The sequence below is a fragment of the Pipra filicauda genome, unplaced genomic scaffold (genome assembly GCF_003945595.2).
Source record: "Pipra filicauda isolate LSUMZ 115617 unplaced genomic scaffold, ASM394559v2 scaffold2_size9829703_pilon, whole genome shotgun sequence".
Taxonomy (NCBI): Eukaryota; Metazoa; Chordata; class Aves; order Passeriformes; family Pipridae; genus Pipra; species Pipra filicauda.
Window position 1 is genome coordinate 6,275,486 of NW_024104421.1, and position 144,179 is coordinate 6,419,664.

A 144,179-nucleotide genomic window follows, 5' to 3' on the forward strand; every position below is an offset into this window, starting at 1 on the left:
AGAACTGAGTTCAAAGGAAGATTTCCTGATGAAAATAGGATTTTCACTAGGATTTAAACAGAGGACACAACCTGACAGAATGATTGCTATTCAGTCAGAACTAGGCAGTGAGAAAGAAATGATCTGGAAAATTTAGAGGTGATTGAACCGGTAGAGAGAGGACTGCTTTGATAAGTTTAAGCTTTAGTGTCTGCTTTAAATCCAATTTTAAAATTAGTTTTGATATAGTCAAGCCACTTGCAAACAAAATAATTTATTATAGAGAAGAGGGTAATAGTTATTAAATGAACAAGTAGGTAAAGAAATTGATGCCAGCAGATACAGCCAAATGAATTTCCTAGCAACGTAGGGCATAATGTCTAATAAAGTTTCAAGGCAAATCTCACTCGTGATGAATATCAGGGACAAACAGTTCTAACAGTCCTTGTCTAACTCCAGAGGTACAAACAGTCTGTTTGCACCTCACCTTTTAACACTGCCATGTCCTGGCTGCTCCAAGTTTGCTTGAATACAATTGTGCAGGTCTTGAGGTCACCAAATACCCAAGCATTGAAATGTAAAATGTCAGGAATTGTAGCTCTATTGTGTGTTCTTCATTTCTACTGCTGCTTCAGGAGTTAAAATGAGCCTGCATAGGTAGTCACCACTTAAACATCTTAAGCCAGCTCCCCTGTCTTGATCCATGACCCCAAGAATGAGTCTCCAGCAATAAGGGCTTTACTGGCACTCTTCAGAGTGTTCTGTTGTGGTGGGCTGTGTCCTTTCCTTTCTGGGTCCCCACCAATTGCTGACCTGGTGTTCCTGAAGCAGAGCTGCCCTGACACAAGCACACAGTGAACACAAAATGTTTGGATTTGAGCTTAAAAATTTTAACTGTAGATAGAAGAAAACGTGGTGGAAAAAAATTGACAAAAATAACTTCTTGACAATTTCTTGCTGGAAATGGGTCTCATTTTCTAAAGGTGCATACAATGCAGTGCTTCCTTATTGTAAACTTAAATTACTTTTCTAGGATGTTTCTTTCTGTTGCTATTATTGGCAAAGTTTCCCAAGAGGATAATATCATATTGTGTTACTTGTCTGACTTCCACTTGGCAGATAGCTAAATTAAACTGTCTGATACAGGACATTAAAATTATGAGAAATTTCAGGTCTTGAGAAGGGGGGTGTATCCTACTCACATTTAGGTACATAAAGCCACAGATATTTTCAGTTTAGAGAATTTTAAAGAACTCTTATTAAATTTCAGAAGAGTAGTCATAATCACAAATCCCTCTGACAAGGAAGCCCAGCTCTAGAGTAAGTAAAAAACCTCTGAATTATATTGGGTTCCTTCCCATCATCAGCAACAGCAATACTAAAAGATCTTCTGGGAACATCTGAATTACCTGAACAAAATATTTTCTTTCATCCTCCAACACTGACAAATCTTCCAATTCACATTTATGGAGTGCCCATTAGCAAATGATAAGTGGGGATTCAAGGGCTTCAAAAGTGATTTTTTTCATTATCAGGGAAGCACAGTAACAGTAGGAAGAGTGATATGAGTTGCTACTCGTTTATCACAGTACTCAGATTTGCACAACAGCAATAATTCCACCAAACCTGTTAAACCAGAGACTGAGAATACAGATCCTTAACTACCTCATCAAAAACAGGGGGCAAAGAAGGAGGGAAAACAAGTATGATAAATCAGAAAGAGTAAATTGGTGTCACAACTTAAAAGAGGTAGGGGAAAAAAAAAAAAAAAAAAAAAAAAAAAAAAAAAAAAAAAAAAAAAAAAAAAAAAAAAAAAAAAAAAAAAAAAACCAGAAGTGACTTAAATCCAGGTAACAAAAAGGATTTTGTGATAAAGTTAAGGTGAAGCATGAGATCACTATGTGAAATATTCCTGTAATTTGATAAAAACACCTAGATTTGGACTGGGGAAGGAAATGCCTGTTTAACCTTTAGTCAGTGCCCCATTCTCTCTCAATGCCTCCAGAAACTCATCTGTTAGATTTACACTTTCATAGAGTATTAGGAGTGAAAAAAATTTTGGTGAATCCCTATTGAAGGTAGAGATGATGTAGGGGTGAGGAGGCAGTAAATAAATGCAAGAAAAAGAAATTATTTAAGCATTTATTCTAAAAGGATTGATTTTTTTTTTTTTAATGGAGACTGTAGTTGACTATTATTTAGCGCTAAACATATATTCTTGGAATATTAATTTTGTGATAATATAAAGATATACATTGATTTGTACTGCAGATATCAAACTGTTTGACAGTTCAGGGTGGATCCAAAGAGGAAAAATGTGTAGAAGTCCTTAAAAAATCATGAGAAAGTCTGTGAAAATAGTAATGACAATAACCAGACATAAAAGAAGTATTTATATTTTAATTGCAGAAACACTGGAACTAATACCTTCATAAGCTTTTAAAACTATTTTCTCCTTGTTGGTACATTGGCTCTTGGAGGCTGCCTAAATTTTGAAAAGCAGCATTGCAGATACACTTTCAGGGAAATGTGGTTTTTCCAAGCAATATGAGCATTATGAAAGTTCCTATAATCTACTTCAATGACTCAGCCTGAAAATACAAGTGAGATTAAAATTACATGGTAACCAAATAACTTCAGCTTTTAAGGATGCTATTTTTTAAGAGCCATACAATTCTGTGAATCTTAGAATGTTTTAATCTTTTCTCAGAAACTAACATTGCTTTCTAAATAACAATTTTCATGCTGTTAACCACAATTCTTTGCAATAAGTTCTTGCTTGCAGTAACTTTGAAAAACTTTTGATTCTGATTATATCTGAGGCAATGCTCAAGCCTGTCATTCCCATATATCTTGGAAAATACTCAGCAAGAAAAATAAATGATCAAGTGTCCGTCTTAGCTTTGAGCAATAGTTTCTACAATTGCTAACTATAATTTAGAATTTGCCAAAATTAGAATGAGTAATGTTGGATCAATTTTCTTCTCATCTTTCTAACTGACAGAATCCCCACAGAAAAGATCTGTATAAAGATTATAGAAATATGTCAGGTTTTTTCCCCCATCTTTGCTGACTTTTGAGGCAAGTCTATTGAAAAGGAAGATTACTTATTTCTCTGGAAATATGGCTTTAAAAATAAGTTTGAAGAAGTAACTGTGCCATTATGAAATCAGACATCTGAGCAAATACAAAGTAGAAAAAACATTGTGCCAAACATTTTGTTTAGATTTATTTCCTCTTTTGAATTTACAGTCTGTTTAAATAAATATGCTAATTCAAAACTATTCAATGGTTCCATGCAGGTAAATTTCTCCCTGTCAGCATCTCATAAGATGTGTTCACTAGAGTGTCACAGATCACATATATCTGAGGACAGAGTGAATCTGCATTGGGTGCTGCAAAACTTGTGGTTTAGGTAGAGGAGTTTGGTACCAGGAGTGAGATAAAACAGGTCTCTTGCTATTATATTTAACACTGGAATCAGATTTGTTCTCCCTGGAGTTAAGAGACCCAAGAGACACCTGAATTCAGAGATGCAACATAGGAATAGTGTGAGGTTGTGTGAGGGACTGTTCATTTCCATTTTTAAAAAGGAGGAATCCACTTTACAAACAAGAATAATGGGGTAGCTGGTACCTTTAGTCCTACACTCCCTGTTCAGAATACAGCCTTGAAATATAATCGGTACAAGAGTTAATAAAGTTTATTGATATAGCAGCAAATTGCTAAGAAAGTAAAAAATCAAAAAGCCAATAGCCTACTTAAATAATGGACACACTGCCGTTAACAATTTACAGTTGTATCATTTTGCACATTATGCATAATTATGAAGCTTTTATTTATCTCTCCTAAATCTTTTTAATAGCCCATAGCTGCTATTAAAATACAATTCTACCACCTGTTCTTCTCCAGTCCACTTCTCCAGTATTAGAATGCAGTTTTGTCCATCTTTGCTCCCCACTCCCACACCAAGCCTTCCAGGCACAGAGGTGATGGAGAGTTGAGAGGCTTGTGCATTGGGGTTCCATCTGTCATCCTTTTGGGCTTGGGTCTGCAGCTCCACAGCATTGCTCGCTGTAAGTGTTTGCATCTTTAGCATCAGAAGGACCACCCTCCTTTGTTGTCTGTTTGATTTCACACCTTATTCTCCACTTTCTGCCACACACACTTTTTTTTTTCATTCATTGCCCTTCTTCCTTTTTTCTGCCTGGTCTCCTCAGAAACACGCAATATGCTTCTAATCTGTCTTTTCCCACTGATTTAATTTTGTTTTATGTGTAACTGAATTTGGCATATTCACTACTCCTAATTGGACAATCTAGTCCTTATATGGTTAACTGATTCCCCAACTCTCCTTTAACTACCCATTTTGTACTGATTACATATGGTAAACCTTAAGTATTTGACTGTAGCCTTAATTCCTCTACCTAATTCCTACTAAGTTTGAAAACTTTCTCATCTTGTATGGACACAGTACATACATCAGAGCAACATGTTTGTCTCACTCTGTGTTTCTACAGTTTTATGCTCTTGTGTAGCTGTTTAATTACAAACCATTAGCCTTGATATATTTACCAGATAATCTTCTAACTTTTTCAGAAAACTGTGTAGTTTATGCAGTTCAATACTTCAGTAGGATTTCTTGATCACAGCAATAGAATAAACAAAAAAAATAACATGCTCTCATCTTAGAGATTCATGTCTCTCATACATGTTTTGTTTAATTTCAAAATACATTAAAGACCTACTACATTTCTATAGAGCTCCTCTCCTTTTCTTTAGCTGTACTTTTTATTTATTTATTTATTTTATTTTTTAAATACAGAATTCAGGATCTTCTTCCACCTCAGTCAGTGGCATGAATCAGACCTGTATCATAGCTGATACAACTTCCTGATATCTCTGACATTCCCACCGAGACTTCTCCACTGTTGACAGCTGCCTAGGAATGAAGCACATGAGAGTGTATGAGCTTCTTTCATCGATGCAAATGTAACTTTAGCACCCATCATTAAATTTGAATGAAAACAATTCTTAGAAGTGGCAGCAATCCAAAGGAGGAATCTTGGCAGAGTACAGCCATTTTGAGACAAAGGTGACGGTTCTCTAAAGAGTGAGGATCAGTCCTTCTCAGAAGATCTGAAATGTTTTGGTACAATGAAGATGAAAGTATGGGACAATCTGGGCAACATGAATAGATGGAGTTGAAGGTTTGGATCTTGTAGACTCCAGAGGTGCAGTCCCTGATCTACTAATCTGAATTCTTCCAGCTTTATCTGCTCTTAAATAAGGTCTACTGCAGGCGTGCTGCTATCAACGCCAATGAGAGCCATGAAGTAGTGTGGAACCCCTACTGGCTGTAGCCAGCTCTGTACAGTGTTGGGAGAAAGCAGCACAGGAGAAACAGAGCCATGTTTTCCCTCTAACTTCTGAAGCCATGTTTCAGTATGTTGTGCCTCTGTTATCAGGCAAAGCACTGAACTGAAAAATAGCTTTATTATTTTCTAATGTCCCTTGTTACTGACTCTACATCTCTGAGAGGGTGTAAACATTTCATTTACAGAAAAGGGAAACACCTCATTAAAAGAAAGCTCACTGCAGTTTATTGAGCACACAATTCCTCTGGTGTGGTTCATAGTGTTATGTATTGCAATATCTGATTGTATTAATGCAGTGGACAATAATGAAGAGCAGAAGCAATGAAACAGTCTTTCTGTATAATTTAGCATTTAGGATTAATTTTCTTTAACATTTTCCAGATCATCAGCAATACCATGTAGCTAACCCAATGTGAAAACTATCTTTCTTGGATCGGTATTTTTTTTGCTTTTTCATTATTCATCAATGTGTTTCAGTCTGGAGTATTACTGTGTTCTTTTTTAATCAAGTACTGTGTTACTGTAAGGAGATGATTCCTTCCCCTTTGTACTGATAAACACAGACATGCTTCATGTAAAATCTGAATCCAAGCAGAGCTTCTGAATGTTACTGAAGATAAATAGTCTTCACAGGAAACATCGAGGAGGTTCAAACAAGGGAAAGATTGTACAATGCTTCCTCAATCTTTGTTTCTCTTTCTCTTTTTCTCTCTTTCTCTTTTCTCTTTCTTTCTTTTTCTTTTTCTTTCTTTCTTTCATTCTTTCTTCCTTTTTTCCTTCCTTTCTTCCTTCCTTTATTCCCTTCTTCCTTTTCCTTCTCCTTCTCCGTCTCCTTTTTGTGAGTCTTCCAGAAAAGGTAAACTAAGGCACAGTTTGAGAGTTTTGCTACCACTATGTGACATCAGAAACCTGAACTTCATTCTCTTGCCTCTTGCTAATATCTGACTTTCAAATATAGTTGAGCAACTTTTGTGATTCTCAAAGGCTAATCAGGGGAATGATTGTGAATCGAAAGATCTTAATATTATAAATAATACTTTCAAAAACCTATGAACATAATGGAGGGATGTTCCTGAGCCACCACATTACCTTTTCCTTGATATCACTCTTTCACACAGAGTCTCCAATATATTGTGTGGGGACAACAGCCAGTTCCTTATTTTGGGGGCACAGGGGTGGGTGAGTGGTTGGATATAAATTCCTGTCCTCTGTTTCTGACATCTTCTCAACACCCTGGTCAATATAACATTTTCAGGATGCTGCACGACTTTCTGGAGCTCAGATCAGGATCTTAAATACACAACTTCTTTGGCTGCTCCAGCCAGTGACAGATACAACCTATTGCAAAAAATACCAGCCATTTCTGAAGGCTTTGTGTTTGCTTTGAGAAATATGTCCCTTTTCCTTTTCCTGGTGAAACTCCAAAGAAAAATTAAATTTTAATGGAATTTAACTTCTAACTGAAACCTTCTATGCATTAGTCATACATTAGTTTTTGAAGGTTGTAATGATTCCTGAGAAACAAAACTGCAACTTGGTAATAATAGTAATAATAGTGCAGATGATTAAATCAAATGCAGATGTAATAATTATGGGATCTCAAATTAGTTTACAATGCTGAGCAGTGACTTCTTGTGCCACAGCATTTATGACAATGTAATGCATGTGTACATTTTGATTTAGGTATGTTTTGGCACTCAGTGCACCGTATCAATGTCGGGAAGCCAGCTGACATATTTTATCTTCCTTACTCAAAGGTTATTTAATGCATACCACACAAAACCTCAACTCACAAACACAGGCCTAAGGCTCAAAATTGATAAAGCATGCATGACAGAATCATTATGTAAGGCATGGAAAACTTGACTGATTAAAAATATTCCAGTAAAGCAACGTTGCCAGTATTCCACAGATGTGAACACTATTCAGGAGTCCTCAGTTCTGGTACATATTTTCTAACAAAAGGCCTATAACATATAAACAGATTATAAAACCATTATCAAGTAATACCATTACTTTAAAAGTGAGTAAGTTTTAATACATTAGAAAAGGCTTAATTATTTCTTCATGCATATGCAGAAGATGTAATAAAAGAAAAATGGGCCTGGGATACTGGGAGGAATAATTTTTTTTATTTGCTTGCACTTGCATTATTTTTTGTAAAGCCTTTCTTTTCTTGAAGCACAGCTTACTAGTCAGCTAGCTGGGTGACAATCAGAGCCAGTCACACTGCTCTATGGCTCTCATTTGCCCTATAAAAGTCTCCCTTCCATTTATCACCACTGAAGAATTTTGTGCTTTGTGCTCTTTCAATGTACAGTAGATTATTAAGTCACCACGACAGAGAAAGCACAAACATAACTAGGAAAGAGCTGGTAACATACCTAAACTGTAATCTAGATCAAACTAACAAACTAATCCATCTATGACAGAACTATATAAAAGATAACCCAGGTTTTTATTTCCCCCAGGAAGAATTAAATTTTGAATTAGGCAGTACAAAATAATAAAGAAAATCTGATCTGGAACCTGCAGCAAGTCTATTTATTTTCTAAGTCCAGAATCAACTTCTGCTTATATTAAGCTTTGCAAAAGGAAACCTTTCTTTCATGTACATGTGGTATAATCTCTTTTTTGCAAGGCCTAAGTTTGATTTCCCTTTAGTAGAAATAAAACAGAGAAATTATATGGTGGAATAAATTACTTTTCTGTACACGTCGTCTGATTTTGAACCAGTTTTGAAACAGAACAAAAACCTAGTGAAGGGCATTTTATGACACAAGTACATTTTGTGACAGGTTAAATTTAAGTAACAATTTATGGTAGTGACTTTAAAAAAATCAAAACCATGTGAGATGCTGGGTTTTTTTAATTCCTATTCTAATAAAAGCCAGTTGAGAATTATTAAAGAGTTTCATTATGCCTTTAGTAGACTTTGACTCAGTCTGTGAGGTAGCCCACCAACACTAAACCTCTCTCAGGACATAGAATGGAATGGAATAGAACAGGATAGAATATAATATTATATTTCAGTTATAAGGGACCTACAATGATCATCCAACTGCCCAACCACTTCAGGGCTGACCAAAAGTTAAAGGATATTATTAGGGGCATTGTCCAAATGCCTCTTAAACACTGACAAGCATGATGTGGTCTGACACCCCAGGATAAGCTTTGCCCTCTTGGCTGCCAGGCTTATTGCTAATTCATATTAAATTTACCGTCAACTGGCAACCCCCAGATCCTTTCCTGCAGGTCTGCTCTCCAAGCACTCCTTTCCCAGTTTATACTTCTTTCTGATGTTCCTCTATCCCAGGTGCAGAATCTGGCATTTGCTCTTGTTAAATTTCATATAGGCTGTTGGATTTCATCTGTGGAAGCTGGTGAGAGACGCAGAGCTGAGAAACATATGAATTTAAAACTGTTATCAAAAGAATGTTTATTTGATTTTTCACCCATGACAGGGAAGAGATAAGCACAGTAACAAAATATATGTTTTCAGCTACAAAACAGATTTACATCTCCCAGTGAGTGGGAAGTCCTCTTAAATATTAGGGATGGCTTCTCCTCTCTTTCTCCTGTTAATCAGATCAGAAGTGAAAATGAGAGCTAGTAGACCTGTTCAATATGCTTCAGTCTTGGCTCCATGGTTTGAGTTCATTATCATGCTGGGTCATTCCTAAGGCAAGCACAGGACAGCTCCAGATCTGCTGCCTTGGGCAGACAAGCCCAAAGAACTCAGCCTAATTGAATAGTTTATATGTTCACCTCATGCTGAGCTCTGAAATGGACACTTCAAAAAAGATCAAAGGAGTGCAAGTCTAGATAGCCTAGTTAAAAACTTTCAGTTACAAAATGGCTTATAGTTCAAATAATAGAAGTGAGTGTTCTGTTTTAATAGCTCATCTGTCTTTTTTGATGTTTAAAACATAAAATATAACAGCACAATTTAAATTAACATAACATTAATCAGAAAATAGCAACCAAATTATTAACAATAACAGTAATTACAATAAAGCTACCCTGGGAGAATTCTAATATCCTCCATTGGAGGATGTCTTTCAAGTTCATTGACTTCTAGATAAGATTCCAAAAGGAAATATGACCAAAGCATAAAAAGATACATTAAAGTGTTTGGGTTAACATTTCCCGTAGAAAATCACAATTGGTGGGAGAAAATAATAGTAATTGCTATTTATATGAGAAGAAGCAGCTAAACTGTAAGTCAAGTGCAAATGGATGTCCTTTTTCATCCATTGCAATAACAAAGAAATTTAGTCTAAATAGGGGAAGCTTTTAAAATATAATGTGCTGCAACCGCTATTACCAGTAAATATCAGATGGGAAGCCAGATCTTTTTGCAATTTAATCCCCCTCTCATAGCCAGCCTCTGGGCAGCAGGTTGAAGGAGTCAAAAGCTGTTCTGTCACTTTGCAAGGATGCCCATCCTAATTGTGAACCCAAGGTGCATGTCTGCACTCAGTCCAGAAACAGGCATTCTGAGATGCTTCTATTGCAGAAGTGATAAGAACTCCTGTTGCTGGTGTCCTGGAGGTTTTATGCATGGGAGTGCTGAGAGTGCTGAGAGTGCTGTGGTCAAGTAGGTATCAAAAGCAGAGCTGAGGAGAAATGAAGAAAGCTTTCTGCCCAGGGGAGTGACTTTCATTCTCCATCTGCCTCTGAGCAGGTAAGCATCACAGATATTTCTGATGTGAATTTGTGTGAGCAAATCTCAATTATTTGGGATGCTGTTGCAGGAAACCACAAAATCAACCATCCAAACAAACCAGACTACAACATAGTATGCGTATGATTAAAGCAAAACCACCTGAAAATAAGAATAATATATTTAAAAGATCATTTGCCCTTTTCTAGACATTCCCTCATGTCTACATGTACAATAAGTAGGTAACAGCCTACAGATTATTCAGCATTCCCTTCCTTATAGTTATTCCTAAACCGGTAGCTGAACAAGGTCAATGCCAACCTTGTAAAGCAGTATGTAAGTTATTCAGTTCCAAAGAAATCCTACAGCTGTTTCGAACAGAAAAGACCAGATGACAAAAGAGAATGGTGCACAGGCAATTCTTCCTAGTGGTAGTGGCTGCAAAGCAGAAAATAAAGTAGGCCAAACCAATATTCCAACTGCTTTCTAATAATTATGTTGCCTATTTCTTCTCAGTTATTTAACAAAAAACCTACACACTCAGGCATTTCTTTTGCCACACTTTTCAGTTCTAATTGTACTCTCTGGAACAAGTTATTAATTTGAAGAAAATTACAATTATCTGGCAAGGCAGGGATCCTGCTATTTCTTTGAAACTCAATTTTATTAGAAAACAATAAAATCAAATAGACAGTCCTGAGAGGGAAAAAAAACCAAAACAAAAACAAAACAAAAAAACCAAACCAAAACCAAACCAAGCAGAGAAAATTATTGCCAGCAGTGTTATGTCTTTACCATTTCAATAGTTTGGATTAGTTGAGAGAGAAGAGGTGAAGCTGTGCAAAAATAATGACAGGATAGACCTGGAGTCAGAGAATTTATCTGAACAGCAACAGCTACTGGTAAAGTGGCTGAACCGTCTCCTCCTGGTAACACAGTAATGAAGCAGCAACGTGGCCTTTCTGCCCAACAGATGGTAGATTTGTACCTGGCATGAGCAGATCACCTCAGCCATCATCTCAAACACATGAATTGCACCTTTGTGCAGTCTTAATGTGCTCATTGAGATACGTGACTGCTTGGAGCAATTTCTGTGTTGAACAACAGTCCTCTCCCCTCCAAGGTAGGTCATCTGCAGGATTTTCCTGGCTGTTTACAGAGGGTGCTATAAGCTATGTCATCTGTATGTTTGCTTTTAATCTACCAAAAGTCAGTGTTTAATTCTGACTCTCAGCTGCTGTGTTGTTGTGGAAACTGAGACCCTGCCTGCAGAACAGAACAAAACCAAAGCTTAGCAAAGGGCAGTTGAGGAGGTTGTTGGCACACCTGCTAGTGTAGGGTTCTTCATTCAGTCAGAGGGAAAGTCAGCAATTCTGAAACGCAATTTCTTCTTTGACTAGTAATTTTCCATTGGTGACTCATTCATACCAGCATCTTATCTATGTATCCTGGCGGTTTTAGGGGGTGGGATAATGGTGACAACAAGAATACTCAGCCTAGTGCTGGCCTTCTCCTTCAACAAACAGTTATCACTTGGAACATGTCCAAACTCAATCTTTAGGAAATTCGGACATGCAACTCTCTTCAAACTAATCAAAACTGCACATGTAAGTCAGAATTTATCCTTTGCTCCAGTATATTCCTTTGAAAATGTTCTCCTGATATAAATGTACATAAATTTTACATAAAATTTCATACACTTTCTGAAACCTCCTTTTTGATGTCCATCTCAAAGGCTTCTCCTCTGATATTTATCAGACTAGACTGAACATGTGGACACAAGCCTGATCCTCTCTCAGAGGTGCCTTCACAGGCATCAACAAAGATAGCATCCATAATTTCCTTTCATTCCTCAGGTTTATAATTAGCACTGTTCTGATAGGAGGAAAAGAAAACAATACTCCTCTGGGTTGCCATGATACTTCTGCTGAGAAAAAGTAAATTTGTTTACTCCCTCGGTCTCTCTGGCCACTGGGGTCAAAGAAGGGACAAAAACATGAACAGAAACCATCCCTTCAGACCACAGTGTCCAGATAACTCACACAAGGCTTGATGGCTTTTCTTTTTTTCTGTGGATAAATAGTCCAAGCCACCAGCTGTTTATTATTGGTTTTGACTTATATTACTATAAAAAAGTAATAAAAGAGTACCAGTGGTATGATTTTAAAATATATTTATTGACACAGCATAGAAATATATCAGGAGCTACATCTCTTCTCATGACCACAGCTATGGCTAAAGATAAATAAGAGCAACAGTCACTGTCTCTCTCTACCTCAAACACCCATGAGAATGAAAGAGATTTGCTACTTGCCCTGAAAGTTGACAATTCTGTCTTTTTTTCACATCACATTTGGCAAGAATTCAAAAAATAGGCCCTACAGAGAATAGGTTCTGCAAAATAAAGTTCAGCAAGGTGCAAGGTGAAATTTAACTTCAGCTTTTTAGTTGTCGTAATCAAATAATAGTTATGCTCTTGGGCTTTCTCCTTGTAACTGTATGCGCATATAGTACCAGCTAATTTCTTCAGCTCCTGAATTGTCAAATATCTACTAATTGTTTGATTTTTACAGAGTATATGTGTACAGTGTTCAGACTTTTGGGTATTCATCACCTTTGCAAATCTAGCCAGATGCTCAAAGGGGCAGACCATTCATGCCTAATGGAGAGCACTCTCAAATAAATACCTCCTGTCAAGTTGTTATACATCTTACATTACACACCCCAACCATTCAATTGAAACCCTCTGAAATCAAGAGAATATCTATGACTAAAAGTGAACATTATGTATTGTACAAGAGAGAATAAATATGGCTGACATGCTGAAATACTTAAACTGAGAGCATGTATTAATTTTTTGTAACTCTGGCTTGGGGGGTATGTCTAGGAAAATAGTGCCATTCAGTCTGAAGTGAAACAGATGTTGTATTTCTTTACCATTAATACAAAATTAAGTTTAAATAGTGTTCAAATATTGATTCAAGCAATTCTAGTGCCAAACTACCTGAAGGTAGGGATCATGGTTTTAATTTACACACAAGTCCATCTTCATCACTCCGACAGTGTCAGGTGGGTGTGAATTATGTAGTCTTTAAAGCTGACATGACATGCTAGAGCTCTGCACAGTGAATGCAGAAGAGGCCTCAGAGGGTCAAGGAAGCTAATCTTTTGTAGAGAAAGTCCCTTTGAATATTCAAGAGAAAGTTGTGTCAGATTTGGATGATTTACGAGAGCCTGATTCTAACAGCTTAGTTCATCTACTGTGTTGTGAGCCATTTTGACCTTTTCAGTGAAGAGATTAAGAGTCTGTTTACACATATTCCAAATGACACAGAAAGAGGCCTCCAACAAGGCCTCCAACTAGGGCAGAGAGGGGCAGCATGCTATGAAGGAAAAACCCTCACCTTGTTATGCAGCTCTTTGAAGTCATCAAGAGGTTTCAAATGCTAGAGGGTAAAGATGGGGCATGGGGCAAGGTTGAGAGAAGGGGATCAGAGAGGGAAATTAAAGTACTTCATCATGTAATTCTATAATTTATTATATTAATAATATCAGCACACTGCAGCTCCCAGCTGCAACTCAACTGAAGCTGGCAAAGAGTAACCATAGATATCATGTATCATCCCACAGTAGGGCGGAGAAGAAGAAATTTTGGCAAGGAAAATAGGTAAGTCTTATTGCAGAAATGTTCAGAGATATTCATCAGAGAGAGCAAATGGACCTCAATTACTGCAGGCCTGTCTGAGAATAGTTTATCTCATCTAGGAGAAAAAGTGCCTGAAACAAGCCCAGCATATTTCAAACTGTGGTGAAGGAACCTGGTTTGGCAAACCTGCACACATACTTCTAGACTGTGTGCTTTTGTTTATCAGCTTGAGTTTTAGTTTTACGAGAGATGTCCTAGTGCGAAGTATTACTTCATAACCTATGCCAAACTGCAGCTGAGCAACTTTGATACTTTTGTCTTCAGCTGATGGATTTTGGGAACGCTTGAGAATGGGCTTGCAAAGCAGGTTAGGCTGGTGGCCAAAAGCTGGGCTGATGCCTCATGCAACCAGTAGAAGTAGAGTGACTCTTGGAGTCTCAAATGCCTGGCAACTGTTTTCTGTTACATAAGCATCATTAACCTAGTGAGCCACTGGATCGTTTTTCACTGTGCTATTCCATTTTTACATATATTTTTCTTATTCTTCCATGTGAGATTGAACTTGCACATGCTATTATGCAACATCCAGATGCTTTCAGTTCTTGAAAAGAACATCACCTTACTTGCAATGTGTAGACCATACTAGCAATACCATCATTTGTGCTACTACGCTGGGGTTTTTCTTTTGTTTTTCATATTGTGTAGTTGTGGCAGTGTCTGAGATGGTAAGGCAATCCAGAAGATTTTCTTTCTTTTCCTCTTGGCAAGACATCATATGATCAGGACACCATTTTCTTTTTTAACTCATATTAAACATTGATAGACTCTAGTAGCACTAAAAGTGGTACTGAAACACTGTAGGTCAATTTACATGGAAATTTTATCTTCCACACTTAAGTGAGCCTCTGGTCAATAGTGTGATGGTTAAGGACTGGATCAGAGTCAATGATGAGAGTTTAAGATTTCCAGAGGGCTGGATTACTTGGGGCAGCAGAGAAGTAAGCGAAGAACCAGGTCACTTCCAATTCCAGTGCAGAATGTACAGAGAGAGAAGGAAAAAAATTCCTCAATCCAAGAAGGCTAAGAATTCATGCCAGTCAGAAAGGGAGCTCCTCCTAGTGAGAGAATCAGCATGAGAGGGCCAGCTAGGAAAATTTATTCATATAACAGTGTGAAGATTCAAAGATCATATCTAGTTGTCTTCTTATGACCCATGAGATCATGGGAACAGATAGTTTTGCTACACTAGAAATTCATACTTTTTAGTTATTTATTAATATCTACTAATATGGAAACGAACAGTGATTTTTCTAATTCTTTCAAAATGCAAACCAACAATATATTTTAATTATTAAAAATGCTCAATAGTTTTCAGTATTCAACATGAGTAACATTTAACTGAGGCTATAAATCCTCTTTTTTTAACTCTGTGGGGAGATAACTCTAGTAAAAGAAGACAATCCAGATTTAATTCAAAAACCAAGCATGTATTATTTGAAGATTAAAATCTTCAAATAGAAGATCCTTTTCTATTCTATTCTATTCTATTCTATTCTATTCTATTCTATTCTATTCTATTCTATAGAAGTTCTTAAGAATGTTTTGGAGTCTTAACTTGGTATATATTCACAGTGAAAAACGTGCAAAATTAATGCCATGAAAATAAGTAAACATTTCAGCCAATAGGACTAGAAAGCCTTAAAAATTGAAAACAGCAATTGCATTTATCTGTGCTCTGCGTGACACTCACCTTAGGGAAGTTATTAATACATTTAGTGTAGGTGGTGTGTTGAAAATTACCTGCAGAGTTACAGAGTAATATATTACATCCTTTGCCATAGCTTCTCTTAAAATAAAGGGAAAATGTTTTTAATACATTCATTTCCATGACACTTTGAAACACATACAAGCTTTCTCTTTTTTTTAAAGTATTATTTGCAAGAAGTCACATTAATCAATGTTTGTGTTATCATTTCCCAAGAAAGAAAAAAAATATATCAAAAGTTGATCTTGTACTGCACAAAGTGATCACATGAAGTAGATTATCTTTTTATCACATGTGTCTTCTAGATGTAAAAAGAAATGGAGACCATAAAGAAACCTTTTCAGTGGTGATTAGCTTTGGTGAGGTCTTTTCATGGTCACCTCTTGCTAAGATGTTTCTTTGTTGTTACTGTGTTGCATCAGACATCTGTGTTTTTCTCCTCCTTCTTCTCCATGGCTCCTGTAACTGTGCACTAAAATGGCAGAAGTCAGAGCCAATACAAAGTTCTGCATTCAAAGAACTTCTCATTGCTAACAACAGTAAAATATTCTCTATCTATGTCTCTGCACACTATGCTGGATAGATTTACTGGAAGAGTAAAGGCCAGAGGTAACGTCTGTTAAGAAAATGAAGTGGGTTTTGCTGATTGCAGTGGGCTTTATACAGAAGAAAATAAATTATGCAGGCTCTGAGTGCACTCCTTCCTTGATGATGTGGCTCCCAACCCTAGTGACATGGACACATCCATCTGCTTTTGATCTCTATGGTCTCCTTTTCAACAGGAAGAATTTTTATAGGAAACATAGAGACCAAAGTTACAGCAGAACAGCAGTGTTCTGCTCTTGGCTGAGAACATCCCCCATAACCCCTAGGTCTTCTATACCCTGCAGTCACGGACCTGCAGAGCACTTGCAGGTCCTGTGTAAGTCACCCAGATCTGAACTGCAGGAGCACTTCAAAGATTTGAAGGTTGGGGTTCTAAGGAGTGATGCCAGCTGATTTAGAATGAACAGTATGTGACTTTTTCTCAGCCTTCTTTTCTCAACCTCAGGCTTCTTTTCTAAAAAAAAAAAAAAAAAGCATAAAAATACATTTCTATTTTTCTTCCATAGGATAAATATATATATGGTCTACGAAAACTGAAATATTTTATTGAAACATATCAAAATCAACCATTTCATAACAACCTTTTAGCATCTGCTGAAAGTGGAGCTTACTCAGGGAGACAACTGGAATTCCCTAGATATATCTTATTAATTAACAGGAGAACATCATTGTCAGCATCTCTGAATAATTTATCCACTCTATTAACTATTTTAATCCTAAAATTTTTGTAGATATTCATCCCCTGTGAGTGATTGCAGGAGGAATATTTATGCTTTAATAGTGATATTGATCACTTTTATAGCATTTGGCAGTGATTTTTAGCACCAACTCATAAAGTCGGTGGAACTGAGCGATGAATAAGGATTTGCAAATTCAAAGAGCTGAACAGATATTAACTAATCACTGCAACATCATGGTGGATCACTGAGCTAATATGTTATTATGCTGATGGGAATATTAACGTAGAGTGACTTTCTGTATCTTGAAAATCAGAGCTCATGACTTCCCACTTTTTTCTCTTTATTGTCACTATTTAATGATAACAACCCAGAACCGCTGAGTACATGCAGTAATTTTAGGGATGTCCACCACCTCAGAATGACCCATGGACCTTGCAGAGTGTTTAAGCTCTCAGATGATAGTAGGCATGGCCAACTAAGGACAACTAAGCAATGGACAGCAGATTGTGCTGATGCCCCCAGCACACTCCCATACATGTACATCACTTTGCTGCTCCCTCCTATGCCCAACTCACCTCACTTTTGATACAGAGGAAGGAGATGAGCGTTGAAATGCAGCAGACAATGCTAGAAGCATGGGCATTGAGAGAAGAGGCAGCAGCATGTCTCCTCATGGAGGCATAGAAAAATCCCTCCTTGTGCCACTGCCCTCAGCATGAGTGAAGGAGTGGTAGGATACTGAGGGCTTCAATAAAGAACTGCTGAGGCCTCTGAGCACTGCAGAGCACAGATTCTCAGACCTGTCACAGACCGCTTCTCTTTAAATTAATGTTCTGACAATTTGTCCCTATAAAACCAATGCCCAGAAATCAGGATAAAAATACCTTTAAGATAAATATATTCAATCATGAAGGTTTCTTCTTCATTGCTGCTTTTATTTTTATCTTTTACCTCCATTTTGTGTGTTCTTCTCTTTCGTAATCCTCTAATTTTCAGTGATAAAAGAGATTCTCCTTTGCTGATTTTTCCAAGCTGGGACTGGATATAACAAAACTGAAGTTATCATGAATACCACTGCACTCTGAGACAAACAGAGTTGCCCTGGAAGGAACTGGCCTGTCTAGCAGGGTTGGTAGAAACCTTTATTTTCAAACAGAAACTAATTTTGTTTCTCTAGAACAGTAGTTAAAACAGTCCACAGGATTAGTGTTAGAGACGAAAAGTCCTAACATTTGCTGAAATATGCAAAGTGCTTTGATGTCCCATGTCTGGATTCCCTGCACAGCAATGCCCAGGACATTGCTTGCTTTCTCATTGAACCTCAAGAGGCATTGCAGGTTTCCTCAGACAGGGAGAAATCGAGGCAGCAACTGTGTGAAATTGTTTGTCTTTGAAATACACTTAGTCATGGAAAAGACTGATACACAAATTAAAGGCTGAACTGTTGCCTCCTCAGGCTATATGGATAAAATTGCATTGATCTGGGCTGTGACAGCTCTTGATTCCACAATCTTTCTTTGAAGGAGATTCAATAACTCAAGGTGTTGCAACCCTAATTTTAAAAGGCAATGTGAGTGGATGGTTTAATTGGGCATTAACAACATCATTGCTCATGTGAGACAACAAATGCGAAGCCGCAAAAGGAAGTGACATTTGTGAAGCTTCTATTTAAACCCATCTTCCAATGGAAAATACTTCTGTCCCATAAAAGTTTTCAACTTGAAGGGGGAAAAAGTTTTTGAAACCACAGATCATTAGTTATGACGTTGGTGCTTTGCTTTCCTAAAGCATATTCAGGGCTAGTTGAAGCCAGAGGAGCTCCCATTTTAACATAAGGAAACAATGCCCAAAACTGGAAGCGAAATTAAATACTGTGAGAGGTTTTCTCACTGTTCTACTGTGTTCTAGCTCATTCTTGTTAAGGAGCTCTTCTCAGCTGAAGCTGTTTTTTAAGAGCCCAGGTCTGATAAAGATGGGAGAAGGGCTATAGTTTGACAGGGTGCCATAGAAACCCTACAGGCAAAATATTTGCATATAAAACATATGGTTTGTGGTGAAAAATACAGATTTTGATTGTGTGAGGTTTTAAAATAATAGAAAATTTGTTAGGGAGGTCATCTAATTCATTGCCTCACATTCAAGCTAGCTTATTATTGATAAATGGAATCATTATGCATGAATATCTCAGATCACAGAATCTTTATGCCGCTCATGCATTTTCTTTGTGCTTGTCATATTTTTGCAGCCACAGTTGCACTTGGGGAACTGGAAAGCCAAAGTCAAGTGCGCTACATTCTTTTAAAAGATAAGAAGCGTTTATCTCCAGTGATTTAACATTTTATTTATTGTAGCTATAAAATAAGATAAAAGTTTAAATATGCCCATCCTGCACATTATATCATCCTCCACATAAAAATGCAGCATGTAAAAGCACATTAAAAGAGTTTCATTGAAGCGGTAAATTCACTATTCAAAACCTAATGCAGGTTGGATTAAACTGACTCATTTGTCCCCATGTTTTATGGCATAACCACTGCCTGATAACATCCAATTTCTTTCTACATTTCTTTCTCATTGTTACGGAGAAGAGCATTTTGTTTCACTTTAGCAGATAAGCTTCAGTTAAAGAAGGGTTATAATAGGAAGTGCAAAGCAACTTTTACAGTAGTGATCACTGTCAGCCCACCCTATAGGAAGGAGTGTCAGTTGGAACAAACTTGGAGGTTGGCACTGTGAAAGGAAGTGCTGGGAAGAAAAATCAGTAAGCAGACTGCAAGGGATGTAGGTTAAGCAATGTGGAAGGTGCACAGCTACAGGAGGCTTCCTAGTTCTCCTGTATCACTATCATCAGTCCACACAGCTATCATTCCCTTAGTTGCCAGGGCACTTGTACTTTATGTTGGATACATAAAAAAAGACCGATTAGAGCATAAAGGATACACTCATACCACTTTTCTCAACATTTTCTCATGTCTTTAAAAGTGCGTGGTTTTTTTGAAAGGTTTGATGCATCTATTTCCTTGTTTTATCAGCGAATAGAAATGAAGGCTTAGTACCCATCATACCTCCCAGTGTTCTTACACGTAATAAAATACCTCTTTGCTGTTATTCTTACTAATTTCCTTTTGTCTTTCAGTTTACTTTGTACTTTGCACTTTGCAGTAGATATAAAATGAACCTGATAGATGAACCACGGAAAGCTGGATGACATTTCTGAGCAACCCTCTACATCTCATAGTGATACTCATGACCAAGATACCCCCTTGTCAGCTGTCAGCTTGCTAACAGGGAGGATCAAGGAAACAAAACAAAACAAACAAACAAACAAAATCCCAAACCAAAACAAAACCCAAACAAACAAACAGAAAAGGAAGGAAAAAAGAAAAGAAGATGCATAGAAAAGAGAAAAAATTACTAATAAAACCAAGCATCAATAGATAGTGATGTCCTTTACTGTGAAATTGTATGCCAGTTCCTACTCTCTTGGTCCATCAAATACTACTATTCTAATCATCTGCCAGATCTATTCAGAAGGAGCCAGTCAGCCTACCAAAATGTTTTCTGCAGCTGAGAGCTTCCTGTCATGACCAATCAGGCTCTTCTATTTCTGTCACTTTATCATATATGTTTTAAATGAAACATAATAAACTCTCTGCCTAAGGGGTGTTTTAAACATTTATTTTTTATTATTTTTGTAATAATTTGGATGTCAAAGCCAAAAGTTCTACTTTGCTTTGATAACTTGAGCAGCTTTAGTGAGTTAGAAAGCAAATCAGAATGAAACGAATGGCAAAGCTGCTTCTTAAAGAGTTTTGATTTGTTTTGTTTTGTTTTGTTTTTTCCCCCAAGGTAAAAACTCATTTGCATGGCTAGGATGATACAACTGATTTCCAAAGATTTCTTTCTTTACACTGTTTAAAAAAACACTACACAGTAAGTATAAATCAAATGTATTTTTTTAAAAATGTATGGTCCAAAGTTTGCACTTCATATAAGGCTATGAAAAATACCCTGATTTATGCTGGAGATAAACTTGATATAGTGGCTTAAAATATATATATATATATATATATATACATATAAAAGAGTGAAATCCAAAGTTCTGGCCAGGATGATAATATTTTTCTCTCAGTGAATAAACATCTTAGGGCCAGGATGCACACAGACTTTTTAAGAGGGCGTATTGAAGGGCATTGGCTGATGCAATCACTGTACTACCCCACACAGCTTTGGAACCTCTTGGCTCTGAAAGAAGCTAACCAAAGTTCAAACTCAATTCATCCTTCTCTGAACGTCCTAGCTATCCAAAGGACTGGAAATGTTAATAACTACACTAACAAACTGTCAAAAAACAGAACTTAAAATAATGACTGGATAAAATAGGGCACAAAACAGAGGTAGGGAAAAGCATAAGCAGCAGAAAAATTAATTTCACTCTGCTTTTGTTTTCAGACTTATCTACCTCTCCCGAAGAACATTTTCCAAAGTACTGCAATCTTTATCATATCTTTTCTTTCTTATTCTTGTTTCCATTTTAGAAAGTTGCCTCCCGAAGTTTCTCTATCTCTTCATTCTAGTCTTGACTCATAGTAGGAACATTTGGCCTGAAAACTGCTAATGGAGAAGCAATCCACTGGGAGGAGGAGAAAGAATAATTTATAATAGTTAATTAAATTAGTTTTTTTCAACTTTATTTCCACCTATGGATCACAAAGTACTAAAAAACATAATTGGTTTTATTTTTCACATGAAAAATTTATTTTTCTAGTGAAAACTTCATTTAGGAAAAGCAGACTTTAAATATTTGAGGAGAAAAATAAAAACATACCCCCTCCAGATCAGTTATTTAGCCACAGAAATGTCATGGCATTATTCACCTTCCTGAGCTTCAACGTTTTCCTTTTTAAAAACACTCCAGCACAGTAGCTGTCCTCCTCTAAGTACTCCATGAAGATTTTAAGCATATTAAACTGATAACAGACTGATTAATATTTGTAGTCAGATGTTTTTTCTTTTCTTCAACAACTGTCTGTGAAAGGTTCAGAAGAAATTTCCAGGGTAAAATTCAGTCTGGAAAAAGCATATTAAATAGCACTGTCTCCTGTTGATGAAATATCACTTCTGTCTGAAACTTCTTCTTAAGTCGCTGGCAGATTTCAAGTGCAGATCTTTACTAATATTTAGGCTCCAGGCCTTCATCCATAGTCTGAACCCTGTACCACCATCCTTTCCCATCCTTTTACAGGGTATGATCTAGGCTGGAATGGTTTTTATCCTGTTTAGGCACATCAGTACTTATTTTCTGGAGGGCCAAAGGACTCCTGGACTAGACAGAGAATTTTCTTTCTGTAGAAGCTGTCTCAATGGACTGCTACTGGTTCTCAATGGAGAATGAGGCAGATAATCAGATGTTCCCCTAAAAAATACTTGTAGGATTTGAAGTGGGTGTGTCAGCTATTCTTTTGCCACTTTGCTGGACCAACCTTACAGAAACTCAGTGTCTTTTTCCTTGGAGTAACGCTAAGACATTCATTATCCCCTCACCCTCAACAGCCTGGAATGTATTTCTCCATGCCCTTGCTGTTGCTGTCAAATGACCCCCTGCTAATCTTGCTTTGGGTGTCAGTGAGCAGGTAGTGAACAGGCATTGGGATTATAGCCAAGAAGTGTGTTGAAGGAAGTCTTGTCTGCAAAATGTTCTGCACCTGCTGCATGAGTGACCTGAGATGTACACAGGTTCAGGAAAAGAGCTCATTTGGAACAGTGGTGTCACCAAGAGTTCCTCTGGTCTATCCCACTTCAGAGAACCTTTGTTCAGCTACATCATGAAAATGGAAGTATTTTATCCTCAATAAATACGGAAAATTTTTGTAGAAAACTGACCTTCTGATCTTGCATAAGATGAGCACACATCCTGCTTGAAAATTGTACCTTCTATTTGACTCTGAATGTACAAGAAACATCTCTTAGTATTTTATCTGAGGGACCTTTAACCGCTTTCTTTAAATATATATTACAGATGTTTCTGTTTATCAGCTTTCTGTCTTCATGCAGGGCAAAGATCCTTTGACTGCTTTCTCTGATCACTTGGGAGAGATCAGATTTTATCTCCCCAGTCTGACACAGAACCTTTTATTTTACATTTCTCATATACCTCTAGCATCTTTCTTAAAATCAACGCAAAAACCTTTGCCAACCTGAAGCCTACAGAGGCTACAATTCCCTGTCTCTCCCCAAGGGTCATCTGAATTCTGGGTTGTAGAATTCCCTCTGATGGGATAGCATACAGTGACAGTTAGCTGTCCTCAGAATCACAGACGCTCTGTTTCCATGACAGTTGAGTAAACAGAAAACATCAATCACAGAGGGGAAAAAAGTGAATTACCATTTAGGACTGCATAGATTTTCTATTCAGAAAATACTGTTATGCTTGCAAAACATCTGCTTAATGCTGTCTGATAAATTTTTAGAATTCATTTACAGCCTAAGAACTTAACCCTCAATGGCCTTATTTTCCTTGCAGCTTAGATGCCTTTGGAAATTTTTCAGATTTTTGAAAGAATATAGGAATTATCTCTCTTTTTTTGCCTATGAATAAACTCAGACAAAGAAAGGTCAAAATGTTTTTTTCCCTTAAATTCAGGTAGAAAATGTAGGATTTTAAAGTAAAAATTATTTTCAAAGATAACTCTGAGTCTCACATCATTTCAAAAGATATTGACCTTTTGGAGGTTTGTGATCTGTCTTGAAACAGTTGATATTAATATCATGAGGTGTGAGAAGTTTGACAGTGGAGAAAATACAGATTTTCTCTCCTTCCTGAGTATTTTCCTCACGAGCATGTATTAATTACATCAGAGAGGTTCAGAAAATGTTATTATGAAGACCTATTAAGGATAGTTGTTCATGACAGTGAACACTGAGCTCCCCATGGCTTGAACCCTGCTACAACATCTAGAGTGTCAGCACAGGGAAAATGTTTTAAAAACTTTCCTTTCCATATTGTCCCATGCAAGTGCTTGCAAATGAGTTATTCCAGGGCAGAATAATAGAGAGAGCCAGTGGGAGTGCTTCCATCCCATCCTGGTACTGAGTCCTCAGTATCTAGGCTTCCTTAATAGAGAGTAACATATGTTGTTGGAGGATTGCAGATTCTGGTGATCCTGCCTGTCAGGCTCATGTAGTTAACTTGTCATCTTTAATAGTCCCAACGTGGGGATTCCTGAAATAATTACACCAAGCTAATTATCTGAAGTCTGAATCACTGTAGATGATGCTTGACTGGTTGGAGTGCAGCACAGACTCTTCTCTCCAGCAGCCCATTTATCTGAGATGAGTCAGGAAAACAGTGATCTCATTATTCTTGCAAACACTATTCTGGGCTATGGTTTAGTCAGAGATTCTTTTTTTTTTTTTTTTTTCAGAAAGATTAATATGAACAACAAAGTCATCATAGCAATAAATGTGGTTTAAATCAGGTCCATGACGTCTGAAGAAAACTGTTGGAATGACCTCCAAGTTTTACAAATAGCATTCATGTCCTTAAAGCATCACTACCATGCAAGGAAGCCTCACGGCTGATACTGTCAGATTTCCTAAAGCTCAAAGAAGTAGTGGAGAGATTACTTTCTCCTTTCTGTATACTTATCCATATTCTGCAGTACTCCAATATTTATGCACACTTTTGGAGTGATCCAGATCTGCCTCCCTTTGGATCCCACTTTATATTAACAAACATAGGAAAAAAAGCAATAAAGCAATAAAAATGTGAGAGAAGGAATCAGATAAGAAATTGTACTTGATGACTGGGTGATTTCCTGCCTACTGAATGAATGAGCTTCTTATTAATACTCAGTTGCATCAGTAGGTGCTATGAAACTGGAAGGTGTGTGGTATTTTAAAAACACTCTGTATCAAACACTGTCAGGAACAGCACTCTGGGTAGACTTGGAATAATATAATGCACAAAATGGGTGATTTAGGTCATGATAGGCTCTTTAATACAGAGGTACATAATTTTCATTCCCTAACTGCCTTCTCTCCCTTTTTAAATTTTTGGTTCAGTACAGTTCACTTTTGAAAGGCCTCAATCTAATTTAGGAGTAATTCCTACAACTACCTGGTCTTCAGTAATAGTAAGAATTCCCCCTATGTGATTTCTCCAAGAGAAGACAGAGTGGATATCTGCCATTCCTGGTCTTATGCAGCACAGCTGTGCAAAAAAATTAAGGGGCTGTTTGCATAAAGCCATTAGCTCCAGATTCAAATTTAGAGAAAAGAAAACCACCACTTTAAATATTTGGGGTGTTTTGCTTTCAGCTACTTCTGATATATACTTAGTGTCATGGCAGGCTCAAAACAAGTGACAAAGATGTATGTTTTGAAAGATCTAGTGGGTAATATCTGGAAGAGATTAAGCTCTGATAGCCAGTTTAGTTAGCTCTCCTGATAACATACCCAGGGCAGCTGTATACATAATTATTACAAAACATCATCTCCTACAAATGGATAGCTATGTAATCCTGGCACTTAATTTAGAGGTGGCAGAATAAAGCAAGGTGTTGAATTCTCAAATTTAAGTTTCAAGCCAGCTGCTGTTTCTGGCTTTAATTTTCTGGTGTTCATTCTTGCAGATACTGAAATTATCTTCTTGTATCTCTATCTTTTTCTTTCGTTTTCTTGTAAGGTACTTCTGCATTTCAGAGCTGCATTAATTCCATTTCTTATCAGTCATGTAACTGAAGTCTTGCATGGCATCAGGACTAAGTACAGACTCTACTTCTACTTGTCCCTGAAGTCCTAATCCCTGCAGTTTTTCAAAAAGCAGGCATTTTTCTTTGAAACCTGCCAACTCCTACTGAATTTTCGCCCAGAAACTTTCACTGGCCCAAGGGCTGCATAGTGGACTGAGAAACAGAGTTGATAAAAGGCAGATATATCAGACATTCAGACTGGATATAATGAACTGCCATCCCAGTTCTTCCTTGTACTTCTATCCCATGCAAGGGGCCTTTCATGCCATCGTCTGATCTCAGTATCTCTTCAAGAAGTGGTTTTGGTGTACTTCAAAGTGTTTCCTTCATGTGCAACATTTGGTTGGCAATGAGGAGATTATCTTTGTAGTCTCTTGTTCTGCCATTCAGCTGTGATGCAGGAGCATGAAGGCTGCATGTCTCCACCGGGGAATGCTACTAGGCAGGGACAGTAGTTGGAATAGAGATACAGGAGTAAGTCCAGGGACCTCTGTATGGGAATGGTGTTAAGTAACTCAATGACATTTTTCCATTTGAGTCAAAGGGAGCCAACAGCATGCAAAGGCTCTGTCAGTCCACAGCAGGAAAGGAAATGCCTTTGTCAAATCTCCTCAAATGAAGGATGAACCTACATCTAAAACATTATCAGGGGACCAGGCCAAAGCAAGCATTTTGCTAGCTGGTTTTATCCATTCTGCAGCCCCTAACCACACTACCAAAGTATGTAACTACAAATTCCTGTTGTAATTCTTGCCAGATCATTTCCCATGGTAGGAATTTAGGCACAAGCAGTTCAATGACCTGAAAGCTCTTCATCACCCACCAGCTTTATCTCACATTTCCATAGCTGCATGTTGCACAGAGACTGATTTGTGTTAACCCGCCTTGCTTTTAAGCAGCTCAGAGCTGCAACTAAAAGTTTCCATGTTTTACTCTTTTTACACATCTTATTCTATGTTGGTTTTGAAATTGGAGGCTGCAGGTCCAATGACAGTTTCTCTGTTTGGCCATAAATTAATTCTCTTTGATGGAGTAGTGCTTTACTGTGGGATCTTTCAGTGTTTTCTGAATTTCTAGTAGCCCCCCCTTTCTTAGGAAAGGGATTTAAAGACAAATATTAATCTACGGCATCGCATTATGTGTTTCAAGAGCTTGTTAAATATTTAAAGAGAACTGTGCCTGTTCCAAGAACATCCCAACCAGCAAACATAAGAAGGATGACACATACATTTTACCCTGGTAGAAAGGTGTCAATTTAAATTTTGTTTGCCTTATTCAGAATGAAACAGTCTTAACACTGTACAGGAGAGTGTGGAAATGCACTATATACTGAGGAGCTCATATTCTTTATTTTCTGTATGAAAACCACCATTGAGACTGTTCTGAAATTCATTAAATTAAATAAAAACAACACTCAGGAACTTCATGGATTTTTAATCATAGCTTTTTTTTTCATCTTTGGCAGTGGCAATCAAGAGTACTTCCCAAAAAAAAGATCTTATTGTTCTGGCTGCTGCAATTTTGTCCTTTCATTTGACTATTTTCATGTCTCAGGTATCTGTAGTGGAATAGAGCACCCATGAGAGGTGCATTTGTCTGCATTGCACTTCTACCCAAAAGGACTGTGGGAGATACAAAACTGTTGAATATTTGCCACACTTAACTTCTGCTACATCAAAATTAAATCTTATTCATCAATCAAGTTGTCTAAATCTTGGTTACAGTCAGTGGATAGACATAGCTTCAGAATGATTTATCCTATTTATCTAAACACCTACCAAACTCAAGCTGGGAATCTCCTTCCTGTTAGAGATTCCCTTCTTTCCAGGTGCACCAAAGTTTTCTTTAAATGAGATATTCAGCTGAAGTCTCATTCTCAAGAATCTTAAAGTAAATTGGCATTTTACTTTATTTCCACCTGAATATCTGGCTTAACCTATAACACAGAGAAATGACATTGATGTTCAACACAGAGCTGGTAGTCCTGAGGGCTACAGTAACTCACTCCCTTGTTCTATAAATAAGACCAGAGGCAAGGCAGGGTAATTTATCTTTGCATTTGACAAGCACGGGTATTTTATAACTGGCAGAAGCTAAGGAAAACACCATTTGATTTGCATGATGAGCGACAGCATTACTGGGGCTAACAAATTCATTTCAATAGAAGCACTCTGAGCTGAACAATACATTCATTAAAAGAGCAGTTTCCTGATTAGACAGTGGAGCAAATAGCTCTTTTTTCCCATTTTGCCATCAGAGCCGCTTTACATAGGCAATAACAGAGAACAGGGCATATGTTTATCTGGCTGCCACTTGTTCTGTGGGTGTGTGTACAATGACAGTACGGCTTTTCAATGCCATGGCGGAGCGAAAGGGTGATGACACCAGATCTGGGCACCCATAAGTGTGCAGAAAACAAGTCTGACTGATTTTACAGACAGGACTAATGATTCAGGTCGGCTGGATTTTTCACCCTTCCAGATTACTTGACAGGGTAATTTTACCAGCAAGAACATTACTAAAATTGAAGTGAATATGAGCAGGGTCTGAAAAAAGACATTTCACTGGGCTGTTGCCCTTGCAGCCATGACCTCAGCATTAGGTGATTTGCTCACAGTATCTTTTGTGGGGATTAATCTGCAAAGAGACCTATGTGACTCACAGATTCCTTATCCAAGACTATAAGAACCCTCACTTGAGCTGGAGATTACTTGCTTAAGATTGCCTGTGCTCACAGAGCACAGGAGTCTTGCTTTATTTTGATGGGATGAAGACAGTCCATTCATCTTTTAATGTATTTTATTATAAGGAGTAAACAAGCAAATATAGGCATAATTCACCATATTAATGAGATAATATCTGCATTTAATTAAACTGTTTAGAGGTGAACAACATCCTCAAGAGAGGAAGTGGAGGGGCAGGCACTGATCTCTTCACTTTCATGACCAGTGACAGGGCTTGAGCAAACGGCATGAAGCTGAGTTAGGGGAGGTTTAGGTTGGATATCAACAAAATGTTTTTCACCCAGAAGGTGGTTGGGCACTGGAAAAGCTTCCCCAGGGAAATGGTCACAGCACCAAGCCTATTTGAGTCCAAGAAATATTGGACAGTGCTCTCAGATACATGGTGTGACTTTTGGGATGTCCTGCACAGGTCCAAGGGTTGGTCTCTATGATCCTGATGGGTCCCTTTCAACTCAGCGTATTCTACAATTCTATGATAAATAATGAATCTGAATGATGATGCCTAAAAAAAAAAAAAAGAGAGAGACTGTTTTATGTTCAACTTGTTTTGGAAAAAAAAATCAAAGAGTGGGTTTCTTATTATCTAAAACACTGAGAAGTACCTGGACTAGTGCAGAGCATTTTATGCTGTCCCACATAACATTCTTGTCTCTAAATTGGAGATAAATGGATTTCACAGATGGACTATTCAGTGGATAAGGATTTGGCTGAATGGTTGCACTCAAAGAATTATGGTCAACATCTTGATATGAAAGGAGAAAGCAGTGATGAATGGCAATCCTCAGGGACCGGTATTAGGACCGTCACTGCTACATGTATTTGTTAGCAACATGGACAGTGGGACTGAGTGCACCCTCAGCAAGTCTGATGATGATACAGAGCCGTGTGGTGCAGTCAACATGCTGGAATGAAAGGATGCCATCCAGAGGAACCTTGACAGGCTTGAGAGGTGAGCCCGTCCAAACCTTGTGAAGTTCAACAAGGCCAAGTGTGAGATACTGCAAGCATAAACACAGGCTGGGTGGAGAATGGATTGACAGCAGACCTGAGAAGAAGGACTTGGGTGTGCTTGTCGACAAGAAGGTCAGCAAGACCTGGCAATGCATGCTTGATGCTCAGAATGCCAACCATATCCTGAGCTACATCAAAAGCAGGATGGGCAGCAGGTCGAGGGAGGGGATTCTGTCCCTCTGCTCTGCTCTTGTGAGACCCCACCTGAGACCTCCAACTTCAGGAGGTCAAAGATGATCTCAGTTGCTAGAAACTGTTGGCTTTTTATCCACATTAATATATGTTTATTTCAAACTCTCTCTCAAAGAAGGATAGTGTTTAAAAAAATGTACTGAAAATGAGTGAAAAAAAAAGCATGAAAGTGTTCTACTTGGAATTGACATAATCAGGAAGGGAAAGAATCAGATAATGAGTGAATTACTTCCCCTGCACAGAAACCCTAGAATGAACTGTTTATTTGGAAGGATAAAGAAAGACTGAAAGAGGCAACAAAGTATGGAATGTGGAAGAAGAAAGTAAAGGGATTAGAGAGACAGAGACTGTCTGTATGAAACTGCCAAAGAAAAGAACAGAATAGAAGGAAGAGAAATCATAGCAAACAAAAAGGAAAAGATTCAAAGGAAATTAAGGCCTCAGAATTAAGGCCTCACAAAAGATTTTTTTTTCTTAATTAAAAAAAAAAGGAAAGTAAAAAAGGATAAAAAGCTGTTGGAAAGGGAAAATTGTACCATTACCTCACCAAAAGAAAGAAAAAAGAGACAAAAGGGTAGGGAGGAGAAAACATTAGGGAGAGAGAAAAAAAATATAAAAAAGTAATAAAGTGTTGTCTGCACTTTGCTGTACCTCCCATTTCCTTGTGGATGTCCATCATTTCTGTTGTTCTCAGTGTTGACCCAGGAACTGTCATCACCATTGCCATGGTTTTTTCAGCAACTCTAAGAGCACAGAGGTATTTTCAGTAGTTTGGAAGTGGGATAGCATTGTGCAATTATTTAAAAGAAACGGCATGACATGAGCAATTATAGATCTCCTTAGTCTGATAGGAATCATTGACAAAATAATGGAATGACTAGTAAGGGATCCTGATTGATAAAGAAAGTAGAGTTTACAGAAGAAAAGATTCATCAAACTGATTGGGTATGTTTTGACAGCACTATGAAGTCAGAGAGCAAAAGCAAAAGTGTTGATGTAACACACCCAGGTAGAAGGAAAACATGTAACTTGGTGTCTGATGACTTCTTGATTAATCAATTAAAATAGTGTAAAATCAACAGGGTAGATTTTAAATATTTCAAAAAATGCTTAAATAAGAGTTCTAAAATACTCTTAGAAACAGGCAAGGTTGCTGAGTTACTGTGCCTACTGTGATCCCATAGGGCTGAGCTCATAGCTGAGCACATTTAACATTTTTTTCTCTTATTTACATAAATTAATCTTCTGTCATAATCTTGAAAGATGCCTGTAAATCGTGTTAATAAAGTGTTCAGGTGATGTAAGATGAAAGAAAAGTAAAATAATGCCCAAGAGAAGTCAGCAATAGAATATAAAGCAATACAAAATTCACCATGAGTAGGTAAAAAATTGTAAAGGAATAAAATTTCTTAGAATATGTCCAAGCATAAAACTCACATCTCATAAAGTAAGGAGACAAGACATAATTGCAGAATAATAGATCTTATTGTAGGAAACACTGATGAAAACTTGAGGTTTATGGTGGAGAATTATAGTTCCCAATGTAAAAAGAGTGGTCAAAATGGTTATCATTTTCTTTAAATGTGCAACTGGGAATGTGCTGAATATGGGAATTTACATTCTCTCTTGAAATTAACACTGAAATGACTATTATTGGAGTACCACATCTTGTTACAGCCTGTCCTTTAAAATGGGAATTTAAGTGCCTGGAGAGGGTTCAGAGAATATTGAGAAAAATAATGAGTTAGTTGCGTGTCTTAAGAATTTAATCTACCTAGGTCACCAAAAACCAGCTATGAGTGAGTTGTTTACAATCTACATGCTTGGGGAACAGATCAAAATTAGTAGCAATTTTGGATTTCTAGTACTTTTTTTTTTCTTATGCTTCATCCAAAAGCAAGGAATATCTTCTTTCTCTTCAGTGTAACAAGGAAGATTCAGGCAAGAGCAAAAATGCTATTTTTAACAACAGAAGCATTCAGTCACTGTAGCAATGTATCCAGGCAGGTAATACATTCTGCATCACTGAAAATGTATATAGGAATATTTGATTTTCCCCTCAAAGAGATATTCAAGCTCAAGGACAGCTACTGGATGTGAAGTGGGAATTAATAAAAAGCAATCCAATGGCCTGTGTTAGGAGGAGGTCAGACTTGCAGATTGTGATGTGCTTTCCTGGCCCTGACATCTATTAAACCCACATAAGCATATACTCTGGAAAAACTTGACACAGCCACTAATGTCTCTCTAGTGAGGCTAAAAAAAGTGAGGTGGCATAGGTTTTTAAGTGTATAATACATGTATCATGCTGTAGACTAAACTAATGCGGTAAAAATCTTATAGAAAAGTAAATAATAAAAGAAGTAGGAGTAGTCTCCTTGTATCTCTCAAGTATCTCTCAAGTAATTTTAAAACATTAAAAAAAAAATTAATGCAAGGATATTTCTCAGACTTGGATTAGTAAAGAAGTTCTGACATTTAGGACCAGTTCTGGAGGTGCAGCATGGACCTCATTCCCAGACAGGTTCTAATGGCCCATGTACCTGTCAGAGTTTCTTGAAGATTGGATTCCACTTTGTCAGAGCCACATATACTCAAAACCCAGGGTAACACCAACACACCTGTAAAATTTGAAACAGTAAATATCTCTTAAAACAAAGGTTCAGCATCAACATTTTTCTGCAGGGAGAAAAATATTTATATGGTATACATAGTGATAGTCTACATCACTGGTTCTAAAACTTTGTTTTGAGGCTTGGGGGAAGCCTTCCAAACTTATGGTGACTTTGCAACTAGAGCAAGAGGGAAGTTTGAATGTTCCTGACACTGAGAGGTAGTGCTACTCTGTAGGGTTTCCTACTCTTTGTCGGTGAGGAACAAGGATAAAGTATTCCCTGTGTTTGTATCCCTGTGCAGCAGTGGTTCCGAGCTCCCTCGGTGGGCTCAAATGATGGGCCCTCCTACCCTGCCCTCCTCCTCTCTCCAGGGAAGGAGGAAACAACCATCTATTTGCCATGCACATCTTAGGCACAAACTGACTACATTTAATAATTTTAAGGGTTGTTCCACAGTCATACTCTTCCTAGGAAGAGGGGTTTGGCTTCAGCTGTTAAATGGCCTCCCATTTAGAAGCCTTTGGCTTCTTCTATTCTCTCCCTTCACACTAAAGATACAGTTCCAACCTGCTTCACATCCAGCGGGCTGGCAAGGCAGTCAGCGAGCAAGCAGATATTGTGCTGATGCATCCTGTAGAGACACAGTTTTCTGTTTGTGTTTGCTATTACATCATTTACTGAGGGTACTAAAAAGAACCACCACACCTCCCTGTCTTTTACAATAAGGTTTTATTCTGCTTTCTGTTAGCACGTGTAGCAAGATGTCTTTTAAAAGGCTCCAGGAGGAAGCAAGGATGCTATGCAAGCTTTCCCCAGGAAATTGAAAGCCATTTGTATCATTATTTAGGCACTGCCTGTAGAGGTTGTTCACCTACAAAATCATTAAATTCAAAGAAGCCTTAACATGGCATAAAAGTTCCTGCAGTCAGCAGAAGGTATATCCATATGCACTCCATCTTTTAATCTCATAACTGACAGCTGCTGCTATGATTTTGTGACATGTGATATTAGAAGCGGGAAAAATTGCCTAACTGAGAAAAATATATACAGTGATGTGCTTTATCTCCAAGAAGTCCAGAGATGACCTAGCAAAGCCAGCTTCATTCAGAAGCTGAGTTGCACTGTGCAGCTGTGGAAGAGCCAGCTCTCTGGCCCACTAATGCAATGCAAGAGACACTCAACTAATGTCACACAAAATAAATTATATAATTGCTAGTGCTTCATTAATAGTTCCCACTCTTCGTAGGTGTCATTCCTCATTTGTGTCCACTCATTTGTGTCTTCACAGGCACACAGCTAGCAAGACATTTCAGCATGAAAAGATAAAAAGGAGATGGAATTCAGAAGCAAGCCACCTTTGCTCCAGGTTGGTGCATCAAAGAAGATGCAGCCCAGTTCAGCATGTAGCTCCCTTGATAGTGCTGGCATGCAAACATATAAAATGGAGGAAGGGACCATCTGAATTTTGGCAGCAGGCAGAATATTCCTTCTTTATTTTTTCTACATTGAATAAAATTTGAAAAAAAAAAATTAAAAGGAAAACTTTCAGTTCACTGCTGAGAATCAGAGCAGGAAACCAGATCCACAGTAGTCCTACTGAGTGCCCCATTCACTCAGACATAAAACCAGTCTTTCTACAAATCAATGAATGTTAAAACATTTTTAAAAATATAATTGCTTCAGCAAAAATGACTGAAAGGGGGACTATCTAGTCTTGTTTTGTCAGTCGCTTGGAGGTGGGAGAATTGCAAGTCTTGAAAATGAATCACCAAAATTTCAGAACAGTCTGAACAGTAGACTGTTGGCAGTTATATCTTGAGTCTCTCACTCTTTGATTTGTTACTAGAAACATTATCTTCAACCGTGGCAATTCTTTCCTGAGGACACTTTCATTGAAATAGTCACATTCCTACACAGGGTTTTACCTGAATTAAATCAGCGTTTTCTGGCAAAAAGCACTCTGTCAGGAAATGCTAACCCAGTTTTACTAAAACTATTTAATTTAGGATTGATACTAAAGCTTTTTCTGCTGAGAGGAACCTGCTAGAAAATAAAATTCTAGTGGAAATCAGGTGAATCCAGAATACTGCTAGCTTTAAAGAAATCTATAAAAGGTATTTTCAAAAAGGACCCTTTATTTCCATTATACTGCACTGAAACTATTTTATACCAAAAGAAAAGACTATTAAGCAAACCACATAATTACAAAGTAACTCTAAAACTTTACTAGACTGGCCTGGAAGATTTCTAATGCCATCTATTATTTGTATTGTACTGATTTTTATATCTTTCTTTAGGACTCTGCTCGTTCATTCTCTTATACCTGAGGATCCTGGAGCCACAGAGCTCCTATGTGAAATCTTTCTAGGGAGCTTCTGTGAAGTCACTGGCTTTTCAGAGCTGAGTAGCATCCTGATAGGGTAAATAGCTAGACTCCTCATTTCAGCATGATATTTCTGTCCTATGTAGAAGTCACATTCTAGAATTTACTGCAGAATAGAAGTGCCAGTTTTCATAAAACCTTTGGAAATACATCCCAGTCTTGACAATATTAGTGATTTTGTGCCTATCATCAGTAAAGATGCTGTTTAATGTATCTTTTCTCTTGAGCACAGAGAAGTGTTACTTTAAATGAACATTAGAAAAGGGAAAACTGCTCATCTTTTCTGTCCCTCTGTGTAGATACTTGTGCAACCCTGAGGCTTGTGGTCGATACTGTACAATGGATGTGTCTTGCATGTATCAACCAATCACTGCCTGCATTGTGGTTCAGGGCCTATCAGAGATAATTCCTCTTAACCATCACGGCAGAACTGGAGTTCAGCCCAGATGCTGGAGAAAGCTTTGGGTTTATAATGTAGTCTATAAATAATTTGTTCAAACGCTGCCACATCATCCATGCACAATAGGACGCAGGAGAGCTTCTCTTTGTCCCCTGTGTAGCAATGATTTCTCACACAATACACCGACCGCGCAGTTTGGGGAATGCTCTCAGGAAATGTACTTGCTGTGCTTAAATACGAAAGATGACATGCTGGAATCACCCATGCTTTTTCTACAGCAATCTTTCCACTCTTATGTCACACTTTTCCAGGCAAAAAGGCCTTACACTTCTCAGTAATCCCAGATGTAAAGACTTTCTATTGCAGAATACTGTGTTGAATACTGAACGCTATCACTAGGGTTAAACGTGATGTTTCATATTGAAGTTCTGCTTAAAGGAAAAAGGACTGTGAAGTCTTCATATATAAACTCAGTTCTTCCACTATTTCACTCTGTAGGTTTCAGCAAGCAACTTATTTAATGTTTTCACTGTGCTGTCTGTTAGATAGAGCTGACAGTGTTAAAGACATGTGGTGAGGTTAATTAGCAATGTTTTGACAAAATAAGTGCTTTTTCCAGACTAAGTGTTATTATTAGAGTGTGTTGAAACTTTTACATAAAAGCCATTTTCATTGGAAAATACAATTTAGTTGAAAGAAACATTATTCTTATAAAGCAGTTGTCTTTCTTCTAGAGAATGTAACAAAACAGAAGAAAGTGGTCCCTTCCCCGTGCAAGGGATAAAAGGGAAGAAATTCAGTGGTGTGAACTATAAAACAGGTTTTGTCCCTACAGATCCTGCCTATCAGCTCCCTGGATGATATGAGTTTCTGTTCCTGCATCACACCTGTAATCATCCTCATTGGAAGCAGTTACACAGACAAGCATCAGAGTCATCCATTGTGGGGAATGTGCCAGAGCAGAGCCTCAATTACTTGCATACATGGGATGGAAGATTAAAGTTTGTCTTCCCCAACTCTGTGTATGACTTCAGATATTTAAATAAAGGGCTGGAGAAATTGTCTTCTATTTTTTACATAAGTGTATTTGAAAGTCTGAGAAGACTGAGTGAGAAAAACAGTATATCTCCAAATATGTGGCAATTTGTTACAGGAATTCCCTCTAACATAATTTTTCTGATTTTATGATGTAGCTATAGCTTATAATTTTCTTGTCCTAGTGTGGAAATGGGAAAAAAAAATCAAAGCAAGTTATAAATGGATTTTCCACTGATACAAAGTCTGCTAAAAGTTTGCCTTTGGCAGCCTTGAGTGGCTAATAATAGAAATGAGCTACTTCTCTCATTTATTTTTCAAACCTAGAGGCAAAAGTTGGATTCCCTTATGCTCCTCCTACCCTCACACTTTCTATTTTTATCTGCTTCAATGAGACTGGAGGGGAATTATAATTTTTCATGTGACAGGGCAACATTGCAAAGTCTTTTGACCAATGAATACTTTGATTTCTGGTTAATCTTTTTAGTTTTATTCTGATTTCACATAGTTCTAATAGAGATAAAAGGGGGTTGGGGGTTAATTTTTTTATTTCATGTTTTGATTTTTAGTGAAAATTCTCACTGGAATATAAGCAGGAGAAGAAGAAAGTAAATTAAAAACTTTGAGAATGTTTCTCTGCTTTCCAAACAGCTCTAACTCAGCTTTTTCTGGCATATAAACTTCCAAATGAAAGAAGAATCTGTTTTCAGCAAGGGTTGGCTTCCAGGTTCTCTGCTCCGTAACAAATACATTTTCCAGTGGATAAAGACAACAAGTCAATCATAGACATCTTTATAACAGTCTTTATGGATTTAAAAAACCCTTTTCTTTCCCTCCAGCCTCAGAATTTTTCTGCTTCCTGAGTCAAACACACACAATCCTTTCTGTTTTTTCTCAGAGGCTATGGCTGCTGAACTGCTTATAAGATTTTTCAGTCTCCTCAAAAATCCCTCCAGTTTGTCTACAGCTTTTATAGTAACAATGCCCCAAAGAGAGCAACATAATCTTGCTGAAGCCTCCACACTACTGTCAGGAGTCCATTAATTATTTTTTATTCATGCATCTCAGAATGATGTTTCCTTTCTTTACCACAGATTTTGTTGACTCCTGTTCGATTCAGGATTCATTATAAGCCCTGTATTATTTTTTTCTGTCTAAACAGGATTTCTCCATTTCTGCTCATGCATTAATACTTCTTGAATATTGAACACTTGTTTTTGTTGATTTTTTTATGCTAGTTTTAAGCTAATATCTCCAGCTACTTTTGAATTTGAATTCTATCCTCTCAGGTATTGACGACCTTTTGCAGCTTATCGTTCACCTCCAATTTTGTAATCATGATGTCTGTTTGGTTATGCAGCTTAATAAAAATATGGAATTCAGATTTAAACACAACCTTTCAACTCACAGGTAACAAGCCTTCCCAGTTGGGTTATAAAGCACTTAACTCTGATACTGATAACTGTTTTCAAACTTCTCAGTGTCCATTAGATAAGCCACATCATTTGGAATATATTCTCAAGAATATTGCCATAAAGATAGCATTTTGAGCTTTTTTTTCTTTTAAGAAGCATGACTTCTACACTTACGTAAAAAATTCTATTATTTTTCATTATTCAATACATTAGGGATTTTCTTGGGACTTAATTTCCAGGAAGATTCTATAATTCAACTTTAGGATAAAGGTAACATTTTTTGCAACTTCTATTATCACTAATACTCCTATACTCTAAGATCAAGGGGTTAAAAAATTGGGGTTTGGAAGAGATTTTGAGACAAATCTTGTTATTTGTCAGTCTCAGAGGCTTTGCTTCCACTGAGTTTAGAAATTCTCTTACAGCTGTATTTAAGACCCCTAAAAATGGCTACAGGTAAATTATTTTGCATTGGACAGAGAGAAGCTGTATTAAAGCATTATTTTCAAACATCCCTTAGACTAAAGGTTTATTCTTCACTGTTCCTCACCTTTTGCAGTCCTCTGCATCTTTGCAAATTCCATGTGCCTCTTCTAATCCAACTTTCAGCTTGCACCTGCTAAGACAAATCCTTTGCTGGGGAAGGTTGATAATGCTTTATTGCCTTCAGCAGAAGAAAACCTCTGTTTTGAACTGGCTGAGGGTGCCCAACCCATGTCCTTTAAGTTTTGAAAAATAGCACCTACATCCCTCCTTGCTGGGGCCAGAACCCACCCGCTCTGTTGCACAATCTGTTCAGTAGAGAAAGCAAAATACTGAGTAATTCTGATCACTGCTTTGCATAAAAGGAGCAAAGGAGAGCACTACCTTTTTCATTTCTAATTGCAGTGTAGATCACCTGGTTTACTGCCTCTAGCTGAATATCCTAATTACCAAAAGGTTTTAATCATTATGTACTTTTGAAGTGAATAAAATATTATGACAGCTGTTTCCAATACAATGAACAGCAGCTGAACTGAATAACCACTGCATGGAGCAAATCCCTTCAAGGACTTTGCATCTTTCATCATTAAGCTCTGTCCTTTATATCATGACTAGCTTAGGAGATTTTTCCCTTCTGCCAACTGCTGTTCTTCAGTTCCAGGGAGCAAATGCTGGTGGGATTTGCAGACAGGTATGGTCACCTTCATACAATTGACTGGCTCATTAATGCTGTCTGCCAGGGCTGCTGGTGGGGGAATGAAGGGAGGTGAAGAAGGCCGAGATTTGACATGCTGGAGGGAAAAGTGCTGCTGCTGCTGTTACCTAGAGTGGATCTTGGCTATCTTGGAGAGTTGTGTTAAAACTCACAGGGAAATAAAGGAAAGGGGTCTCTCTAAAGAGAGGCAGAGCTCATGGCTGCACTTGTGAGCACTGCTTTAAATATTGATAAGGTTCAGAGCAACAGCTGTGGGCACCTTAGGTGGTTTATAGCTTAAAGAAATTTATAAAGGAGTGACCCATGTCCCCTTGTGCCAAAATCTGCTACGTGATATGTCTGTTTTTACAACTCCACTCCTGCACTTGCTGATGGTATTAATAACTTTTTCTTATAAGTGCTACTAAATGTAACTGATACATCCCTCATGACCAGAAAGGTAGGAAAGTGTGGGAGCTGTCGTTGCAGAGCAGTTAATGGTGTGCAAACTGTGAGGATGAAGACTTTTTGTTTCTTGTCTTAAATAGAAACTAAAGAATTTGTTTAATTGGCAAAACTGGCAGAGATCTAGTCACCTAATTGGGTGGTAAGGTACAGCTTGATACAGCAAAGGGACTGCACAGCCTGTGTACTGGGTGTGCTTAACCTTACACATGTAAACAGATCTACTGAAGCCAATCCTGACATTGACCTGCCTACTGGGTAGATATTCAGGGACTTGTTTAATTTTTCAGAAATGGTTATAGGAAAGATTAGTGGAAATTGCTTAGTCACTTGCTTTATAGCTATGAGCTAAGTCTGCATGTGCAGCTCCTTTTCAAGCCTCCTTATTCTGATTGCCTGATGTGGCATTGCTCCTTTTGTTTCTCTATAACCTGAGAACAGTAATTACAGTGCACAGAATAACACTCTAACTACCACTGACATTGTCTGAAATACGTTTTATGCTTGTACTTGGACTAGAAGCCCATGGTCAAAGCAGCTAATCTGGAAGATTGTTCCCTGATAGATTTTTACCACACAGTGTTTTACAAAGATGCCACTGAAAGGTCAAATACCACATAATTCTTGTCTAAACCTATCATTGCATCTTTTTTACTTTTACCAAGCACTTGCTCTGATCTAAGGGCTGCAAAGTCATAATGGTTTGGCTGTCAGTAAAGTACAAAAACATGTTAAACATCATCTTTGTATTTCTTTACCGGGGTGAGTACGCTATCTCCAAGCAGATGAAAGGGCAAAAGGCACACTGACTCTCTGGTTTCACCCTTTCCCTAGCACTTGAAACAGGAAAATACTCTTGGTATTTCCATGGCAAAGGGAAGATGGCTTTCCCAAACTCCTGTGCAGCAAAGACCTCTTCTTGTCCCCGTGTCTTTTACATGATAAAAACAAAATCATGACTGGAGCCTAATCTTTCCGGTAAACTGGAGTAAGCAATGAAGAAAAGTAGCAAATTTTGAAAAAGGAAATGCTTTCATTTTAGAGAGTAAGTTGAATTACTTCATTTTTTCCACAAGCTAAGACTATGTGGGCAATCAGGACCTGTGCTTTGGTTAACACATGGCAACTTATTAACCCACTGTGATTCAGCAGTATATGGGGATGAAAGCGAAGTGAGCAGGCACCCTGGGAGCACTTGGAGGTCACAGGAATTTGGGCTGAGCTGAAATTTGGTGCTATTAAGATTAATGATGAAAATCTCAGTGACTTATCTGGAGCCAGGATTTCCTTCTGGATATTCAAAATCAAAAACCTGTGAACCGAGATATAGACTTAATGTTCACACTTTTACAAGGTTTATCTTATAAAACGTTTCCACTGACTGAATGTGTTGGCATGCTGTATTCCTCCTGACACTGGCCAGTGCCCAGGCCCCACTTTGGAGTGCATCACCTACTAACTGCAAGACTTGTCTTTACACTGTCCTACCATCTCTAAATTTTTACTGACATTTGCTAAGCTCCACAAAGTATCTCTGAGAGCATTAGGGATTTTGATTTTCCCTTTAGAAGCTGGATAAAGTGAGAAACATAAATGTCCTGATCCAGACAGAAAATGAGTTGTCTGCAGAGCCTGGGGTAGAAACAAGGTCTGGGAAGTCTTGCTGCCCCCCTTACTCAATCTCACTACGTTTTCACCTAGTGGAAAAAAACGCCTTTTTAAATCATCTGTGGAATTTTTTCATTTGCACTATATTTGTCATCTGGCAATTTAAACAAGAAAGCTCTTGCAGAGAAGGTTATTAGACTATTAGAGAATAGGTCAGAGAGTAAATTTTGTCAGGGAATACGTTTGGAGGCTTTTTTTATTATTATTTCTGCAGCAGATTCTTGAAATTCCCAGACACTCAATTTTCCTCCCTCTACCAGACACCCAGCGGCTTCTGACCCAGATGCAGCATTGCAGACCCCCGAGGGTAGACACAGAAAACTGTTTCTGAACCAGTTCATCTTGTAGCTACTTGAAAAATGTGTAATAGCTATCCAAGCAAATCAGTGCTTGCTATCTACTGCTTGCTAAATGAAGCACAACTACAGACTTAAGCCCCTTGAAATGTCAACGCAGAATCTCACTGACAAGATGTAGTGGTTTTCCGACTGATCCATCTATGTATTTTCTCAGAACTGCTTTGGTGGGACCTTTTTGGGGGAAAATTACTTTCCCAAAAGCAATCCTAAGCAGGACACTCTTTACTGGCATTTTCAAAATAGCATTTAGTGCTGAAGCTCTGAAAAAAAAAAATCTATGTGCCTTTGTTAAATTCTCACTGCTCTTTACAAGAACACAACACTTATATTCTGTTAAGGGATCTCTTAGTACAGTAAAATCTACTCTATCTGTTTAATTCATTCATCCTAGAACATATTGCACAGGATTGTGTCCAGACAGTTCCTGAGTCTCGGTGAAGAAGATATCACAACCTCCCTGGGCAATCTGTTCCATTTTTTTGTTTTCTGTGGTTGTTTTAGAATAAGCCAGTAGATTTGAAAGAATGACATGTAAAATGCCTAAACAGACAACCTGTGAACCCCAGAAGGCAGATAACAGTGGAGATAGAATTTACAGGCAGCAACAAAATGTAGGGAACTGAAGACCTGATTTTCCCACAGGTGCTCACACTCTGACTCTTCTTGACTTCAATTAGGATTTGTGGGTGTTCAGTGTTTCTGAAATCCATCCTCGCACGTTCATAGGCCGGGGATTGCAGTACTAGCTCAGCTCAGAATAGATCTCAGGAGGTCTGACTCATGGGCTCTTGCTCTAATTACCAGACGTTGCAGAGTTTGCAGGGAAATTACTATTGTTATTCAGGAAGGGTGTATTTAACAGTATATATAGATCCATATGCTTGACTAGTGTAAATTGCAGTAATTCCATTGAATTGCACCATCTGAGAGTCTTATCTTTATATTTTAGTAACAATTCACATAAAATTCTGACTTTTAAAAAGAAATTAAGCTTGCTGGTTATTGGTTTATGATTCTCTCTCCCATCACTGCTAAATGTCCAACCACAGTAATTATGTATAAATAGACTTATCATCATGCTTTCTAATTAATACCTGTCTTTTGAAATTAATTCACAGGTATGATCACAATCCTTTCTTGAAGCTGCAGCTAATAATTATCACCAGGAAGTAATGAATGTGTGAGCAAGGGTGATTAAAAAGGGTATTGAATTTTGGGGTTTTTTTATGCCTTGTATGTGGATTCACTGTTTAAAACATAAACAGTGTTTATGAGGAGAGCATTTTATCTTACTAGGGGCACACACATGTTCCTAGCAGTAGTTCTTCAAGTATATGAATAGATATTTGCTGTACTTGGTGTCCCAGTTACAGAAAAAAGGACTGATGCACTGAAGGGCACTCTGTAGATGGAAGCCCACAAATCATAACCACTTGTTTGTATTTCCCATTGCACAAAATAATGCGCACAGCTATTAATTGCTTATAGTAAAATATGGCTGTCTCTGCTTTTTCTTGGATGCTTTTTGGTATGGTTCTTATTTCAAAATAACAATCCAACTGCATATTTTCCTCTAAGACAAAAACCATTTGGTGCAACTGCAAATCAAATGCTTGCTAATGACATAATGCAGATCACTGTTGCATTCAGTACTTTTTTTATTCGCTCGAGTTAGTCCTGGAAACTTGGAGTAATAAACCAAATTTTTAACAACTCTCTGTAGCAAACGCAAGCATTAGAAACTGCTCTGCAAGCAAATTCTGATTAACAAATTACTGCCACTTCTTCCCTCTTCCTCACATGGACATCTTCAGCACAGATTGCACAGAGGGCAGATAAAACAGCTGCGGAAGAAAAATCACACTCGTTCCAAAGAGGCCAAATGTTGAAGTGAGGCCGCTTTAATCCTGGGTGAAAATATGGCTCAAACAGAAAGTGCCCAGCATTGTTTCCACAGGGTATACTTTACTGCTGTTGACTTTCCCTTTTTCATGTCAGCTTCAGTGTGCAAGTATATCCACACTTTTTTTCCACCCCTCTACTATACAACAAAAAAGCAAGATGTACTCTCCACTGGCAGTTGCTCTGAGAACTGCACTTACATATTGTTGTACTTACAGCAAAGTCAAAGCTGGAGTGCAATATCTGCTTCTTTATTGCAGATGGAAGGCCTGGCTTGGACTAAAATAAAGAACAGGCTGATTTCTTTGTCATAACAAACCAAAACTGAATCTAATGCTGAGGAAAGCTAAAATATATCAATTTTAAGTCTTGTTAAACCCAACCTTCCTAACAATTATTTTTTGACTAAAAAAAAAATATTTGTGTGTGTTTGTGCGTTAAGAATAATTCTTCTTTGAACTTTTGTTACCGGTTGTTTTTCTTCGTGTTACTTTTTCCTGATGAAGGAATGCAAGGACTTTTAAATCTCTCTGGAAAGACAATAAATTAAAGATAGTTTAGGGAAAATTTCATAACCACCTCCTCTTCTGCAAACCTTTTAGCAAGTTTTGCTTATTCACAAGTTTTGGGTAAACAACCTCATGTTTTTCAGCAGTAACCAGAATGAAGCATCCATGCCTTCTTGAAATTCAGGCCACAATCACTTCAGAAGCAAAGAATGGGATCGAGGTCCTGAGTAGGACCTCTGGGCTCCAGCTACCACTATATAAAGGACAGCCTCATAGGTTTTGTGTCATGACTGTGAACCTTGTGGACATGCCTCCAACACCGTGGCATGAGAGGCCTGTGTCTGGGCACCAGAATTGTTCTCAAGGTGTCTAGACACCAACTGTCACTAATAACGCCTCCAGGGATGGGGTTGTGATGTTCCATTTTTTCATCCCCACCTTTAGTGTTCTCCCCAGTTGCTCGATCTATTGATCGAAGTCCTGGTGCTTTTATGACATTTGTTCTTGACCTGTAGAATTTTCACTTCAATCCTAGCCTCAAATAGTTTTCTGCGAAAGGTCTCTCTAGATTTGTTGTTTGACTTGTACAAGCCTTTGCTGGTCACTTGTACAGCTTGATCCTGCTAGACAAAACCCTGCTTCCAGTTGTAGTTCATTTTGGTTTTGATTTATCTCGGATACATAAAAAAATAAAAATTTGTAGTTCAATCCTTCAGCATTGGGCTGAATGTTCAAGCTCAGTAAATTTGTTTTTCCTCTTTGCTAATTATACACTCAGTGTTCAGCCTATCACCACCTAACAAGCAGTCTTCAATCCCTTATATAACTCCTGAAAACTTTCACTTTAATCAGGGTATTGAAAAAGCTGTGGTCTGAGAGCAGATTAATACCTGGGCTTTCCTAAATTCCACCCCAGTGGTGACACTGAGTCCCTCCGTGACCTTGGAGAAGCCATTTGGATCAGAGCGCCCTTGGATTCACAAGCATTTAGGTTGTGGGAAACAAGGCTAATGGCCCACGTGTATCTGTCAAGAACGAGTGGTGTGGAGAAAACAAGCCATAACTTACTGTGACAAGGCACAGGGTTTTCTTTAAAGGAGAAGTGAAAGGTACCTTTGAGCCTGGTAGGAATTTCAGGCAGGCAGTCTAGACTGCAGACAAGTTTGAAAGTTCATATACAGCTGTACTTGCACAGTAATTACCAGGTAGATTTCTGCAGAAATCTCTCCTGAACCTAATATCAATCCCTGTCTTTATTCACATACAGAGTGGTGGCATAAAGCATATGCACTGGAGAGGAGAGCAAATCAGGGAGACCTGTGAGCACTGAGAGGACGGGTAAAATTCAGAATGCTTTTGGCTAATTGGAGAAAAGTTACGTGGTTCATCAGGGCCAAATACAATCACCTGCACTTAGAAGTAATTGCCTGCCAAAATGCAGAGTGGGGCATGAGTGGCTGGAATATGGGATATGGAGAGGAACTCAACCTTAATGCTAGTTAACAATGTTGCAAAAAACGCAAAAACTGTAAGAAAATAAGTAAAAAAGAATATACGCTACAAGCCACCTGACTTATTCCTTCTTTTGGTGCTCAGTTGGTTCATTGTATTCTTTTTCAGGCACAGGACATGAAAAAATGTGTAAAGGATGCTCAGAGTCTGAATAGCATTGCTATTCTAATTGATTGAAGTGACAAAGTATAATGAATAGATTTTTAAAGAATTTCAGCTTCATCTCCTGGTGGATAATTTGAATTCTTTCAACAATTAGCAGGTCTTGGAAGGAGTACGGTGAATTCTCTGAATCTGCCTGTTCTCCATAATAGACCCTTTGGACTTTTCCAAAATATATAGCTGATAAAGTTGGGGAAAAGGAAAAATTCCACTTAAGGAACATTTACAGTCCCTTTTCAGCAGAGATACAACTGTTTTCCAAGAGGGAAAGGGGAGTAATAATTTCATTTATCAACATTTTCTTTTGATATGTGTATTACTTTTCACAACTAGAGTTGATTAGTTTAAAGTGTGACTCTGGTCTCTGGCACCACAGAAGCTCTATGTTTATTGTCTTTCTTTAGTTCTTAAAACAAATTTGAAAGGGAATGAAAAAATAAATAAACAAATAGAGAAATTACCTGTCAGTCATACAAGTTCATCTTTATTCAAGATTGTCTCTTTTATTACTTTCTGGCACATCAATACTCTTATCACTATAACTGTCATTCTTCATCATGCTTCTTATTTTACTTCTTAATTGCCCTGAAAGGTATTCAGTATTTTGCAAGAAATCCTTTTCTTATGCCATTTCTCACCATGTACAGCTATCTTGACCTCTGGCTGATGCATAGCAAATGAAGTTAAGACATAACCTCGGGAAAATCTTATGATAATGTCATAAGAACCATGCAGTTCTAGCAGATATCTAGCAGAAATGGAAGACTCACCTTCCGTGACCAAAAAAATAGGCAAGATGGCTTTAGAAAGAAGGTGTAGAGAAATCTTGGAGAAAGGGTAGCATTAGTATTTGTATTACCTTTGCTATTATCATGAGGTTTATACTTGAGCTGAAGACCAAACTTTCTAGTCACGAGGTGTTTGTGTGATTTGTGTACAAAGAGCAACAATGGAATGAGGCAGAGAAAGGCTGACCTCATCAGGAGCCTTTCTTGTCATTCCCCATGGCACTTCACTGATAAGACCTCTGATGTGGAACAATAGGAAAACCTTGGGTCTTGCCAAGTGCCAGAGATTTTCTGTGTCACTGTCCAACTCCATCTTGTGAGGCTGCAGAACTAAACAATACTGCAAAAGGGTAGATATTTTTGCAGCAAAAAAATCTGCAAAAAAAAAAAAAAAAAAGGAGTAAAAATCTAAGGATATTCAGATGCTTACTTTCCATGTGGTGCTTAACTACCTCTGAGAAAGTGCTTGAAATCCCTATTGTGTTTCTTCAGATCAAAATCCCCTGAAACTGAGAAACTTTGCAGTTTCTCATGGATCCTCTGAACCATGTATTTAAGAAGCTTATTCTAGATCTTATTCGAAGTAGAATATTGCAATTTATCTTGATTCTCTGCGAGGATAGGCAGAGATATAGTACAAATGCATTTTCAACTCTCCTGGTAAAATCAGAACCCCTTTCCTTCCCATTACTGAGATTATAAATTGCTTCTTTTATGCAATAAATTCAAATAAAGCTGAATACATATAATTAAAAGTATTAGTAGGTCTCTGATAAAGTTGATAGATGAATTGCTAGATGAAAGATGAATCAAAAGTTTGTATTGAGTACTGAGGAAGAGCTGAAGACCATTAGCTCCCAGACAGTGGTTATGAAGCTCTTCTGAGCTGTCACTACCAACAATTTGAGAACAAAGGTTTTAATCTACAATTCTTTTAAAAATTAAAATTTACAAAGAACAAGAACTTCTCTTAGTGCTAACAAGTATGAAACCAGAATAGCACCGGGTCAGTGCACCTTGTGATTTCTGGTGTTATCATTTTTAGTCCTGGCTGATACCATCCTGGATTCAGATGGAAGTGCCTGTGCCTGGTGCTGATAGTGCAGTGCAGTGCTGGGGGTGGTAGGGGTAGCTGCTGCACTATAAGAAGACAAGTTGTTCAGAAGACATATTAAATTAAAGATTTGTTTGGTTGCCCATGTGGAAATTAAAGATCCCACGGCAAGTTTTAAAAAGAGTGGAAGATAAACCAAGCACTGATTTGCCTTCAGAGCCACTGGCCTATTCAAGCATCAAACTCATTACTTTATAAAACTTGTGGGAATATTTGTACAGAGTATGAAATGCACTAATCCATCCGTTTCTTCTTTTTTTATTACCTGGAACTGTGTAGGTTACACAGTCTCTCAACTCAGTCACTTTGCTCAGCTTAATTTCTTTCTGAGCAGACTGGAGCCCTGCTGGCATTGCCAATTCAAAGTGCCTCTGGAGCACAGAGGGGTTTTTCGGGCTGAGCCAACAGCTTTGCAGACATACTTGTCTCATCTGTCTCTCTGTGTTTGCGATCTCAGAGCAGTGATATCCTCCCTAATCACAGCTGCACTCTCAGGACTGTCCTGTCCCACACACTCCTCCAGAGTTGAAGTGCTGGCAGATGTTCTAGAGCCACTTAGAACTAGTTTCAACTGCAGATGCTGAATACAAACCAGGTGGTTTAATTTTCTATTGATTTAACTTCAGGTCACCTAACCAAGAGAGGTTGAAGTCTCAAAACTGAAATAAGATGACCTTGACCCTCTATGAGAAAATAAGTTCTTTATTTGTTAATCAATTCCCATTTTCTGGGGCAGGAAAGCTGGTCACTCTTCATGAAGTTGTTCAAAAGCTTTAATTTTATAATGATTTAATTTTATAATAATTCAAAGTTAGACAATGTTAAAGCACTTGACAATTTTTATAATAAAAAAGCATAGGAGTTGAATGAAAATGTTCACATAAGTTAATTAAGAAAAGTATAAAAATGAGAAAACAATGAATAAGACCATCAGTATCAGGGAAGCAGGTTACTCACTATGTGAAAATAAAACTCTTTAGAAGACACAAAAAATTAATACATGAGATATGGGTAGAGTTTTCTTAGAATGGAGAGACTGACAATCTGTTACTGCAACTGACAATCTGTTCCTAATACTTTTTGAAGCAAACAAAGTATGATTTATGAAACAAAATGCAATGATAAGTTGTATCTATGTACAGTTTTATGAGTTTGACATTTTGTGAAACTTTCTTGTCTGAAAGATCCAGCCAAAGGGTCCCTAACAATAACTGTGTCCTCAGGATTGTCTAAATTGTTCCCATCACATAAGAAATGACATGCAACTGTTTAATGTATTGGACTGACCTAGGAAGGCATTATTTGGATTTTACTTAGGAGTAAAAGCAGCAATCCTAACCACTGACTTCCCTGGAATCAGATATGATTTACACTGCTGAATAGAAAGCTGGAGTCACGGGCAGCATTCAGGGAAATAAAGAGCAGGAGAAAGCAATGCCCTTTACACAAGACCCAGGATGTATTGCAGAGAAACAAAAACATTGTTAATATTTTTGCTCCATGTATACACTTACTGGAGAGGCTGAATAGCTGTGGCAGAAGTGACCTGTATTTTTGTAAGCTAAGAGAAGAAATTTCAGGGGACTCTCCTCCTTAAATATCTTCTGGGCCCAAAGTTTGACAAAGCTTGAATCCCACTAAATTCTGTATGAGAAGAATGCCTGCAGAGTAACTGTGGAGAGGCAGTTGCTGGTATACTTATTAGAATTACTTGTGTTGTAGCATACTCATAGAAATAATAAGATTTCTTGATGTGTGTTTATTTCCCACTGGTACAGCATGTTGTGTTATGATAGCTTTGCAGTCACAGTGTGCTTGTTCTGGCTGAAGAAGCACATTCATTATAAGCTCTTGTTTTCAGATGCTTATAAATTTCTGGAAAAGACTAATTCTTTGGCCTGGCATTTCCTTTGTTCCTGGTAAACAAAAGGTGCTCATTGTTTTCACTCTTTTTATTCCATATTCATTAAAACAGATTTGTTGCTTTCAGGTTAACAATCAAATAAAACCCATCCAGTAGGCTATCACATATTCACATATTATTTTTACCCGTAGGTAATCCAAAATATACAGTATTTTAATATATTATGTTTTAAGTGGACATAATCACTGTCTTGTGGAAATCTGAAAAAAATGGAAACAAAGCTTGTAGTGGCCAGAAAACACTCATGCTAAATGTCATATAAACTTCACAGAATTCAGAATTCAGCCAGTTTCAGTCTTCTTTCAAGTCATAAGCGTGACATTTCCATTTTTACAGATAACAAATTTTGTTGACTGAAATGAATTGAGAATTTAGCTTGTAATCCCTACTAGATTTTTTTTCCTGAAAACCTGAAACAGATTTTTTGGCTATTATTTGTCCCTCTTCACTTGCTACAGTGCTAAAATCCTGATTTCCAATATGTGCTTTGTGTGCCTGCCACCGCTGACACGTCTGGAGCGTCACTCTCTGAAGCACAACAGCAGTTGTTTAAGAGGTGTCATTTAGTCTGTCCTAATATTAACCGCTCTTGACCTTCTGCACACAGCCATCCTCCCTCTGAAACACCGCTAGGATGTTAAGATGAAAGCGTGATTATCATAGCTTTTGCTCCAATCAACTTTTTCATGCTTCATGGCTCTGCATCCTGCAGCACACCACAGTCTACACTTTGTGTGTGTGCACCTGCCTGAGGCTTGAGCTGCACATTCAGCAGCAAAAGGAAAGAAGAAAAAAGTCTGGCAGATTCATTTGCTTTACCATAACAATTCCAGGCTAATCTGCCAATTTCTCCATGCTGCTGCTACAAACTGAGCAATGTTTGTTAAAACTGGTGGAATTAAATAGATTGAAGACCAGCAGAGAATGCTAGATCAAACAAAACCTGCACCCTAGTTTTAAAAGCTTCTGTGTTTTCACCCCAGAAAAGCAGGGATGTATGCAGTTCAGACTACCCTATCCATGAAATTTTAAACAGAAAATTTCAATGCCTTGTCCATTGTACTTGCTCATGAAATCTTAGCAGAAAGATTTATATTCAAATATATACAGTCATGCCTTTTTAAAGACATTAGATATTTATTTTTTAACATGGGTTTCTGAATTGCACTTCTATTTAAATGTGCTAACTCTCTTGTTTCATGAAATGTGCTGAAATATTAAATTTTCTACATAAATGCAGGGGTACTTCTACAGCTGGCATGAATTGTCATAGCTTTTCTGAAGTGAAAGAGACTATGATAATTTACAGCAGCTATTCTATAAATATCAGTAGTACCTTTCAAAACTATGTTCCCTGGCCCAGATTTACAGTTACCTTGGGAACAATTACTCTGTATTTTATATTTAGATTCTCATTGTCACATCTTTTCTGGTACTGAATCCCAGCAGTCATTCCCAGTGCAAAATCCCCAGCATGTAATGTGATGGCAGACGTCTCACAGCACAGTTCATGAGCAACAAAATAGAGGGAAATTACACAATCATTTAGAAAAGGCGGTGAGGGTCTGCTGTTTAAGGGGAGAATCTGCACAGTTATAGTAAGCAGATGTTCTACTATTGACTTTAGTGGAAAGTATTCCGTGTTGTGGAAGATTTGAGGGTTTAATTACATGATCAATACAACAGTACAAAAGGAGTTAAAGACAAGACAGAATAAAAGCAGACTGTATTGCAGGAAAATAATATCATGGATGCAATAAACTCCTCAAGGAAGGAATAAAGGGATGCTATCTCTTATTCCTTCCTGCCTTCTGACATCAGAGCTCAGATCCACAAGCCTGGTCTGACCACAGTATTTGAAATGATAACAAGACTGAATATTAATTTCAGAGAGTAACTTCGAGAAGGCTTCTCCCATTTGTGAAGTCCAGGAATCTGAAAAAAGTGTCTGTATCTTTGCAGTGTGCATGGAAATTCACCTGCAGGATTTTGTCTAAAAAAGAGAGAGACTGACCATACCAAAAAATGCAATATATGGCAATCTTCTGGTGCAGAGCAATAATGAAATACCCACTGTCCCTGAGTGTATGAATGGGAGCTAGGACTTTTGAGCCTGCTGGGCTCTTCAATTGACTAAACCTCTCTTTGCACCTTACAGCCATGTGACAGCATCCTGAATTTCATTGATCTCTCTGCTGTGTATCATAAAGTTCCACCATGAGACAGATATTTATTAAGTAGTTGGGAGTTACTGATCTTGAATCTCCTGGAATTGGAAAGTTCTCCCACAAAATTAGACCCATGTTTACTGTATGGAGCTGTATCCTCATGGTCTTGTTATATGAGTTATCTGCATTAAGAATACCTCAAATGTCCAAAACATACTTCAGATATATTTCATTATTCCAGTACAGACAGAGTCCAAAAGCTCAAAGGAAGAAATCACTTTGCCACCAGTATAACAAGTTTTTAACATTTTATTGTTTGGGAGTGGTTGCACCATTGCCCCGGGAGGTAGGAGACAAAGATGGTGAAGCTGGGATAATTAAATCCTATTCCAAAAATTAGTCCTATGTGTCCCCCAAGTATAATCTGTGAGTTCTACAGTTTGTTTGTTTGTTTTTCCAGTACTATTAAATTTAATTTGTTCATTTCTATCAAATACATTGGAGTAGCTTCTCTTCTTCGATCAAATCATGCCTGGTGTACAGCTATTCAACTATCAGAATGAGTTAGATTGATAATAGGGTCTTCTAGAGATGGGAAAATATGTTTGGAACCTGAGTTTTGAGGTTTTCTATCTGTTTTAAATGCAGTGGAAATGAAAGGTAACTGATCTATCACTAGATTGGTGTAACTTTAGATGGCATATCAGGTCTCTGGTCCTTGTCTTAGTTTTAACACAGATTTTCAGAGGATATGTGGATATCATTGCTAAACTCACAGCTTCAAGGTTTCTTGTAAGTAGTGTAGAAGTGATTAGAATTCATTGCCAAATTCTGATTAAGGTGAGTTGTGCTTGTAAAGCTCTATAATCAAATGAGCTATACGTGCTTCAAAAGGGCTGAGGTAATGTTCCTTGACTGTGGATACCCTCAGGAAGTAGAGGAGTATAAAAACACATTTCCTATTGCCACAGCAGTGACTTTTGGTGCTGAAGCACACAGATAAGAAATGGACTTTGTCTTCTCTCCAGATCCCAGTTGACTCTGGAAGTCTAGGATTAAAAATCCAATCTAGAACCGGTATTTAAAAAAAAAAAAAAAAGTGTCTCGTGGACTCCGTGATTCTGTTCTTGGTATGTCATTGTCAAACAATGCCCACTCCCCCAGTTCCCCATAAGGACAGTGACAGGTGTATGTCTGAGCTTGAAAGGAAAACACTGTGGGTTTTGTTATTAAAGAAAACAACCCATAAGTTTTACAACGATCCTATTTTTGAAGAGATGCTGAATAGATCATCCACATCTGTGATGATCATGGCAAGCAAAGGAGGGGCTGGCAGCACCAGGCAGTGATTTTCTGTAATGGAAGTAAGTTGGATGCTTACAGTTCCAAGCTGATTATATTATACATCCTTTCTACAAAAAACTCATTTACATAACTGAATCATGAAGCATCTTTGTGCTAAAGAGAGCTTAGCTTTTGCCTAGTTAGCTTGCTTTTTCTTTCTCTCTGCTTTCTGAACATCTGGAATTAGCTGTGGATGAGAGTGACATTACCCAGAATGCTCTTGGGAGGTGCAGTACTGCGAATACCACTCCTCCTTCCCCTACTTTCCCTTTTTTGCCTGTCAGTGATTTTTTCCTCTTCATAAGCTCCTTTTCCACCCCTGCTGTCTCAAAACACCCCTCAAACAAAAAAGGCCTTTGTATTCTTCCCCTTGCTAGGCAAGCAAATATCTTGCTTGGTTAATCATTTATCTGCAGGCTTCCTCTCACAACACCTTTTTGGTTATTTATCCCCTCATAGAACTTCTATGAGATTTTATGTATCTTTCCAAGCATGAAATAAGTACATGCATTTCCAGGAAATATATTTAACAGACCAGTGGGATAGATGTTCTCACTGGGGTTAGCAGCTCTATTCCATCTTTGACTCACTATTTGAATGGTGAGTGCCAGTGACAGATGGCTTTCCTTGCTACATTTTGATCTTCTTTTGTTGCTGTTATTTTTTAACAGCAGTAATATATGATTTTTTAAACTTACTAAAAATAGTCTCACAATAGTAATTTTAACTCAAAATCCTTATCCCCTTGAATATATGGTTCCATACCCTCGTGCTAATAGAATAGCACTTGAAGAATTTAGTGGGACTCAGCATTTTTACAAAGTGCTTTTGTGATAAATGAGTCAAATACTCCCCTCTCTCCCATGTGAGAAGATACATCTGGGAATATTTTTTACAAAAAGCATTCAAAACTTTTAAAGATGTTTTGAAATAAGCTACATGTTAGGATTTTTCAAATCACTTGCCAAAAAAAACCCCAAAACAAATATGACAGTACAACAAAAATAATGATGGAGCTTTCAACTTAATATAATAATTGGAATTTTGTCTGCTGCAAATTTCAAATTATCCTTCTGGAAAATAAGGATCTATTCTTCAAATAGCAAAAACAGTAGAAAATGGGTTTCTCATCAGAGAAGAATTTGAAACTTAGTCTGAGACAAATTTTTACTTCCCATATTTGTGCTCCGAGTGCCAAAAGAAACCGCTAAGTTACTGAAGAACAGTTGTCTTGACACATCCATATGTAGTGCATGTACTCAAACATAATGGTAATCTGTGTTAATTTAGCCTGTGTTGTTTGAACTTATGAGAGACTGACAGTCAAATGATGTTTGAAGAAGTAGTAACTTACTTGCATCCCTCACAAGTATAAAGCTGTGGCTTGACAACTTTTTCTTTGAGGTGTGGGAGGGATGGGTTTCAACTCATCACCTGCATGAATTCTGGTTTTTTTTACTATGGACAGTTAAATTTCTGTGGCATACAGAGACAAATGTGAGACATAACTGGGCCAAGAAAGCTGTCTGTTGTCCTTATGCTACTTAAACAAGTTTCCACTCAGTAATCAAAGTCCGTAATCCTGGAATGTATCTTTTTTTTTCTAAAATTTAAGCATATACTTAACCATTAGCTTAAGCCCTGCTGCTGTCACTGGGACAAGAGTATGTCACCCCATGCTTTCCTGAATGACTGTTTTATCTCAGCTGACTTTGTCATCATAAAAACTTTCCTAACATGGGACAAATCTCCTGTTGGAGGTTTTCTTGGTCCTTACTGAGCCCAAATTACTAAACAACACAAATGAACTAACTGGTACATATCATTACATGGATCTGATTTTTAGAAACTTTAATAAAATTTTCAACACTAGACAGTTATCAAAAAAAAAAAAAGGAAAGGAAAATAGCTTACAACAAACTTGAAACATTAGTGGACACATCAAAATGCATTTCCCAATGTTTGCCATATTGCATTCAGGTGTACACAGTAGCCTATTAAATCATAAAATTGTTTATTTGGGAAGGACCTCGAAGTTCATCAAGTCCAGCCATTAAACCAACACTGCCAAGTCCATCACTAAACCATGTCTTCAGGTGACACATCTACATATCTTTTAAATGCCTCCAGGAATGGTGACTTCACCGCTTTCCTAGACAGCCTGTTCCAATCTTGGACAGCCCTTTCATTAAAGAAATGTTTCCAGATATCCAATCTAACCTCCAGTGGTGCAACTTGAGGCCATTTCCTCCTGTGTTGTCTCTTATTACTTGGGAGATGGGATCCATCCCCACCTCACTAAACCATCTTTCAGGTAGTTCTGGAGAGCAATAAGGTCTCCCCTGAGCCTCCTTTTCTCAAGGCTAAACACCCCCATTCCCTCAGTCACTCCTCATCAGTCCTGTGCTCCAGATCCTTCCCCAGCTCCATTACCCTTCTCTGGACACGCTCCAGTACCTCAGTGTCTTTTTTGTAGTGAGGAATTCAAAACTGAACACAGGAAGTGTGACCTTACCAATGCCTGGTACAGGGGAAGGATCACTTCCCTAGTCCTGCTGAGAAACAAGGATTATATTCCACTAAAGGCTCAATTAAAGTTTTTTTGACTTTCAATGAGCCTTAGAGATGTTTAGCCAGACCTTAAATTATGTAGGCAGAAATCAACATAGTTGTACCATTTCACACCTCTTGGTTATCCAGCCCATGGCAGCAATGCTGGTTTTAAAATTCATGTTTTTAAGTAAAGGCCTTCTTTATTTTCTCGTTCAAAAGTCTTTCTCTGGCCACTGCCAGACACCTTAGTGTGACCTCCTTTAATTTTGTACAGCAGCACACCAATTTTGCTTGGGACACTACACAATTCAGAAGGAAAAAGATGCAGCTCTCCACAAAGCAAACTCACACGTGTCGCACAGTTTGTTCTCTCTATTGACTTAATTTCTCCCAGGGCTTGCTGTGATGGCCAGAGCACATGCTGAACCAGGGCTGGCTGGGCTGTGGTAGCAAGGCTATTGTTAATTATTGTGCAAGTGTTTCTAGATTCCCTGTGCTCCTGGCTCCTGTCAATACTGTGGGGCATATCCAAGTATAGATAAATTGATTTTAGCCTTAAACCACGAGATAGAGATTGCTGTGAGCTTTGCATAAAAAGCACAAAATTGTTATTTCTTTTACTTCTCTTTATTCTTCAATTCTGTTCAGTCTTTCCCTTCATTTCACTGTTTTTAACACATTGCTCCTTTTAATTCATTTCTGGGGCATTCTGGCTATTAATTTTGAGTTAATTCAATACAACAGTTTGATTACCTGAGAGGCTATTACCTATGGATGTCTCCATGGTAAAGAGCAGAAAAGTTCAAGTTTAAAATGGATTTGAATGAAGCAGTACTGAATTGCTTTGGGTAAACTTGGACTCTTTCCTAAAACTTTTACTCACTGCTACTACAACAAGTAGCTGACCTTTTTTTAAAAAAAAAAAATCTTAATTTTTTATATACATGCATATGTATGTGTATTAATTTGTATATGTGCACTCGCAAACTTGTAGGCTTCTCACAATGACAAAATCAATTCTCTTGGTGTTTCCAGTGGGGATCAAAACCAGAACTGCCAGGCAGCTTCAAGCAGATTGGTGAGCTTTCAGGTCAGGTTTTACAGACAAGAATTATACCTTTTTGGTATTTATTTAATTATATTCAAAGCACTACCTGTCATTGAAGCTATAGGGGGTCACAAAGTTTTCCAATCTATTGCAGTTCAAGACTTCACAAACAGCTAGGAAGGTACGTGTGAAGTGCAATTTTTTTTCCAAAGACATCAAGCTTTATTCTCTGCAGAGATTCAGTCCTGATATATCTAATGTCTGCCCAGATTTCAGAAGAAGCATACTTCTGAACCAGAAAAGAGTGATGAAGTTTAATGAATTTTTAGAAAGACAGAAAAACTGAGTGAGAGTTGCATTCTGCATATTTCCGCAAGGGGGAAGGGACAAGTTAAAAATAAGCTTGCTCAAAGATCAGAAATACAAACATCTATATAAAGTCTGACTTTAAGAGCTTTCAAGAGTGTTAAGTCCTCACTTGCATGGCATTGACTTCAATTGTTGTATTAATTAATTTTTCAAGTTCATCACCAGGTATCACCACCAAGTTAACTCGGTCCTGCCTGGCAATGTGCTCCAGCTTCCTGTTTTGGATCTTTCCCAATGAACAGCATTGATTGTACTGTACTTAGGTAGTATCTTAGTGAAAAAGAGATGTTTTGAGCCTCAGTGGCCCAGGCTGTGGGCTGAACCCAGCCTGCAGTGATTTCTGATATGGCCCTGTGATGCTCTCAGGGCTGAGGGTGAGCAGCGAAATATGCACAAATTCAGCAACTGGCACCTCTTCCAATGCACATACTCAGGCAGCTGCCAGAACTGCCCCTCTCCCCAGGCTGTGCACATAGCCCATACCAGCAGCTGGCACTAGTTTGGACCAGCCAGGGCAGACAATCGAGCAGACTTGCACTCACATTGCAAGCCAGGGTTCACAATCACATTGTCAGATTTATGGCCTCTTTGATGGGATGCTCTCCTCTTCCTTCTGTCATCCAGCACACAGAAATCACAGTTAATGCAGTGGGAAACTGTTCCTTTGCAGATCTTGATGTCTGAATAAGCTCTTTGCAAATCTTTGGCTTGGCTGAGTTCTGTCTCTTGTACTACAACTACTGTTTCAGCCTTCTTTCTGACAGACCTAAATTTCTTAGCAGTTTGTTCCTGCTTTCTTATTTACCTATTTGTTTCATTTTACAAATGAAAGTTATTCTATTAAATGTCAATCTACAGCAACTTTCTTAATACCTGGGCCTAATAGTTATGTGCTTGTCATCTCTCTCTGTCTTTCGCTTTTACCAACATTTGATTGTATTTTTTATACAGTTACTCATCTCATAGATGCTCAGACCTCCAATTTCAATGACACTTTACTTGGAATTAGTGGGGATAGTCCCATTTATCTCTTTTGAAAATTACTTTAATCTGGGACAGGAGAAGTCTTTTTCAAAGCTCAGTACTTCTCTTCCCCCCCCCCCCAACTACTATGAATAAAGCTTTGCAGGATGGGCCCTCCTTTGTGACAATCTCAATAATAAAATGATCCTGTTACATAAAAACCCATGAAAAGTTATTTCAAAATGAGGGGTTATGTGACACATCACAAAGATGGTACAAAGCACAAACAAAACTTGTCTAAACATACACAATGCCAGAAGATTAAAATAACTCTGTCTGAATTTGGTTCTCTCCTATATAATACGCAGGACAGTATAAACAACAAAGATGGTTAGCAAAGCTATTGGAGTCCCTATCTTCCACCAGAGATAATGAATCAGAGCAGGGAATTAGAAGTAAGACCTATAAAAACTATGGCATTTACTTTCCTAATAAAAGAGGATACTTTCGTGTGTATGTGTGTCTTTTGATTTGGTTTGGTTTTTAACTTCGATGCTACCCAACAATGTACAACTCAATGGTTGATTTGTTTTTCCTGTTTATGTATATATTTTTGGCTGCAATTTTTACTCTCTTTAACCCTTTTTACTCCCTATTTATTCAATGGATGTAAATGGCAAATACTGTGCATGACAAGAGCCACTAAAACTGAATGCTCAAAGTCAGTGTGATTCCACTAATAATTTCTCTAGCAAAAGGTATAAAACGCTCACACAGCATATGCACAATGGTAGCCTTGTAGTCATTATCTTCCAAATGTCTTTGATAACTGCTAGATTCTGGGCAAGCAACCCAATACACCCGAGTATACTCTGGCTCAAGAACTACCAATGACTGTCATAAAAATATTATCCTATTTCATCTGAGAGGTTGTTAGGTTTTGGTTTGTTGTTGGTTTTTTTTTAATTTAATTTTCTATGATACCTTAAAGCCACCATATTCACGTAGGTGTTTATTTGGGAGCTTGCAAGATTTGGAGGCAGAATGCAGAGTATGGGTAAGATCAATGTGTAGTTTTTCTAGCAGAGTAGTGTTTCATTTCTGTAACTGATGGCATCACTATGTTTGAGCCTCTGGTGGATGAAAATCACACTGTAGCCTAGTAAACAATTTTAGATTATATTCCACTGTAAACTCTGCCAGGGAATTAATTCCATAATCAATCCACTGATGCCAGAAGAAAGCAGGTATGATCATATAAATACATATACAAAAGCTTACAGAAACTAAATAGGATTATTTCTATACAGGCCATGAGATTAATTCCAAAGATAACAGGTTTTTTTTGAGAGAGGAAGGAGGCTGCTTAGTGGTTTTTTGCAATAACTACATAAAAGCTGAAGGTATTATCCTAGGTTTAAGCACATAAGAACAGGTACAGAATCTATGAAATTCGCTTCAGCTTTATTTGAGACCTAGATAATAAGATATGTTTAAGGAACTTCAGATTAATTTTGTCCTAACACGAAAGAACTTCATTCCTATAAATAAGAATATGGTATGCTTATATGACTTTCATAGCAATTAGTGAGGCTTGAAGAAGAAACTCAGGAATTGTCAGGAGTAGGAATTATCAGCTATCTTTCATTTTGAATCACCTGTGTTTTTTTTTATAACACTGCCTGATATCACAAGACTGTTTTGAATTTAGTATTTAGAGACAGATCTCCCACCATAAAGAGATGTGAAAAATCTTTCAAGGTATCCTCAATTATTCTTTTATAATAATCATAACTGTCCAGAAACTGTAATTGCATTCACAAACCTCTGATACATGTAGTTGTCTATGTATGCATGACAAGGTACATGGATATGAACAGTGTGCATGCAAGTAGCTATATATACACACACACCCTCACTAACTCATGCACTCACTAGAAATAATGTATGCAAGTGCTTTATGACAAATAAACACTTCAGTAATGAGAAAATTTCTACAGGAAAAGTTGAAATTACTTCCATTTCTTTTGCTAACATACACCTCAAAAAAGACACAGATAAGTACTAACAATAATGGCATGAACTGTGGGGCATGTACTGAAAGATAGTTTATTATTATTTCCTGGTAAAACAGCACAGAGAATTCCAGTTTGGCAGCAAAAGTGAGAGCAAAATATCATGTCACTGTTTAATAACTGACAGCCTTCCTGTCTAAGACTACAGAATAATAATAACAACCTACAGACAGACTCTACTTCTTGTAAATTATTGTTGTGCTGTTTTAATTTATAGTAAACCATAGAACTGAAACTCCTTGGAATTCACCCCTCTGCAGCTGAAAATGTCATCTTTCTTACAAAACAAACTAGCAGGTAGATTTGGGATAAAAAAATAGAGCTGAATTTGAAGCACTAAACTGTAAAAAAAGCATTTTTTAATATTCAGTAAAATCGTTTTGATTTATTTGTCCTATTTTGCAGCAATTTTCTTCAAATGAACTTAATAAAACGTCTAATACAAGGTTTTGGGGGGGCTGTCCTCTGCATGTCAGGCACTGTGCCAATTCATGATGAGAAAGAATACCTTCACTAAGATGCTTTCAGTTCTAGCTGTAATTTCTGAAAAGAGCTGGCTTCCATATCTCATAGAAGTGATTCTGTAGCTTCTGTCATCTTTTTATTTAAACCCCTTGGGAAAGTTCACCCCAGACTTTTAGCAAAGAGGGATAAAGGTACAACGGGGTGGCAATTGAGGCATACAAGCACCTGATTAGGAGATTCTCTTAAATGGAGAAAGGACAATTAACGGCATGTCGGTGTGATATCCTTTCAGCTTAGGGAGATTTAAGATGCTGTATCCAGAAGCAGTTCTCTCTCTCTCTAAAACCCTCATTTTTAGATAATCCATCACAGCATTATCTATTATTCTTCTTTGGAGTAGTAGAGTGATTTTGAAGCAAATTGCCTAGTTTGAATGAACCACATCCAGAAGCTCCACTTTAAGAGTCTGCAAAATGTAGTCCACTCCCACAGGGACAGGAGGGTCCAAAACTGGACCTGGTCCTTTGGACCATATCAAACAGTTTCTTCAGTGGTGACTTTCAATCCCAGAGGATAAAACTAAATCTAGTTTGAAGCAAAAGCCTCAAACTGCAAGGAGTGGACGTGAAAGTAGCTCGGCAGGGGCTACGCCAACCTACTGTTTTGCTTCCGTTGCACCAAATGACTTCTTAAAAGAGACACAGACATTGAACAAGGACAATGTCCCTTGGGCAAAGTCTCACTGTGTCCTGACGGAATTCTGGCCTCATCAACCAAGTCCATCTGAAACCAGCACCTATAATGATTCAATATGTCATTTGGCAGGTGTCCAGCGTTAAGTGAGAAAGCAGAATCATTGATCAAATTACTTAAAACTACCTGTGCGTTTCGCCAACCTGAGGCCAAGTAAAACTGGTAAGGCCTTTTGAAAATCTAGCTGTTTCCTTGGTTGAGAAGCTGAATTTTTGAAAAAATCCGGCTTCTGTTAACTTCATTGTTCTCATCAGGCTAGTGTCCTTTGAGTCCAGAGTTTGTTACATAACTGCAAAACCATTTCGTCACTAAGCAGGTTCCTTTTCATCTCCTTTCCTATTATAAGTAACTGTGGCAGAGGCATTCCCTAAGCAGAATATTTCCTTGTGGGGACCGTGCTGGTTGAATCTCCTGTTAGTTATTTAAAATTACCTGGAAAATGAAGCAAGTCAAATTTCTGCATTCCAGGATTAAATGTGAGGGATTGTAAAGGGCAAAAAGCAAGGCAATATATCTTACCTAATATATTTCGGTGGTTATATTTCCTTAAATGATACATTGTATTAAGCTAATACTTTAGCAGTGATAATGAACTGTTTATGAAACAGTTTCCTCTTAATATTTTTTAGTACTAACCAGAGTGTTTTTGTGGCATTTACGATATCATTAATTGAGGATAGAATTTTCTGAAACTAAATAACCATTCATAGATAATTTTGTGCTATTTTATTATACTTTGTTGCGTCTAAGCTGTTGTCTCATAAAATGAATAGAAGTGGCTTTGGGTAGTAAGAGGACAATTAAATAAATTATATCAGTGGCTATTTCATCTTCTGGATCTCAAATGCTTTATATTCAGGAGTTGCTTTACCACTGAAATGGAATGAGCCAGTTGCACAACACTGGGGAGCCAGAGACAGGGACAAGTAGTTGTCACATGCCTGTCAGAGAGGTCTCAATTAGGAGACTCCAAAATGCCTAGTCCAAAACTGCTTGGGCTCCATCCTGTATTTCAAAGGTCTGTAAAAACACATGCATGTATAGTATTTTTCACCACATCCAGGAAATCAGAAAATTCTGCATGTATTTAATGTAAGGCATTTTCTGTGAATAGGCTTTCAGCCGTGTACCTTCATAACTAAATTCTCTGCTTTTTATTGCAGAGGTGGAGAGTTCAAACCTCAAGAGGTTTTAGTTTGTTAGCAATGCCTCATATCATTCATGCAATTTCAAACGGATATCTACATTTTCAACACATAATTAGTTTTGGCATCCAAGGGTACTCACCACATTTAACAAAAATATTTAATCTTTCTTTTATTTAAGCACATATTTATTATAGTTATAAGTTCATGAAATTTGAAGAAAAAATAACTTGCTGCTTCATATCAGGCACATCTGTATGAACAGCGATCGCAGAGATCAACCAAAGGAGCTGGCTAAGTACACACAAACAAGTAACTAACAGATCTTTTGTACTGCCAAGAAGGAAACAGGAACTTTCTCAATTTGAGGGAAAAAACCCAGCTCTCTTCCTGTAAAACCCTGTGCACTTCTCACTTGTTAGAGAACTAATATAAACCCCCCCAGTGACATTGATGGAAAACTTCAAATGGCATTCAGAGGGCTTTAAAGGAGGCCTTAAATCTCTTCCTTGTGAGCCACTGAAAGTCTCCCATCAATCAGCTTGTGACTGTGAGCTTGTTTATCCCTTCCTGTTGTGTTGTGAACTACCAGCTTTAATGCTATTGAGGAAACTAATTAGACAATCACTCTTTCCCCAGCCAGCAGGACTGGAAACTGGGAGTGAATAGCTCTGTGGCCAGAAGAGATGGACAGGCTTTACCTAAAGTTAATGCTTTCTGCTTTGTTTTTCCTAAAAAAGAGTAAGGTATTTTGCTTTATTTCCATTTCATTCTTTGCTACAACCCATCTGTTGCAAGAGAGAAGGGCAAAGGAGAAAATAGTTTCATGGTTCAGAATCTTGAGCAGATGAGCTCTAAAAATCAGTCCAGATGATGAGGAAATTGGATGTGTTCCTGATCTGAGGTCAGCCCAGGCTCAAAGTCCAGGTTGGATACAGTGACCAAGGCAGTATTCCTCTGGTTTTGCTCTGTTTAACCATATCTGCCATTCTCCTGTAGGAGTGGAAGATTGTTCTTCATCACTCTCAAAAGATTTTAAGTCACTTTGTGCTGTGGAGCAGGTGTCCAGCATCCTTAAGAACCCATTAGGAATTATAGAGTATTTACATCTGTTCTCACCAATACCAGGCCTTATTTTCAATTTCCAAAGCCCCAGAGTGAGAAAAAGTAACGATGTACAGTCTGACACAACTCAAAGAGATGGAGAGATGCAGAGTGTCAGTTTATCTGTATCCAACACTACTATGTATGCCATAGCCACTTAGCAAGCTATTGTTGCTTTGAAAACATATTGATTCCATCCCTCCTTCAAAAGCACAGCAGAGAGATCAAAAACCCCACAGGTTCTGTGGGTTTTCAGATCTCCAGCAGGTGAAATCCATAGAGGAACTCTCTCAGAAGAGAGAGCCTTATATCACAGAGCATGATGTCCCCAAAGTGAGAGTCTGAGCTGATACTTGATTTGTCCTGATGACATTAACTGCATCAGTGGTCTCTTTTTGTTACTATTTCTATGTTCCAGTTGATGACCTACTCCTTCATTATCTTTTTTGGCTTTAAATTCAAATTATTTACTCCAGTCACCAATGAGCGTCAGCAAAAGCTGGTTTTGGTATTAAATCACATTTTTAGGTGGCAGCCAATGAAGTGTCCTTCTTTAATGATTAGAGTTACTTGGGCCCATAAAAATCATTTAAGCTTTCCTGAAATCTATGGGATTATGCCAACACAAAGCAGAGGAGAGTCTAGGTAACTTCTCTTTTACTACAGTGTCTGCATGGAAAAGAGAGATAATGGCCCTACCTTAACTTATCATTGTCATATCATTTTCATTCTTCAATTCTGCTACAATTAAGAGCTCCTCCAAATCTCTCTCTTCACAAGCACAGTGAAGGACTCATTTTACCAGGAATATACCCAATTTCCTGCCACATAGCTCAGCGTAGGGGAAGAGAGGATAGACACAGCGGACAAGGCAAGTAAGTCCCTGTGAAGTTCCTGAAACCTAAGCAATGGAGAAGAATGAGTGAAGGAGCAGGACTATTAACAACAGGTCACAATGGAGTCCTGATCAGGTCCTTCAGGTGATATCTTCCCATATATTTGCCAGACCCCAGAACCCTGATACTGACAACAAACACCTTAGGACTGGTGGACCCTTGCCCTTCATATCCCTTTTTGCCCTATGGGCAAAGAGAAATTTTTAATTGTTATTACATGCCTAGGAATTTAACTTGTCAAACCACCTACAGATTTATTTCTTGTTTAGCACTCTCAGTTTCCAGAAGATTTTGGAGGATATTAACAGACATCGCTCAGGCCCTGACCCACAGACATCTGGCATCCTGTATCCTGAATGTATCCTGATTGTATCCTGATTCATTCTGAATCATGAACCAGAATTACTAGATTTCACCTCTGTGGGGAAGATACCAGAAATAGTAGGGCAGGTGATGTCAAAGGCTTGACAGTCCTTCATGAGTTTAGGGAAGGTTTCTGTTAGGAAGAAAAGCTGTGGATTGATGAAGTGCACCAAACCCTGGACTTACACCAGTTATGCTAAGTCCTGATCTGATCCTTGTCCTCTGTATGAATGCACCAGTCTGCCTGGAAATAGTGTGTAAATCTCTAATACAGAGCTTATAGATCAGCCATACAAACACCTTGGCTGTGGATACTTGAGTAGAGATTTTTCAAGGGAAATAAAGATATGGAGAAAGATAGAAAATTACAGACTAATCAAGGTTGTGAGGGAAAGCAAACTTGGATGCAGAGGGTGGTAGAATAAAAGCTCTTCTTGACCTTTTATCCAGTTTACTTTGACACTGAAGAGCTTTCAAGGAGATTTATCTTAAGACAGTAGCAAACACAAATCTGTGAGGAAACTCCCAAGTGGCAAACTGAGTTCCTGACCTATGTCTGGTGTGTTTGCTGGTTTATGGATTCCAGCGGCTCTGTGTGAGCCTAGTGCCATACAAGAATGTCACAGAAATTATAGAGCAGAGCTTTTAACAGGAGAGACTGCCAGGCATGCTGGTGTTGGCTAAATAATTGCTTCCAGCAAAAAGGAATAGGGGAGACTGCTATTACAATGCCAAATCCCTTCTATGCCAGCACACCTTTAAGAGAAGTCAGATTTTGCATTAAAATGAGACATAATGTGTTCTTCCTAAGTGCCTGTGGCCACCAGCAGCAGACAATAGTGTAACTAAAGCCATACACAACACTGCAATCCTCTGTCTTCTTAGCATTTGTGGAGCAGCAAAATAAAGAGAGGCAAAAGCCTCTGGGTGTCCTGTTCATTTAGAGATCCTGAGAGTCCAAGTGTTACCAGTAGCCTTCCTGTGAGTGAGGGTAAGTTTCTTTAAGGGGCACAACAATTTATAAGTAATCTTTCCCCTGCCACTTCTGTGCGTGAGGAAAAAATTAACTTCTCACTGAAAATACTCAAAACAAGGAAGTTTTGCAGTCTTAGGAATGATAATGTTACAGATTTTTAGAGTCAAATATAGGTAATCACAGGGTTTGGATTTGATTTGTTTCCTTTTTTTTTTTCCTTCAAAAGCCTTCATGTCTGTTTAATTTGTCTCAGATTTTACCTCGGATGTTGTCTCACCAATTTACAATTTCCCTGGTTCTCGGTGTTCTTAGTATTTTGGGGGCTCCTGGGAACTTTATTTGTGCTGCCCAAATGTTGACTGAAAGTGAGTGAGGAAGGAAAAGATGGTTCTTTGTGATCTCAAATGGCAAACTGTCCTCACACCCTGAGAGAGCCTCAAACCTGACTGAAGAAACCCAAAAGTCAGTATATACAGACTGTCACCCTCACCATTAACAGTGTGAAAAGGGGACAGGGGCTTGCTAGTGTGGGCTTAATGAGCTTGTTTTTATGGCAGCCAGTTTGCAAATCTATATCTAGCTGCAACCCTCGTTAAGAAGAACTTACTAACAAAGGTCTGTCCTAAGGTCAGGAAAAGTACCAAAAGGCAATGGCTTATAAAGCAATTTTAACTGCCAAGATACTTTTCCCACTTACTGTATCGTCTGACCCTTTTCATAGCACTAATCTCCTGACAATCTCACAGGTACTCAATTATTTCAAAGCAAAAGAGATGCAGAAAAGGCTACATACAAATGGATGGTACATATCTGCTAGGCAGAAAACCGAGAGCTTGAAGAATGCATGATAAATCTTTCTTTATTCTATATGCCCTCTCAGACAAGAGGATTTAAGATGAGTGGCATTTCATGCCCCTTTGTTCTACAAATGCTAGGAAATTAAATATAATCTTAATTTTACAATCATGTCTATATGTGTCCATTCCCTCTTTTTTGTTTTCTTGTCTTGCTCTTCCTCAGCAGAGTTGGTAAATATTTGCATTCTCTATATCTTCTGCTGCTTTTCAAAGTCAATTCCACTCCCTTATTCCCAAATTACACTGCATAGAAAAATGCCATATAAATGATGGGATTCCAGTACTTAAGCACAAAATTGAAAGTTAAAATTCAGAACAAGGATGCAGTAAAAAATAGAGATTAGGACTATGTATCTCTTACTCTGGGTGAGCTGTCCCTCCCTTGGCTTTCCCTGCAGAAGACGACATGTTCCTTTCTGGAAGGATGTGGGCAGACCCAAGGTTATGTGCTGGAGTAGCTGGGGCCTTGCAAGCTGGGCAGCTGCAGGGAAGTGTTGAGGTTAATGGCCAAAAGCAAACTTCTGTGTTACCCCTGGAGAAAGGAAAACCTTGTGGAAGTCTGACCTGATGGCTCAGATCTGGAGTGGCTCCTCCAGGAAAGGGCAGATAGCCTTGCAGTGGCACATGTAGATCCCTTTTCGTTCTTGCACAGGTTCATTTGGTACCTTCTGCCAGTGCTGGTTAATCAGCTGCAGCCAAAGAAAGAAATAGCTTTTTGCATGCTGTGGCTGATGGAGAGAGAATCCTCTCTTAGCTTTCCATGTTCCACTTTCATTGGGAATCTTTGCTTTCTGCTTTATTTATACAGGGAACTCCCCTTGGCATCAAAAGGGCTGCTGTGATAGTAGCTCCAGTGAGAGCAGTTCTATAGCAGTTGTGGAAGAAGCAGCTGGGCCTTGGATGTGTACTAGTCATTAATTGTAATTGTATAATGAATATGGGAGCTGTTATGTTGCTGCAGGATACAGTGCCAAGCTTTTTTCCCTCTGCCAATCCAGCTGTGGAGTTCTTCCCTTCATAACCTGGTCTGTGGGATGATTTTTGCCTCTTAGGAAAATAATCAGTCAGTCCTGATCCAGATTTTGTTTTTTTTTCTTTTGCTTTTCTTTCTATTTGCAAAGAATTACCTTGCAGTCTTGACTCTAGTGATCATCACAGGATTTTTGTGAGTTCTAAGACAAAGTTGTAGAGTTTGTCCTAAAAGGCAAACTAGTGATGGTCATGTCATGTGAGGGGGGAAGACTGTCCACATTAAGTGGCATGACATGTTGATGGACCTCTTGATGGCCTTTCTTCCATCCTGTATTGCTTTTCTCTTGCTTTCTGCCTGTGGTCAAATCACCTGAGGTCATAGGACTGTGTCCCTAATCCACAGTCAGAGAAACACCTGCTTTGTCTTGCTTCAAAAGCCTGCCTGCAGAGGTCAGCAGGTCTCCTTCTGAATGGAAGGATAAGAACTGGAAATGCCCATGGACCTCTGTACTCACTCATTTCCAGGTCGGGCCCCTCCATGTCCCAGCCTGTTAAGAAATATTGTAAGCTCTTCACAGCGTTCCTGTTTGGTGCAGGTATGAGAACACACTGCAAGGAAATCCCTGCAGCCATTTCATCCCATTCTCTGCAGTTTCCTTCATGGGTTAAGAGGTGTGTCAGAACTAGGAAATTTAAGTTCTTTGTCAGAGCACACGTTTTTTCACACCACGTGATGTCACTGCAGCGAGACCTTCATGGCTGAACTAGGACTGAATGGAACTTAGTACCATGTTGACCTGGTGGTTTCTGACTCGTTGAAAGCTTTAGCTGTGACTTGGAGGCACGTGAACACTTTCTGTGGGCCATTGAAATGTCTAACACAGGTCTTGATACGTGTTTTCCAGAGACAAGCAGACTGATACCCAGATGAAGATAAAACCAGCAGTGCCAAGCAGAATTAACAGTGGCTGGGAAAAGAAAACCAGTCACAGATTTCCAGCATCTAAAATGCAATTACAGGACAGTATGTTTACAAAAAATTGTTGGAACAACCTAGTGAATCAGAGAATTGACAATGCACTGTCTTCATTTCATTTTTGCTTAATATATAGAGACTTATTTTATTAGGCAAAAAGGCCCCTCTGTTTATAATGCTGGTTGCTTTCGTTCCCGACCTCAGAAAAAGGAAACATTCGGGAAAAAAAATAACCTGATGATGTCTTGATTCAATATTTGCAGTGAGCAGGCTGGGCTGATGATCCTTTTAGCAGACAAAGAGGCAGACAAAACACGATAAATACCCAGAATGGCTGAAGCCCAAGGTATTTTGGACTCAGAGGCAGGAATAAGCTTTTAATTGGTGTTGAAAAATAAACTGGGCAAAGAAATAGAATAAATAATAAATACTTCTTGTGGCAGCACAGCAAGAGGCTGCTTTTTTGCTTGCTCCTAAGGAGAGCCAGTACATCGTGTTCTTCCCCCATTAGTTCCAAACAACTTCGTTTGGACTGAGAAATTGAAATCCATGTTTCTAAAACAAATCTATCTAAATATTTTTATATTAACAGCAACACCAGAAAACCCAACCTGCCTGTACTTTCTACACAGCAGTGGTGTGTTATTGTTACTACTGCTGTTAATTACAGCTGCTATCATTGCTAGTGATAGCGGAAGACAGTTCATGATTACTGTACCTCACCCTCTGCTATAACAGATCATCCCTGCTCCAAGCAGGCTGTAGTATATAGATAGAGAAAATATTATCCCCGTGTTAAAGAGGATATATTAAGTGTACAAATAGTAACACAGTAATTTACAATTCTACAGACTTTTCGATAAAATAATGGCAGAATGCTCTTACTGGAGACTCCAGAAACACATTTCAGGATCATAATGCTGATAGGCAGTGGTGTTTGTATGCAAGTCTAAATGACAGTTTCAGAACTACTGTCTTTAGATTAAAAAAAAAACAAAACACCTTTTTAAATTTGGCTCAAAGCACTTAAACCACTTTAAAAACTGAGGGGGAAAAAAAAGAAAAGAAAGAAAGAAAAAAAACCAACTCATTTAGTCCTTCCACCCAAGAAGCCAAGAGGTAAAACTAAATCTAACTCTACAGTCTTAGGGTCCCTTTAGAGTCCAAACTTGTTCAGAAGAAATGTCATTTGCTGACCAACTACATTTTTTACACACAAAATGGTTGCAGGAGCAAAAATGAGGTAATTCAGTTGGTATGGTGAGGTGGGTAGTAATGGAGAAAAAGTATCATTACATACCCAGAAGTGTATTTATCTCTTAGTTTTCCTGAAAGCCCATTTTCTCTCCAATTATAGAAGTTCATCTGCTTCTTAATAAAATCAGTAAATTAACAAAAATAATTCTGTCTCTTTTATTAAAAAAGCTGTAAGATGTCTCAGTTATTCTTACTGTTGCAGGTATAAAACTTAAGAAAAATAATTTACTAGAGATGGTTGTATCTTTGGAACAAAAAGCCTTTATCTTGAAAGACGTGCTGATTTTTCCAATTAAATATTTAGCAAAAAGTTTTTTCTATTGCTATTATATTTCAAGCCTTATGCAAAGTTTTATACCATTAAAAATGAAGATTCTTAAAATGATTACTGAAGGTGATTAGCAGGAGGAAAAATATCCATAATAATTAGATTCAATTTCTTAATAACGTTCAGAGAGAAAATCTGCAGGTAAAGATTATGAAAAAATCTTGATGGAATGAAAAATGACCCTAACCTTTTCAAAAAAAGAATAATTTTTTCTTCCTGAAGAATTTTATGTGTGTGTGTGAGTAGGCAAATGAACCTGTTTTGAACGGTTTCTTCAAACTTTCTCCAGAGAATTCATCTTGTGTTTTGAGCTAATGGTAATTCCAGTTTTCCCTTACATATAGGCTGGCTATTCTGTAAGGAAAATCATTTTTCAGGATAACAGGATGAGAGGGAAAAAAAAAAAAAGAACACTCGTATGTGTACTGGGAAGCATCTGGTTATCGGAAATGAACTAATGGATCCAAGGCATATCTGGGACGAAGATTCATCTCACTTGCTTTCAGACATTTGAAAGTGAGCTGAGGTGGCTCAATTCTGTCTGTAGCCAATGGAGGGAGACGAGTTATGGGCTGACAATTCACCCTGTCCTCAATTAGCGTCTGTGACAGATGGGATGTGCTTTCTTCAGGATATACCTGCACCCCTAGCTTGGCTGTGGGTGGAGCCTGGGTAAATATAACTTTCAGAAGAATCCTGCTCTGTCTGCTTCTCTCTAGTCATTCCTATGAGCACACAGGATGCTCTACCTATTTCTAACGTGGAAAAGAGATTATCAAAACTGATTGAGCAATGAAACAAAAAGGTGTTGCTTTGATGTATACAGCAAAAAAACGTGGATAAGGTTTTCTGGCCACGGACACAAGCAAATGCATATGTTTTATTTAGATGCTAGCAACATCTACTGACTCATTCAGGGCACTTCTCAGCTGCTTTTGTAGCTGTTACCCTTAATTTATCACAACTAGATATGAAATTTAGGGTTTTTTGTAACTTTATTTCAGCATATGCAGCAATTGCATTCTAAGGATTTTACATCTTTGGTGTGATAGTTGTTGAGAGCAACAGATAAAGAAAGAAAATGCCTTTCTGCCATAAATGGAAAATTGTATGTAATTCTAAAATGTACTCTTTCATTAGTAAAAAGTTCTTACTCTTGGAAAGAGAAGCTGTTCTTCACAGGATCACTTCAAATTGTTTAGATCTTTCCACCTGGCAGTATTATTCACAGATGCCTCATCCGCCCACTCAGTCCATCTTCTCCAGTGAAGATGAAGTTTGTTTGCAAAAGAGAAGCTGTAATAAAGTTGTGCCTCCCTTTAAACTGACAATTCACAATTCTGAAAGAGAACTGACATCAGCAGAAAAAGAATTGATCTCACTGCTTTTTATTTTAATTTTATGCAAATCTTCTTCCCTTCTCAAGCTTTGTGCCAGCGTATCTGGGCAGATCTGGCCTTTTGTTTTTGCTTGCAGCTTCTGTCGCCATACGTTGGGGACAAAATCTCAGCTTAAAAAAGAACACCAGAACTGTAGTCTTTAACTTTTTTGAGCCCCTCTTCACTGACCTGTGTATAACGCTCCCTGTGTTATCTGGCTGAGTCTGCAGTGGCTGCTGCTGCATTGCTGCTTGGGAGATACCAAGGTGTGGTGGTGGAGTTATTGCAGCAAGAGTCCTGTCTGATGGGGTGTGAAGTCAGCGGATTTCCATCCTGCACGCATCTAGAAGTACTTTCCTTTACAAATATGCTGAAAGAGCAGCAGTTCTTCTACCATAAACCTCAGCCAGTTCTTTTTGATTTGCAAAGAGAAAGAAAATTCTAAGTGCCACTCAATAACATGGGCAAAAATACTCAGGAAAAGCCAGCAGTTTATAATCTGCAGTAGGTACATGCTCCCAGAACAATAATTATATTCACAAGGAAAATTTGGCACAGAATTAAGGATGAGGAGGATGAAACTTCATATACACATTTATAAACACCTGCAAAGAGGTAAGCGGTCCTGGGATTTGTAGCCACAGCTTTTGGGCAAAGCTAAGCACTTTTAAAACATTAGCTACTGAGTCTCACCTGGTTACCCCCCTCTTCATCCGAAAAACATGTTGAAGAGCTTGATCAGAGACACCCAACTGCTTTTGCACTTCTGGATCACTTGTCTTTAACTGTGTCCAGCCCGTGTAGAAGAAAGATACTACCTTAATTTTTGTCCACACAGTCATTCATTTAGCTTTCCCCTTCCTCAATATCTTTCAAAAGATAACTCGTCCAAGTTTCTCAAAAAACAGCCTTGTGTCTCTTTCCTGTGTAAGAAGTTGATCATATGACAATGTGTGTGTCACCTGTCTACAGTAACATCACAACTGTGGGTATTGTAAATCTCAGACTGATCTCCTTGAGCATGAGAAAAGCTTCAACACCTCTGTACTTTAGCATTTCTTCTCTGCAAATTTTAACTCATTTTTTCAGTATATTCTTTATTTTCCCCTAATTTTCCTGCTGCTTGTGTGTTAACGAAGCTAACATTTTTGGCCTTAAATGCTTGTGGAATCATGATCTGTACCAGAAAAACATGTACAGAGACAATGGGTCATGGGAGGATGTGGTGAAGGCATTCACTCACTTGTGCTGAGAAGTGACTGCAGAGCAGACTAGTCAGAGGATTGAAATGGGTTCAAGTCTGTTTGCAGAAACAGGAGTACAGAAATTAGAGGAAAAGAAAGACAATATGGATTTCTGAGCACATTTGAAAGTCAAATGTCTGGGATTCTCCCTGGAGAAACTTTGTTCAGTGAATGCTTCTGAAAAATTGAATTAATTTTCTAGGAATTTCAGACCCTCAAGGCCTGACCATCTTACTCTTCTACTCAGACAATAGTAAAGCTGACTCTTATTTACGACTGACTGACTCCCCTCATCACATCTGTGTGTCAGGATCATCTTGTAGCTGTACAGAGATCATCAGCCCATAGGAGAGAGGGGTTGGTTGTTCCTCTCTTTTTACCTGTAGCTCCTCTCCTCTATCCCCAAAGTTTTCAGGGCTATATGCATGTGCACCTGAGTTTCTGCCAGTGTTAGTTTGGTAGCCCTGTTGAAATTTTAATGTCCCTTCAGAATAACAGCTGCTATTCTTTACTGGTCACTGAGATTTCAAAATATTAGATGCTTTGGCTTATTATTTGGTTAATTTTCCTAATTAAAAGATTATTCCTAGACTTATGTACCTACACTTCTCAAAAAAAAAAAAGAAAAACCCTTTAAACCCTGGCAACTAAGTACCCCAGCCAAAACTATCACAATTTAATAACCAGAGGCAGAGAAAGAAGCAATAAAAAACAACCATGACTATTTCTAAATAATTTCTTTGTACTGCCCTAAAAACAATAACAATAAGCAGTTTGATGTGGATGGTATTAAAATAGGTTAGAAACAGCTGATTGCAGGGGCTGAACGAGGCTGGCAACTGGTATAAATCAGGGTAACACCAGTGACTTTGGCAGAGTAAGGTGGATTCCTCTGAAGATTTGGGTTGCTGCTTTTCATGTCTGGTGGGTTTTCCTTGCTATTTCCTTTTTTAAATGGCTTGTAAATGACTCATGTTGTAGAGAGAGAAGGCAGCAACAGTCAGCTGGTTTTGTTAGACAGAATTTGGGCCAAGGCTATTACCTGGAATGGTCTGCATCAGTAAATTTGGGAGGAGTTAATTTTAAGCAGTTACTGCTGATGACAAGTTTTTTTTAACAGCTCCCCAAGAAGTAAGGACACTTGCCCTGTAAGCTATTTACCAAAATTTCAAGCTATTGTTTTAATTAAATAATAATAAATTTAAAGAATAATAATGTATGTGAGAAAGATCTAATGTAAGAGAAGGTAGCCAAGTAGAGATGTTCCTTGTCTTTCAGAAAGCAGAAAGGCTTGCCAGATCACATGTTTTTAGACAGTAGAGTAGTGGGGTTTATTTTCACAGAAGACATCTGCTTAAAACAGAGAGCTACCCCTGCTCTCTTCATCAGTTTAAGAACATTTTTATTTTGGTATAAAAACCGGGAAACATTTCCAAACAGTAACTGATATCTGCTTATTTCTGTTTACTTTTCTGTTATAGTCTCTTCGATACAATTAAAAAACATTTTAATGTGCAACTACAACCATTTCTCATTATGCTAGGCTAAATATTTAAAAATTATAAAGAGGACCCTAAATGTCCATGCCAGTTCTGAGGAGTTCAAAATTTGACTTGTTTGTTTGGGCTTTGTGAGGGTTTCTTAGTTGGTTTGTTTTTTAGGGTCTTAAGGATGGAACTCTTAACCATGCAGAAAAGCCTCTAAATGTTTCTACAAATCTTAGTCATAAGAACCTAAGTTGGATGACAAACGTATGCAACTGCAACTTATAAATTTCTTATGTAACTTTTCGTAGGGCAATTCAGATGGGAAGGGATCTGGAGTGGTCTCTAGTTGAGCTTAGTGGCCAGAGAAGCTTGTTCAGGGCTTGATAAAGTTGGGTCTCAAATTGTGTTCAGCATTTCATAATTATCTGCATAATGAAAACCTTGTCCAATATTCACTGGCAGTCTCTCCTGGTTCAGTTTAGAAGCCCTGTTTTTGTCTCCCTTCTATACACACTAGGGAGGGTAGAATAGGATCAAACTCCATCTCTTGATAACCTCTTCCTAGGCAGAAAGTTACTCCTGTGTGTTCCCTAAACCTTCTCCTGTTCAGGGTAGTCCTGATTCCCATGTAACCTCACTCTGAGTCCAGGAATATTGCTGCCTGGTTTGGTTTAAAGTTGTTTGTTTGTGGTGGTTTGTTTTTTGTTTGGGCTTGCTTTTTGGGGCAGGTGGTGGGGAGGTGTGAGAGGGGTCAGTAGGAGTGGTTTCAAACTGAACAACCAAACTAAAATGTTCAGGAAACATAATCCCAATCTGTCCTTCAAGTAATCCGCTGCATACATCCATCTGTATATAAATATGTCAGTATGTAATAAGAAGCAACAGAAAGCATATATTGTTAATATTTCCATCTCCATTTCACCATTTTACCCTGTCCTTAGTTCTTTTTTTTTAAATTGTAAATTCTTCAGAAACTGAGTTTTCTCATTTGACTCTACAGAATCTAAGGATTTAATTTGTGGTGTTTAGGTCTGAGCATAATAGAGGTAATTATTAGAAATATCAACATTGCTTTATGTCATCTAAATCCCACCAAGAACAGATAATAAGATTATTTCATTCTCTGCAACAATTTCTGGCCTCTGCTATTAGATATAGCAAAAAGATGAGGGATTATTTAGGCTGAAAAAGAATATTTAATCCAATTGTAGCTGAAGAGAGGTTTTGAGGTAGATGGAATAACTGCATTTGTCATACAGTTACGTATTGTAGTCCTCCCAGCAGTGCAAAGAGGAGGCCAGAGATTGTTTGTGTGTTTGGTTTTGCATTATAAAGTCAATATTTGATAGGATAGAAAAGTAGCAAAGATTCCTCAAAGACATCATAAGAGATAGGACTTAAAAGAAGTGATATGGACAGGTCCTTGACAGCCACTGCCTTGCAGCCGTGCACAGAGCTATTTCACGTGAACGTGACAAACAAAAATGTAATGCATAATCAGACTTTCTTCTAAAAATGTTGCATCTGTCAAGATCTTTTGACCCAAAGAACAGAAATATTCAAAATATTTGAAATTACCTGAAAGTTGTTTGTCTAGCATTTACTGCTAAGTAGCTCCGTCTTTGATGGGAGAGCTGGAACAAACAGGAAATTTCACCTGCTGGGTAACAATTTAGTCTTTCCTTCTATCACAGCCAAATAGATAAAATTGAGATTTTTTTTTGTGAGCTGCTGCCTCTAAAAAAGAACTAACTTTTTTAATTTTAGAAACATCAACAGATGGTGATTTCTAAATTGGAAACTAGGTACCAGCTGTGACCCTGCTGTCTTCAACCTACACTGGACTCTGCCGTGTTCTGCAGCAGTCCTCTGGTTCCAATGGAGCAGCTGACTGACTGGAGCTCTCTTCAAACACTCCTCTGAAAGCAGCCTGCAGGGTGAAGGTTCACAGTGAAAACAAAAATAGTGGAGAGGTGACAATCACTTGGAAGGGCAGCCTTAGCTATTCCAGTTACTCTGTCAAATAAATATACATAATATAAATATAATAAAATATAAATAATGTAGCATATAAATAAATATAAATAATATTTATGCCCAGTAATTAGAGTAAAATGGCATCACTCAGTTCAGTATTACAGTACTGAATGCATGCAAGGAATGGTTATGGGGTATATAAGTATTGTTAGAGGCCAAATTCTCTACAGAAATTACTGGAGATAACTAATCAGTCCCCTTTGATCATTACTGCATTTAGCACTGGCAGCACAATGGCAAAACTTTCAAATAGGAAGGAAACAAAAGCACTGAACCTCACATCATCAACATCATCCAGTGGAAATCTTACAGACTCATTAGGCAGCAAATTAGCACTGTTTAGAAAAATTATGATGCAAATATGAAACATGATAATCAGCTACAGCTCATGAATTTGAATCCTCCATTTAGCTAATTGAGGAGATCTGTAGATTAGGCATATATACCCCATCCTTCACTTTCTGCAGGGAAAAACTTCACCTGCGCTTCAGATGCACTGGAAAAGTCCCTGTGGCAGTTTAATTCTTCCCTAACTGAGGTCTGTGGTCCCAGTGGGAGCAAAGCTACCTCAGTGATGCGTGCTCTTGTGGGCTGGTCAGCCTATTGCAGGGGACAGTCACGAGGGCAGGGGGGTTCTACCTTTGAAGGAAATCTAAGCCTCCAGACCTCGGCAGGAGACAGGCTCCAGCTCAGTGAAGCACTTCAGCATTTCTACAATGAGGACAACTCACCTGGTTATCCCAGCGAGGAGTCAGGTCTCACAAGGCAGGGACCTTTGCCCACAAAGTGCTGTGAGCAAATGTGATCTGCTTGATAGCGTGAAGTGGGATTTTTCTGACAGCTATCAACTGAAAAAGCTAATGAAGAAATTAAAATTTGGGAAAGAACAGGAGGAGTGAGCTACGTTTTGAGTTTGTATAGAGTGTGAGCATTGCCAGTGGACCCCAGAGGAACCTGTGCTGAAGCCCATGTAGTATCTCATCTGGCAAAGCAAGCATAGAATGAGGTGGTAAATTCTGATAACTTAAAATTAAGTGAGGTGATAAAAGTGCTGTGTAGAATAGCAGAACACCTCAGAGTACTAAATGATTGGGCAAAGAAATGGCAGAAAAAATCTAGTGCTGATAGATGTAGAGTAATGCAGACAGAGAAAGCCTGTCCTAAATGCTTAATACAAACTGATTGACACCAAACTGTCTATAAGAAATGTCTTGGAGTTGTAGCAGATAATTTTATGAAAATATCAGCACATCATGACATCAGCACATCATGACTGAGTAATGTCACGAGTAAAGAAAAGCAATTACTAGAAGAAAAATGGAAAACAAAGCAGAAAACTCTCTGTTGCAATATTAATCCACAATTTGCCCAAATCATGAGAACTAAAAGCATTTCTAGTTGTAGCATCTTGAAGAATCGATGCAGTACAACTAGAAAAGGTGCATAGAGTAGCGATCAGAATGACCAAAGGTTTTACATCTGAGGGAGATTAAATAAACTAGGCTTCATCTGCATGAAAAAAAGAGGTAATTAAACTGGGCAGAATATGGGGTTGTGAAATTATAGTGGCAAGATGATAAATGATGAACCATTATTCACTGGTTTTCATAACACACAAATGAGAGGCCATCAGTTCGAATTGTCAGAAGGCAAATTCCACCTAAATTGTAAGATTTTTCTTCCCCCACTTTTCAATTAACAAAGTGTTATTAAACCCAGAGATACCACCTCCAGCTTAGGAGGGTTTTGAAGCACATATTGTTGCGTTTGGGTCAGTAGGTAAAGAGAAAACATTACATGCTTGCCCTGATCTTAGGGTTTTCCTTTAGTATCCATGCCTAGACATAGCTGGAGACATTTTATGGAACTAAATATCCTTAAAAATTAGGTACCAAAAAATACCGTGGTTATACACATTTGCAGATGAACCAGAAACAGAACTCTTGTCCTTACTACAAAGGCTCAAACTGAACTTTTTCCATCTTGACATAACCGGCTCATGTGGTGGAGAATTCCTGGCGTTTTGCTTCAAGCACTTAAGACTTTATAGATGACTGTTATAGAAGTCCTAAAATCCTCATATGCTATAGAAACTTATTCCCTGATTTTTTTTTCTAAAAAGTAGTTAATCTGGAGTTAAGGTAAACATGATGTACTGAAGAGGAAACTAACAGGGATGCACGGAGTTTCAATTTGCATATTCTGGGGTTTTGCCTTTTTTTTTTTTTTTTTTTTTAAATTACCACTTTTCCTTAATTGACATCTATGTGCAGCCTTAGTATTGCTCTTGTATGTCTCTTAACCCACTTTTCTGGGACAAGCTTTACCAAATGGGGCTGTGGATAGATAAAGTCCCTTTGTGATGCCTACCTTGTTGGGTGTTCTATTTTATGTGCAGCAAAGCAGTAGTTCTCAACCATCTGCTTTCCTTTTGAATTAGGAGATATCTTACATCCCTGAATCCTGAAAACTGGAATCATTGCTGAGACATATAATTTAGCACCAAAAGCACAATAGGAATTCTTGAGTGCCCATGTGCAGGTGCACGACCAGAAAGAAAATTCACATAATTAATGAACCAGGCTTCTATTTCTGGCATCTGTCATTAGTCACAAATAGAATAATAAATGATTTGTGTTAGAAAACGGCTTGAAAGGACATGTTATTTCATGTTCTAAGCTGCTGTTTATATGGGTATTGCTAAAACTGCTACTAGACATGAAGAACTACTAAAAAATTCCACGAAAGCAGTATAATGCTATTATGAAATAGAAGACCATCTCACTACTGTATAGCTTTACACTTAGCTTAAGGCCATGGTTCAGCTCTGCAAACTACACTTATGGTTTCTTGATTTACAAATCTATTCCTTGTGTGCACTCAGAGCTGTCTTTATTTTAGTGCCAAAAGTTATCACTCCTTTTAACACTCTGAATGCATCCCAGATATAAGGAAAAGAGCTGAATTTTTCTCCTAACAAACCTGTCTTCAAGAAAATTTTTAACTAGGTTTGAGTGCTGAGGGTAGAGTCTGCCTTCAATCACAGACAGGATGTGATTATACAAGTTTCATGGCACACAGATTATTATTGGTGATGGCGAACATGTTAGACAAAAACCAGCTGGGCTTTTAAACCCCTGGTTGTTTGTAGAGCTGACAGTTAGAAAAATCTTTTTTTTTTCCCTCTAACTGTACAAGTTACTATGAGAGTTATTACGAGAGAAAAAGAGTGAAACTTAGTTTGAGGTTTCTTCTCTTCTTTTAAAGAAGTGCATTTGAAGACCAAACAAAAACAAAACAAAAAGTAAGAAAAATTTTCTAGGTTGTATTCAATTCTCCAAGTCACCCTGACATCAAAAATCTGATTTTTTTTTTTTTTTTTACCTGAGCTGGTTATGTTTGGTCACCACATGGTCAGTGCCTAGAGATTACTTTACTCACAAGCCAAATTGTGGGCACCTGTAGGATTTCTGTGACCTTGTAGCACCCAAGTGTCCTGAAAGTGCAGTGCCTGAAGTGAAGGGAAATACGAAAGCAATCATAAACTTTCCTATTTGGGACAAACGAGTGGAGGTAAAATTTAAAATTCAGTGACTTTTTTTGCTGTTCTTTATTTTTCCATTCCACTTCCTCATCTGAAGTATAGGCTACAAAATACTTCCCCCTCCCATTTATATTCTGGGTATTAAGATACAGACCACTCTTGTTGTTGAGTGGTCCCTAATAGGCACCTTTCCCATTCTGTTGCTAGGAGAATATTTTCCCCTTAACATATGGTTCTTGTTATGCTGTAATTTATTGTCACACAACTATTTGGTTGTTTAAAAAAGTTATTTTTATTGCCCATAAGAAAGGTCATGCATGATTATTCTTGGAACTCTCCTTAATGAACACAGGTGGCTGGGAACTTAGATTAAATCCAGAAAGTAGTAGTGAAATCTTAACTTATTCAAACTTAGAAGGAAGGAAGAAAGAGTGTATTTGTGAAGGCACAGCCCAACTCTGAGGCAGTTACTCTGCTGTCAGCACACATTCTACCTCCTCTGCTGCTGTACAGCTCTCAGGTATCATGGTGTGTTTTGACTATTGATTCTTTCAATAGTCAAAAAATTCTAGTGTCATGCCATGTTTTAATTTTACTTCTTAACTCAGCAGTGATAATTCTAAGATTTATTTCTCTCTGTTGTTTATCTTTTTTTGGATTAACAGAAGTTTGCTTTTATACAGAGAGCATGTACACTAAGTCCCTTTTAAGCCCTTTGTTCAATGGTTTATAGCCATTTGAATCCAAAAATCTGTTTAGATTCCTAAATTCAAATAAAAATCCAGCCCCTCTGGATAGCAGTTACTCAGCAAATACATATGTTTCCAGTGGAACTCAATAACTCTTCAGCTTATTTCAGAAAGTTTGTTTTTAACAAAATACCCATTCAAGAAGCCTATCCTGTGAAAGGTTAAGGTTAAAAAGCCAGTGCACAGTTCATAGTCTGAAAAGCTAAATATTCATTTCAGGTGTTCTACGTGTTTGATTTTGCATGGAGCATATTTTATTCTTCACTTAAAATATGACATGTTTAGTGAGAGGCATCTTGATAGCCTGTCTTAAATAATATAAAACAGAATAAGTAAATGCCTGTGAAATGTCTTCAAAAGTGTGGAAGAACCATTTCTACACTGCAGTTTGAGCAAGAGTCCTTCTTGTACCAACATGGGCACACAAGACACTCTGAGGGCATTCCTTATGGCAATGGCTCCCTAATGGCATTTCCTAACCGAGATGTTTGTAATGATACCACTCAGGTACCTTTGCACTCTGTCTTTCCCTGCAGACATTGAACCAAATACAGCATCAGGGTACAGAGCATGTGTTGTTCCTCTTTGAGCTTATGAGCTCTTTAGTGAACCAAACAGCATGGCATTCATTTAGCGTATGTAGCTGAATATTAATATATTTACCTCTTCAACATGGTTAGTTGGACCCTACATCTATGCCTTTTTGATTCTTTCATTGGTCTTATATGTTATGGAAGCTTCTGCAGGAAGTCTATACAACTATAGAGTAAGGCATGCTGTGTGTGGCTGCATTTAAGACTGGGTCTTTTTTTAGTCTCATCCTTTTAAAATTAAGAATCAACGGTGAAATAAGGTCTAAATTATCAAAATTCTTTAAAATTCAGTCTATTGCAAGATAATATGGCAACAGACAGATACAAACTAAAGACCACTATATTCTGTTTTATGTAATGAACATCAAGTGCTGATAACATCAGATAAAAATGTAATTTGCATTCTCTGTGCATAATTCACTTTATTAGAGGCAGTGGTGCATAACTTCAGACATTTAGCCATACTCATGCAACCTGATCCTATGATGATGTTTATGCTTACAGCAAAATGGAAATACTGTTTCAGAGATCAGAGTACAGATGACTGGCATAATAAGTCAACCTAAGGGAAACCATGGAGAAATGTTCTTGGAGTTTTCATATAATGATTTAACTTTAATCACAGAGATCAGAGTGTTCTACTGGAAAAGCAAACAGGGAATAGTTTAAAATATTTATTTTAAATGAAACAGAGGGGAAAAAGCCCTCCCATATCATGTACTTGCAAGCCTATTATGGGGAAAAACATTAGAAATGCTAGTTGATAACAAATCCTTTAATTAACATATGCTAACTGGCTTAGGTATGCAGCAGTCAAAATTAGGTAGCTTTTACATATTTAAGAGGTTAGAATATTAATCAGGGAACAGCTTATCACTATTATCAGACCAGAAATGATGCAAATAAAATAGTTAAACAGAGATTAGGCAGAATAGATTCCTCAGTGTAAATCAGACTGCAAATGCATTTGCTTCACTGCTAACCAATACTTCTGGTACCAGATCCTCCTCCCGTTCAGCAAGGGAAATGGGACAGGCAGTACATCTTTTTGATGCTAAGGCAAGATTTGTGTCTGTTCCATTCCTGACTGGCCCCAGAGTTTTTATCTATCAGAAACTTCTGCTTGAACACATCTCCTCAGCCCACCTCAAGGATCAGAAGCACATTAAACTCATTCTGAACAATCTTTCATACAATTAAAGAATCATAGAATGGTTTGGGTTGGAAGGCACCTTAAAGACCACTAGTCAAAACAGGCTTACCATGGGCAGAGACACTTTCCACTAGATCAGGTTGCTCAAAACCTCATGCACCCTGTCCTTGAACATGTCCAGGTATAGGGCATCCACGATTTGTCTGAGCAACCTATTCATCCTCGTGGTTAAGAATTTCCTTCTAATATAAACCTATCCCCTTTCAATTTAAAGCCGTTTCCCCTTTCCCTGCCCATAAGCGAAGTCTTTCTCTGGCTTTCTTGCAGTTCCTCTTTAGATATTAAGACTCTCTGAGGTTTCCCTGGAGTCTTGTCTTCTCCAGGGAAGACCCCACCTCTCAACCTGTCTTCATAGTATAGGTTCTCTAGCCCTCCAAACATTTTTGTGGCCCTCCTGTGGACTTGCTCCAACAGGTCCATGTCCTCCTTATGTTGGGGCCCCAAAGTGGCCACAGTAGAGAGGCAGAATCACTTTCCTTAACCTAGTGGCCACATATCTTTTGATGAAGCCCAGGACACAGTTAGCTTTCTGGGCTGTGAGCACATACTGCTGGGTTGTGTTGAGCTTCTCATCAACCAATACATCCAATTCTTTCTCTTCAGAGCTGCTCTCAATCCATTCTCTGCTCAGCCTGTGTTTGCGCTTTGAATTGCCCTGACTAACATGCTGAACAATTCACTTGGCCTTACTGAACTGCATGAGGTTTTCACAGACCTGTCAAGTTTCCTCTGGACAGCATCCCTTCCCTCCAGCATGTTGACCACAAAGCAGAGCTTGATGTCACTGGCAGACTTCCTGAGGGTGCACTCGATCCCACTGTCCCTGTTGCCAGGAAAGATGTTAAGCAGCATCAGGCCCAACATTGCCCCCTGAGGAATGCCCCTTGCCACTGCTCTCCACTTGGACATGGAGACACTGACCACAGGTCCAAGTCTTTGAGTGTGACCATCCATCCAATTCCTTATCCACTGAGTGGTACATCCGTTAAATCCTTGTCTCTCTAATTTAGAGATGCAGATGTGTTAAATGCTTTGCACAAGTCCAGATAGTCTGTCAGATGCCCTTCCTTTATCCACCAATGTTATAACCCCATGATAGAAAGCCACCAGATTTGTCAGGCATGATTTGCCCTTAGTGAAGACATGTTGGCTGTCACCAGTTGCCTTGTTATTTTCCATGTGGCTCTGGATAGTTTCCAGGAGGATTTGCTCCATGATCTTGCCAGGGACAATGGTGGGACTGACTGGCCTGTAGTTCCCCATTTTCTTCTTTTTTCCTATTTTCAAAAATGAAGGTTATGTTTCCCCTTTTCCAGTCAGTGGGAACTTCACTGGAGTACCACAACTTCACAAATGTGATGGATAGTGGCTTAGACATTTTATCCACCAGTTCCCCCAAGATTCACAAATGAATCTCTTCAGGTCCCTTAGACTTGTGCACCTTCAGGTTCCTCAAAAGGCTTCATGTCCGATCTTCTCCTACAGGAGGTGGTTCTTCACGCTCCTAGTCCCTGCTTTTGCCTTCTGTGACTTGGGCAGTGTGGCTGTAGCACTTCCAGATGAAGACTAAGGCAAAAAATTCGAGTACCTCAGCCTTTTCTCTCTAGGTTGTCTTTCCAGGAAATTTTGGACATGAACAAAATGTTAAGTCAATTAACTCCTTAGGTGCCATTCTGGCCCTAAAAGTTTGTTGGAAGCTCCAGGACAGGAGCCATGGTAAGACATACAGCTTTAGCCTTCTTTCCTTATTCCAGAAGGAAAGGGACATAATTATCTCTTGTTCTGAGGATGCTGGAAAACCGGTCCATAAACAAAGCCAAAGTCAAATTTTACTTCTTTCTGTCAAAAGGAACAAGAACTCTTCAATCTCTTGGCTAGCAAGACCACAGAAAAGAAAACACTAAAAAGACAGATGTCTTCTCTCCTTGAGCAGAGACTGAGAGAAAGGACACCCCATGTGGCATCTGCATTCCTAAGCCTAGTACTGGATAGATGCAGAACTCAGCAATAAAGAACATGTCAAGGACAGTTGTTTCAGGCAGCTTACAAGGCATCACAAACTCAGCTGGCTGGTGATTGCTCCAGGATCATATTTACTGCTGGGAGCAGCAGGAACAAACCAGTGTCGATCATGAGCTACCCTTGGCCTTCTCAGAATGGACACTTCTATTACATAGCAGCACACGAGAGAGACTGTGATCACCACTCCTTCAGGCCACCAGCTAATGCCTTCTGTATGTTGGAGAGCATCTGGTGTGGTGAATCAGCATAAACGGAATGAGATGGGCCATGAAAATACAGTCTTATCCTCCCCTCCTGGGAATAATCAGCACTGGGGAAAATGTGACCATGCATTTTGCCATAAAAATTTACTTACTCTGGCTGTCTGAAGGAAGAACTATGTATAATTTAAACTATTTCTTTTCTTTTGCTTTCAACAAGTTTCTCATCCTTTGCTTTGGAGAGATGTAGCCCTCTTCAGATTGGTGAGGATTTTTTTGAAGTAGTTAATGTTTCTGCTAAGCAGTTAGGAAGCATCCAGCTGTTAAAAGCTTTTAATTGGTGAGTCTGCACTACTTCAGCCCCTAAGGGCTGGAGACAAATAATTTTGTCTTTCAGAAATACCAACAATAACCGCAGATGTTATTGAAGTCAAGGTGAAAACAGATACTTTTGCCTTACTAAAACAACCAATTCAGGAACTAAGCACACCTTTTTCTGTGAAATTGCAGTGGGATACTCAGAATTTTCCATGTTACAATCTAATGATCTGTGCTAAAATTGTCTTGCACTTCTTCATTAAGGGCCAGTCTATTGGGAACTACATCATCAGTAGCTCCAAAAATTGACCTGGAATGTTGTCAATGAACCTCTGTTCATTACAGTAGAGCTTGAAATACAACTGTATCCACTAGTACATTTCTAACTTCTCTTGAAATGATAATTTGAGACTTCTATGAGTTTCAATGTACCGAAACAGATACCTAAGCATCAGTGGCTGAATCTTGGCTTATCTTCAGTTTATTCAAATTTTTTTTTTGCTTTAATTATTTCAGAAATTTGGTCTTTCTGTGAAAAACATGACATCAGTTCCCCACCTGAAATCTGTGTTCTTTGTTTTTGTGCTACCATCAGTTGCAATCCTGGAGTAGCTGCTGTTAAACTTTTTATTTGAAGTTTTTACTGCTGTCTGTTGTACAAGCTTACAGAAGTACAAAAATAGTCCTGCTTCCTGGCTCAAAATTCAGTTCCATGTATTTTGTATTATTCTCAGGTTTTCTCTGTGCTGTGGCTGCTTTAATTTATTACAAATTAATGGCATTGCCACAACTGCTTTAAGAAAGTGACTGGCAGAAAGTAAAGGAATCTAACGGTAAAAGAGAAGGGATTAAAACATTTTGGAGTTATAGGAGTAATTAATTAGTGAGGTGGCTCTGGAAGATGGGTGGTTAATTCCCCAGGAAAATGCCTCCTGTAATCTCCTTTTGCCTTGTGCTTCCTATAACGTGTTCAGCCCATACCGTCAGCTGTTTTCAGCTCTGCATACTACCTGCCAAAGAGGGACTGACTGTTGCCTGCCAGTGTAGGTGGTGTGCAAAATGTTCTATAGCATGGCTGTGTCTTCCCTGGCTCCTGAAAGGCAAAGGACAGAAATCTCCTATTTCTGCTCTCATTCCCTAAGCCACCTGTTACCCAAGTCCACAGGACATCAGTCTGGCCTGGGTAGGGACGCCCTGTATGTAGAATCAGATTTGTCTAAGTCAGATTCTCATCCAGTTACATATTATGACCTGATGGGAGTATAAACAAGATCAACAGATCAGGTGAGAGTTAAGCACCTATTTACAGTATTGACCGGATTATGAAGAGATAAAACCATAAAACGTTATTTTTGACTTCATTGCACTCTTAGTTGAAAGGTAAGGATTTCTCCCTCAGGTAACTGCTTAGAACTTAGGCTGGAGGCATATCCCAGCAAAATTCATCTCTGTCAGGACACAACATCCTTGCTCTGTCCTTTCCCTTTAAGTCTGGCTCATCGTTTGGACACTCGTTTCATCAGAACCCTCAGGGAATGTGAATGGTATCTCAGTGCAGGTGTCTCTGAAGAGTATATACTGCCTGAAAGATTCAAAGCATGTCTGAATAACTCCCTTTCCTTGAAATATTCAGGACCCTCAGTATGTAATGATCTTTATGTCATGTGATGCTGTTTGGTGTCAGGAGACCGTATGGGAATGCTCTTGCATTTATGTAAGAATTCGTGTTAAATAAGAGGGTTACTGATGTGCTGATTCCTCATCCTTTTATATCCTTCACTACGATCACAAATCTACATTTTTGTAAAATCTTTCACATTCTGCAGTAATTTGCCCTTCATTTTTCCCTGCCATGCTCCTCCTGTCCTTCAGCCAAAGCAAGACACAACATGAGCCTTCTTACTTGCTTCACAGTAACCTTTAATGTACCTAATAATAAAAGAGCACCAGTAATGTATCTGACAGACCTAACAGCAGTTTGGAATGTCAAACCTGTGTGCTTCCCATGGATTCCATACAACAAGCCAGAAATTACATAAATAACTTGTCAGCTGGAGTCTCTCTATCTTCCTGCTTTGACATATCTAATCAGTTCTGTCACATTTCCTACCTAAAAAATAGTTATCCAGCCTACAAAAAGGCATTATTAAAATCTTTTAAAATTGATTAAGAAGAACATAAGGAATTGAAAAGTGTTGTTCTTCACAAGTGCTGCCTTTCTCAAAGGCCTCTATGTCGACATTGCTGATTTTATATATCAAAAACTAATGTCTCTAAATGCTAGTGTGGAAAATCCAAGCCACAGTGGAAAATTGAACTGCATTCTTTCACCATCATCATAAATAGAAGTCCTGCAATCGGAGCTGAGCTGACAGGTTTATTAATGTTGTGTGAAGCAAAACTGAATCCAACTCAGCCTTCCGTGGCTGTGTTTGGCTCTGCAATGATAACAGTAGTAAAATCATCATTACAGTTATCACTAAAAAAAAAATCCCCAAATGCAATTCAAAGAACCACAGAGGGAGCCAATACATTCAGTATGATGATACTGGTTTCTACAATCCCTCCACTTACTATAATCACATTTTAAGTAAAAATTTGAGAGTGTGTTTAATTGTTGTTGTATTTATATAGAAATAAAATATAATTTGATGACACAGGCTTCCTTGGAAAGTGAAGTTTTTTTATAATAAGCTTGGAAGAAAGCTAAATGCCTCTCTGATATAACTGAACAACAACTAGTCAGAATCAGAGATCAAAACAAGAATTTAACATGCTGAGAAACTAGAAAAAGCATCCAAATGGATGGTCTTAATCTTCCAGAAGCAGTATACCATACAGAAGTTGTGAAGCTAAATGTAAAAAGACAAAATTCTTTTAATGGGTATGAGAAGGTCTGTATAATACTGGCAAAGTGGCTATGGCTCACAGGTTTGAGATTTTGCAAAAGAACATGTAAGAGAAAGAACAGAGCTGCATTCCTTGAAGAATACCTACCACAAAATATTATACAATGCAGTATGTTTTTCCATCTCTTCTTATGATGATGTGTTTAGGGATGACTTTGGAAGGAAAACCTTATGGGATTATTTTTTGTTATTTTCTCTCCTTGAATTTATCTCTAAAACAGGGCTGTGCGAATGTCAATGGCTGCTTGTCATTGAAGACATAGTAGCACACCATCTGAATTCACAGTTTTGCATTACAAAGCACAGTATTTAAAGGATTAGAATATCATTTCCAGATAATTTTTAAAAAGAGGATCTGGCAGTCCAAGAGGAATTCCAAGAGGACTTAGCACAAGGTAGCGTTAATTTTTGTCTAATTCTATCCCTAAATAAATGTCATGCTGTGAATAAACAACTTGGATGTCATCCAAGTATAAAAGATCACAAACAATAATTGTGCTATATAAGCAAATCAGAAATCCTGATACTGACATAAATAGGACAAAGATGTTATTCATGATCAGAAGAGAAAGTTTATGAAGGAGCCTTTTTAGATGCACATTATCTTATGATTTTGCTTCAAATGGAAATGCTTCATACATGACTATATCTCCTTGCTAAAGAAAAGGGTATTACTTTGGGGTCAAGCTACCATAAAAACCTAGTCCTCAAACTGAATCAACTTTCAATTATTTACTATTGAACTACTTCCTTTTATTCTACTATGACAAATACTTATGGTTCACTGAATTACCCTCAAAAAAAGACTGTAAATAGAAACGTACTTAGGCAACATAAGATCCTACGTGTCTTAATTAAGAGCTTTCCAGACAAAAGTCCCTACAGTTGTTCTCCTGAGTTAGAATGAAAGGCATCAGAAACTGTGAAAATAAACACAGCTGAATATTCACCTGCTTATTACTTGTTTAAGTCACAGCAATGACCAGGCTGTTTCCAGGCGGAAAGAGTCACAGGCCAGTGTTCAGCAACGCAATAAATACATGTTCAGGGCTCCTTGTGGTGTGGAATGAAAGGTAATGATGGTACATGGTATTCTACAGCTGTAAATTAGCATCAGCAGTTGAAATTTATTCATTAACTTTTGTACCTGTGATTATGACATTTGACTGGGTACATTATGTCATTTTAATGTTGTGCTATACAAGTACTGCAGCTTCTTCCACAGCTGACATTCAAGTAAAAAGTCAGTATAATCTTTGTACTGTGTATACAAAGGAGAAATAGGAGAGAAATAGGAGAGAAATTCGGTCATATGCATACATTTATTTGGATTAACTTTGTGTTGGAAAAGAAAGTCCTGCAGTGGCTGATCGGGTATTGAGGACTGTGAATCCAGGCTTACCATCGCTGCCACAGACCATGTTTAGTGCTTTCCAGGAAAGAGCATGGAGCCAAAGTGAAACCTCAGTCATCCACTTTAGGTTGGGTCTAGAATTCTTGTTCTTCCTGTCCCAGGCAGGTTTTGTGCTAGCATCAATTTTTAGCTCAAATTCCCCTCCCCTTTTCTTTTGTTTATAGCGCACACTATGCTTAAAATGATCAGTCACATCTTCTATCACCTTCCAGTCTGGTAAGCTTTAAGTCCCAGCTTACCAAGTTTACTCTGACAGAATAAACTCTCCTTACTTCTGCTCATCCCACAAACTTCATCTGTTCAAGCTGATATGGAACCTTTCAGGCCAGGTGACCAAACTTTTGTTTGTCATAGTGCCACCAGCAATTTCCCAGTGACACACTCTACTAAATACTCCCCATCTTCAGTATTTGCAGACTACATTTGCTCTCTTCACTGCTACATCACACTGGTGTAGATTCAGGCCTTCATCCACCAAAGTGCCAAGGTTTATCTTTTCTCTTGGGTCCAATAGTCAAGACCTAGTTTGTAGCAGAAGTTTTTACTATAAGCCCTTCTGCATATGGCCTTGCATGTTGTAGTGTTAGCATTTAATTTCATTTCTCTTAACAAGATCAAGCATTAATTTTTCCAAATGCCAAATCTTATCAATATTGGGAGCTTCCAATGTGACACTGTCAGCAAATTTCATGAAAGTACAGTCCCACTCTCTATTCAAATCACTAATGAAAAATAATAAGTAAAAGAAGTGTAGTTCAGCTCTGACTAATCGTGTCTACCAGATCTGTAAGATTGCGTGCACTCTGGTAATGTTTTACATTATTTACCAAGAACGGCAATGATTGTTTCTTAGTTTATTCACTACACAACCTCTAAAAACATACATGGAAGTAGATTGTGTACTTCTGTATGATTGCAAGGCTCACAGAGCAGTGAAGAAGGGTGTCACTTACCTAGAGGCTAATAGGTGTTGACTAAGTACTGAAGTATTTCAGAACATTAATAATGATATAAAAGGTTTTTTTAAAAAAAGTTTTTTCTTTCTACACAGAGTCAACTCTTAGCTAGTCACCAAAACCATTAAATCCCAGTTCTTCTCTGATTTTATAAAAGTAACCAGTAGACAGATGTACATATAACATGTGATTATCAGCATAATTATTCTTTATGGTACAGAGGCTGGGAATATAATGTGAAAGACTAAGAAAAGAGGACTAGAGGTCTGCAGTGCAGTCAGCAATCCACTGGCTCTGCATCTGCTTCAGGACTTAGCCTGGGAGGGAACTCTGCAGGATAAACTCTGCTCCTCCTCTGACACATTGGAAAAATTGGAAAGTCAGTGGTGCTGTTTGTCTAGAGCTGTGCCCTGTCTTTTCTCATTCAGGATGGACATGGTAAGATTGACTGACCTGTTCACCCTTCATTACCTTTACAACTAAAGCAAACAGGCCTCTGAAATGAGTCAATGCTCAGGAGGATCTCAGAGGTGGATGCCACAGAGACATTGCTGTATTAACCTTTATGATCACTGAGTGACTCTGACGCTCCTCACAAATCCAGTAGAAATAACTGAAACGCACCAGAAAGCCTCCTGGAGAAAGGAAAAAAATCCAGTGACATTTCTGATGGGCAAGAGACTGATTTGACACAGCAGGACCAAGATGTGCTACTTGGCCAGAGAGACAAATCTTATGTGTGTTCTCCACTAGGACATGAAGAAAGTAAAGGTGTGCTTCCTTCAGGATGTTGTTTCTTTGTTCTCTGCACATCCTTTAGACGTGTGTGCCTGGGAAAATGAGATCTGGGGGAGAAAGTACATTTTGAGACAGCCTAGGGCAAAACCACATACTATTATTCATTTTGTCCCTGGGAACCTGTACACTTTTTAATACTGCAGAAAATTCCAGCATGTTGGCATTGATTTTTTTTCTTTCTCCAAATCACAGCAAAAGCTAAAAAAAAAAAATATACAATGGAACATTCAAACATTGAAGGCGTTGCATTTACTTGTAGACTGATGTTAGTCCAGCTGAAAAGCTGCAACCCTTCAGCTCAGTTTGTTTCAAGACTCTTGTGCTCATTTTCTTGCTCCTTCATGCACTGCAGTTTATTCATGATGCAACCCTACCAGGAATTGGAAACAAAATTATTTCCTTATCTTTGTCTGGTGAAAAAAATCAACTAAAATTGTCTTATTTTTCACACATAAATTTATTTAAACTGACAATGTTATTTCTACCATTAACAATATTTTCAGTATAGTGTTTGATGCAGTCCTAATTCGAGCCCCTTCGAATGGATTCATTTTGATGGCGAAGAGTCAGATCACAACTTTGGTACCATGTATGTAAAACATGTTCCCTCCTTGGCAAGCACTGTGCCCTTTCCACAATGAAATTAGAGGGGTTTAGTTTGGTGCCAGAAACAAGCAGAGTCATGTTCATCCAGCGTAAGAGAATGAATATTGGTTTTGTTCCCAAAAACTGTCACAGGCGAGACGTGTGCACAGTGAGTGGCTGGCACTCTGGAGGGCCAGGCTCTCTGTCCCATGGCTGAGATCCACAAACCCCATTACTGGTTCCTTCAAGTAGCAATTTAGCAATTCGTGTTTGTGCTTGGTCTGCTTATCAGCATAAATTGCTATATTTCAACCTCATAAATACTCAAAGGGCAAATTTTGCTGGTGATCTGTTCTTGTTCTGATGCCTCGGTCTGTTCTTTAGTGGTGTTTGGGGTCTGAAGCTTGCTGCTTTGGGTGGTGCCTTTAACTGTAGGTCAAACATGAGCAAGCTGGAATCATAACTATGTCCTGCTATCCAACAACACTTGATGTTGCCTAAACAAATGCTAAGGAAGGAAAGAACTGTAGAGAATGTCACTGTGAAGACAAGGGACCTTGTCTTTGCTTGTGCTTATCAGAGCAATCCAAAAGCCTTGAAGAATTCCTACATTCCTAAGACTCTCTTAGGTTTGACTATTATCAGACCCTATTATTTTAAAACTCTAGGTTTTAAAATATTATTTCTGGGACACAAAAAAACCCTGTTTGTTTTTTGGTTTGGTTTCATTTTCAAATTCTGATTCTTATTAAATGGAGATTCTGGAAGGATTCATGAAGCATTTTGCTGTTACGTGTATCTGGATAGCTGGGTTCTCATTTTATTAATGTTTCTTCTGCTTCATCCTTGAGGAAAAGCAAAGGCACCCACCTCTGGTATGAATTTACATTCTAAAGACAGCAAATTTGCAAAAAAAAACTATACTGCCTTGTGCTCTTCCCACTTCAATACACCCAAAGGAAATATCTAACTGCAAAGATAAGTGATATTATTCTTTCCCAGGTTTTAAAGTTACAGAACAAATTGCCAGCCTGGAACAATGATTAATCACTGACTTTCTTTTAAACGTTGAAGTGGGTCAGTATTTATTGGTCTCTTATATTTGGGTTCCTAAAATTGAAGCCCCCAGAACTGAAGCCTGTCCTGAAAGTCTCTACCAGTGGAGAAAGGGCTCTCTAAATACAATGTTTCCTGAGCATCAAGTGTGACTACAGTTTCTGAAAGAAAAAAATTACACCAGTGGTACCAAAATTTCAGTCTGCTTTAAGGTAGTCTATATCATCAACACCTTCTATTCTAATAAGCTAATTCTTTGTCAACACAATCTTAGTATATTTTTACTGCTTCCTGTTAAATTATCTTCCAATTCAACAGTAGTGATCAAATCATCATGAGTCCACTAAGAGCTCAACCTTCACACTTGTCCAAGTCCTGTCCTGCAGAGAAACAGTTCTTCTCCTATCTCCTCATGAATATGTCATTCACAAGTGCAAGAATTACTATATTCACCATCCTGATGACCAGAAGAATGTAAATGAAAATGAGTCTTCAGCTGCAGGAGCTTTTCAACTACATTGACTACCACTAGAAGAAAATCAGGCCAGGCCTGGAATATGTGTACTTACAGTAAAAAACTGTTGGGGTTTTTTTGTGTTCAGTCTGAAAAAGCATTATGCATCCAAGTAGTCTGCTGTACTGTATTGAGCTGCACTGGAGAAACAAATCAGGCCTCAGCAGGAAATTAAACCAGTGAAGGGTCTTTATGGTCTTCTATAATCTCCTGCTGTGTTTAAAATGGTACAATTTAGATTTTTAAAAAAATCTATTTATCCTTGCATATCTGGAGGCTAATAAGTAATATCTCATTAAAAAAAACCAAACCTAAATCTCTTTAAAATGAAAAAAAAAAATTGGATAAAAGAAAGTCTTCCTTTGGAAGTTACATTGTAATTAACTATAAGTAAAGAGGAGAGGTTGTCAGGACTTGTAACAGATGTTTACTTTTATGTCACCTCATCTTGTAGCACTGCTGATGTGCGTCACGCAAGGAGAGATTAGTGAGAATCAGTTCTGAAACTCCACCTGAGAAGAATACTTTGGATGCACACATTTGCTCAGTATTTTATCAGTATCTTCTGTTTACCAACTGTTCTTCACAAAAACAAAGAAATTATTGATCTCCTATAAGTATGGTCACTGCTTGGCAGGTATGAGTAAGGTATTTTATATGCTGTTATACTCCTTTGACACATCTCATCATTTGGGTGGTGAATTTTTTTTCTGAATTTTTAGAAATAACCCTGCAGGTTTAAAGAATTTTTTGCCTGGAGTGAAATTTTTCCAACTTTTGCAACAATAGAACAGTTATATATTTGTCTGTTCTCCACTGTCTCCCTCCTATTGTATTCCACTGACAATAGTGTAGGGGGAGAGCTAACAGCATGCACAGGAACAGACTCACTGTTTGTGAACTGATTTTTGTGGAAAACATCTGTTTTCTGCCCAGCTTCACTTGTTTGTACACATTCACTGCTTCCAATGATGCAGTGCTGAGAGGAAAAAGAAAAACAAAACACAGCAAATCTGCCATGCTTGTTGGTTGTCCCAGTGCCTCTCAGTCCCACTAGTGCAGTAGCTCCCAGCTCAACATGAAATTATAAGCTACTGAACTAAGTGTATTTCCATATTATTCCTCAGAAAAGGTTCTCTCGTAATCCTCAGCTTTTGTAGAGGATTCACGATAAAGAGCAGGGCTTCTTCCTTAGAACAAATATTAAAGGGAAAAAAAATCTTCCAAACTGAAAGTAGAGGAATTCCTCTTCCTCCTCCACCCCCAAAAATAAAATCTGATCATCTATTCCTTCAGTTCTACCATAAATGTCTTTTCCTTCATTTATCACCTAGAAATATGTCTGTGTTCCATGTCAATTCATTAAGTTTGTTCAACAAAAAAAAAATAGAATTCTGTCTTTTAAAGTATCAATTATTCTTACTATGGTCAAAGGCAGCAGTCCAGCATCCACAAGTAATCTTAAAGAGAAAACAAGCACGCAAAATACACCACTAGTGGTCAATCTGCTCTTAGCATACTATATTTTGTTAATGCTGAGCAAAAAATTAAAGGCACAGAGGACACTTATTTCACTCACCTGTTTGAACCCACGGACCCACCACATGGGAGATGCCACAGACCCTGTAAACAGTATGGCCACATTATTTTACAGGAAAAATATCAGCAAAAGTCCTGACAAAAGTGATTTTACAACTCAAGATGTTCTCTGCAACTTTTCAGTTTCTATTGACAGTTGATAGGTTGAGCTGTTTCCCTTACAAACAATTCTCCTCTCAGTTCACTTTTCTCCACTCTTCAGTTACCAGTCTGCAAAGAGCTGGCATTACTTCATGGTTCTTGCAGGACAATACAGCCTGCTAACTTTTTGCCTCAATACACTTCTATTGTTTGCCTTATACAATGCATGCAAACCACAGTGTCAAAAAACTAATAATAATGTTCTAGGGTAGGAGAGAGTAAGGATCTGGTTTGGGTTTTTTTCCTTGGACACAATGCATTTGGCTTTGTCAACTTTTCTATTTAGAAGTTGGATTAATACCCATAAAGGAGTGCCCTTGAGCCACTCTCACTTAATTACAGCTCACAGCCTCTGAAAGTAATTTTACTGTGAGTCCTGCTATCATGACAGCCAGCTCTTGCAGTGGTTTTCTTGTGTAGATCTCAAAGCACTTGATGCAGGAAGCTTTAGGTCATTCTGCAAATGTAAAACCCAAGAACTGAGAAGATGGAGGCAATTGCTGAAGTTCATCCAGTCTGAGTAGAAACAAACAACAAAAGCAACATAGAAGAATATTAATCCTTAGTACTCTAGACATTAGAACATAGATATCCTGAAAGAAAAATACAGTTTCAAGTATAGGAGGCAAGCAGAAAGATACTAAATACAAAGGAATTAAAAGCATTCATCAGGGTGTTTTTCAAACTTTAAAATGCATCTCTTCATTCTTCTACTTATCTCCACAGGAGAAGAAGATCACAGAATCACAAAATCTACTCAGTTGGAAGGGACCCACAAGGATGATCAAGTCCAGCTCTTAGCCCTGCATGGTAGCATCCCCAGGAGTCGCACCATGTACCTGAGAGCATCATGTTCTGGTACAGAAACAATTTTTTCTATCCTTGCAACTTTTTATAGCAATGCTGTGGATCCAGACCTTGTATCTAAACAAGACTTTTAGCCAAAATTTCTCACTCTTTCAGCATGAGTCCATGGTTCTGGAACATGCCTCTATTTCAGTCAATGTCTAGATGGACTACTCAGGGAAACACAACAAAAGATGATAAATTCCATGGAGAAAGGGAAGCAGCTTTGGCCACTAGAAGAAAGATATGAAGATTTGAATGAAAAAATCTGAAATCTGACTACTAGAAATATGGTCTCCAAAGCCCATTGTGCAACACAAGTCATATACACATTTTCAGAACAGTTTGAGTTAGTTTGGTTGAAATAGAAATTATTCCTGGGTATTAAAAAAAATGTAACACCAGCTTTTCATTTTTAAAGGATTTATAAAGTGATGATACAGACCCTAGCATTTTCAAATTGCCAAACACTTTTTAATTTGGATAGGATTCTCACAACTAGCTCAATATCTCTCCACTGTTATTTATATTAGCCTTAACACAACTAGCATTTTTTGGATGAGTAGCCAGATTTGTTATACAAAGTCAATTTAGATCCAAAGATTTGTCACAACATTCCAAGTAGTATAAATGACAAGCAGTTACATTAAAAGTTTTCCGTCTTTGCTGCCCAGGTCAGTCTGTGAAGATCATGGAATACTTTAGTAAGACATTAGTAGTTTACCTTTCACATCAAAATCGAAATAGCAGCTGACACATAAGGAAATCTTACTAGAAAAGTGAAAAACATTCATTAACTGACAAATGGATGTGTCCTCTCATAAAGATTGGAAGACAGAGGTTTATGTGATCCCCTAGGAGTTAGAAAAAATAATAAAACAAAATGGCATCCATCTTCCAAACTTTGAAAGAAGGAAGCTAAGGACTCTATCTTGATATTTATGCACTTTCTAGTAATAACCCAAGTGTTTTATCATTGATTTCTTTGAATGTTGAAATCAAAGCTTAATCCAGGTAGATGACTGTGAACATGCTCATATGCTTTTGCAGCACAGTTTGATCACTGGGGCAACAGAAAAGGCGTGATAGCATCCCATTGCAGGCATGGATCCAGCTGTGGGAGAGACAGGTTCTGCAGTCAAGTCTCCAGAAATATATGGGAGTGAGGGATCTACATCCTGTTGGCTCCCTTTAAAGCTTGAATCCATCCTTGAAGTCGTACCTGCTCGTTTAAAACAAAGTGGAGTTAAAACAAACTCTGTTTGCTTAGGTGATACATGCATGTGGGGTCAAAGATCATCTTGTGCTATTGAGGCCTTGGTGCAATGGAATTATATTCTTAAATAAGAATCTGGTTTTGCCACCATATTGCAAACCTGTCTGATAAAAGCAGAAATGTTTTCCTCTGGAGTCTTGAACACAATGTTGTTTGTGACCCTTTAGCCCAAATACTTCAAGAAAACCACAGCAAAGTCCCCTCAGATTATTTCTATATTCCAAATTACATTCTCTTTCTTTTCCTGAGAAATACAGATTCTGAAGTTGTTTTGAGTATGAATAATAGCATCTTGGCTAAGAAACTTTCAATGTGCTTTTAGTTTACACATGAGAAGTACTGTGTTGTCCTAACATTTACATGCTGCACAGAGATGTCAAGCACAGAGGTGTTCATGTGGCTTCTCCTTTTAATGGAATGACAGCAAGAGCGAAAGAAAGCACTTGAGGGACTAATCCAATCATTACTTGCAAGATGCTTCTGTTTGAAGGAACCTTGAAAAGGTTTCTGTCATTCTGCACAGATTAATTTATTGAGAACAACCTAAAGCAAAGACTGCTAAGGGCTCACGAATCATCTGACAAGAGTCTAGGTCCAGAAAATGCAAAAAAGGTATCCATTGAGCATATTTTCAATAAAGTTCTTCATACTTAGTTGTCAGTACCAACTCTTATATCCTTGCCACTTGGACTGAAATATCTCTTTTTCTTCTCTCTGACTCTTGCTTTAGCTATAGCTCATAAATCAAGCCACTAAATTCAGCTAGTGATTTCACTGCAACATACCTGAAAGCACATCCCTCTTCAGCTCCCACTAAAATAATCTCATACATCTTTCATCACAGTTACTGCTACCTAGTCCTCCTAATCCCCACAGTGGACAAGAGTTGCATCAAATCCCATAAACCACCAGCTGTTTGTATCAGCTTTTACCTAGATCAGTTGCAAAAGCAATGTAGAATCTTGACAGAGAAAAGCCTGGAACCAAACAGGTGAGCTTCCTAACCCAGCAAAGTCCAGGTGAGACATATGAAAGGGAAAGGAAACCCTTTTAGGAACTTTTTGAGAGTAGGGATGGGTCTACGGAGGTGGTGCCCTGCTACTAATGTTTTAAGAGCTTTTACATTGAAACTTTAGGGAGGGTACAAGAAGGTTATGGAAATCATCATCAGTAGTCTGGGAAAGATGGAAGTGTCCTGCTGTTCAGTGGAATGGTGTTTTGAGGGACTGAATATGTGGAGAGCTCTTTCCTTCTAAATACCTTTCAGTCTATCATCAAAGTGATGGTTATTAATCTTTTGGAAATCCTTCCTAGGCTATATCACAGTCTCTCTATACTCCCATATTGCCGCCTTCTGAATTTAGCATCAAATTCATTTATTTCATATTCATTTTCAGTCCTCTGAGAACAACTTCTGCATGAATTTCCATTCTACTTTCTCATCAAACTGATTATCCTTGCCATATTGCTTTTCTATCTCATTACATCCTCTGTTTCTTTTTATTTTCTCTGTATTTCCATCTATATCTTGAATGATCTCCCAGTTCACCCCATTAGTAAAATCTCACCTTTATCCTTATAACATCTTAGAGAAAGGCAAATGTTAATTCACACTACTTGGTTAGGCAAGGATAAATGAACAGGAGTCTTGCAGTGTGTCATATATTGGTAAATTAGCACCCCAATATTAATATATCACCACTAAAGAGAAATTACTTAAGAGCTTCACTGTCTCTGAACTTGCATCTTTTCCTATGCTAGATTATTAGGGAATGGAGATAGGTATCTAAACACAAACAATGTAATATTATGTAAGAATTCGAGCATCAACATGAATCCATATGTGCAGGGATACTATCTTAATGTTGTCTTCAAGTCCTTAACATATTCACAGAAATGCTTCTTCTATATAAAAGGAGAGGTGTTTAGATAAAGTACAAATAGGAAACTGGGGACAGGACTTGAGACTTTACACTCTGATTATGATTTTGTCAGTGTTTTATTTAGCAAATAGATCCTTAGAGAAAATACCCAAATCCAAAAGCTCTGCTTGCTTTGATATACTCAGTATTGGATATGAGGGTTAAGTCATCAAGTTGACTTCAGAGAATGATATTATAGTGTATATTCTCCAGATTAATAAGAAAATGCTCTCTCTTAACCTCTTTAGTGGACTTTCACAGATGGAAACTGACTATATTATATGTGACAGCTACCAGATTTGATGGACAGTTACCAGGACATTAGTGTCATTATGGTTGCTCAGGTGCAAAATGTAAGGATCCTTGCCAAATTTGGAAGCCAGATTATTTCTCTTTAATACAGATGTGTGTAAGTAATGGTTGTGCAGAGTGATTCACGTTTATCTGTACTTGTCAAAAGTTGATGCATTAAAAGAGATTTTTTCTTTTTCTACATAAGATATCTGGAAAAATATATAGACGTGGCTGATATTTTTTAGGTATCACATGTAATTTTAGCCACAAAGTGAAGCTAATGTTCTCTAAAAGAAGAAAAAAAAACCACTTCCTAATTTGAAGCTTCCCTGTTATCTAACAGGCACAGAAACTTTCCTCAGAATAGGATGGGAATAGGATGGGAATACCGTTTACTGATCTATGTCTCCTCTTTCTCAATTTTTTTCCAGTATGGGTTGTGTACTAAATATACACTTTCTCTAGTGCATGTGTGACCAGGCTGTTCACTACAATGGTTTTCTGAGAATGAATATTAAGTCTGGCAGTATGGAGAACAAGGTAGCCTGACTAAAACACCAACACACAGGCAATTCTGAGTTCAGAATCTCCTTCTGTTTTCAGGTCCCTGGGTTTTTCTTGAGAGAATTTCTTTGTGTTCTTCTTTGCCTGTCTCTGCCCTGTGAAGTCAGGTCATCACTATCATTTCAGTCTCCCTGAAATTTATGACTTCTGGTATCACTAAATGAAATATTTGCTCTTCTCATTCTTGTCACACCATGCAAGGAAGCGCTAAGGCTGGAATTTAGCAGCTCTGTAGAGGGAGTGTAATTCCCAGACAATGTTCTACAAATTGATAAATTCTCTGTGCCTTTATAGCGTGTAGCCATCAGTATCTGTTTTCTTTCCCCCACTTTATTTTGTTTCTTATCTGGGTTTCCACTGTAGGTTGCCTGGGGCAAGTGAGTTTACAAAATGAAAGTGCCATCAAATACTTGAAGTTTCCCTCAGTTTTGCCCAGCAAACACTAAGAGACTTGAACTGATTACATTTTTGGATTTTTGAGGAACAATCAAAGCCATACCATGCTGATTGATCCCTTATTTTCTACTGATGCTACAGTCTCCTGTTTACATTTGCAGATAAATTATACAAACAACAAAAGGTCATGGACTATAAATAATGTTTACTTAGAAGAGTAGGAAATAAATGAGGAAGTTGATGGTTTGCATGAAATCTGTATAGATTGCAACTATTTTTAAGACAGAAAAATCTTGCCCTTGAAAGTCCATGGTCCACTCCATGCAAGGAAGGAGTTATATTTAAGATCCTAAAAATAAAGTCATGGAAGGAAAAAATCCATCCATAATTACCAAAATAAAATGAAATTATCAGGTCCTTTCAGCTGATCTGAAGTGCTGTAAAACAATTTACTGTCTGAAGACTTAACTATAGTATCTTCCTTTCCCCTGTGCAAAGACTGCAGTTTTGTGTTAGAGACATTAAGAGCTCTCCCAATGCCTTCGTTTCTATCAACAGTAGGCAGAGACAAGCTATGAAATGCTTAACATTATTTTTTTATTCTAAGACACTCATGAGTCCTGTAGACATTTTGAAGAATTAAAATAAAGCATCTATCTTCATTAAGGGATTAACAATAATATGCTCCCTGTTTCGTAAACATTTTATTGCCTGCAAAAGAGACAAATATCCATATGTTGAAGTTACAGGAGTATAGTGCTGTGGAAAGAAATTAGTATAATTGAATGAGATTTTACATTAAATGAAACTGATTAGTTTATGATTATCCTCTTCCAGCTCATCCCACTAGTCTCCTCATAGATGACTGAACATTTTTCCCCAGCTTTCATTATCAAAGTTAATATCTTTGTATGAGTCAGCCAATGCAAAGGTTTATTTTCTATTTCTTACTATGCTGAAAGAACAATTTGTTGCGTGTTTCCAGCTCTGCCTGTGTAATTCTCCTCGTCATGAATTATTGAGCACTGTCACCAAATGAAGTGCAACAGTGGCTGCTTCAAAAGCCTATCAGATATATAAATAGTAATCATGCAAAAAATCAGGTGGTGAGTTCACACTGAACCAGCAGCACCTATCTCGCTGAAAAGCTCCAATATGCTTTCCAGGACTACCCTTAGGGATTTCCTCTGCTGCTGCACAGCCCTGAGAACAGCAAAGACAGACAGGATGTTAGACAGCCTGTCTGTAGAGATGAGCTCAGCAGCAACGACACTGTCGTTTATCCTCAATGCTGGAAAGTAATGTCAGGTTTCCAAACGGAGTGGGTCCACACATTGTAAAGTAAGAATGTTTCTAAACATGCTTTTAAACATCATTTGGGAGACAAAAAATTGGATGCCTGAACATGTCATAAAAATCTGTGGTCTGAAAGATTTCTCCATCTACTTGCTCTATCTATTCTTGATCACCAGGGATAAGCTATTGATTTGCTTCTCTCGCTTCTCACTGCTCTGCCTTTCTCCTTTTTTCCACTGCTTATTTCCCACCCTTTGCTCATTTCTCACACCTTGTACCCTTTCTCTCTCATTTTGTCTTCTGCATAAAATATACATTTTACCCTCTTTCCCTGAGACTAATTTTTTTCATAGATTCAAAGATCTCTGTGTTACCCCAGACCATCACTACCATCACACTGAATGCCTTTGTTATTTATAAATGATCTATGAAGCCCATGAAAGGAGTTTTCTTTCTCCCATATAGTTGTCCCCTGTCTACATTTTACTTAGTCTAGCAGGTGACTACACTGGAAGTGTCTAGTTGAATTGCCGTATGAGAAAAAAGTGGAAAGAATTGTCTTCTTATGCCATAAAACACCTGAAAAAAAAAATAAGAAAAAAAAAGAGAGAAAGCACACACAAAACAGAACAATTGCACAAAAAGAGAAACATCCTGCAGAAGATGTATCCTTCTTGCTTAGGGAAGGAATTATTTAAGCACATATAGCTTTGTGTTTCTCTAACAAACTACAAAGGATTTGGATCATGGTTGGTATTTCAAACAGCAGGCACTCACATAGTTTTAGACAAAAATGACAACATCCAAGTATGAAGTGTCATACATGTAACAGTCAAAGGAAGTAAAAATTAACTAAACTACAGATTTGAACAAAATTAATGAATTAATTTCTTAAAAATCATATCCTTGGTGTCTTTTTCACAAAATGACTGTTGATCAACGGATGTTCATGACAAGTTCTTGAAAAACACATTATTATGCAACTCTTAAATATTACAGAATATTCGTGAACTGAAGAGTAGTAATGTTCACTGAATACGATCACTATAAATGTTATTAATTTAAATTTATTCACTTAATGCTATTCCATATCCTTAAGGGAGTGTCTAAAACAGCTTTATCCTTTCTTCCCTGCATTTCTTGATATTTATTTTGCAATGGAAGTGAAAAAGTAAATCCTTTGAGATGCAGGAACAAAGTTTTGGTTTATTTTCATCTTTTTCATTTTTTTCCCAGTAATTGAAACTAGGTTATTCTCCAGCCTCTCATTTCAGCCTCCTGTCTTTAGATGGTAGTAAGGAGACTTCTTTTATTCATCTTTTTTCCTATCTTGTCTATTTTAGTTGTAGGTAATTGAAGGCCAGAAATTGCTTTCTTTTCCCCAAATATGACTTAGTCCAAAGATGCCTGATACTAGCTGGTGTCTCAAAAATATGTTACAAGACAACTCACTATCTCACCACTTTTGCTAATAATTTGATGTAATTTATAATGCACCTTTTCATGGATTTTTTTTTTCCCCTGATGGAATTCAGAGCTGTTCACTCTACAGAGAGTCATTTCTCTGGAGAAAGCTGTGAAAGGCTCTGCAGGAAAAGGCAGTGTTCATTATTTTTTTTTTTTTGTTAGCTCAGTTTTCTGCATTTAGGGCTCAGCATATGCAAAAGCACCTATTGAATCCTCTATAGTGGATACCTACTAATCAATAGAGAATTGTGCTCTTGCTGAGTCCAAATGGAAAATGATGCAGCAGAAAACAAAATGTGCTAGGCTAAAACTTGAAGTCCTTAGTTGTTCTCGCATTTATTTAATCACATCTCTAAACAAGCCAGAGGAACTGCAGGATTTAGCTCCCTACATTTCTCTTATTATTGAGTTTGTCCAGGAGATTATTTTACCCTCTTACCCAGAAAACAAGAAAGAGGCCAGGATCAAACTAACACAACCCATCCTAACCAGCTGTTGTAAATTTTAAAAATGTTGACAACCACGTTACTCTAGCAATCTGGATATTTGGCCTTTGGTAAGAGATTTCAATAGACATTTAAAAAATAATAAGCTTATCCTGGTTGCAGCCTCAATATTTCTGAAGCAGATAATTTTCATCAGATTACATTTAAAAAGTCAAAAAAAAGTGGCAGAGGGATGAGACAGGCCAAGGTAGTTCTCCTCTGATCAGCCAAGGATTTAGGAGAAAGGGTTAAGAATTGCTGCCCATCTTTCCACCCTCTTCATAAAATCTCAGACTAAAAAGTTGCAAGCCCTTACTTTTCATGAACTTCCTTTCGTATCTCTGGGGCTTAGAAAGGCTTTTTCAAAGACAGCAAGATTTTGAAAGCCATTTAGTTGGGGATTGAGTTGACAATATGAAATTTCATTCATGTTCCTTTGCAAAAAAACCTCTACGGAGAAAACAATTCTTCAGAGCTTAGAAGTTTTATCACACTGTTTCTTCAGGTGTTTCAAGAAACTTCTGTTCTTATTCTACAGTTAGGGCAGTCCTGAGCTTCCTCCAAAGGGGAATAAAAAAGATTTCAAATATTTCTTTTTTTTTTTTTGTCCCATCAGTTTCTACCATATAGTTCTTCCAGGTACAAGACATAGAGGCTTACTGAAGCTTTATTGTAGCAAACAAAATGTGAGAGGATAAGAGGAAAGAAAGTTCAAGTGAGACATGAAGATGATGAACCCGAGTTTCAGCAAAGACAGGCACCTCTGAATCCAGTGGCAGACAATGAGCTGAATGCTTCAAGGCCATCAAAATGAGTGGCATAAAAGTACTATTTATAATTACTTGATTCCCTACAGATATGAACTGTTCCTAAATAAGACCTGAGATCCATGTATCAGGCAGAGAACATGTAGGATTCTCTCATAGGATTCTCTCCCTTCTCTTTGCTATTTATTTAACAGGAGCATTTTGAATAGAACAGGAGGGGGTATTTTGAGTTGGTCCATGCCAGTCCTGAGAAGAATGCGAGAGCAGCAGCTCTCCAGTGCATATCTCCAGTGGATATGGATGCTCTATCATATCTCCAGTGAATCTTTACGGAGCAATATATCTTTTGGGCATCTTCCCAGACCCCACCTCAGGCACCTATTCATGGTTCATTTGGAAAATATGTGACATTATGAAAAAACCTGCTTTTCAAACATGGGGACATAATTAAAACCTCTGATTTTTGCATTTGGACATTCAAACCTGGCACCAGAGGCAGCTGCACATGCAAAAAAAAAAGAACAGTTTTGCATTTTAGCACAGCACCTGTCTGTGGCAAAAGTATTTTTGCCATGTCAAGGAGAATTATTACAAGAAAGCAGAGAGTGTGTTTGTAATTTGGAACTTGTCTGCTTCTTTCTATCTCTCTTTAATACAAACATAAACAACACCACTGGAATTTCTGAGTGTGGAAGTTTGTTGACATTGTTTAGAAGTTCGTTGACGTTGTTTTTTGGTTAAAAGTCATGTTGACCCTGGCAAATGCACCCAGAACCTCAAATCTTTAGGCTGAATTTAAAATGCTTTTCTCAGTTTGGGATTCGTCAGTGTGAAATGCTGGATTAAAGGAAAGGTTGTTAACATTAAAAGGTTCTATCCCATCAGCAGTTAACTTTTTCATGTGATGAATTGTTACACCTCACATAGTCTAAAACACCCCAGTGCAACCAGCTCTCCTGGGCAATAGAGGGAGGGCTTAACAAATCTAAAGGATCCCCAAACTCGATTTGCTTATCACTGACAAATGGAGTGATCAGTGGGGTGTTTAGAAGTGAAACCTCTCTTCCTTCTATGACAATTTTCCCCTCTCAAGCTTTCCTCCATTCCAAGCTTGAGCCATGTTTACAGTCATAACATCAGATCAGGTTGTGGCACCGGTTTGGTCAGGGCATAGAGTCATATTTATACCCAATTACCCAAGCACTGACAGAGAGTGGAAGCTGGCTTTCTGCTCTTATGACAGCTGTGGGAAGAATGACTTAATTGGGCATGAAGTCTGTTCATATAAGGTAGATCTGACAACATTGTTTTTACCAAACAGTAGTCTCTATGGGATATAAAAATATATACATGTTTGGTTGGTTGGTTGGGTTTCTGTTGTTTTTTATATTTTAGAGGTGTTATTTTAAATTAAAAAATCATTCCATGACCTGGTTTGCTTACAAACAAGTGTGTTGGTACAACTGTGACATGGAGGCAGGGACAGCTGGGAATGCCCAGAGCAGCCAGGGTGGAAAGTGATGCATAACAATTTATTACTTTGTTCCTACAATTTCCATGAGGATTGGTAGGTAAGGGGGAGAAATCTGATATTATTACAGGTGACTTAGTAACTAAAGTGTGTCCTAAATAATTATCTCATTAACTTTCTTCAAGTTCATAGGCTAGATAGGGATATGACTATAACTGAGAGAAAACATCTGGTAAGAGGAAAAATAGAAAATAATTTCCAGGATTAGCCAAAAGTTATTATAGCTGTTTTGACATATCAGAAAAAATGTGTGTCAAAGGTAGATTTGGCTGTTACTGATTTCTTTATGCCTTAGCTTAGGGCTGACGTTGGCCTGTTTTTATGAGTAGCAGGAAAAAAAAAAGGAAAAAATCACAAAGAAATGAGACAAAGGGAAGTGATTTAGCTAAGAGTAAAGTGACCTTTAAACAGAATCCAAGTATTTTAAATCATCTGTGTGTCACTATGAGACATCATATCAATTGCCATTTTTTCTCGTTTGCTCACTGCTTTCTGCTCTTCCTCCCATGGTGTGAATTCCCATGCATTCCTGTAGTTTCAAGAGAAGGCAAAACCTGATGTCAGCTGCACACTGCCATCTCCAAAGGTCTTGAGCAAAAGATGCTGCTGGCAAGGTGCTGTACTGGAGGTTTGTTGACCTCTGTCCAGGTCTGTCTGAAACTCAATTAATCTATGAGCCATTAAGTAAATGGCTGTTTCCCCATTTCTCTGAAGTATCAATACATTAGTGCAGCCTTCTTAGGATCCAAGCCATTAAAATAATAGAGTTAAGAGTAGTCATACACTCATCATTTTCAGGGAATTCAGCCTCATACCTTGCTCTTCTCATTAGAAAGAAGACAAATCATATTTGCCTATTTTTTGAGTGCCTTTTTTTTCCTCCTATTTATATTCCTCCATCTTTCCTTCTGGAAATCTTCCCAGAGTAGACTCCCCTCTCCTTACCTGCCTTGCTCTTGGAAGCACCTCGCTGCCAGCTGGTTTCCCAGGGGAGTTGAGGCAGCCAGATTTATTGCAACAAGGCAGCCTGAGCCATTCTCTTTGTCTAGTCTGCAAGTGAACAGGAACAGCAAACCCTTTCTCATCAGCTCTCTCTGTATGTCACAAATGCATTTGAGACTTTCTGATCATCTAATGTACCGGTTAGGCACTGCAGGACTTTTGCTTGTCAAGAGTCCTGAAAATTATAATTGGCAATTAAGACACCAATTAATAGAACAGTGTCTACGGTAGGTACTTATATGTGCTATGTGCCTGGCACGTGCCAGCAACCCACAGTCTTTCATTTACCTATCCTCAAACAATGCCTTATGGTGTAATAAAAATATACTCCAAAATTGGTTATTATTTATTTACTGTTAAATGATTATTTCTCTTTTTTTGGCTCTTGGAATGCAAAATGAATCTGTAAGAAAAATCAGTGTATTTTGATAATTTTACCAACTCATCTTAATGAAGAATGCAAGTGTTGGCCTTACCCTCTTCCATCCTGTCTGTTGTATACTTTCTGTCTTTGCACTGCATTGCCCCTGGGGTGATGAGAAGATACTTTGCTTGTTCAGGCTTTACCTATAGCTTGCCTCATGCTCAGATAGCAAGTGTATTCTGTAGTTCTGACCTCGAACAGGAAAAGGTGCATAAACAGGCATGAAAGTCTATCTGTGGGCTTGCAAATGCAGACTATCCAATTGGAAGTGGCTTCTATTCCCTTGCTAAGTAAGGTACATGGCTTCTCTGTATCTCATTTATTCTTTCCATAAAATGAGAGGTGCTTGCCTTCTTTGGAACAAACAAATTCCTTCTTTACCTAGTCTTGCGTATTTTGATGTTTTCCTGGACCTTTTCCATGCTGGTTATAAAAACAAATGTCTGTATTCTGTAGTCATGCTGCAAATACCTTTCTTTCGCTCTGTAAACTGATATTGTCACTGGTAGAAATGGTTACTGAACAGTAAATGTGTTGATTATCTATAGTCATATGAAACATTCTCGGCAGCCACTCTGTAAGCTTTTCATCCATGTCTAACATTACATTCATCCAGGTGGGAAGGTCAGACCACATCTTGGAGTGCTTGGGGAATTCTGCTTCTCTAAAGATATTGTTTCCATTAACTCACCTTCTGTAGCTATTTCAGGTGTCCTTTTCACACTGCCTAGCTGTCTGTTCAAGTGATTAGCTCTCTCAAAATCATGCATTGTTAGACTATGGGGAGGCTCTGTCTAAGGATGGACACACCAAACAACTCTGAAAAAAAATAGAAAATAGATAAAATACATAAATAAACATCCCAGGTCATAGGAACCCATGGAGGGAGTTCCCAAATCTCTAATCTTCAGCTACCCTTTGGTAAAATGGCTTGATTCATTTAGGATATAGATACTGGTCTTTTAGAAGACAAATAAGTTTTTACTTCCTTGTTGCTGTTTAATTCGTCCTTTAGCCAACATACTGAGGAGGTATGTACTGATAATGAAACACTTATGTGGAACTATCTTTACAAAACCAGCTCCCTCAACATCTTTGAGCTGTAGACTGAGTAGCAGCCTGGTATGACAGCAATAAATTTGTGCTATACTGCTTCACCGATCTACCCTCTGTAGAACTCTTCTCTAGGGCTCTCTTGAAAGCCATCCCACTTGTTTCTGCAGCCCCATTACATTCTGAAACTGATACAGTAACGTGGCTGCTTCACACCAATCTGAGATGGACACCAGTATCAGATGCACAGTACTATACTGCATTTACTCCTTGTACGCTTGTATAGTTAAAAGTGTTGTGGCTGAATTTTTGGAAGCAGTTCGTTGCATCGTGATCCTCTGTGTTTGTTACAATAAATAAAACACTGTTCTGGTGTCACCTTGGGGGGTCACAACCTGCGATGCCTCTGCCAGGGCATCCCGGGGCCGCTTTTGGGCGGGTGGGGGAAAACCCGGACTGGATTTTCTCTGAAGTACGGAATGGGGGAAGACCCGGACTAAATTTCTGCTGGAGTATGGAATGGGGGAAAACCCAGACTGGATTTCCAAAAAAAAAAAAAAAAATAAAAAAAAAAAGGAAGGGTTGGACTTGATGGTCTCAGAGTCCTTTCCAACCTGGCTGATTCTATGATTCTATGGAAGCCCCCGCTGAGTTCAGAGGCATTTGGGTTAGATCAGGTTGAAACAACCTTTATGGCTTGAGGCAGGTTGATTTTGTTTATATTTGCCTTAATCTCTCTGTGGCTAAATCAACATAAATTCCTTAAGGAATAAGATGGTTTCTGTTAGCAGGTTATAATCACACAAACGAAACATGATATGATGCCAAGACATTGTAGTGATGTTTTGTTTGAAGTGGATACCTGTACTCCAGGACCTGGTTTGCAAACAACAATTCATTCCTCAATTCAGATCAATTAAAAAAGATTTAATTGGCATGATAAGCTATACAAATGTAGCCAAAGGATTAAACAGGAAGATCTTTCAAGTGTACTGTAGAGGATGGGACTAATCTACCCATCTAGGAGATCTATATTTAAAAGAGTTTCATCTCTGACACGCATTTAGCCACCACCAGATTAGTCCATTCCTAATCTGATATGAAGTTAATGTATGTTTTTCTCTACAGACTACTCAGATTTTTCCTTGGTTCGTACATATCAATAGGTATAATTAGATGGTCACATGTGTGAAGTTTGTTCCTAACTACCTCAGTAGGAAAATTCCTTGCAGCCCATTGTGTTTTGGACATTACAATGGAAACCACATCTTTCTCTTCCCACTGTCACTTTGTTTGCAAAGGCTGGGTTCATCCTGTGGGCTTCCTTAATGGTTTGAAGAAGATATAGCTTAATGGAATGCATACATTCAGAAGAAAGTATTTGAAACAAGTGGTTCTTTTTCCTATGAAAACTTTTTTTGAGACAGGGAATTCTATTCCGAAATATATGAATGTTTAAATCCTAAAAAGTTCTTCCCCATGGACATTCAGCTCTGAAATACAAATCTAAAAATTTACAATTTTTTAAAAAAAGTATTTTCTCTGAAGTAGATCTCAATTATGATGGTAGGCCAGAATCTTTTTTAACCTCATAAAAGTGTGGAAATATTTTTGAAATTCACTGTCACATATGGCATAATGTAAGTGAAATGTCACTTTATTTTCCTCCTGGTACCAACTTTAATCTTGGAAGACCGTCCAGTATACAAAAAATAAGTGTAACAGGAAAGACTATTTATATCTAGGTATGCCTGATAGTTTCCCTAGATTCCTTTCCCATTTTCCAGCTCTACTGTGACTTCAATACCTTCAATGAAACTTCCTCAAACTTGTCATGTACTTTGGCTGTAGTACCTCCAAACAGAACAACTCTCCTTGCTGAGCTTCAACCTTTTCATAGTTTTTGAAGACACCACCTCTGAAAGGTTTGTCCCAGGTATCTTAACTGACTTGGGAGGGGACCTGGATAGCATAAGAAAGAATCCCTTGAAAGCAGGAAATAGCCAAATGTGAAAAATGCATTGGAACAAAATGATAGAAGTATTGCTGAACAATTGCCTACTTGACATTAATACCAGTCATGATGACCTCTAAGAGATGCACTCATAGCAAGACTGTCGCTGAGAGCACCCAACATCCTTATGCACTGCTTACTGTAGCCTTCCCACATGAAACAGTGGCTGAAGTTTTTCTAAGCTGTCATCTTGCAAAACTCAGGCTTCAGCAGAGGGAAAGAGGGTAGGGGAGATGTTAGGAAGGAGGGTAGGGGAGATTTTAGGAAGGGGAACCCTTGCTCTCTTCCCAAAAGGATAAGCTCTACATGAATACTTCCTCTCATTCAGCTGAGTAGATTTACTTTGTGAAATTTTAAAGGCAGGATTTTGGTTGTTAAATCTTATAAGACTACTGAAAGCCATGGTCCTTATCTTTACACTTCATTTAAATAATAGCTACACCAAGATAATTTCTGTACATTTAAGCATTCTTTTGTGCCTGTTGTGGTAGTGCCTGTAGGCTTCAGTCGTGAATTACAGTTCCACTCTACTATGCTATGTGTACATAAATATTAGAAAAGGGAAATCCTACCCCTACAGATTTAAACTTTATGGGTTTGCAGCCCTTGAAACAGCTTCTGCTTTATAAACATAGATGATAAACTGAAGGAGAAGGAAACTGTCCTTCAATTTGAGGTCGTCTGAGTGATCACTTATACCATGCGGAACTGAGTAGGAAATTACTTTCCCCCAATGAATATTTTATAGTTCCTCTTTCCTAGGAAAAAAACTAAGAATATGAAGGCTACCTTGGTCTTTGTATTTTTCTTAAGAGGTAAAGGAAACAAACAACTAAAGAGACTGAGAGACAGACACCCCACATGAACTCTATTTTGTAATAGAAAGAAGACTGGAAGTCAGAACTCTGCAACTTTTTGGTGAGCTCACTGAACATCTTTCCCTCCAGAACCATTGCTTTCAGGGTCTCTCCCACAGTGCAATACTCTTTTGACAGGACCCTTGTCTCTGCATACCAACAGCCAAAACATATTCCTGAGATAAGGAAGACTGGGAAATGCTGTGCTCCGCAGTTCACTGAACCAGCACTTGGACCTGGTCTTGGACTGACCTGCAACATGCCCTATATCTGCAAAATCTTCATGAGGAAAGTTCTACCAGAACAAGTAATTCCTTCCCCAAGAAAAAATTCTGTTTTAATGCACAAGGGTTTTTTTCCAGTAAGAAAAAGAAAGATTCATTAAAAATGCTGAGTTAGTCTTACCCAGTTAGTTCTGTTGCAGAACTAACATTACCTCATGTGTTTATCAGGTATTCCACATAGTAAAGTGTCTTACCTATGGAGTTAGACCTCTCCATTTTCTAAGCAAGGGATAATTTTTTTAGCCAAACTGAAAAAAATAGAAACCTAAGTAGTGTTAGACAGAGAGTGACTGGTCAAAATGAATGCAAGCATATAAATGCTGTATTGAACAAAGCAAAACGCACAAGTACAGTAGGGTGGAATGATGTTAATTCGGAAACACTGAGACTCGAAAGAGACATCACAGGCATAAAAGTTACCTCTCAGTCTCCTGGATGTGGAAACTCTCTGCTCTATTAGCATTCTGATAACTCCTGCATCTGCCTTGGTAAATACTGCAGAGAGAGGGCAGCTGCAGGATCCTATTGTATGCTACTAAAGTGAATGCTAATTAGGCACCTGAAGCAGCCTTCCTAGTTCCAACTGAGGATACTAAAAAAAATATCCTGCAAATGAAAAAAAAAAAAAAAAGAGAGAGAGAGGAAAAAACAGAAAATCAAAATCAAGCACAGGACTAACTTAACAGCCTCCTATGATGAATTGTCAAAATACAGTTTCCCAAGAGGTTTACTCCTTCTGAGGTCTAGCTCAGCTTCCTAAGTACAGGTTCTATTGGAAGAATCAATATATGTGATTGGTGGAAGAAAATAAACAAGACAGTTATCACCAGCTCTTAATAACCAATTTTGGAAATTTTCCTTCTTGCAGCAATCTGTATTTAACTTTATTCAGAAACAAGCTAAGATTTAGATGTCACAGAGCCTCACTTAGAGCCCCATGTGCTGGTCACTTTATTTTTCCACAAACACAGGTATAATTTTCTGACTCTTTCTTTGAAAAAGCTCCTCCCACCTCCATATACATTACAGCAACATCTGTCTACTTGAAGAGATCCTAAAAAATAGTTTCAAGGGGAGTTGCCTGATCCTGTTCCCTCAAAGGCTGTTCAGCCCTGATGCTATTCCTCATCTGTCACAACCAGTAGAGAGCTCGATGTGGGACAGGACTGAGGAAGGACAACAGCTCCCCAGTCTGAACCTCTGGAATTTCCCTTCCTGCCAGCATACCTCCCTAAGAAGAAAAAGGATAGAAACATCACCAGCTACCACTCATGGAATCATAGAATCATTTAGGTTAGAAAAGGCCTTTCAGATCATCAAGTCCAAACATTAACCCAGCACTTCTGAGTCCAAAACTAAACCATGCCCCCAAGCACCACATCACCATTTCTTTTAAATACCTCTAGGGATGGTGACTCTATCACTTCCCTGGCACTGAGATCTGGTTGACAGGCCTGTAGTTTCCCAGATCCTCCTTCTGGCCTTTCTTGTAGATGGGCATCACACTAGCTAACTTAATGAGGGGTACTCAGAAAAAATAAATTTAGAAATTCATAAAGATCAGAAATTCATAAAGATCACAGAACTGTGAACACAGAGTCCATGACTGGCATGGGTACTGAAGAGGTTAAACCCCAAAAGCATCCTCGTTCTTCTGCTAATGGGTACCTTTTTCCACTTTGGCTTGTGGGTGTTGTAGCTGGGAATCATTAAAAATACCGTCATTAAAACCTTTTACTCATCTCCATTGATTTCACTTGTAGTATCCTCAGAAGCCTGTGGGTCAATGTATTGCTTGCTTTGATTGAAAAACCTAGTTGAAAAATTGAAGTCATTTGCCCATTTTTATCTGGCTGTTACCAACACTCGCTGGTGTCGGTAACTGTTGTCACTGCCAGATCTGCACTACCAGAACACCAACAAAGCCCTATTTAATAATATGAAGAGTGTTTTCACCTACTCTTAAAAATAACCTTTTAACTAGATGATTCTTGCCCTTTGATGGTAGGTTAGATATCTGTCACTCCCACACTGGAAAGCCCAGATCACATTCTCCTTCATTTATATTACCATAATTCCATTAGACTGAAGTTTTGCACTACTGCAGCTAAGTGAGGGAGAATAAAATTTCCAGAGATATGTACATAATCCCTATTTACCTATAATCACTCTGTGAATTGATAGATCCATCACTATAGTAATGATTTCCAATGGCTCAAAAATTTTTTCACAGAGAAACTCTTTGCATCTTTAGTGCTACAATAATACCTCAAGAATCCTGTTTGCCTTCCTAGGGTTTTTTGCAGTTTAAAGGTGTAAAAATTAATAGCAAACAAAACTGAAAGAAGGCCTTAATGACCACTCCCATTTTGCAGGCAGGAAGTCGTTGCTGACCAGGATAGAGAGCATTTAAGGAGATCATCAAGAGGACTGTGCTTGTGCAGCACTAGGAGCCTCATCACAGACAGAAGGCTGTCTTTGGAGAAGAGGAAAGCGAGACATCTCCTACACCTGTGTGGACGTTTACCTCTTCTGATCACAGGCATAGCAATATTTAGTTACACTATCAGCAGAGCTGAGATCAGCCTATAGCTCCATTAGGCCTTTATTGCAAGTCTTTGGGGTTGACTTTCCTCTAATAAGTCCTTCTTCTCCCCCTCCTCTGACCAGCTGATGATCAGGAAGGAGTTCAGTATCCTGGAAAACAAATATGACTACTTCAATGATTTCCTGATTTAATCTCAGAATTGGAAGCTCACACTGATGCTTGCAAGGATTATAGTCTTCAGACTAGACAATAATGATTGATTTTGTACCACTGACATCCAAACCACCCTTAGGATACACTCTCCCGAATCTTTCTCTGTTTGATCCTAATACAGCCAGTGAGTGGAAACTCACTTCCAACACAGTAGAACTGCATAATCTTATGATAATACATCACAGTTTCTGGGCTAAACAGCCTTCTGAGAATATAGCTGCTGAACAAGGGCTGGAGAAGCCAAAGGGAAGGAAAATAATAGCCTGCAGGTGCATTCATCATCCTGTTTTCCCCTCTTAACTTCTCCTTCTGAACACGCGTGTTCATGCACTCAGGCAGACTAATTTTGCATTGGTCTTTAATAAAAGATTATATTCATTATGTGAGTGTTATTAACTTAGAGGATGCTTCATTTTATGCTCGCCTTCAAAACTACTTGCAATCAGCCTGTCTGAGGTGGCTCTGTGCCAGGCCCAGCAGGTTGTTGGATTTATTGCCCACAACCACCACTTTTGTCCAGATTTATCACACCTCACTGTGGCCATTAGCACCCTTGATTACCTCTTCATTTTCACTGGTTTGAATCATGACTTTGATGTATAATGTCTCCTCAAGCAAGGGCATTTCCCCTCCAATAGCAATTCTGAACGTTACAGAAACAACTGGAAATATCCCATCAGCTTTTTCATATGCACAAAGTTTGTGACAAGGTTTTCATTTTAAGAATATCAACGAGTTTTTTTTCTGGTGACTATTCCATTCCATCTAGTAGCCACCATGACATGCCTGTGTTGTGCCCTTAAGTTAGAATTTGCCTCAGCCAATAGAGTTAGTGAAATCTAGCTTCCAAAGTGAGAAAAGGGAAAAAAAAAAAAGGAAAATAGGTTTAAATAAGTTTTTGAAGTGTGTACTTCTTTAGTCAGAATAATACAGATCCAGGACAACAATCTCAAATGAACATTAAAGGGAAAAGAAACTTAGCTAGAAACCACAGGACCTCTTTATTGATTCTTCAGGCAAAAATCTCCTTCCCTGTTACGATCTTCTGTGCTGCAATAGACCAACCAGAAACATCCACAAAGCTCCCCTACAATTGTCTATTGGCTTTCAAGTGAGCTCTTGGAAAAGACAGACTGACTGGTATATTGAGGCTACTGTTTTTTCCACTGACACAGGGCTGTTGCAATTTTTCCTTCTATTTCCTTGGCTTCCTGAACTCACGTCTTGTCTCCTGCTGCAGGCTGCAAAACCGTTTGGAGCAGAGATCAGATATTTTTGACCTGTATTTAGACAATATCCAGTAAAAATTCATGCTGGACCATAGCTCTGTATCTAATGGTAGCAATAACACTTCTTCAAGAAAAAAAAAGGAATTCTTTTACTTAAAGTGTTTTCTCCTCCAGTGAAGTATATTCTTTTTACAGTAGGCAGCAAACTTCATGGGAAAGACTGAGGGACTGAGTGTTCCTGCTTTTCTGGCTGGCATTGGTGTCAAGTAAACTGTTTTACAAGGCTCCTATAGCATTTGTGTTTGGATATTTCAGTTCTTGAGATATGGGATTCATTGCGATGTAGTCCAGGAAAGAACAGGTGGAGAGCTATGAATGTCCTTGTGTCTTGGGCCTGGCAGTACAGGAGCAACAGATTTGCTCACTCACATTGCCTCACATAGCTTGTCCTCCTGTCTGGTACACTAAAAAAACCCCCAGACTTGGGGTTGCTGTACTAGCTGTTGGCACAGCTACATGGAGGCACAGTGCACACAGAAGTCTCTGGAGACACCACATTTCCCACCTCTTTGCATGAAATTGTAGCCACCACGGGGAAAAGTGCTAACACAGCAGATAGCAGCCTTATAATTCACCTCTGGTAAGAAGCAAAACTGTAGGAAATATCACAGCATGGCATCTAATGAACTTTGCTTCCTTCACTCTGCCAACTTTAGCTGCCTACTCTTCTCTTTGAGTTGTAAAACTTTCTGTCTCTCTCCTGCATCAGTGAAGCCCACAGGATAAAAAAACCTTGTTTCAGAGCAGTATTTCAACCACACATGATGGAGAAAAAGAAGACATCTTATTAGGATACTACAAAAGTCATCTTATTAGGATACTATAAAATCCAGAGCTATTATGGAAAGGGTACCCCCATGAATAGAAACATGGTAGAATAGGCTCCACCCTCATGGGGCATCAGAAAATAGAATATAGTGCAATAGAAAATAGTACAAATAGAAAATAGTGCAATAGACATTCAGTTGCAATGACCCTTGGAATGCTTGTTTCTCCATCTGCTTACAGGGAAATCTTTGTACACCCTTCCATACTTTACCTCCTGCATCCCGAATCATTTTATTTTAATTTTAAACACATCTTCTGCTGTTCTGTTCCTTCTTTCCTAGTCTGGCAAATCCTGAAGTATGTACCTTCTCCATAACTACAAACAGTCACACAGTGGAAGTCTGTAGTGGCAATTATCCTGTCAGATGGAATAAAGATTACAACTGATGGGTAAGGAAGAGGTTCAAACAGTAAAATTGTAATGAGTCCACCCAGTAACCTGTCTTAGTTTGCTTGCTACTGGGTTCCTAGCAGCCACTAGACCACCTGCTTTCTGTCACTGCAGCTCAGCTGTTGTTCAAAAATTTCAGATGTTTGTGCCAGTAATTAAATTGTGCCAGCAAAGCACTATTAAATTTAGTTATTGCAGAAAGGAGCTAAAATAATTTATCAATTCTGAGTGGATCATCAATGTGTTTTTGAATATAATGAAAATGAGAATTGGGTCAGCAGGAGGAAGAGGAGACATCAATTAAAAAATATATCTATACTGGAGTCTCAAAAGCCATTAACATTGATTTCAATCCAGGACACAGGGCCTGGCTGGCAAAAAGCGTTGAAGAATAATTAAAGAGGCTTTTCTTTTTTCTTTTTCCTGTGGCAGATACAATAACAGAGCTTCAAGAACTGGAAGTAAATAGAATGTAATCACTCCAGAGAGCTATAAAAGGTTATGGGAAGATGTTGATGCTACTGCTTTTGTTTAGTCTCCTTTCATATCTTTATTTGCCTTTTTGAAGTTGCATATTTGCTTTTAATGGACATGAATGCAGGATTGGAGCTGGAATTCATTCTGCCCCTTCAGGCTGCTCTTTTCACAGGCTCATCACTGACCTGAAGCATTGTGAGAGTTTCTGTTTCTGAAGATGATACAGTCAGACAGGTTCCTCACAGCTGAATCCTGTTCAGGTAGGGGTGTAACATGGGCTGGCTTGGATTAACTATCATTTGATGTTTCTAATATCTCCACCATAAAAACTGTGACTATTCTGTTCTTAGGTCAAAAATGTGTTATTTCTGAGTCAGCCTGGTCTTGTGGAGACTATAGATGACACAGATGAACTTCTTTCATCTTCCTGCAAATAAGCCTTACTTCCTGCTCTCTATTTTCAGGTCTGTGTGTTCTGCTTTGAATGACCAAGGCAGGACTGACTCTTCACCAAAAAATTAGTTACAGAGCTGATATACAGTCATAAGAACTTCACTGCTGGCTGGATCCAAGAAGATTTTAGGTCTGATAGCAGCAATCCTACCTCTGTCTTTGAAGAATTTTCAAAATTGCAGCTACATGACTACCAAGGTTAGTATTTTTTGGTCAGTGAGATGTGTGAATAAGAGAAGTTACATGATAAAGAACGAAATTAAATTTCAACCTCCATAAGAATGGAAAACAATTATTTCTTCCTCCCTCCCATACTCTCAAATACATAGTTATAGTCCTGCTTTTGCATCTTTGGTAGACCCTTCCTGACCTAATTCAACCCACTAATCCTGCAAAAAGTTCTCCAGGCTTAGGGGTTTCTCTTCTTTGTTAGTTTGCAAGGTTTTTTTTTATTTCAGTTAATGATTTGACCACTCACAGAGCAGTCCAACAAGTGCCAAGCTTCCACAAAGTGAGAAGTGGGGGAGAGAGGCAATACAATCCAGGAGCTAGATTAGAACATCTTTTTCACAGCATCATACAGTTGCTTTGTCCCAGAGATATTGAGCAACATCTCTATGAGCATTTGTGACAATATCATTTCTGACAACCTTCTTTCAAATAAAACAATTCCTTGCATAGATATGCTTACTGAAAAATATACAAATACCTGTCAAGAAACTTATGTTTTTATATTCAAAGACTGTAACTTTTTTCCCCAAATGCATCTTTCTCCATTTGTGATAACATTCACTTTTTTGTCATTGAGATTTTGGACAGTGCTTTTCAAGGAGCTTTAGACAACAGGACAGTTTCATTATGCCTATGGGATATAGACATTCAATGAAAACACTGAGAGCAATACTGTGATTTGCTCAACATCTGTATGTCCTCCAAATCCTTCTCTAGTGTACTGACTTGTTCTGCTTAGCAGTGTTTCCTTGTATTTTCACTACTGCCATGTGCTCTGTCTCCTTTTCTGGGACTAGTTCTAAGAAGACTGAACTCAGAATGTTTAATTCACACTTCTATAAATTTAATAATCCATAAGAAATAGCTTATATACCACTTAAGTCTTGTTTGTACCCTAATTGAAGAGTCTAAGTGAACTTTAAGCAATTCATTGGTATTTTCTGGGCTGTCCTTCACAGAGAAGGAAGGTTTGTACTCTTCCTAAACTTATTGTGATCAGGCTAGAAAAATTAGAACAAAACAGTTCTGTATGTCCACTGAGTATGGACTTGGTTGGCACATTATTAGCCCAAATTTCACTAATTAGTGGAAGCCAGCTGTACAAAGGGTCAGAGTATTCAGTTCTCTTCACAAGACAATACTTGAAAGCATTTTAGTGCTATACTAGACACACAGGTTGGCTAGTTTATGTTGTCCAAATCAAGTCACCCGTCAGAACCATAATACTTTTCTGAAAATGGTGATATACTTCATTCAGAGACAAAGTATTTTAAGACATCATGACCACTTACATCAGATGTAGTTGTCAGAAGACTGACATGTCTTGATCAGAGATATTGTTGGTCTAAGACTTCAGAGTTGGTAGTCAAACATCCTCTGGGGATCACTTTACTTTCTTCCATTTATTTTTCCCATTAGCTGTGAGAGACCAAGCCAAACAGTATTTAAGGACCACTGCAAAACTCTTAGGTCTTGCCAGATTGCTGTCTCTAGGTATGAAAAATTGAGCTAATTGTTCTTTATGTGTCTAGTTATTTCATAGTCATAGTTAAAAAATATGTATATTCTGAGATGCACATTCAGGTCATCAAAAAAAAGGCAATTGAAATGCAGTTGTAGTTTTGCAATGCAAACATTCCCTGCTTGGTGGATACATTTGCACCTGTATATTATCTAAAACATTTCCCTGTACATGCAGGAATCCTGTATCAGATACCCACTTTATCAAGTTGGCTTAAAAAAATATTTTAAAAAATTGCCTAAGGTATTACACTGATATTCTTTCTTCTCTTTCTTAGATAAAAATCAACCATGATATCACTACTATCTTCATTGCATTGCAAGTCAATCAGTAATACATTGCATGCAACTGTTAGATACTGTAGGGAATCAAAATTAATTGTCCATAAAATGGACAATTGCAGCATGAACACAGGAGGACAGAAAATAAGGAGACAGATCTTGAAGAAAATATCACACTTTGGCTGTCGCTTTGAAAATTAATTTTACTGGAGCATGACTACAATTTTTAGCAAAATCCCTTGAGAAATGGATGACCCAGCAACTGTTGTTTTACCACTTTAGCTGAAATCTCATTAAAATTAAGTTCTCTGACAAAACAAAGAAGCATTTTGGTGAAGATTATATCTACCTAACATTGTGGAGGATTTCTGCAGATCAGTTGGAATTCAGCTCCTTTCGTTCACTTACATCTGCTTGTAGTTCATTTTGGCATGATTCCTTAACCTACTTTTACATTGGTCTGAGAAGAACCGAGAGAGCTCTGAAAATTCTGGAGAAAAAGCCATATGTTGATTACTTAGTCTTGTTTCGTTTTGCTGTCTAAAATTTTGGGAAGATCAAGGGAGTACTTTATTAACAATTTCCTAAGTCTTGGAATTTTTCTCATTTGATCAAAAGCAACTGGCTTAATTTAAAGCCAGTTAGCTTCATAGTTATTACTTTTGTAGGTTTAGTGAGCCAAAATGGCCCACAAACCAGCCATTGGAGAAGTCAATCTATGTCTGTAAGTATTTCTTAGGTAAATAAATTCACTTTTAAACTTTTCTCAAGTTGTTCTTTTGGACAGAAATGACCTCATGTAAGTCTGGAATGGAGGAAGTGGCATAGGAATATTTGCCCTTCAGTACTTCTGGAAAAATAAAATCTCATATGGCCTCAGGCTCAAAGATACACCACAGGATAACCCTTTATCACAGGACTAAAATATTCTTCAGAGTTCAGATATAACCCCAACAGGGCAGAACCAAGGTCAAATCAAATGCACAGCAGCCAGTGTTAGAAGAAAAAAAAAGTACATTTAGGGATCATGAGTATTCAGGTATGGAAAATGAATGTGCACAACTTGTAATTCCCTGATTTTACACAGGCAGAACCAAGCCTTAAACAAATCAGCTGGAGAATATCAGTCACGTTTGTGAGCAAAAGTTTCATGTGTACAGCTACATTTGTATGTTCAACATCTGTTACCCTTAAAAGGGCAGATGCTAAAAGGGAGTCATTTCTAAAGCACAAAATGTCCTGAATATCAATTTTGTCTGCTAGAAAGGATACTATCACAGGGAAACCACTAGGAGGAGTAGGTCAGAGGCACAGCAGGTGTAGCAAGGGAATATGAAGTGCCCTACCAGATGGCTGGACTTAAAGATCTAAGGGGAATTTATTATCATTTGAACCTATCCTTATGCAAACTGTGCCTGGACTTAGTAAATAATTTATATCTGAAGATAGACTATTGCTTTTCTTTTTCCCCTCCTGTAAAATTCCAAGTTTCTTTGACTTAATGATACAGCCTCCCCCAGGCTTTTCTGCATCTTGGCAGCAAGCAAGATACTGTCCACTCTCTTGTACTTGTCATACTGAAACCACCAGTTCATAAGCCCTCTGTTCCCAGAGAAATCCCTGAGCATCCCATTTGTCTCAGGCAATGGCTGCAAAATGCCTGCCTTGTTAATGCACTTCCAGACCTCGCATTTGCCTACCCCGCCTCCTTCCTCCACTTGTTTAACACCAGCTTCCTCTGTCCCTCTGCATAATCTCTTGCCATCTGCAACAGCCTTCCAATATCTCTCTGTCTCATCGACTCTCCATCCCTTTTCAGATCTCATCTGCAAACCTCTCTTCATTCCCCTGCCTGCACCTCAATTTCTTCCACTCTCTTCTCTCTGTTATTGGCCTTTATCTCTCTTTAATATATTCTACAGGCAACATCTTTCTGCCACTGTTGGGCTGTAATTTATAAAATATAATATCTATGGCCTTGTATTATTTAACCTTGTGAAGCATTTCAGGATACGAGTTCACCTGAAAGGAGCTATGAAAAATAAACTTGCATGAACTATTGATAGACTGTTAGGATCAGCTTGTTCTATAGCCATCTTTTTTCTTATTTTTCCTTCCCTTCCCTTTCCCTCCCTTTCCCTTTCCCTTTCCTTACCTTCCCTCTGTGAGAAATCACTTTTTTAAATACAGGCAAGCATTCGTACACCCACACACTCATACACTTTCTGATTTCTACTCAATTGTAAAGAATGCAAATTTCAATTACTCTATTTCTAGGAAACAGGGACAGGTATCCTGGTAAGAGTATAGGGATTCTGCCTGTTTATGTAGGGATAGGTCAGATAGGCCAACACACAGCTGAAGCTAAACTTCACAAAGAAAGAATAATAAGAGTGTCTTCTACAGATATGTCAGCCAAAAAAAAGGAAGATAAAAAGGTGTAGACCCCCTGATGAACACAGCTGGCAAACTGGTAACAATGGATGAGGATTAAGCTGAGGTACTCCACAACTTTTTTGCCTCAGTCTTCATTGTCAGTCTCTGTTCCCTCACTTCTCAAATTGGATAGACTAAAAGACAGGATCCAGGAGAGCAAAGTTCCTCCTGTAGTAAGAGAACAGAAAAAGACTGAGGTTTTGACCGCCTGAGGAACCTGAATGTGTGCAAGTCTATGGAATCTGATGAGATGCATCCTAGAGTCCTGAGGGAATTGGCTGATGTAGTTGCCAAGCCACTCTCCATGATATTCAGAAAGTCATGGCACTCAGGTGAAGTCTCAGTTGACTGGAAAAACAGAAACATTGCGCCCATGTTTCAGAAGGATAGAAAGCAGGACTCTGGGAATTACCAAGCTGTCAACCTCACCTCTGTGCCTGGGAAGATCATGGAACAGAACTTCCAAGAAGCTATTCTAAAGCATATGGAGGTCAGGGAGGTGATTTGAGACAACCAGTACAGCTTCACCGAGGGCAAGTCCTGCCTGACCAACCCAGTGGCCTTTTATGATGAAGTAACTACATCAGTGGTCAAGGGAAGGGCTACAGCTGTGATCTGTCCGGAATTCTGTAAAACCTTTGACATTATCCCCCACAACATCCTTCTCTCCGAATTGGAGAGAGATAGATTTGATGGGTGAACTGTTAAGTGAATGAGGAATTGTTTGGTTGTATCCAGAGGGTAGTGGTCAATGTCTCAATAACCAGGCAGAGATCAATGATGACTGGTCTGTATTGGGACCAGTACTGTGTAATGTCTTCATCAGTGACACAGACAGTGGGATTGATGGCACTGTCAGCAAGTTCCAGGATGACACCAAGCTGGTGTGGTTAACTTACCTGAAGGATGGGAAGGCATCCAGAGGGACCTGGATGAGCTGGAGAAGTGGGTCTATGTGATTCTCATGAGGTTCAACAAGGACAAGTGCAACGTCCTGTACCTGGGTCAAGAAAACCCGTGGTATCAATACAGCCCGGGGGATGAAGGGTTTGAGAACAGCCCTCCCAAGAATTTGGCAGTGCTGGTGGATAAAAAACTGGACATGATCTGTCCATGGCTTCACTTGGAGGCCAGAAAGCCTGGTGTATTCTCAGCTGCATCAAAGGAAGCATGGCCAGAAGGTGGAGGGAGGGAATTCTGCATCTCTACTCAGCTCCTGTAAGACCACACCTGGAGTACTCTGTTCAGCTCCGGGGTCCTCAGCACAGGAAATACATGGTCTTGTTGGATCGAGTCCAGAGAAGGGCCACAAAAATGATCAGAGGGCCAGAACAGCTCTCCTATGAAAACAGACTGATAGAGTTCAGGTTGTTCAGCCTGGAGAAGAGAAGATGAAGATGCCCCTGTTCATTGCAGGGGGATTGGATAAAACGATATTTCAGGGTCCCTTCCCTGAAAGGGGAACACAGGCCATTCTATGATTCTAGAGTTCTAGTCAAGAAAACTTCATTGTTTCTTACTCCCCTATTGCTCTTCTACTCTTTGGAGTGCTAGAGCCCACCACATGCCCCAGGAATTTTATCTGATTCTAGAGTATGCACCTCTTTTTATCTGAACAGGGATATCTTCACAGAGTTAAATATGTGTAATTGGTAGGGTCTGAAAGTGCCTGTCCAGGTCACCTCAAAGAAAGAATGAAACTTTGAAACAGAGGTCACCAAATGAAAATGGGGAAAATAATGTCATTCTCAGGGGTTTATGGCCTTGGAGAACCAAAGTGCAAAGTCACACTACCGGGCAGAGAGAAAGAAGAAAGCAGCAGGAGGCTCTGACAGTAAAATCTGTTAATTTGCATATATACTAGTATCACAGACCTAATAAACACTAAGGAAATATGAAGAGTACAAGTCTCTTCCTCCTTCCTAAAGGTCCTATTTGAGGAGCATGGTGGAGGTGCCAATGTCTCCATAGTACAACAGTTACCTGGCAGATTTCATGTCCGGAGTAATAACTAAAAACTTTGGAGTCATATTATTGCCCACAGCAGTGTCAGGCCTTTAAAAAGTTGGCAAAGCATCTTATAGAAAGGAAGAGGGTGCCAAGTGGGAATGAAACTTATGAATGAATCTTGTCATTCCGGTCAACTGAACAACCCAGCTGGATAATTACAAAGAAACAGCAAAGGCAGTCAGGCAGAATAATTTTAAAATATATTTTAAATTTATTCTTTTAATTTCCGTTCCAATTCTTTCTTCATGAATTGCATAGATATGAATATAAGTCATCAATTAAAGTAGATCTTCAAAGTCTTTCATCAGTTTCTCATTTTAAGTCTCCATTTTCATTTTGCCTTTCTGTTTCTCTCTCAAGTTCTGTCTTTTTTTTTCTTTCATTTTGCTTGCAATTACCTGCATGAAACCTATTTATATGTTTAATTTACTTTATGATTACAGGTACATTCTCATACTCTCTGGTAATTATCACTGGAGTAGGATGTGATTGGCATAGGTAATGATAGCTAGCCCCAAAAGAAGAGTCTGCAATTCTCTCTCTTCCCTGAGAAATAATATACAGCTTTCCTCAAAGCTTCATAATAAAAGGCAGTAAGGTCATCTTAGTCTAGAGGCCAGTTGTTGTAGGTTACAAGTCAGGTTACCTGACAAGTCAGGTAACCTGAGGCAAGTCATTGCAACTTTGGGTTACTAGAAGTGAGTTACAATGTCTAAGGCTCTGTTACCTTATTCTTATGTACAGCCTTTCCTGTAATGTTAATATTGCAGAATATTTTATGGACAATTTTATGTTCTGCAGATAAATGAGATATTCTGAGATGCTCAGGGAAACTAAAAAAAAAAATAATAAAAAAAATTCTCACATCAAGGTAACATTTCTAGAAAGGAGAATGTAGGAGTAAGGTGTGCAAAGACTAAATTGCAGCCAAAGAGAATATCCGAGCAAAACATGCTCAGAGTTATCCCACTATGAAATTTATCTCCAAGTCAAGGGTTGGAGATAACAGCACTACTAGCTGTACCTGGTGGCTGCTAGAGAGGACCATAAAAGGAAGCAGAAGGTAGGGAAATAGAAGGGAAAGGAAGACTGTCATTAAGGAATTTAGGACTTGTAGGTGAAATTCAAACTCTGCCAAAGTAAGTGAGAGACATGCCAATGTCTTGACCAGTCCTGGATTCTGATCCAGCTGAGCTGCCCCATTTGCTCCTCACTCTACTCAGTGCTGGACTGCTGCTAAGGAGGAGCTACACGGAATTTCAGTTTAGGAGAACCTCCTTCAATAAAATCGGGTGAGTGTTCTTTCCCAGTTAGCTAATGCATTCAATGAATGAAAGAGCAATGATCTGGTATTTGCTTTCAATGTTGCATGGAATACATCAAGAAATTTCCTTGTTTATATCTCCAGACAAAGCACAGCCTAGTCAGCACTACATCTTCAGATTTGCATTCGAGGACAAAGATGAAGGGATTTTTTAATAGTCATGTAGCAGAAGTTGTGATGCAACATCTTAGAAATAGGGCTACACAGTGGCTTTTTACAGACGAACTGCTGTGAGGACAAATTATTAGATGACATTTAACCTATGCTGGCATTTTTTTTTTGCCCTTAGAACATCACCTAATTAAATGTGGATTTATTCTGACAAGCCAGATGGTTCTGTGGTTACCGCAAGGAGTCATGACATAACAGATCTATTCCTGGCTCTGCCACTTCTCTGTCCTACGACCTTTGCAAATCACTTAACCTCTTTACACCTCCAAATTCCATTTATGATACCAGAAGAATTATGTGGATTTTTTCACTTTGCAAAGGCTTTGCACAATTCAGTGCATTAAGATCAGCAGCTGTTTCGCTGTTAATGAGAAGACAACAGACTGAAGTTTACGGAACTACATGATCAGCTGGCATTAACTGGTCCACCTCTCCCGACTTAAATGGGCTCTGACTAATTTGTGATGTCTGAGAATTTGCCTGATTTTGTCCTCTCATTTAATTTGTAATCTGAATATTTTACTCGCCACATTTTACCATTAAGGTCCCATTCTCTTACAGTGTTATTAATGAGCTATTAGCAAATTTATTGAAGGGTAATAAATCATTATGAAGTCATACGAGTCAATGACTTACTTGTTGCTACTGGATCCCTCACATTTTGTCCTTTTGTGCTTCCATGGTGTTTTGTTAAAAATACTTATCACTATGTCAGTCTTTATCAGTAGCCTTTAAACTGTTGTAGAAGGCAACATACATGTTTTTATCCAGTACTATTCTTTGATTAAAAAGATCAGATCAGATCAGATTAAGAAGAGAATATTTGACATTTAAGTGGTTTTAGTTAATACTTCAAACTAAATTTTGGATTAAGTGTATTAGTAGATACAATTAAGAAAGATTTGGGGTTGATCACAGAAAAAACATATCCAATCTTTATAAATAGATGATATATGTAGATATGAATATTTTATTTCAAATTGCTCTCTATCTTAACCTTGAAAAAAACAGTGATAATCTGAAAATAATAAAGACCTACAAAAAAAAATGTTAATTTTAGCAATGATTTAACCTAAAAGCTTTTTTTAAAACTTTAAATTTTGAAATTAGAAGTCATTTCAGTCTCTTCTCAGCATTCAGTTTTTTATGAGATACTTATATGCCTTTGAAACCTACGGGGGTTTTTCCCTTCAAAATTGGAACATTTTTAAGAACTAAGATAGCATCAAAACCTCTCCTTACCCTTTTCTCATGTCTTCCAAGAAATACTAAATTTATTCAGAAAATGCGACTGGTTTTTCAGGAAGGAAATCTGGACTAAAAGTTGTAGCCATTACATGATGAAAGTAGAGCATTTGATTGAAAATTCTCTCTACTCCTTTATACTTTGCTTTCCTTGAAAACTTGGGCTCAGGGATACTTCTTAGGCTTACATAAATGATATTCTCAATGAGACTAAATACGCAAACAAGTCAGAAAGAACTGATAGACTTGTGTCCTTTCCCACTCTTCTCATCTTCACCTCCTACGTTTCTACAATTTTTACATACTTTAACATTTTGATGTACATTTATAGATGATTCCTTTGATCTACAAACTTCATCAAATGATCCAGCATCACTCCAGCAATAAATAGGTCCTTCAAAATATTTTGTGTTGATTTCTTTTCAGCCCTTCCAGTAAAGATGCATAGACTGCAAAGCAGAGGCAACTACTTTTTTTCTCATATTTTGCTGATGTTGGAACTTTCATTTTTCAATTTTAAACGTAAGAATTTGCATATTTAATTATTTGCTTCTATAAATTCAACTTTCAATGACATTGCGCCTACATTTGGAACCTGAGGTCTCTGAGGCATGTGATTAATTGCTAACACTTTTATCTTAAGCGTTTTTCTGTTGACTGATTTAGTTCTTTGAAGATGAAGGTGATATGGATGTGCCTTTGGCATCCTAAATAGCAATAGAAAAGTTGACTCTATTTCTTCGAATGCTTCCTGCCTTCCTGATGCCATGAATATTTGCTTCAACCTCTTTAATAACATTTACATTTTAAATAAATGTAAAGTGTGAGCAAAATATATTACAACACCACTGATGTGCATGAGATACCTGCAAGAATATGGCTCAGTTTATAACGTATTGGATTGTAATGGGCTACTGGAACTTAAACTAGATAGAAATTGGCAGGATCAGTACCAGATTAGATATTCCTACCAGAAATCTCAGTGACTCATCGAGTAGACAGATGGCTACATTTCTTCAGGGGCCCAAGACGTATAATAGAGTTTTAATAATATCCCCAGGAATCCAGTTTTAACAGCTTGATTTAAAGCTCTTAGTAAGGAGTCATTCCATTGGCACTACCAGGCTTTCAATCAATATGCTCATACCTCTAGAAAGCCTTCATTTACCCTGGACATACAACTAATGAGTCACCACTGGATCACTGGCACTGAGCCCAGGCAGCAGCACTTGGCTCTAGAACCAAATTTACCTCAAGCTGACAGATGTGTAGATCTGGGGTTTTGAGTCGGACTCCTACTTGAAATACTTCTTATCTCTCAACTGAGATTTAAAATTTTTAAAAGATAGAAATTCCATGGTGTCAGTGCCCTTCCTTAGCTCTGCAACAGCACACAATTCTAAGAACACTGAGACACTCCATCTTGCATGTGGCTTCTCCGAGCTGCCACCCACAAGGACTCTCCGATCAATTCAGCAGTATTGGCATTATTCAACCTTATGCTTTTCCACAGCATTCTCTCGGCCTCTCAAAAACCTTCCTCAGTCTTGCCTTCTATGCTCTACTTCATTAAAATGTCCATGTGTTTCTATACCCCATCAACAATGGTAACAATCCCACTTTCCTATGGAAAGCTCTGACACTTGTGAAAAAGGTGTCCTTCAGTGATCCCAGCTGTGTTTCAGCAGGTGAAAGAAGGGAAGGTCTTTCTAGGGCTCTTAGCTCTGTTTTGTTAGTCTGTACACTTTGTATTGGACCTGGTTGCAGGCTGTATAAACAGCATCCAAATTATTCAATCTATTTATTAGAGGCTTCTCAGTTCAGTCATGTTTGCTTGTCTTGTCTTTCATGCATTTCACATGGATGTTTGAGGCCTAGATGTTTGTCACTTAAATACCCATCCAAACAGGAAAGCTAGGATCTTTCTTTGCAAGTAAAAGTGTTCACTCTCTCATTTCCAATTTATTGCACATTATTTGCCAATTATTAAATGTTAGCTAATTCAACTGGGGAGCAGAAATCTTGTCATGTGACTTAACTATTCACCTCCTGTGAGCAACGAACAATAGGCAAGTAAAAACAACTATGTGTGGAGGCATCATGTGCTGAAATTTACTGCTAGAAACTATTTGAAGAGAGCTGTGACTAGCAGACACTTGCTGTTTGCTTCCCAGATAAATCCAGGGGTGACATCTGCACAATGAATATTTGTGACCAGGTTTTCTCACAATATGCATGAGTGTACAAAAATATTTTCTAAGGAAAGTTTCTTCAGAAATAATAATAATTAAAAAAAAATCCTAAAAATTTGACATGATACTATCTTTTTTTCCTAAAGAATATATTCAACTAGTTTTCCGGATGGGTTTATTGATCTGAAAATGTAAGTCAAATTCAATGAAAAAAAAAGGAAAAAAAAAGGAGGTGAGGAGGGCAGGAAAAAAAAACCACATTATTTTATTTACTTTTTAGCAAAAAAAAGTATAGAATAGAATAAACCTTTTCTTCAGATTCATTTTTTTGAAGTGGGCAGGAATCTCCTCTTTTGCAAATGACTTTCTGCAATGTGGACTCTGTTCTCCTCTCCATATAGAAAATAATGACATGATAGCATGTACAAGAAGGAGTTTGTCTCCTGTTTCCTGGCACCAACACACAGAACTATCCCTACTTGGTAACATTTGAAGACATTATCAGAATGTGCTAACCTTTAAGCAGTATATAAATTTTCATTTTTTTTTATTAAATCTATTCTTCTTTTCTTTTGGGTTTTACTCACTTCGAATATGCGATGATGCTTGTCCTATGTACTTGAAGGAGCTCAAAAGTAAAAGAATTTTCAGAAAGGTAACTATAAAGACTCACTATGCCAGCCTGCATGTTAGTTATTATTTTCATGAGCCTTTATGAAGGTGTTTGGGTTTGGCAAAAACCTCCTTGCAAATTGAAGTAACAGGGATATAGTTATGATGAATCTAAAATGGAACTAAATGTATCTTATGAATTTCTTTGAACCTACACAAAATGCTGTCTATGGCAAGTATCCAGTGCTTATGGCAATCTTCTCAGGCCAAAGGCCATGGTTCTCCTTTCACTTACATCAGCACTAACTGAGAATAATTACCTTAAAATACATGCTGATGCCCTTGTGCAAAACCAGTGTAATTGGCAGAGAAGTCAAGTTCCACATATTTATGTTCATTCCTTGATAATAAAATTGCTTGATCTTAGTTTAATTCTGATTCTGTTTTCAAAGCTAGAAGAAAATGATCCAACATGTTTCCTCAGACACACAGCCACAAAATTCTTACTCATCTCCACTTTGGCACAAGCTTCAGAAGCTTTACATTCATTCAGCAGAATTCTCCGAGGCTTTGGGAACATTCAGTATCTGCCTTTAACAAATTAATCCCTTGGGAGATAAGCATTCAGCATCTTAGAAGGAATGAAAACCTTTTTTCAAGTGAGTGATTTTATTGTCTGTTACAGTCCTTGTATAAGTTTATTCAGCAGGGAGATGCCAAGAGGCCACTAACAATTTTGCAAGTGCTCATGTATTTTCTGGAATTCACAGAAACTGCTGTGTATTTATAGAACAGTTTGTTCTGGTGCATCCTAGTCATAGTTGTGTGTGTTCATGTCATGAGTAATTAGGCAGGCACAACAGGTGTGTATAACATCTTTACTCATTTTAACAAATAGCCTCTTTTCAAATTCCCTCCTGTTGTTTCCTCGAGAGGTGGCATGGAAATTTCTGCTAGCACATCTAATTAAGTAAAGTAGAGATTAGTTAAGACCCCTCTAGCTCCACAAAATTAAAGCACATTTCTCCTAGGGAGAAGACCACATAAGTTTTTCTAGACCTGGTCATGATTGCAATTTATGAGTCCTAGAAACCTCCTGAAAGCCTCTGGTCTGTGTGTGCTAAGGCAAAGATTGCTGCACTGGTGTGAGATGTACAGTGAGCGTCAGTCACTCAAATGATGGCTACTGACACAATTTTCTCAAGTACTAACAAAGAAAGGCTTTGCAGCACAGGTTTCAGGTGTATCTTAACTGGAGCCATCCGTTTCCAAGCTGGGTCTGTTGTACCTGCTCCGTTATCTGGAGCTGCTCAGGGAGTCTGGGCAGTAGCATTCTTCCCTTGGTGGATTTGTACCCGTTCACCCCTACCAGTGGTATTTCATCCACCCAGGATACACTGTTGGAAGATGCACTCCTCCAGCTGAACTTGTAGCTGATTAAAATATCGTCTTATATATTGTCTCTGGAGCTGTTTAATGGCATCAGCTTATCCGTGGGAAGTGAAATGAAAGCAAAGACGATACCTCACACGTGGAAACCACTTTCCTCTTCAGTAACACAGTCCTCTGATTTTTGGCTCACCATGGAAGACTATAACCTTTGTTTTTTAGACAGAAGCAAGAAAAGGGATAGTGCTTATTAGGTACAGTTAAGCACTCTTTTAGTCTGGACACTCTAGAGTGAGAGTTCTATAGACCATTATTTTTTATTTTCTCTTTTTTTTCCTCTTTGATGCAGTCACTGAGATAAGCAATAGGTAATCTAAAGCAATTCAAATCTGCAGCTGTTTCAATGAGTGAGGTCATTCTACCAGATAAGGATGGGCTTCCTTAGGGTTTTCTGAGGTGACTAATAGCATCAGTAGGGAGAGATGAAGTAGGAGCAGATGAAGAAGCACTGTTGTTAAGAAAAGATTCTAATCTCTCTCTTTCACTCACCCAAGCTCTTACAATATCTGAAGTGTAAAACAGTAGGTTTTTAGCCCAATTTAATACAGCACAAAGAAAATAAATCTGGAAAGATCTAACCCACCTAGTGATATTTACAGACAGGGAGAGCAACTAGTTTATGAGTCAGTGTGTGTGTTCCACTACAGCTGCAACAACAGTCCAGTCACTACATCTTCACTGCTGCTTTTTTTCCTTTGAGGAGAATTTACATACTGTCTGCATTATTTTTCCATGGACATTTTTTTATTTCTTGTGAAATAACAAGGGAACTTCAGATAAGGTCCAACCTCAGAAATGTCTACTGAAAAGTCAGAAGCAATTCAGAACTAGGAAAATTATAGAAGACCTGAGGCCATTAAATACATTTACCATTATAAGTAAAAAGAACATATCCTTCTTCATACAGACAACTGAAGTTATACATATATATTGTATATATGTTCACAGAGAGAGAGAGAGAGAGAGACCACAAGGATTTTATCCAAGGATCCCTTAATGCATACATTTGCCTCTCTGAAGCCATTATTAAAAAAGCACAGATTTCTTTATCTAAATTTGATTAAAAATATAAAAAATTGAGTCTGTCTGAAAATCTAATTTTTGATTTCTATGAATTGTAGGCATATTAAATCTTCAAGTGTGAACTCTTTCCAAAAAACAAATGTAAGCAATGCTTTTTTATATTCAGACATATGCTGAAATTGAAAAAACAAACACGGTCTTTTCCATAAATCTATTTCACCATGGCAAAGAGCCATCTTCTGAGGGTGGTATAATCATTCAATTATTTATCAGCTATTATTGTCACTGATATTCTATTGAGAAATGTAAATATTAAATAATTCACTGGAAAAAATTATTATATGCTACATTGATCAACAAGTGCTGGTCTTAAAACCAGCTAGGACATCCTACACATCTATGCATAACTTCCACTGCATTTTTCTGAACAAAAAGTCATGAAGAATGGTATACTTTTGCTTAGAGTTGAATCCCAATATGTACCCTGTGCTCTTCCAGTAAAGTATTCTGTGTATTATGTTACTGTACATTGTCTACCCTGAGAAATTGAGATCTGCTCCTGCCAGATTAAAAAAGACCTGTTATACTTCTTAGTCTAAAAATACTGTTTCTCTCTCTTTTTGTTGAATGTCAGACTCCATCAACTCTCTTCCACAAAATATGTCTTGGTACCACATCCCTACATACACGCTGCAGAGGAGCTTTCTCAAACCCCAAAGCTCTTCTGCTCAGATAAAACCTGAAATTTTGCTTGACTCTAACTTCAAGGCACAGGAAGCTCATCTTTTATGTCTCTGTTTTCCAGTTGTTTGTCTACAACACCCTGGGGATACTTTGCCTATTTCTAGGGAAGACAGGAAATATAGATAACAAAAATAAATCTGTACTCACTAGTCTTATATTTGCAGCTCCATCAGGAATTCTTTTTAGGTATATAAAACATAAAAGTTTGAAAAGTTTTGCTTTGGGATCTTACAGTCTAGACTTTAGACACCTGGTAGTATATGAAAGAAAGACAACTAACAAGAAAAAGGAATGTAATTGGAAGGAGTAAGATCCAGTAAATTCTCAAATTAGAAACAAACATCTCAGTGATCCTGTCAAAGAGATTGTGTTTCATCTCATGAATATATATATCTTATTCTGTGTCCTTTTTAAAATAATTAATTTCTAATAAGGTTAGAACAAGCTGTGATGAAGTAGACTGTTGATTTTAGGTGGGATTTCTCTCTTTTTTAAAAGCAACTATGTGTTTCAATGCCATTTACCCACTGAATTAGTAGTTTTCCCTACTCCCTAAGATATACAAACAGAAATTCCTAGGAGTTTCAGGGTGGGTGGGTGGTTTTTTTCTCATCTCTAATAGAGATTTTTTTAACTGAAATTGCAAATGTTGATATGGGTAGAACTATTATTGTTATTATAGTTGTTGTTGTTGTTAATATCCTAAAAAACAAACCATAACACTTAAGCAGAAAAGTATCAATGCAGGGAAAATGTTCCATATGCCGGTGTATAAATAGACCTGGCAGAGAACATAACAATAGCTCTGCTGTTGTTCTCTCAGAGTTGGAATCATCCTGATAAAAACAGGATGATTTTTCCTTGCTGTTTGCACTGTAGATGAGAGGGAGACATTGTAATGGTACTGTCTATTAAAGAGGATGTAACTCGGTGAGGTAAACAGTACTTATACAACAGGAAGAACAGAGCAGTAGGTTTGGACATGTTCACAAGTAGGTTGTCTCTGTTGGAAAGCAGTGGTGAGTTCTGCCTCTGCCCCCCAAATACTTAGATGGAAGCACAGAGTCCTTGATCACTGTGAGTGCTTATTGCCCTGTACTGTATGGTTAATCCTGGAATTACCACTTCCTGTGAGTAATGTTTGTAGGAATCATAGAACCATAGAATCACAGACAGGTTTGGGTTGGAAGCAACCTGGAAGATCGTCTAAATCCAATTCTCCTGCCATGGGCAGGGACACTTTCTCTCACATGCTTCTCCAAGCATTGCTTTGGTACAGCTACAGATCAGCTCCTCTGCTCTATGAGAACGGGACAGCAAAACACTCATTGTGAACTCAATAAGCTGGTGACAAATGGCCTCTCTTTTCTGGCTAGTGAAATACTGAAGATCCCCTAATATTGATAAAAAAATAAAATAATATCCTTGAATTTAACTTGTTGGCATCTGACTGCCATAAAATGGGGATTCATTTACCTCTAGAACTCTGCTCTCTTACTTGCATAGAGGATGGCTTCCCACTGGAAGCCAGTGCCAGAACTGCTAATCAGGGAATCCCAGGAGCTAGCAGCCAAAGAGATACATCAAGCCATCTGATCCATCCATGCATCACACAGATTTGCAAAGCGTCCTGCCTGTGCAACACTTGGTCCTGTCAAAAAGCTTCACCTAGCAGAGCTGCCAATTCAGCTTTTCAGAGAAGCACTGATTCCTTCTGGAAAACTGGGAGGACTACTCTGAGAAGCTCATCCAATTGCCATATCAAGTGGGATTTTTGCATTTGTCTACCTGGTTCCTTGTTACAAAAGCCTCTAATTCTCAACTCCTACTACATGAAAGATCTGGACATCCCTGGAAGTGATGTCACCACAGAGTTTTCTGCTTCATCAGCTGAAGTCAGTACAGAAGGCTGGTGTTAAGGGTTAAGTGTCAGAACCAAGGCTTATTTATTGAATAAAAAATCCTGCTTTCATGCAAAGACCCTAACAGCAATGAAATACAGCAGAAATAATCAACACGTAGGTCCTGGTATGCCGAGTTCCATGAGGGATCAAGATATTTTTGAAACAAGCTGAAGACCATTCAGCCTAGGTTTTTGTGGAATAAGTCACAGGTAAGCTCTAATGCTGCCTGGCAGCTGATGATTCACAGCTACTGCTGCAGGACTATACCTGGCAATTAATTATTTCCTGACCCCTGCCATTTTGGGATGAGCTGGCTGTGACCAAGCTACTGACCAGGGAGGATTCACCATACACAACAGGTTCCCCCCAGGCCATATCAGAAAGGCAATTTTGAAATTATATGCCTACAGTTTTCCATTCAGTGTGCATTTCTTCCAGATTATTTTATGGTTCTGTAACAGGACTGACAATTATTATTTCTCAAAACGTAGTAATTTGATTACTTTTCAAATAAAACGACAGTTAAGATTACTTGCAGGTAAAACTGAGTACCAATATGTCACTTGTGCTGTATCAGTCATTCAGACAATCAGTAAGGACGCTGGCTTAGAGTCCAGTTCATATACGGCAGAAATTCCACACCACCTACACATGTTTTAGTGGAAATAGTCATTGAAATTTATCAGTTCTAGTTCCTCACCCATAGATATCTCCAAGGACCTGGTTTTCAGCAGAGGCTGAGGAATCTCCATTTTGTTATACCTTTATTTTTTTAATTTTATTTTATTTTTTAAATTATTTTATTTTACTTTATTTATTTTTTAATTTTATATATTTTATTTTTATTTTATTTTTTATTTTAATTTATTTTTTTAATTTTTATTTATTTTTTGTTTATTTTATTTTATTTTTATTAAAAATTTAAAATTCTATACTTTGTAGAATCCCAAGTTGATGTTTGGATATAGATCTCAGAATAAAAAACTATTTTCAATGTCCTTATATTTACAGTGAAGAACAACAACAAATTGTGAAACATTGATGGGTGTCACCAAATGAAACTGGTGTTCTCTATCCAGCTATAATTTCCACAGTGAGCTCGCACACAACTTCCTTATTCCTGTGTGGATTCATCTATCTGAGACTCTTTCTGTAGTCATTATTCCATGAGCTGCCACATACTATTAGTGTATCCTCAAGTGGCTTCAGCTGTTTTTACCTTAAAAAATTTTCTCCAAGGAAAAGATAACCTGTAGTTCATATTATTCTTTCAATCAGAAATCCTGGACAAGCATCATGTCTACTAATAACCTTAGTTTTGTCAGATTTTAAATATTAGCAGGGAACAGGTGTTAAAAAAAAAAAAAGTAAACAAAGAGGAATTTGTGAATGCAGCCACTTTCCTGCTCATTATCACTTTCACTGAAAAAAAGATAATCAGATTCCCTACCCAAAGTCTGGACAACCTGAGCCCAGCAGTCTAAAGTACATCAGCAGACATCAAGAGCTCAGAAGTTCTGCATTGGAGTCTGAAAACTGTGGCTGGCCAGTGTTGTGGTTAACTGACAGGCAGTTAGGCACCACACAGCTGCTAATCTCACTCCTCCACCAGAGGGGTGGGAGAGAGGATCAGAGGATAAAAGTGAGAAAACTCATGGGCTGAGATAAAGATAGATTAATAAGTAAAAAAAAACGGCCCAAAAACCAAAAACAACAACAACAAACCAATCAAACAAAAAAGCTCAAACCCAACAATAAAAGCAAGTGATGCAAAAAAAATCCAGTTGCTCACCACCAGCCAACAGAGGCCCAGTCTGCCTCCAAGCAGTGGCAACCCTGGCAAGCTTCACCTGCCCTGCATTTATTACTGAGCACAACAATCATATGGAATATCCCTTTGATCAGGTCAACTGTCTGGGCTGCTCCTTTCCCAACTTCTTGCCCACCCCCAGCTTCCTCACTGGTGGGGCAGAGTGAAAAACAGAAAAGGGCTCGATGCTGTGCCAGCACTGCTCAGCGATAGCTAAAACATCCATGTGCTATCAACGTTGTTGCCATCACAAATCCAAAACATAACACTTTACAAGCTACTAGGAAGAAAACTAACTCTGTCACAGCCAAATACACTGGTTAACTATAATGTGGGCAGAAACTGATCAGCAAAAAGTCCCAAATCTCCTTGCCCATAGACAAACACAAAGGCTGAAACTTAATCTGGTGGTTTATGAATAGCCAGAAAGATGAGCACAAAGGATCATTCTTTCTCTGGACTCTTACTAGTTAATTGCTGAAGCTGTCTGCTGACTGAATGATGTTTTATGAATCTTGAGTCTTAAACCTCTACAGGAAAACTCAAGGACCTGGCTCTGGGCTCTGGGGTCTGGAAGTTAATGTGGTACAAACTAATTCACTTTGCAGGACTATATGTAGCAGCTTATCCTTCAGAGACCCAGAGAGTTGCTTGGGATAATGAAAGAGAGTTTTTTTTTGGTGCGTCTTTCCCTGTATATTACTGTAGCCTGGAAGTGAAAAGATTTTAGTCTTAGTTCTCCAGCGTGTTTTGTTTAGGTTCAGTTCAGGTAACAACTTATACAAAAAACCTGGGGTTGATATAAGGAATGTTTTTCTAGATATCGGCATTTCTTTTCATAAAATCGTGCTCAACGTAGATCGGAGGAGGAAATCTCTGTCAGAAAGGACCTTTAAATAACAATATGAATTCTGTAAAATGTGCTGAAACAAAAAAATAAACAAAATCCCAAATCATCCTACCTAACAGATTAAAACATATTGATGTTTTTCTGATGAAGTTTTTGATTTTAAAGAACAGTATAAACTCCATTATCTATATTTCTGCTTACTGGTACAGAGGATGGGTCCTAATTCAATGAGACACCAATACAGAGATGTAAATCTCTGTGTGTGAACCTAACACTATTTCATGAGTATTTAGGCACATAAATTTTAAATTTGTTGAGTCAGAGACATGAGTAGGAGGAAGAAATAACCCAGCCATTAAATGAAATAGATTTGTGCCTCTCTGCTGCTCTCTTAATAATTGGTGCTATAGCATCTTTGCCATATGTACCTTTCCACATTTGACTTGAAAGATTTGAGTTAATAATGTCTCCAACACTCCCTTGAAGGAGATAATCACTGTAGAGAATTCACAGATTAGAAAAGGAAGCCAAGACAGGATGTAGTTTACATTTTTGCTGAATTCTTCAGATTTTAAACAACTAACTTGGCATAGAAAAGCCCTGATTCTCAGTGATAGCTTCTCTGCTCAACAGCCGCACCTGGGACATTCAGCAGTTCCATCAGAACAGTCTAGTGTTTGGAGCACAAGTGCTGTATACCTGTACTTGAAGGAACTGTTTTGAAAACTGGCACTTATGAGATCATTAAAGTAATAATCTGGACTCTTGCCCTTATTCTTTAGTCCCTGAGGTCCAGGTGAAAATACAAGATCCCTGTTCAGGAAAGCAACCAAAGATCTGTTATCCTTTGAACCAATGCTTTTGTGCCAAACACTGAGCACTCAGGCATTTTTGTGAACTATTTTCATGAACAATCAGAATAATAACTCTGATTACATCATTTTACAAAAGTGATCAATACACACATACTCTAGGTTTGTCTTCCATATGGAAATAGGAATGAAAAAGTCTTTCTAATGACTTAGAGAAGTAGTCTTTTTATTTGGGCCAGCTGCTGTGCATAAATTCAGCTTTAATGTTAGCTATAATATACTACACTGGGCTTGGCAGTTCGGGTAGTCAGTTATGGTTGTTTCCTGAAGAGAAAAATCAGGTACAGAATACTAATAGTCTCAGTACTTTATTAAGTTTGCACCAGGGACTGACTTCTTTTACAGGTTCTAAAAAACTCAGACATGTCAATATTCCAAGTGGCTCATAATTAAATACAACTATATTTACCCCCATGTTTCCTATTAATGTCAAAAAGGGTCTGTCTATCTACTCTGAAAGAAAACACATAGTTTCTTCTTCCTAGAAATTGTGTACAAAGTTCCACTGCATCGTCTGTTGTCTCTACAAGTGATGCAAGAAGGAACTTGTCTTAACAAAGGCAATTCAGTTATTGAAATGTGTGGTACAGTGAGGAAGAGTACAAATTTTAATAATCTGGTATTTGTGGTAGAAAAGATGGTTTGATGAAAAGACACTGTTTGACCTAGCAGAAGTCCACAGTGATAACTTGGAATGTGAAAAAAAACATGTGAAAGACAGTGGATTTTAGCTATTTCTCATTCTAATGGTTCACACAGGAATCAGACACCAGTGGATACAAATTTCTGTTTCTGTGTGAGATTGTCACATGCTGGATCACCAACTAGTAGTAAAAGTGTGCCTGCAAGACACATTCCTAAAGTACTCCAAAGCTCATTTTGTTTGCTGGCTGAGTTTGACCACGTAATTCATTGCTCTTAATAATCACTGCAGCAAAGTGGAACTTCACCTGAGAGCTTTCTCTTTCTAATTTAGAGGTTTATTAGAAAGGCTGCTTATACTTGATTTAATACCAGCCTGAGCTACAAAACTGTTGTCATGTCTCCTCAAAAGGGTCTGTTCCTTTCAACTTAAAGCTAATGCATAGGAATGCAAAAACAGGTGATTTCAAGATGTACGATATGGAAATATAGATTTTATGTTTGTTTTTTATTAATATTATCATTATTAAATATACCCTATTGACAATAAATTACTAAATATATCATATTGACAAGAAATAACCTAAAATCATAGAAAGAAACTAAGAAAGACTTCCTCTTGTCGTGTTTCATAGGCATATTTCACCATTTCTAGGAGGGAATAGTGCGTAATTTTCAGCAAAGTACTGAAGTAAATTCTCCAGCATGCTTAGGGATATAGTTAAGCTCTTTCTGTACTGATAATGAAGACAGGAAGGAAAAAAAACATGTCAGGATTTTTAACTTTCATGGAATGATGTTACCTACATTTCAAAGCTGCACAGAAAAAAAATGTATTTAAGAGTAAAAAATTGAGTTATGGAATATGTGGGAGTAACTGTTACGAATCTTAACTTGATTTGCAAACTGAAGATTGAGAATCTTTAGGTATACAGCTGATATAAATCAGCACAACTTCATTGCAACTGCTAGAAATAGAAAGGAGGGGAATTCTAAGCTACTCCACTTGGTGGAGTTTTATTTTCTTTCAAAGAATAAGCAGGTAAGATAGGAATTATATAATAAAGAAGGCAAGAGTGGGAATTTAACACTCAACTGTTAGTAATAAACAAGTTTGCAAATAAGTTCTGCCTAAGGGACTCCAGTAGCAGTTCAGAACAGTGCAGTGAATTGAGAATGGGGTTTTGTGCTGGACTGGAAGCAGTAGAAAAAGTGGAGAAAGTTGAATGCATTTAAAAAATCTGGTGCCTGAACAACACCACAGTGAATGAAGTTCAGTGTCTAAAAATGCAAAGCAGTATATGCTGAAGAAGAATAAAGTATATGCTGTTATGTTTGAGTTTTTCAGTTAAACATACCAGTGACATAGGTATAAACCAAAACAGACTAGCAAAGACGTGTTCAGAGTTCAGCTAAGTAAATGAGGCATAAGGGTGTTAAGCAACAAGGTTGTTAAACCACAAAGTTTATGGTGATTTATGAAATATTATTAGGCAGTCATATGAGAACATTATACAGACCATCTATCTCAGTGGTGTGATTACATCCAGAATGGTACCTGCTATAAAATGTACTTGTCTCAAGAAAGATGCTGTAGAGGGGGACCAGAAAGTGAAAAAAAATTGCCATGAGGAAAGAAAAAAACAGACACTTGGCTGAACAGAGGGTGAAGAAAAAAAATAAAAAATGGAAATCTTACCCTTAGAGAGTAGGGACATAGGAAAGAATATAGAAAAAATAAAAATACAAGAAATAATTCCAGTATGGGAACTTACTGTTCCAAGGTGGCAAATCACTATTTTTGCCACTTCAGACAAACCCCAAAATATGCCGGTGGCCATCAGTTGTGGTAATAAGTATCAACTTCAAAATTCATAAAGGAAAATACTTTTTTCCCAAACTTTGGAGTGTAGAACATGTATTTACACTGCAGTTCCCAAAGCCTAGAATTACCTTGATTCTGAAAACTTCACAAGGTTCAAGGAACACAGTGTTTCTAAACATACCAACAATATCCTAAGTTATAGTATTTAACACTAAAACAAACAGGAGAAGAGGCAATAAAAAACATGCAGGAGAATTTATTCACCTGTAATTCACCTGTGATTAGGAGGAGCCTTCAAGGAGGAGACAGATTATCTTATGTCTTATGTCTCTGCTTTGCCCTTTCTACAGAAATACCTGATTCTGCCATTGTTGGAGAAAGGCTGCTAAATTTGCCAGTCTACAGACTAGGAATCCTTTCCTTTCTGCATGCTGTGAGCCTGAGACAAAAAAAAAAAACTTTAAAAGAAATTCGAGGTGTGAAGGAAAGGAAGTGAAAATGTAGAAAAAAATGAACAAGAAACTCAAAGAGTAAGGTAGATAAATACAAGATTTGTTTCTAAGGCCATATCTACAGAGGACACTGGATTTTAATGCAGAAACTACCAAACTGGCCATTAGAGACCTGGCACACCATGCAGTTCACTACAATGCCTTGGGAGATATTAGTTCAGGCACTAAAAACAGAGCAGAAACAACAACATGGAGCTTCATCTAAGCACTTAAGCCTTGATCCATAGAAGATATAATTAGAAAATATTGTGCCTAATTGCAGGAACACCTCTGACTCTGACAGCTCAGGACTCTCAGCACTGGTGAGTGTGTTACTCCTGTCACTATCACTGGAAAAAATAAAAGGATAAAACAGTGTCATGTCGTTCCTGACTCTGATGAGCTTTATCTACCCCAGAACATATGACAAATGGAACTACTTTGATTCAAATCAGCAACTCACTGGACAATAAGGAGAAGGTACTATCCAGCATAGTTCATGGAAGGTTATTGTTAATACTGTGTTTTAAGCAAAATTGCTGTTGTTCGTACTAGTTTTACTTGAATTCTCATCCCATCTGAGTGTGTGACCAGCCCAAAGTTAAACCATTTAATCAGGCAATGTTCTTCTTCTGCGAGCATCACTGCTCCAGTAAGTGACAAGAGGTACAAAAGGCAGCATTTTCAAGAGGAGAAAACCAGAGAAAACAAGTATCCCATAGAAAAAAAACCCCAGAGGGATCCTAGAAGGTGTATTTTCCAATACTGTTCTCCCCAAAGAAACTGTATTCATTTTCATCTTTGTATTTTTTATTAGGAGGGATCTGAGCTACCTGAAGAAGTAGCTTGTTAAAAAAGTGTTTGGGAACTCCTATTTTAACAATTCTGTTTCTGGATTTGTAGACTTCGGACAAGCTTCAAGTAATCATTCACTCCTTAAGTGTCCTTGGGGGAGCAGAATCAGTATTAGAGAGACCTCGTACAAACCCTATGGTAGAATCAGAAGTTCAAAGGGAAAGTACCTGCAGAGTTGTACTGCAGGAGAGCTTGGTAGGTGGGGCTGAAGTGCTTAAAAAGCAGACAGAGTTCTTGACTCCAAGCCCAGTGAAGATGAATTCTTGAGTCTGTTTGTAAAGTAATATTTGGGGGGAAATATTTCCCACAGAACTGTGACCGTCTTTAAATCTCCTCATCAAACCAATGGTCCTCGTTGCCCCTTTGGAGCCGCTGAAGTGCACATAAAGCTGCCAACTGTCTGCCTGCTCTGAGAAAAAAATGTATTTGAAATACTTCTTGGTCTTTTCCCAGCTAATTAAAATAAAAAGAAGTGCTAGACCTGCCTGACACTTGCTTTCCTATGTCCACACACCATCCCTGTGTACAACACAAGTGGAGCAGGCAGGTTTCCAGTGGCTGAGGCTCTCTGCAGAAAAGTTTCACTGACACTTTTGCACAGACACACGCGCACAGGGACTCACAGACACAAGGACACCGAGACATAAGGACACAGGGACGCAGTGGAAACAGGGACAGACACCCGGTGGCGGGCCGGCCGCTCTCCAGGGTGCTGCAGGTGGCCGTTCCGCCCTCCTCCGGCGTGCCTCTGCCCGTTTCAGGGTTTTCCCATTTTCTCCCCATCAGAGACGCTTCAGGGTATAAACCCCCGAGATTCAGATCAAGGAGGGTCTGTGCTTCTGTCGTCAATGCCAAGTAAAACTTTAATGCCTTAGGTAGATAACCCACTCCACACATCTGGAAACAGTTCAGAGAGAATATTGCTTAACTTTTTGTCTTTTAATAGCTTTGTGTCACAGCTATAAAACATATCCTATTATAAACAAACCCATACCACCGCTTGTCCCCTCGTTAATATTTTTAACTCCCATATCACATAACATATATTTCCTTCTTGTTTTCTGTTTCATGAAAGTCACTCTTCTGTCTGTACTCAGAAGTATGACTGACAGCCTTTACCATAATTGTGATTTTCAGTTGCCATCTTCCCAAATCTGGAGATCACAAAGGTGACACTGATTCCCAACAAATAATATTTTGCAGATTGTTCTGCAAGTGTTTTCAGATTTGCCCATCTTTATAATTACTCATTCACATGAGACTGCAACATTTGCAAGGAGTAATTACTCCTACCAAAAAAACCCAACCAAACCAAAGCAAAGCAACAACAACAAAAACAATACAAACAAACAGGAAAAAAAAAGAAAACCAACCTAACAACAACAACAATGAAATCCCACAAGCAAGCAAACAAACAAAAAAAAAGCTAAAAAAACCACCCACTGTGAAGATCTTGAATTTATAAGGCTTTATTGATAGGTTAGTGACTTGTCTGTTTATATTAAAAGGTCCCCCATCAGCTTTGCTGTGCCTACCAGGATGCTCTTCCAGATGTTGTGTTTATCCTTAATAAAACAATAGATTTGATTTTCCAGTTCGCCACCTAGCTGCTCCACAAGAGAGGGGGTCAGTTTGACTCATAGAATTAGACCCTGAGCCCCATCTAAACCTGCTGGGAGTTTTCATTTTGTCAGTGTGGCATGATTTGAATAATTCCTCGTGTGTCAGGCTTTGAGACTTAAAGGGGACACAAAAATATGTGTCTATTACCAATTTATTTTCATGGAATCTGGCTTGCCTTTGGCTCAGTTTGGATTTGTTCCTTTCTTTCTTCTTGTTCTCTGTGGTCCTCACTGTCGGGATGATTTGCAGTTCCTTTATCCCATTCTGACCAGCATTTCCCCATCCTCTGCCAGACACCTGAATCCCCCATGCAATGAACTCAGCTATTCAGAGCTGGAGGTAAACGAGTACGGAAGCCCAAAAGAGACTAAATCACCTGTGAGCTGTGTGGTGGGCGATGGGGAGTACAACCCAAAGCCGTCCTCTGGGCAGGGGCAGGGCAGGGAGCTGCAGCCACGGCAGCTGCATTGGTCCCTGCTGGGAATGAGGCATCCGGCTCAGCCACGGGGGTGCGCCTGCCTCCCCCTCTCACTTCGCGCCTTGTTTAACGGCCTTGCACTGCGTGCACTATGTACCTTTTTATAGGTGTCTTCTTCCACAAAGAAATTAGGGCTTTGTCTTGCTCTTCCCGGTCCTGTCGGCATAAAACTGATGGCAAAACCTCGGAGGGAAGAGGTGCTCTGAATAAACATGGCTCTTGGACCTACTTGTTTCCCCTGGGAGGTGACGTGTGCACCTCCAGCAGGGACCAGGGAGGGGACAAGACCTCTGAAGGGAAATCAAGCATTTTGGTTAGCAGAGCTGGCAGTCCCCTGGGCTTGCTCTCTCAGTCCACTAAGAAAGCTGTCTGCTGGCTGAGAAGCCAGTCACCTAAGCCATGGCAAACATATTGGGAGGGAGCTGAGCTGGATGCCCATCCACTGGGCATCTGCACCCTCCCTGTTTTCCTCCTTCTAGGAAACTTAGCAAGTGGGAAACAGCAAGCAAGGGGAACTGGACTACTCTCCTTGTCCCTCTTTATCCATCTGTGGATAAAAAGAGGCTAACAGGAGGGAAGCTCTCATCCGCTGTAGCTACAGGTGGACATGAGAACCTCTGGGAGTGAGAGAGAAGTCACAGTGCCCTTTTCTCATACCCCCTCTAACACCAACCCTGTGGTAATGGGGTGAAAC